The sequence below is a fragment of the Lathyrus oleraceus genome, chromosome 5 (genome assembly GCF_024323335.1).
Source record: "Lathyrus oleraceus cultivar Zhongwan6 chromosome 5, CAAS_Psat_ZW6_1.0, whole genome shotgun sequence".
NCBI classification, from domain to species: domain Eukaryota; kingdom Viridiplantae; phylum Streptophyta; class Magnoliopsida; order Fabales; family Fabaceae; genus Lathyrus; species Lathyrus oleraceus.
The window spans coordinates 532,020,849-532,165,027 of NC_066583.1; the positions used below are offsets into that span (position 1 = coordinate 532,020,849).

General features: G+C 37.3%; 5 protein-coding genes across 5 annotated transcripts; 1 reads left to right on the top strand and 4 right to left on the bottom strand.

The window, feature by feature from the left end:
- Positions 1–19,977: 19,977 nt before the first annotated feature.
- Positions 19,978–21,759, bottom strand: LOC127086126 (protein trichome birefringence-like 42). The gene is made up of 5 exons (XM_051026839.1): positions 21,450–21,759; positions 21,165–21,339; positions 20,900–21,078; positions 20,638–20,796; positions 19,978–20,441 (listed from the first exon to the last, which is right to left on the bottom strand). Exons 1-5 carry the CDS (start codon positions 21,710–21,712, stop codon positions 20,168–20,170), a joined length of 1,050 nt encoding a protein of 349 aa, XP_050882796.1. The 5' UTR covers positions 21,713–21,759; the 3' UTR covers positions 19,978–20,167.
- Positions 21,760–51,341: 29,582 nt separating this feature from the next.
- On the bottom strand, positions 51,342–54,781 carry LOC127086127 (protein trichome birefringence-like 41). The gene is made up of 5 exons (XM_051026840.1): positions 54,291–54,781; positions 53,029–53,200; positions 52,172–52,347; positions 51,929–52,087; positions 51,342–51,821 (listed from the first exon to the last, which is right to left on the bottom strand). Exons 1-5 carry the CDS (start codon positions 54,677–54,679, stop codon positions 51,530–51,532), a joined length of 1,188 nt encoding a protein of 395 aa, XP_050882797.1. The 5' UTR covers positions 54,680–54,781; the 3' UTR covers positions 51,342–51,529.
- An 11,677-nt stretch (positions 54,782–66,458) lies between these two features.
- On the top strand, positions 66,459–67,106 carry LOC127081872 (uncharacterized mitochondrial protein AtMg00810-like). Its single transcript, XM_051022100.1, has one exon. It carries the CDS (start codon positions 66,459–66,461, stop codon positions 67,104–67,106), a length of 648 nt encoding a protein of 215 aa, XP_050878057.1.
- Positions 67,107–68,477: 1,371 nt separating this feature from the next.
- Positions 68,478–94,714, bottom strand: LOC127081874 (probable LRR receptor-like serine/threonine-protein kinase At1g53420). The gene is made up of 26 exons (XM_051022102.1): positions 94,628–94,714; positions 94,112–94,557; positions 93,834–93,901; positions 93,621–93,696; positions 74,883–74,954; positions 74,709–74,777; positions 74,519–74,590; positions 74,371–74,442; positions 73,966–74,037; positions 73,791–73,862; positions 73,609–73,680; positions 73,280–73,351; positions 73,089–73,160; positions 72,789–72,860; positions 72,612–72,674; positions 72,419–72,484; positions 72,294–72,332; positions 72,149–72,189; positions 71,338–71,714; positions 71,046–71,241; positions 70,814–70,960; positions 70,111–70,229; positions 69,785–69,995; positions 69,416–69,653; positions 69,079–69,229; positions 68,478–68,901 (listed from the first exon to the last, which is right to left on the bottom strand). The coding sequence occupies exons 1-26, from the start codon at positions 94,712–94,714 to the stop codon at positions 68,518–68,520; spliced, it is 3,426 nt and encodes a 1,141-aa protein (XP_050878059.1). The 3' UTR covers positions 68,478–68,517.
- Positions 94,715–97,488: 2,774 nt separating this feature from the next.
- LOC127086128 (probable leucine-rich repeat receptor-like serine/threonine-protein kinase At3g14840) lies at positions 97,489–107,309 on the bottom strand. Its single transcript, XM_051026841.1, has 24 exons — positions 106,881–107,309; positions 106,471–106,663; positions 105,974–106,045; positions 105,762–105,833; positions 105,497–105,568; positions 105,311–105,382; positions 105,107–105,178; positions 104,942–105,013; positions 104,764–104,835; positions 104,597–104,671; positions 104,430–104,501; positions 104,179–104,250; positions 103,489–103,548; positions 102,540–102,602; positions 102,423–102,458; positions 102,273–102,310; positions 101,240–101,616; positions 100,164–100,362; positions 99,935–100,066; positions 99,542–99,660; positions 99,214–99,424; positions 98,866–99,103; positions 98,554–98,704; positions 97,489–98,097 (listed from the first exon to the last, which is right to left on the bottom strand). The coding sequence occupies exons 1-24, from the start codon at positions 106,975–106,977 to the stop codon at positions 97,702–97,704; spliced, it is 3,033 nt and encodes a 1,010-aa protein (XP_050882798.1). The 5' UTR covers positions 106,978–107,309; the 3' UTR covers positions 97,489–97,701.
- Positions 107,310–144,179: the final 36,870 nt, after the last annotated feature.

The following is a 144,179-nucleotide window of genomic DNA, read 5'->3' on the forward strand; positions in this document are numbered from 1 at the left end:
GTTGGATTATGGATGCACGTGTTTAGATGAACGTTTTGATATATTTGTTTTTGATTTTGGTTGCAAATTTATTTTTCTGCTGGAGATTACATGAGGAATGCGTGTTACTGCTGCTTTTTTTTCTTCTTTCTTTGCCGCTGCCAAGCTGTGGATCCGTGAGGGTCTGCTGTAAAAGCTGCATAGTGTTTCTTGAAGAAACACGCTGATTGGTCCAGCGAAGCATCATACAGGCGCGCCATTGGCTCATGTTTCGCGTTGACCGAGCGCTGACTGTACAAATTAAATGAAACGCTGAGTTTCATACTCAGCAAAGGGGCGTTTTGGTCTTTTGGTTTTTTAAATATTCATTCCAACAATCATTATTTAATTCACTTTATTTTGCAATTTTTATTTCACTTGGCATGGCTCACTTACAAAAATCATAACTCCACCAATTTTTATCCAAATTTCATGGGATTTTTTGCATTGTGTTCATCTGGATCTCTACTTTTTTTGTCATGATTTTTCCAGAATTTTATGATGAGTGGATTTTAATTTGTATGAGGGTTTGTGACATGTATGCACATTTTGTACACTTTGCCAAAACATTTGTGAAATGATGATACTTTATCCAATGGCTCCCAAATATTTTGTGCTTAAACTAGACACACTCATGGTGATTTTGGTGTAGAGTTTGTGAATTTATCATTGCTGGTTTGTGAGTTATGAATTTTTGAATTAGGGTGTGACAATTTGTGTCACACCATTGATGTCCAACTTCATGATTTTCATTATCATGCTTCTTGACCTCCAATTGATCTGATTTTTTGCATGAACCTACTCTTGTATGTCTAGTTTACATGTGAATTTTCTTGGAATTATTTGTGGAATTTCCTAATTGTTTGAGATTTTCTCCCCTGCTTGGTCATATGTTGACTTTTTGTGACACTTGTTCCCATTTCATTTGTGAAATTCTCATACTTCATTGGATGGACATGAAATTTTACATGAGATAACTAGACATCCTCATCTTTGCCATGGTTTTAGTCCCATTCATTTATCATACACCATCTCTGATTTATGATTTTTCTAAGTTGATGCATGTTTGGTTGACTTCTTTGAGCATGTTCAAAATTGCTTTGACTTTCTGATTTTCATTGACTGCTTTCCACTTGTCCAAATGAGATGAAATTTGACATGCATACCATGCTATGGATTGTGATTGACCATGATTTATTTGGTGATTTTTGGAAATGTTTAAGATTGCTTTTGAGTTAAGTCTTGCTGTTGACTTCTATGAGCTTCTGTTTGCTATACTTTGACCTAAATGGTTCATGAAACAATGATGATGATTGATATGAATGTGAACCCAATTGGTTGTGTTTCTTAATTGTTTGAACATGATTTTGGATGCTTGCCCTTTGCTGTTTTGACTTTTTCATTCTCTTTTGACCCTAGGCTTGCCCTAGTGGTCCTGTTACTCACCTTTAAGCTTATGTTTTCAGGTTGACCAACAAATGACCAATGAGACAAATTCTTTTTGATTGAGCTTGCTTGAACATCATTGTCTAACTTGTTTGTTTTGTAGGTGGCTTGGCTCACATGCCTTAAGCCTTATGCCTTGCACATCCATTTGCTCCTGATTAACTGATGATGACTGTTTCCTTTTGCTTTGTTGTGAAGTTGTATACTAATGTTTGCTTGACTATTTCAGGTGCTTTTAGTTGCTTAGTTCCTTGTGAACTTTTGCTTTGCTTTGCTTGTATAAGCAATTTGCATTGAGGTATATTTCTAATCTTCATGTAGTCTGGAAGACCTGGCCTGTTACTTGGCCAGGCAACTGTCTGAAGTCCTCCTTAAGAGGCAATGTTTGTGGATGTTTAATTTTGTCCTTGCATAGAGTCAAAGACCTCCTAAGTGAAGAGGCAATTGGCAGAACCCAAGGGATATGCAATCTATCCCCTGCTATTCTGTGTGTCATCTGCTTTGCTCACACCACTGTGTTGATGCATTGCAGATACAAACCCAAGATCTTGTGCAATTGTACAGTTGAGTCAGTTTCAAATGTGTAGAAGGGTTCCCACCTTCTGAACCCACACATTCTTGTCTCAAGCTCTCCCAGGCCCGGGATAAGAGCTGTGAAGTCTTATCTTCACTCACCTATCATCTGCTTCACCTTGGCTCTCAATGTCAAGGTTAAGAGCAACATCTACCCAGTTCCAGAGGTTTGTTTGTTGAGGTTGATATGACCCCTCGACTAAAACCTAACCCTTGTTTGAGCCACTTGCTTGTGTATAGTGTGTGCTATCTGTGCTTGTATGTTTGTTTGACTTGCTTCCTGTGCAAGTTAGGGTTAGTTTAGACTTGCTTCCTGTGCAAGTTAGGTTTTGCTTGGCTTGCTTCCTGTGCGAGTTAAGTGTGTGTGTGGCTTGCTTCCTGTGCAAGTCATGACTAGGATAGGCTGGCTCCCTGTGCCAGTTAGCTAGAAACCTTAACTTAGGGTTGATTTGCATGATAACATCTAGGCTCGAGTCGTAGTCTCCCTAGTGTTGTGTCTCCCTCTGTTATCTGGTTAGGCTAGTCCTTTATCCCTCCGTAGGGGAACTACGTCGCCCTGATCCTCATACCAGATGAGGTACGTAGGCAGGAGATGAGCTGATCTCTCCGGGCGCCTGTGTCGTTGTTTTGCCTTGTTGTGTGCTTGGAAGCTGATGTAAGTCCATCGAGTGGCATTTGGGTTCCAGTGTGCGTGTGTTTGGTTCGGATGCTGATGTAAGCCCAGTGATTGGCATTCAGGCTCCATGTTTGCCTTCTTGAGTGCGTTTTGGTTCAGATGCTGATATAAGTCCAGTGATTGGCATTCAGGCTCCACGTTTGCCTCTTTGTGTGTGTTGTCTGGGTTTGTTTGTGAGCGTGTCAGCCGAGCTACGAATGCTCTGATTCTTCTCTCGTCCGAGAAGATACGTATGCATAGGATGCGATGTCCTAGCGAGCATGTGTCGTTTCCCCAGTCCGAACTACTTCGACTCTGATGTCTATGCCTGATAGACTAAGTAGGCCCAGGATGCGACATCCTGCCGAGTCAGTTTCAGTCAGTTTCTTGCGTTTCTTTCAGCCAGTGTGTGTGAGTATTTGAGCAGTGTTTAGCAACCAATTTTCCTTTCTTTTGTGCGTGGATCCCGTAGAGTACTACGGATGCGTAGGGGTGCTAATACCTTCCCTTCGCATAACCGACTCCCGAACCCATTCTCTTTGGTCGCGAGACCATGTTCTTTCCCCGGTTTACTCTGAGCGTTTCCTTTCCCTCTTTTGGGATAAATAACGCACGGTGGCGGCTCTGTTGTTTCTTTGTTTTCCCGCCGGTTTTTCGCGTGATGTGACAGCTGGCGACTCTGCTGGGGATATAAAGAAGTTGACCTCTGCTGGTCCATCTTCCCTAAGCGAGTCTCTCCTAGCGCTCTCTAGTTTAGGGTTTTGGTTGCTGTTTGCTGTTGTATTTATTGCATTCATTTGTATATATGTGCATTTATTGTTTGCATTCATTGTTTGCATTAATGTTTGCATTCATTCATATTCATCTGTTGTGCTGGCTGTGTTTCTCTGATTGGGGGTGGGAGTCACTTGAGGTAAAAGGCCCAATACCCAGGCTATGAGTGAAATCTAGGATACTTAGGAATAGAGTGATTCATGGGAAGCGGGTGGTATGCGCCACTTAGCGGAACATTGATATCACGAGCAGTTCAGACCCTGGTGGGATATTATCATTACATACTTCGGGTGTGTATATGATGATATTCTGCGAAAGGTTATTTATGCTGCATTTCTCTCGACCTTACCCTGGCCTAGATGACACCCGTGAGTGGGGAGGGTTTGATTATTACAGGTACAGTTGCTGGTTTGTTGGTGACTTGTTGGTGACTCTTGGTACTGATGGTGACTATGGACTGTGGGCATTTATGTTTGGGACGCCAGAGTTCTGTTCGTGGTTTATCAGCGGGTTCCGTTTATTTCGGATCCCCGGGTTGAATTGAGAGTACTTGTTCAGAGGATCCGTTTGTCACCTGTTCAGTGGTTGTTCCTGTGAAGATAGTGATATAATCTCCGGTTCCGTTTATTTCGGAACCCCCCAAGTTGGATTTATGGTGACTTGATCCCACAGATATGACTGGTTCAGAGAAGTATTGGGCTTTCAGATGACTTGGTGGCACAAGGGCCTGCATTCATGCATTTGCATCATATCATCTCGCATTCATCTGCATTCAACTCATGTCTGTCCGTACTCAGGGCCCGTTATTTTTAAATTAAAAACCCCGATTGAGAGACATCCAGATGTCAAAATGTTGTTGATTAAATTTTATCTGTCTCAATGAAACCAGAAAAAAAAGAGGACCGAATGTTCCTAGTATGGACAGACATTGCATGTGTGAGTCATACTAACCCATTTGCTGTTTTGTAGGTTTCAGTATTCAACCGGTGCGCATAACTCGCCTGTTCGGATAACCTGCTGGGGGTCAACAAATTCAAGCTGATGGATCTTCTCAACGCCGATATCCTTGAACTGAAAGAGATGATGAGGGAGTTGTTCAGTGTTGTGCAAGGACTTGCCTTGGGGCAGAAAGCCATGTCTGAAAGATTGGAAAAGATTGAGAAATGGCTGACAGTGGAGAAAGTTCAGGAGAAGGCTCCGTCCTCCGAAGTGAACAAACCTTCCGGTACTGTAGCAAGGAAACCCTCCGACAGTGGTCCATTCAAGAAGAAGGTTGAGCCAGTTGGTGTGCCCGCAAAGAAAGAACGTGGTAAAGATCGTTATCACCCTTACGCTACCACTGTATCCACTCCTGTCAGCAAATCACCTGTTCAGCAGCAACAACTGCCACCTCAACAGAAGACACCGAGAGCTGAAAGCCAGGTGAAGAAGAAGAAAGAGGATCGTCAGTTTGAGGAACCACCCGTGACTTACGCCCATCTGTTCCAAAGGTTGATGGATCTTGCTTTAGTACGGCCAAGGATATTGATTCCCATAGAACGGCAGAAGAGGCCACCAAACTATGATGAGAAGGCCAAGTGCGAGTTTCACTCTGGGGCACCCGGACACAACATTGAGGGCTGTAGAGCTTTTAAGCATGTCGTCCAGGACATGGTGGACTCCGAGACCATTAACTTGGCCCAGATTATGAAGGGGGATGTCAACCCTGCGCCCAGAAGGGGTCCTGTAAAAGTCAAGATGGTGAAGAAGGCCAAGAAAGGATTGGAGATGACTGAGGAGGATCAGCTAAAGGTTCCAATGGCTGTGGTCCCAAAACCTCTGGAGCAGGATGGAGTTTTCCCTGTTAGTGATAATTCTTGTGCGATCGTCACCATAGAGGGAAGTGGATTGATGAAAGACACGACCCAGAAGATGAAGGAAGTAGAAATGGACGATGTAAGGTGCGGAGCACCCCGTCTGGCAGTTGAAACCATCCAGGTAGAGAAGGCCCTTGTTGCTGAGAAAGAGAAGAAGTTGTCCATTTCTTCTTATAAACAAGCTCTGGAAGTGGTGAGAAACAAAGAGGCGCAAGGCTGGGGAAGGATCATTGACATCGTGATGAAAGCAGACATGTTTGGGGTCGGATATCAGCCAGATTTAGAGTCGTCTAGACCAAACAGAGGATGTCGTCCGCCGTACGCCTTCGTCAATGCAGGGATGTTGGATCCTGGTCATGCCCGTTCAGTAGGTGAGGATGTTGACAGCAACCGCGAGCTTGAGGCGTGGATAAAGTCGTGCGTACCAGGCAACTGGAAGGCCTCCAAGAGCATCACTGTCACTCATCCAGGAGTGTAGTATTTCTGTGTTTTGATCTTGTTTGCATGAAAGCCATACGTTTTGCCCGAAGCGTACTGGTCCATTGTAAGGGCCACCTCATGTGTTTCATTTTGCAACATTTTGCATCAGTAATAAATGGATGTTTTTGTAATTAAAAGCATTGTTCCCTGTCTTTCACTTATTTTGCAGTTTTAAAAAATAAAATAAAAATAAAAATAGAAATGGCAATGTTTTTATTCTCTTTCCTTTTGATTCATTTGGTTCCGACCTTAAAAGTGACTCTCCTGATCTCACCGATAACAATTTGGTTACACCTCTATATGACTTCGATGATCCAAGCTATCATGCCAGAGAAAAAGGCGAAGAAGATTGTGATTTGCTGGAATTAGCCAGGTCATTGAAACAAGAGGAGAAGGTGATTCAACCACACGAGGAGTGATTCAAGGTTGTTACTCCAAGCTCCGCCGAGGTTAGAAAGCGAAAAGCTGAGGTCATTTCAGAGGCAAGTCAAGAGCAGAATGGTAGCCCTTTTGAAAGAGAAGGTTGATACATGTGCCTGGTTGTATCTAGATACACCAAGGTGGGATACCAATGTTTTGGGGCATAAACTACCATCAGGAGGAGACTGTGCAAAAGCTGAGGCCGACAAAGGATGAGAAAGAGAGAAGGTGTGAATAAACTATCAAGATACGAGCAGAGCTAATCTGAAAGATGGATTCCCGGTACATCACAATGAGGTATTGGTTGATTATATGGCTCAAGTCTCAGTGTTTATCTTCATGGATGACTTCTTGGCCCAGACCAGATTGAATTGTTGCCAGATGATATGAAGTAAACCAGGTCCATCACACAAGGGGCACCTTCTTGTTCTAAGTTGATGTCGTTCCGTCACATGAGGCCGGTGCCACATATCAGAAGTCTACGGTGACTTTGTTTCGTGATATGATTCATCGTGAAAGCAAATGTCATGTTGATGACATGACGGCAAAGTCCCAAGCAGAACAGGGGCATCCGGTAGACTTGGGGCAAGTTGTTTGACCGGTTGAGATAACTCATACTTTTGAGTCTGAATCAGTGCACTTATGGAGTGTTGTCCATCAAGCTACCGAGGCTTGTTGTGAGCGAATCAGAGGAATCGAGGTCGATCCTGCTAAAAAAAAAAAAAAAAAAAAAAAAAAAAAAAAAAAAAGAGGGTAAGTTGCAGGAACTTCTGATTCCGATACTTCAGTGAAAGAAATAACTGTTAATCCGGTACTTGATAACCCTCGAGGGGTCTATGAGGTGCGTATTGGGTCAGCATGACTAGTTTGGTCGAAAAGAGTATGCAATTTACCTAAGCAAAAAGTTTATCGACTGTGAAACAATACACTCACTGTTCGAAAAACTTGATGTACTTTGGCATAGGCTGCTCGCCGACTGAGACAGTGTATGCTGATTCATACCACTTTGTGGATGTCCAAAATGGATCTGATCAGATATGTGTTTAAGAAGCTAGTAGCAACCCATGGAAAGGTTATCAACCAAGGAAGTTTGAGGTCCCTGATGAGGACATCTCGAGGTACTCAAATCGAAAGATTGAGAGTGACTGATCCCGGAGGAGGGGTCTGACCCCGAATCCGAACGAATTCCGATGTCTGAGGGGAAAGGAGATGAGGTAAATAAGTTAGTGCTTCCCAAATCACAGTTGGTTGCACCAACAATGGTGGCTGAACATAAAGTCTGTATCCTGGATATTGAACCTAGGGATGTGTATCTACCTAGGGCAGTGTCTTCCTCACAGAAATATGAGAAATCAGAGAAGACTGAATGGATAAGGACTCGGAATGACACGTTGAGCCCAACTGAGGGAAAGGGCTGACAGTTACCTGGCATGGGGCAGTTGTACCCAGTAAACGAAGCATGTTGTTAACTAAGAAGTGTGACCTCGCGCGTACCACGTGGAAGAGTTGGTTGAAAAGGATCCTTACTCCTCAAGACGATTGTGGGGCAAATGGACAAACAGTTATGAATGTCCGTTCGTGGTCAAAAGGGTCCCATCCGACAGAACCTTGTTGTTAATGACCACGGATGACGACGATTTTCCATTCCCTGTGAATGCGGACGCAGTTAGAAAATACTTCGTGAAAGAAACCCGCTGGACAAAAAAGAATAAAGAGTCCAGGCAAAAAAGGGCATCCCGGCGAACCAAGAAAAAGAGAAAGGTTCGGGCAAAAGTTAGGGGTAATAAAAGAAAAGAACTGTACACCCGGCAAGTTGAAAACCCGCAAGGGCGACTTGGGCAAAAAAGGGTATCCCGGTGGACTGAAACCCGAAAGGGCGGTCCAGGCAAAAGAGGGAATGAAACGAACAATTGCGTCTAGCATGATCATTTGTGCTCATGATGACTTGGATAGTCTCCGACAGAGATCGATTGAAAGCGTCTTGTTCAGAAGACAGAAAGTGCGGAAAGTCTTGAGGACATATGGGGTGTAACCGAGTTGGAACCCGATGAGATCACGGTTCCGCATTGTCAATAGGATAGATTTTTTCCTTTGTGCGCAATCACCTCTTTCCAGGGTTTGCTTCTTGTGTTTTGCTCAGTTCTGAGCCACCTTTTTGTTTCAGTCAATAAAATGTGTGTTCAGTCAAATAATTTTGTTTTTATTTTCATTACCGCTTTGATTACGAAAACATCCGTTTACTTTGATAAAGAATATTTGCATTCTGAAACATAGAGGTCCATTCCGAGGCATGCTTATAAGATTGAAATCTGGAAATCCTGCTCGGAGGTTTTGAGTGACCTAAGTGTTAAGACATTGAAACGCCTGGGGCACGCCTGGGGCACGTTTTTATCTAACGATCTCTTGTGCAGGCACTGTTAGATATCCTCATTCACTTATCGGTGGTACTGTGAACCCCTGTTGACAAAAATCTCGGCAGCGCCTGATCAGGGGCAAGGGATAGTTGAACGGTGAACAGACAGTGAGTGATTACGACGATGGTCCTGGAAAGGTAATCAAGAAGACTCTTCAAAGTCTGATGATTGGAAAGTTTGTATGAGTACCAGGAGTTCGATCCCCGTGGAGTACGGACAAAATTGGTAATACAAGATGATGGAGCAGAAAAGTCCAGAAGCGTCTGGGAGTTCGTAAAAGAGGAAAGCCGACACTATGGGTGGACGATGGATGCCGCTGTTCGGCGACTCGACAGGTGTTCCGTGTCTAATAAGCTGTATTTCCCCAGTAGGTGTGAGAGCGTTACCTCCATAACAGATTCGAGATCAGTGTCTCCTCAGCAAGCCTAAAGGTGGCCGTATCCCCAGCGGAGTTGTGACTGTTTTCCAAGTCTGAAGCTGTCTTCCCAGCAGAGGTTGTGTTGATGTTTTTTTCAGCAAGGTTTGTCTTTCCCCAGCAGAATGGAAGTTGACGTGGTTATAGGATCCCCAGCACAGTTCCTGGAGTTCCCCGGTGTTGTCCCTGAAGGAGACGTGTGTTTATGCATTCATCATTTAGATAAGCATAGCATATTACATCATTAGTGCATAGCATTTCCATAATCATGGGGCATTGTGTAAAGCAAGAAAAAAACTCATGCATCAACATTGCAAGCATATCCATTAGCCCTAGGCCGTGGCGACCAGCCGAGGTTGGGTTGTTGGAAAGAGTTTAGCATCGCGCCATTGGATCGGCTTCAGAATTGGGTTCATCAGCATGGTTGAGAGGTTGGTGTTTTCCCAACAAGTGATTCCTCAGTCGAGTGGGTATCCCCAGCAGTGTTACTCCCCAATTGTTAGCGTCTTGCCAACTTGGGTCTTTTTCCTTAAGCAGATATGGGTGTGTCTGATCTCTCCATGTAGAGTCTACCCCTTAAGCAGAAAGTGTCAATCTTTTCCTGCCATTTCCCCACTGAGATACATCCTCGTGGATGACGGTTGCTTCCGTTCCCTCCCTAATGGGATGGTTTTCCCTATTGAGTTCTTTCCTCATTAGGATGAGTCTTGATTTCAGCCTGCCTTTTGGATCGATCCTAAATTGGTTTCGTGTTGACTATCTCTTGTGCTGCCCTGGGGCATAAATGAATAGTCGCTCACTAACCGGCACTCATTCATCCTATCCTCAGCAGTTTTTTTTGGGCCTCTACCACCAAACCGGTAGTTGTAAGTCCTATCTTTGTGGTTTTCTACCCACTAGCTGGTAGTTGTAAAATCCCACTTTTCATCCCCTTGGTGGAGTTAACCCTGTGTGCTCATCTTATCAATGACTGGTTACTTTTCCGTGGTTTTCTGCCTACTAACCGGTAGATGTAATCCCCTCTTTGCAGTTATCAGTATCCAGTTTGCGGTATTGATATTCTTTTCCCCTCTGGATACTTGCCTTGATCAAGCAGTATCGTCCCCAGTGGGTCTTCCCCTTTCTTTTGGGTATTTGCTCCGAGTTAGCAATTTTATCCTCTTTTGATTGGTCATCTTTGCATACCTAGTCTGGTACCCAGATGCCTTTCTTTTCGGTCGTTTATCCATCTAACAACCTACAAACCGATTATGGATAATCTTCCGTGCGAGTGTATTATCTACGTTTTGACGGCTATAGATAATATGTCTCATAATTTTTCCGGTATTCAGACCGAAGGAGTTTCCGACGATCAGGTCGATGTACTCATGGCACTCAGGCCAATTTTCCGGTATTCAGACCGAAGGAGTTTCCGACGATCAGGTCGATGTACTCATGGCACTCAGGCCAATTTTCCGGTATTCAGACCGAAGGAGTTTCCGAAGATCAGGTCGATGTACTCATGGCACTCAGGCCAATTTTCCGGTATTCAGACCGAAGGAGTTTCCGACGATCAGGTCGATGTACTCATGGCACTCAGGCCAATTTTCCGGTATTCAGACCGAAGGAGTTTCCGACGATCAGGTCGATGTACTCATGGCACTCAGGCCAATTTTCCGGTATTCAGACCGAAGGAGTTTCCGACGATCAGGTCGATGTACTCATGGCACTCAGGCCAATTTTCCGGTATTCAGACCGAAGGAGTTTCCGACGATCAGGTCGATGTACTCATGGCACTCAGGCCAATTTTCCGGTATTCAGACCGAAGGAGTTTCCGACGATCAGGTCGATGTACTCATGGCACTCAGGCCAATTTTCCGGTATTCAGACCGAAGTGGCGTTCAGGCCAATCCGATTTTCCAGTCAGTCCGACGATCAGGTCGATGTACTCATGGCATTCAGGCCAATTTTCCGGTATTCTGACCGAAGTGGCGTTCAGGCCAATCCGATTTTCCAGTCAGTCCGACGATCAGGTCGATGTACTTATGTTTTTCCGGTATTCAGACCGAAGAAGTTTCCGACGATCAGGTCGATGTACTTATGTCTTTCCGGTATTCAGACCGAAGGAGGTTCCGACAATCAGGTCGATGTACTCATGGCATTCAGGCCAATTTTCCGGTATTCAGACTGAATTGGCGTTCAGGCCAATTTCCGATTCTCAGATCGAAGAAGTATTCCTCCTCTCCGTTGGTGTCGATAAACGTCGAGTTTTTCCCAATCATCCGTTGATGATTTGGTTGTGTTCACTCTCCCCAGTAGAGTTTCCTCCTCTCCGTTGGTGTCGGTAAACGTCGAGTTTTTCCCATTTCGTCCGTTGACGTATGGTTGTATCCCTTCCGGTCATTCATTAATGTCTGGTTACCTCTCCGTTGGTCTTGGTAAACGTTGAGTTTTTCCTAGTTGTCCGTTGGCATCTAGTTGTGATTGTTGTTCCCATTCACCATCGTTGCGATGTCTGGATGTGGTTGTATCCTTTTGAAAACAAAAACCAAAAAAAAACATTATATCCAGTCGGTGCAAATTTCTACGGTTCTTTGGTATTCAATCCCTGTTTACCCTGAAAGTCTGACAGCCATTGCTATCATCCGTTCGGGTTCCCAGCTGATTGAATAGGGGCAGCTGTAGCACCTCAAATTTGCACCCATCATTGTACATACATTTTCATACTAGGTCATAGCATATCATGGTCCATTGCATAGCATTGCATTGCCTCTTTTGCCTCAAGTGCAAGCCAATCAAGGAATTAGGTCAAATTGATCAGGAGATCAGTCAACCAAGCAAGCAAGGATGTTTCTCAAGGAGCCAAAGCCCTAGGGTTGGTCCAACATGTTCACATGACTTGGGGATCCATTTGAAGTGATTAGGTCAAAGATTGGAGGCTCAGAGGTCATCAGTCAATGCACAATCAGACAGAAACCCTAAAAGTCAACTATTGGTCAACTGTCCATTTAATCAGTGATTTGATGATGGATTTGGTTTGAGAGGTCTCATTCATGTCCAAATAGGCCTCATATATCATGTCAAACGCCATCATGGAAGAATTTGAAGCCAGATCAGAAATTTCCAAAAATGGAAACTGGACCTGTAACTGAAACTTACCAAAAATGGAAAGTCTTGATCCTCAAACTTACATCATGATACAAGCTTCAAATGAATTTTTGCCCAACATGAAAGTTGAAGATCTTGTTCTCCCATTTCCAAAAAGTCCAAGAACTCTCAATTCCCATGTGTGGTTGGCAAGTTATGATCGAATCGTTTTCAGAAATTTTTGAACTTCAAAAGGCCATATCTCTCAAACCATTTGGCCAATTTGGGTGGGGTTTTTTCCTACAAACCACATTTGATCCCCTCTTTCCAAAAATGTAACTTTCATGTACCAAAACTTCACCATGCAAAATGCCATTTTTGAACTTGCCTTAATTAATTTCAAGTGAGTAAAATTTTGACTTTTCAAAATAAACCTTTTCCATCATTTTGGCCATTTGGAATTGGTCTGAAAATGCATTTGAGACATGTTGCAAGGTCATTTTATGCAGTACATACAGCCCATGCTAGTTTGCTTGAAATTTGGAAAGGAAGTACAATTTTCACCAACTCTACTCCATACTTTCATGAACCATGCCTTGTACCACAAAACAGAGATTTTGGAGAGGATTTTCTGTCATTTTTGAAACACTAATTGTAGCCTAAAAACAGCAGAAAAACCTTGGTTCACTCACTCTCTAAAAAATCCATTTTTTGCATTTTCCAAAATCTGTCAAAAAATTCCAAAGAACTGAGCCTGGCCATTGTTGTTTCACCATCCAAGCATCATTTTAGACTCATGGCAAGCTTCATTTTACTGCTGTAACAGCATCTTCATGTTCTGTTTTACCAAGCACACATCAATGGTGGAATCCGATTTGAGCATTTCCAAGCACTCTTGACCCAAAGTTCTCCAACTATTCTTCATTTATAAGCTTAAGGTGCAACTGTTTTGAGTCAAAGCTACCAAATAACGACTGTATCACAACTGTTCATCAACCTTGGTAAAATTTCGACCTCCTTGTTTCTTTAAACTATTATGTGCTTTAGATAGACCTTGTTATGCTGGTTACAATGAGCTTTGATTCATTAAAAATGGTTGCATATTGAGAGAAATACATGGATTTAAAGTTTCACACTCAAATATGTTTTTGTTTGGTTCTTGGTTGTTAGCTTGATTTAGTGAACATGAAGGTTGGATTATGGATGCACGTGTTTAGATGAACGTTTTGATATATTTGTTTTTGATTTTGGTTGCAAATTTATTTTTCTGCTGGAGATTACATGAGGAATGCGTGTTACTGCTGCTTTTTTTCTTCTTTCTTTGCCGCTGCCAAGCTGTGGATCCGTGAGGGTCTGCTGTAAAAGCTGCATAGTGTTTCTTGAAGAAACACGCTGATTGGTCCAGCGAAGCATCATACAGGCGCGCCATTGGCTCATGTTTCGCGTTGACCGAGCGCTGACTGTACAAATTAAATGAAACGCTGAGTTTCATACTCAGCAAAGGGGCGTTTTGGTCTTTTGGTTTTTTAAATATTCATTCCAACAATCATTATTTAATTCACTTTATTTTGCAATTTTTATTTCACTTGGCATGGCTCACTTACAAAAATCATAACTCCACCAATTTTTATCCAAATTTCATGGGATTTTTTGCATTGTGTTCATCTGGATCTCTACTTTTTTTGTCATGATTTTTCCAGAATTTTATGATGAGTGGACTTTAATTTGTATGAGGGTTTGTGACATGTATGCACATTTTGTACACTTTGCCAAAACATTTGTGAAATGATGATACTTTATCCAATGGCTCCCAAATTTTTTGTGCTTAAACTAGACACACTCATGGTGATTTTGGTGTAGAGTTTGTGAATTTATCATTGCTGGTTTGTGAGTTATGAATTTTTGAATTAGGGTGTGACAATTTGTGTCACACCATTGATGTCCAACTTCATGATTTTCATTATCATGCTTCTTGACCTCCAATTGATCTGATTTTTTGCATGAACCTACTCTTGTATGTCTAGTTTACATGTGAATTTTCTTGGAATTATTTGTGGCATTTCCTAATTGTTTGAGATTTTCTCCCCTGCTTGGTCATATGTTGACTTTTTGTGACACTTGTTCCCATTTCATTTGTGAAATTCTCATACTTCATTGGATGGACATGAAATTTTACATGAGATAACTAGACATCCTCATCTTTGCCATGGTTTTAGTCCCATTCATTTATCATACACCATCTCTGATTTATGATTTTTCTAAGTTGATGCATGTTTGGTTGACTTCTTTGAGCATGTTCAAAATTGCTTTGACTTTCTGATTTTCATTGACTGCTTTCCACTTGTCCAAATGAGATGAAATTTGACATGCATACCATGCTATGGATTGTGATTGACCATGATTTATTTGGTGATTTTTGGAAATGTTTAAGATTGCTTTTGAGTTAAGTCTTGCTGTTGACTTCTATGAGCTTCTGTTTGCTATACTTTGACCTAAATGGTTCATGAAACAATGATGATGATTGATATGAATGTGAACCCAATTGGTTGTGTTTCTTAATTGTTTGAACATGATTTTGGATGCTTGCCCTTTGCTGTTTTGACTTTTTCATTCTCTTTTGGCCCTAGGCTTGCCCTAGTGGTCCTGTTACTCACCTTTAAGCTTATGTTTTCAGGTTGACCAACAAATGACCAATGAGACCAATTCTTTTTGATTGAGCTTGCTTGAACATCATTGTCTAACTTGTTTGTTTTGTAGGTGGCTTGGCTCACATGCCTTAAGCCTTGTGCCTTGCACATCCATTTGCTCCTGATTAACTGATGATGACTGTTTCCTTTTGCTTTGTTGTGAAGTTGTATACTAATGTTTGCTTGACTATTTCAGGTGCTTTTAGTTGCTTAGTTCCTTGTGAACTTTTGCTTTGCTTTGCTTGTATAAGCAATTTGCATTGAGGTATATTTCTAATCTTCATGTAGTCTGGAAGACCTGGCCTGTTACTTGGCCAGGCAACTGTCTGAAGTCCTCCTTAAGAGGCAATGTTTGTGGATGTTTAATTTTGTCCTTGCATAGAGTCAAAGACCTCCTAAGTGAAGAGGCAATTGGCAGAACCCAAGGGATATGCAATCTATCCCCTGCTATTCTGTGTGTCATCTGCTTTGCTCACACCACTGTGTTGATGCATTGCAGATACAAACCCAAGATCTTGTGCAATTGTACAGTTGAGTCAGTTTCAAATGTGTAGAAGGGTTCCCACCTTCTGAACCCACACATTCTTGTCTCAAGCTCTCCCAGGCCCGGGATAAGAGCTGTGAAGTCTTATCTTCACTCACCTATCATCTGCTTCACCTTGGCTCTCAATGTCAAGGTTAAGAGCAACATCTACCCAGTTCCAGAGGTTTGTTTGTTGAGGTTGATATGACCCCTCGACTAAAACCTAACCCTTGTTTGAGCCACTTGCTTGTGTATAGTGTGTGCTATCTGTGCTTGTATGTTTGTTTGACTTGCTTCCTGTGCAAGTTAGGGTTAGTTTAGACTTGCTTCCTGTGCAAGTTAGGTTTTGCTTGGCTTGCTTCCTGTGCGAGTTAAGTGTGTGTGTGGCTTGCTTCCTGTGCAAGTCATGACTAGGATAGGCTGGCTCCCTGTGCCAGTTAGCTAGAAACCTTAACTTAGGGTTGATTTGCATGATAACATCTAGGCTCGAGTCGTAGTCTCCCTAGTGTTGTGTCTCCCTCTGTTATCTGGTTAGGCTAGTCCTTTATCCCTCCGTAGGGGAACTACGTCGCCCTGATCCTCATACCAGATGAGGTACGTAGGCAGGAGATGAGCTGATCTCTCCGGGCGCCTGTGTCGTTGTTTTGCCTTGTTGTGTGCTTGGAAGCTGATGTAAGTCCATCGAGTGGCATTTGGGTTCCAGTGTGCGTGTGTTTGGTTCGGATGCTGATGTAAGCCCAGTGATTGGCATTCAGGCTCCATGTTTGCCTTCTTGAGTGCGTTTTGGTTCAGATGCTGATATAAGTCCAGTGATTGGCATTCAGGCTCCACGTTTGCCTCTTTGTGTGTGTTGTCTGGGTTTGTTTGTGAGCGTGTCAGCCGAGCTACGAATGCTCTGATTCTTCTCTCGTCCGAGAAGATACGTATGCATAGGATGCGATGTCCTAGCGAGCATGTGTCGTTTCCCCAGTCCGAACTACTTCGACTCTGATGTCTATGCCTGATAGACTAAGTAGGCCCAGGATGCGACATCCTGCCGAGTCAGTTTCAGTCAGTTTCTTGCGTTTCTTTCAGCCAGTGTGTGTGAGTATTTGAGCAGTGTTTAGCAACCAATTTTCCTTTCTTTTGTGCGTGGATCCCGTAGAGTACTACGGATGCGTAGGGGTGCTAATACCTTCCCTTCGCATAACCGACTCCCGAACCCATTCTCTTTGGTCGCGAGACCATGTTCTTTCCCCGGTTTACTCTGAGCGTTTCCTTTCCCTCTTTTGGGATAAATAACGCACGGTGGCGGCTCTGTTGTTTCTTTGTTTTCCCGCCGGTTTTTCGCGTGATGCGACACAACGGAATGCAAAAATATGGTGTACGTGCTTGTACACAACACTCAAGTACTTAGGTTGTCGGTCTTACCTAGCTTGAGGACCCGACACTTGACTTCCCCCTTTAAACATCTAATGATTCAAACAAGTTCAATTTAGGTTCTAAGAGGGAGAAAATGGTAGTTAGGATACCATTGTCCTCTCGACTCCCAAGTATTCTGATTGTTGTCCGTATTTAATCAAGGGTCAGATACTTATCTCCCTCTAAGTTCCAATGATTAGACTTGCCAAACGCTTTCACAATTCAAATCTCTTTTTGGATGAAAAAGAGTGGTTAGGATACCATTGTCCTCTCAACTCCCAAGTTTTTGGATTGTTAACTGTATCTAGCCAAGGATCTGATGCTTGTCTCTGTACTAAAATCAACTCCAACAAACCAAATCATATTTTGTCTCAGTGCATTTCTTCAAACCTTCAAAAATGATGTGTTACTTCCGTTATACCGTGAACGACACTTAAGCCTCCATGCATGAGCAAGTAATGTTTAACTGCTAGAGTGTGATCCAAACGCATCCACTTTACCGCAAACAAGAAAATACTTCCCGCTCCCATGCTCGAGCATACAAGCAAGTAAATAGTAGCATGCGAACTTCAACATTGTTCAGTAAAAACAACCAAACAAATACTTCGTTTGTGAGCGGAACTACGGAGCTCTGACTTCCTCATTGCACGTATGAGGATACGTAAGCACAAGGGCTCAAATCCTTGGCGAGAACACTAATTTCAAACTTATTTTCTCTTCCCATCTCATTACTCTCATCTCATTCATCGATAGCAAGCAAAATTCAGATAAACAACATTCATACGCATTGATACAAGCAAGTGGTTTCCATCGAGTACGATGGATGTGAGGGGTGTTAATACCTTCCCCTTACATAACCGACTTTTGAATCCGCTCTTGGTTGCGAGACCATTCTATTTTGGGGTTTTATCGCTATTTTCCATTTCCGTTAGAATAAATAAAATTCGGTTGCGACTTTGTATTTTTTGCGATGCGACAGCTGGTGACTCTGTTGAGGAATGGGCAGACGACTTGTTGGGACTCCCCAGCGAGTTGGCGACTCTGCTGGAAAGTGACAGAAGTTTCCTAAAGCAGGTCAAGCCTAGCTCGCATGTATCATTTTCCTTGGGTGTTTATCTATGTTATTGCTAGCTTTATTTATCCATTCATGTTATTGCTAGCTTTATATATATATATATATATATATATATATATATATATATATATATATATATATATATATATATATATATATATATATATATATATATATATATATATATATATATATGTTGTGATCTTGTGGGGATGGATACTATGGAGTGAAAACCCCAATACACAGGCTTAGAGAGCTTACCTAAGATAGGGGGCTCTTCGTATTGACCTATCGGACGTAGTTTTCTTGAGGGTGAGATACGAAGATTCCGCTTGGAATAGATTATTTTTGGAGTTTTGATGGCACGTGAGTCACGTTCGCGCTGACAACCATTGTTCCAAAGAGGGTCCATGACTCCGAGGACCTTTAGACAACCCTTTTTTAGTTTCTCTACTTCAGCTTCATCTCATGAGCCTCTAATAAATCTTGAAGTTCTTCAAACTTCATCTCAACTTGGTTCTTAGACTCTTCAATTGACACTACAATATAATCAAAATTTGCAGTAAGAGATCTCAACACTTTCTAAATCTTCTGTAAATCGTTGTTTGATTCACCATACGCCTTCATCTAGTTTGTTAACAACACCACACGTGAAAGGTATTCAAAGACTGATGAATTTTCCTTCATCTGAGTCATCTCAAATGGCTTTCTCAATGTCTGCAACTTCATCCTTTTCAGTCTTTCATCTCTGTCATACAAGTTTTTCAACTTGTCTCACGCTCCTTTGGTCGTTTCTCCTTCAATTATCTTCTTGAACACATTAGAATCCACAGACTGGTGAATTAAGAACACACATTTTCCATCTTTCTTTCTTCGTTCCTTATGCGCAACTTGCTGAACATCATATACATTCGCTTCCAATACTGGTACTCCATCATTCACGATTTCCGCCACATCTTAAAATCTGAAGATGACATTCATCTGCGCAACCCACTGTTCATAGTTCTCACCTTGAAAACCAGTAGATTCACTGGAAATTTCGTTGATGTAGTTGTTTCGTTTTCCATTACAAATTCTTCCTGAATCGCAACTCGGACTCCTTGATACCAATTTGTTGAAACATAAGGGTTTTCAAGAAAGATGGGAGAAGAAGAAGAAAAAGAAGAAGAGAGAAAAGAGATAGAAACTAAATTGTAAAAACTTAGGATTTGTATATTGAGTGAAGTTGTTAGGATTTACAACATACCATACCTTTATATAGGCAACTAAAACGCATGCCCAAAAACTATACAAATTTACCCAAGCTCAAACATACAAAATGTAAAATACAAAACTACAAATTACATTTCGACATAACAACTATATGTTATACTCTCTCCATTCTCTTTTATAAGCAAATTTTAACTTTTAGTTTCATTAAATAAATGAAGTATTTGGACTATATATAAACAAACACATCAATTATTCAATGAATCTAAAAGTCAAATGTTTGCTTATAAAAGAGAATGGAGAGAGTATTCGACTATAGCGAATACGACTGACTCCTTCACCGCAACTAGCTACTTCAACATAGTAGAATACTACAAAATATTAAATTACAACTTCTAATAGGATTACCACACAATATTCAAATTTTGGTATGGTTAAACTATGATTAAATAAAATCTTATAAAATATATATCATGCTTAAACGGTAGCAAAATAGAGCTTCAGCTTGTTTTCTCACCTTTAAAGTGTGACTAATTAATATAAGACCTCCAAAAACTTAATAGAGCGTGCAAATACATATTTATTTATAGAAGTGTTCCTTATTTTGGAAACCAAAAATAAATTAATCAATGAGAAACAAGTTAGATTTGAGAGTTGATTTCTGTAAAACAACAAGGAAAAGTATTTTCTTTTTTGGTAATATTGAAAGATCTGTTTTATTGTGTTTTAACATTTTGTTTTTAAAACTATTTTATAAAAAAAGTTTAAGATTTCAGTATGGCTATTGTATATAAGCTAAATTCTTTCTAATTTTGTAAACTAAGTAAATATTTCAGTATGACTGTTGCATATAGTTCAATTGAATTCCCTTAAATTAGGTAGACCTGATCATGTGCCTAGTGGCAATTATGACAATTAACAATGTAAATTGAATGTCAACATTAGTCTAACTCTTGAAATTAATCTATCTTCAAAATTAAAAGAAAAAGATTTAATTAGCTCTCAAAAGAAATACTACAATTAAATTCAAACTCAAGAATTTAGTAAAATTTAAAAAGATTTTTATCCTGCAAAATCCTACTTATTCATTTTTTAAGAAGTGAAATTCCGATCGACCATTAGTTTACTAAACCAAAAAAAAAACATCTAATGAAATCAAATACTAGTTTCAAGAAGAGCAGCATACAACATTTCATTCCAAGTATCAGGAACACCGGCCAGACACCAGTGACTGCAGTCCACATAGCTTTCGCCGCGACCTGTGTAGATAGACGGGTGACCATCCCTCCTTAACTGTGTCAGCAAAGTGATGTCCAACAGCTCTACCGGCTTCTCCATTTTACTTATAATGTTCTTTACAATGTCTACACCAGGATAAGGTGGCATTGGTCCTTCATCCGGTTTTGTTTGTCTCAAGCACCCCTTTACGCTAGAATTTTCAGTTCATTCAACAAAAGAAGGGGAAAAAATGAAACAAGAGTGAGTTTTTTAATATAGCCACAGTCTATAAAGCATCCACACTTCATAATAAAGATATTTCATACGTGTCTTGTGTCTGGTCGAACACTTACACTACACTGACACATAATTACGACTAATATTGTGAATGGATCGGATAAACTTACTCAACATGAGAAGCAGCAATTCCCTGAAACAAAACTCTAGTCTTTGAGGGATCAATGTTGGAATCAACCCATTTGGCCCAAGTGCTTAATCCAATCTTAAATGCTTCCAAATGATCCATCTCCTTAATTAACTCATTCCCAACTTGAAAGTAATCCCATCTATAAAACATTGAAATAAAAAGCCATTAGCCACATACATGCCCAAATAAAAACTCTTCCCAACAAAACAAATACGAAAATTAAGTTCAGAAATTTTCAATACGTTTGAGATTTTCCAATATGAGTCCACCAATGATAGGTATTAAAAATCAAAACATCAAAACCCTTCCATTGGTTCCCAGTGCTAATTGTGTCCAACCTCAAAATTCTTCCTTTTTCTTTATCATGAACCAAATCCACTAAGAACCCATTTTTCAACCACATGATTGAAGCTTCATATTCCTACAAAACCACACAAAAAAACCTCAAATTAAACAAAATTATTTCCTTGTAAATGCATATATATAACAAACATAAAGACACAGTACCGGAAATGAGAACACAGTGAGTTCTTTAGTTTGTTGTGTTAAGGTATAATTAGAGTTTGGGATTGCAATGTGAAGCAAACAAGTTAATGATTGCCACATGTTGTTGCTAATGGAATCTCCCACAAACAATATCTTCTTTCCTTTGTATATTTCCAAAAACTTCCCACCATCAAACCTGTCAGCAAAAAAAAAAAGTTTTCATTTTTGCTACACTCAGATCTCTTAAGGAGTGAATACTGAATACCCATTTGAAAAAAAACAAAAGTTGAGTGAAAAAGTGAGAACCTTGGAAGGTTACAAGAAGAGGGTTTCCATCTATAGTTGAGGTAATCCTTGTCAGTTCTGCCATTTTTGAGGCAATCAAATCCTTGACCAATGAAAGGGCAATCTTTGGAAGGATCATAGAGAGTAGAATGATCAATGATCCAGTTGCCTTGAGAGTAATCACATGGTTGTTGTTGTTGTTGTTGAATGGGAAAAGGTGACACCGTCCATAGAAATAGAGAGGCAAGTAGTATGAGAGAACCAAGGTGGAATGTGAGTGGCATTTCAAATTCTGAGGAATGTTTGGGGATTTTCGGTTTTTGTCGTTTTTTATACTAGTACTTTATTTGTTTCTCGTGGTTTATTATTACTTTACTATGCTTAATTAAGTTTTGATCTCTTAAATTCAATTACTAGTGTTTATCCTTTCACGTTTTTCATTTTAAATAGATGATGATTTTACTTTTAAATAATATATAACATGAGACTGAATTTAGAGAAGTGACAAATCATTATATAAAATTTAGTAAAAGATTTAAAAATATAAAATATAAGTTATATGTTATTAAAAAATAAGTATATTATTAATTTTAAATATAAAATTGTCAAAAATAAATAATTTTCTTAAACAATATAAAGATAAAATATATAAATTTCCCGTCATTGAGAAAAATACATGTATAATCATGAAGAGAAAAAATATCAAAACTATATAAATTTGAAATAAGATGATTAATTTCATAAATAAATTAAAATATAAGAATTAAGACTATAATTAATTAATTAATTAATTATTATTATTATTATTATTATTATTATTATGTTTATGTTTAATTACAGTTTTTATCCCTAGATTATCTTATTTACGAAATTGATTCTCATTTTAAATTTAAACAATTTTGATCTCTCTCATACTTTTATTTTTAAAATGAACGACGTTTTTATTTTTTTAATAACAAATTTCTTGTGAATAAAATTGTGAAAAATAAATTATTTTTAAACAATATAAAGATGAAATGTATAAATTTCACGTCATTAAGAAAAATGGATGTATAATTAATTTTCATATCAAATTTTTTTAAAAAAAATAAATAAAAACTAGATAAATTTGAAATAAGATGACTAATTCCGTAAATAAATTAAAATAGAAGAATCAATATTATTATTATTATTATTATTATTATTATTATTATTATTATTATCTTGTTAAACATAATAATATTGTTTATGTAACCAAAAAGATAGAATAACTTTTGAAAATATTATTGCTTTTTTTCATAAAATTTTATTCAAATTTATACTATTGATATTGTTGGATATTTGTGGTTGTTGGTGGACGTTGCAACACTAGAAAAAGAAAGTGTTGATGAAGATCATTTGAAACTTTAAAGTGTGTAAAGTCACACTAACTCTTTAGGCTTAATTCGCTCCCACCAACTATTGTATATCACATGCAATATGAATTAAGGGAGAATTTTGTTCATGATACTTTGAATAACTTAATGTGAATTGCACATACACACCAAAATTACCTTTTGATAATCGATTACAAAAAAATATTTCCTATACATCACTCATGCATTAATGAAATGAAGAATAATTTAGAATAATTGTAATGTGAGAGAAAATGGATTATAACAAGTTATATTTCATGTATATTTTATGTGTTATGAAAATGATACCGGAATTATAAAGTATAATTGGTTTTTTGATCGGTAAGAAACCCACAAGGGTAGAAAACAAAAAAATAATAAGAAAACAATGAAATTGATTATAAACTGATATTCTTTACTTTCTCTTTGAAACAAGATTACAAGTGTTACAGAATAGCAAAATAACCTCTCTCACCCTAATTAGGATTTGTCTTATTTAATGATGAGAGACTAGTATGTTATTTATAAGAAAACTAACATACTAAACTAATGAGATTTTACGCACATGTTCATTACACCAGTTAACTTAGAGAACAAACCAACTTAAATAATTGGGTATAACAAACAGGCCCAATTCGACATGCTAACAATCCTAGCATACTTTGACTACAACATGTTAACAGACTTCGATGGCACGCTAAGGCCATGTCGAATGTCGAACCAAGAAGCTACCCTTCGACCATACTAGAGTTCGATCCAATGTCTCATAAATCTCCACCTTGGAACAAACTCGATAGCATCACAGGAATAAACTAGATTTCTTCATGCAGATTTATCAATTGCATACAGTGGAAAAACTTGCAACTTGGTAATGTATTGGTGATCATATCAGCGGTATTGTGATCTGTTAAAACCTTTAATACTTGGACATTTCCACCCTCGATTAGCCCTCTGATGAAATACAGCCTCACATCGATGTGCTTGGTTTGCTCATGATAGGTTGAATTCTTTGACATGTGTATAGCACTTTGAATATCACATTTAACAGTGATAACTCGGCCTTGAAGTTGTAGTTTCTTAGAAAAATCTTCAAGCCATAATGCTTCTTTCACATTTTCAATGAGGGTGGTATATTCCACTTCAGTGGTTGATAAGGTAACAACCTTCTGAATTGTTGCTTTCGAACTTATTGTTATGCTAAACATAGTGAACATATATCCATAAATAGATTTTCTGGAATCCATACAACCTGCATAATCAGAGTCGACATACCCTTTAATTTCTGCTTTACTATTTTCCCCACATGCTCCACCATAAATCAGGACTCTATTCAGAGACCCATTTATGTACCTTAGAATCCACTTCAATGCTTGTCAGTGAGCCTTCCCAGGATTTTCCATGAACCTGCTTATAAGACTTACTCCATATGCTATGCCAGGTCTAGTACAGATCATGACATACATCAAAGAACCTATTATTTTAGCATATGAGATTATATTCATATAAGCTCTTTCGATTTTAGTATTGGGACACTGATTTGTACTTAGCTTGAATTGAGGGTTTGTCAGAGTCACAACAGACTTTGAATTTGACATACCAAACTTGGTAAGAATCTTCTATAAATATGTCTCTTGAGATAAACATCATTTTGACTGCTTTTTGTCTCTTTGGATGTCAATCCCAAGAATCCTGGATTCTGCTCCTAGATCCTTCATATCAAACTCCTTATTGAGTTCAACCTTCACCTTCATTACATCCTTGACATTATTGCTTGCTATGAGAATATCATCCATATAAAGCAACAAAATAACAAATGAATTTTCAGGTCGAAATCAAAAGTAAACACAGTGGTCAAACTGACTTCTAATGAAATATATGGGTGTCATGAACTTGTTGAATCTCCTATTCGATTGCCGAGGAGATTGCTTCAGTACATATAAAGATCTATTCAGCTTGCACACATAATCTTCCTTACCCTTTTCTGCATACCCTTCAGGCTTCCTCGTCAGAGTTGTTTCATCTAGATCTCCATACAAGAAAGCAATCTTCACATCCATTTGTTCCAGTTCTAGGTTGAATTGTGCCACTATGGCAAGTATCGTTCGAATGGACATGTGCTTCACAACAGGAGAGAACACATCATTGAAGTCGACACCTTCTTTTTGAGTGAAACTCCTTGCGACCAACCTTGCCTTGTATCTCTTTGACATCACTCCTCCAATTCCTTCCTTAACTTTGAAAATCCACTTACAACTGACTAACCTAGCTCTAGCTTGATCAGTTCTGAAGTGTGGTTATCATGAAGAGACTTCATCTCATCATCCATGGTCTTCATCCATTTAGTCTTAATTCGAATCCTCATAACTTCCTTATAGTCTCTAGGTTCTTCATCTAGAACCTCACTTGCAGAGATTAAGGCATAAGCTTTGAGATCTACATACCCAAGTCCTTGAGGTGGATTGATGACTTTTCTCGGCCTACCTCTTGCCAACAGGTACTCATCGACAGTTTCCTCATCTTCCTCGGTATCTTCAGCATTTTGTGCTTCTTCTTCAACTTGATTTGGGATATGCAATTCAGCATCGACATGTTCCACCCCAACAAGAATCTCTTCTTGTTCCATCTCTTCTTCAGATATATGTGCACTTCGACTAGCGTCATCAGTTTTCTTGAAATTCATCTCAGCTTCATTGAAAACTACATCTCGACTGGTGATACACCTCTTGTGACCTGGCTCTAGGGACCACAGCCTATAAGCTTTGACTCCTTCATGGTATCCAATGAACATGCATCTCAAAGCTCTAGGTTCGACCTTGTCCTACCTAATGTGACTCCTTCATATCTAACGCAGTCGAAGGACATTTGTTTATCATATATGTTGCTGCCAAAACAACCTATGCCTAAAACACCTTCTTTAACCCAGCATTATTTGACAAGCATCTAACACTTTCTAAAATGGTTCGATTAAACCTTTCAGCCAAACCATTTTTTTGGTGAGTACATGCAGTATTTATGTGCCTTGCAATACCAGAGACTGCACAAAAACTGTCGAACGCCTCATTGCAAAATTCAAGACCATTATCTGTTTCCAACCTTTTGACCTTCCTGTCAGTCTGATTTTCGACCAGAGTCTTCTAACTTTTGAAGTTCTCAAAGGTTTCATCCTTAGTAATCTGGATGAATACCCATAACTTTATGGAATAATCATCAACTATGGATAGAAAATACCTTGCTCCTGAATGTGATGGAAACCTCACAAGCCCCCAAAGATCAACATGGATGTGATCAAGGAATCCATGTGTTATTTGTTTGCCTTTATTGAACTTCACTCTGCAAGATTTCCCAAGTACACAAGGTTCACAAAACTTCAAATTTTCGACTTTATCTCCACCAAGTATATTTTGTTTCCCCGATTCGACCAGACCCCTTTCACTGACATGGCCTAATATCATGTGCCAAATTTCTGTCTTCGATAAAGGTTTCGTGGATGCAACATCTGCATAACCACTGACAACTACAACCTCAAGGATATAGAATTCTTATTTCTTCACGCCTCTTAAGACTTCCTTCGACCCCTTCATGACTTTTAGAATACTTTTCTCTCGTTGGAAAACATATCCTTTCTTATCGAATTCACCAAGAGAAATCAAATTTTTCTTCAAATCGGGTACATACCTGACTTCAGTCGACAACCTTATTGACTCATCATGGGGCTTAGGTCTCACAGATCCAACACCTACAATCTTGCAAGCTTTATTGTTTCCAAGCAATACATATCCACCATCTTAATCACATAGTTCCTCGAACAAGTATTTGTTTAGAGTCATGTGCCAAGTGCAACCTGAATTCATAATCCACTCTTTATTTGAATCACCACTTGAAACCACAAGAATATGAGATGAGTCGAAATCATCTTGAACAATGGTTGTATTGTCATTATCCTTACCTCCATTATCTTTCAGCCGCTAAAGGCACACTTTTCTTATATGACCCTCCTTACTACAGTGATAACATCGAATACCAGATGCATCACCACTATAAGACTTTTGTTGACTTTTACCCTTCTTCTTATCGAACTTGCCATCTTTCTTTGTGAATTTCTCCTTAACCGACATACCTTCACCAGTCAAAGATGGCTTGTGCTCCTCTCGTTCGTTCAAATCCTTAGAGTACAAGGCCGGTTGAACTTCTTCAAAGGCCAAAGACTATCTTCCATACAAGAGAGTTTGTTTGAAGTGAGCATGTGTTCTGGGCAAAACACACAACAATAACAACGTTTGATCTTCATCCTCGATTTTTATATCGATATTTTCAAGATCAAGAATCAGCTTGTTAAACATATCCAACTGCTTGGCTAGAAGTTTGTCTTCACTCATCTTGAATGAATACATAGCTTGCTTCAAGTAGAGGCGATTGACCAATGATTTGGTCATGTACAAACTTCCGAGTTTTTCCAAAAGACCCGACCCCGTCGTCTCTTTCGAAACTTGTCGAAGAACCTTATCACCAAGGTTCAATAAGATGGCGTTGTGGGCTTTCTCTATCATAGTCAGTTTTTCTTTATCTTTTAACGCAACGTTCATGGTTGCAGCTCCCTTCAATGCTTTTAAACAACCCTGTTGAACTAGTAGGAATTTTATCTTGATGCGCCACAGACCAAAATTGTTCCCTCCGATGAACTTTTCAATCTCATACTTTTTGGTGGCATCTTCTTCGCGCTCATCGCAATAATTTGTAGTGAAAAGGATACCGAAATTACAAAGTATAATTGGTTTCTTGATCGGTAAGAAACCCATAAGGGTAGAAAAGAAGAAAATAATAAGAACACAATGAAATTGGTTATAAACTACTATTATTTACTTTCTCTTTGAAACAAGATTACAAGTGTTACAGAATAGCAAAATAACATCTCTCACCCTAATTAGGATTTGCCTTATTCAATGATGAGAGACTAGTATGCTATTTGTAAGAAAACTAACATACTAAACTAATGAGTTTTTACACACAGGCCCATTACACAAGTTAACTTAGAGAACAAGCTAACTTAAACAATTGAGTATAACAAACAGGCCCAATTCGACATGTTAACAATCCTAGCATACTTCAACTACAACATGTGATCAGGCTTTGACGACGTGCTAAGGTCATGTCGAATTAACGAACCAAGAATCTATCATTCGACCATACTAGAGTTTGATCAAATATCTCACATTATGTTTCCCAAGCATCTCTATTTATAGAGAAATTGATGTTACTTGGTGAAGAGAAACACTCTTTGAATTAAATTATGCATCTAAACTATTGCATAATTATATACCTTAACCCTCACATTATTTCACAAGCAAAGTGATGGTTCTTTAGTAAAGGTGTGCTTCTGTTACCCAAAGGTCGCTAGTTACCACTAGGATAAACATGATAATTTTGCCTACAAATGATATAAATTATTATAGAAATACAAACTTACAAATAATATTTTGGAAATCTCTTTCAATCTCCCACCATTTACAAAATGTAACTAAATCTCATATTTTTGAAAATATCATAGTTTCAGATGATAATATCTTACGATTTAAAACATTACTTAGTACATTAACTTTTCACTCATCTCCGAATAAATTGATAGACAAGCTTTAAGTCAATTATTCATTAGAACAAACGTGCATAATTCACACATGAAATATTGGTATTATCAAAAGAATTATAAAAATTCACACATTTAATACAATATCACGTACCCTTTTCACAAGAATTTAAGAGTAAATCCATTTAACTCTATGAAGTAATTCCACTTCATTATCGTATAAGTAGATTATATCAGAACTGCACTCATAATTATGCATTCCGACAAACATATGTTATATGTCTATTAAGAGAAAAACATCATCCAACAACATTTATTCTTATGATCCAAGTACTTTTTACCTTTGGAATGTATCTTTTGTAAGTACTCAAATTACTCTAATAATGTACTTTCATCGTTGAACTCAAAACTTGATGTTAATCAAGTGTGACTTGAATTTTTATTATTTGTGATTAATTAAATATGGACTTGTATCACATCCTTACATGATGCCCTCAACATCGTATCTTTGTCAATCATTTCATCAAATAATTACAATATATTTCTATTTTAATAATTTTGAATATTCAAAAAACACACACATAGCCGCACATTGTATTTATTTATTGATAGTTTAACCAACTATCGCATAATCATTACAATGTAGTAATTGAATTACTTTGTACCTCATCTATTTTATATTCTTATTTCTGATCAATTTAAAAGTAAGTTTTATATGTTTGATTTCTGATCAATTTTATATTTTTTTTTAGTGTTTTAGAAATGAAGAATACTATTTAGTTGTGGCATATTAACAATATTAACAATAGATAAATTACTGAATATTTAGAATATAAAAACTCATAAATAATAGTTGTAATTTATGAATTTTTTCTGTTTTTAATTTATTTTCTCATTATAAATATGTATTTTTTTAAAATTCATAATTTTTTATAATTAAAATGTTTAAATTAATTTTGAACTCCGTAAATAAATATTTTTGGATTCGTCACTCGTCGCAGCTTCAAGCCGCATTGGATAGGAATATTGGAATATTGAATGGTCTCTTAGATATATTTTTTTAATGGGAAATTTAATACTTTTTTTATGTAAAAAAGTGTTTTTTTTAAAATAACCATGTTTTTCAAATTAAATCTCTAAATAACCATTTGTTCAAAAAAAATACCAAAACAACCACGTTTCCAAACTGATGCGCTAGTTGAAATAGCACATCCATTTAACCTTAAGAGGAGACGCCATTGGAGTTGGTGCATGCTCCCAATGGTCATGCATGTAGGCGTCATGCCTCTTGGCGTTTGCATGTATGCATTAGTGTATGCGTCAATGCATCTGGCGCGTGCACCTTTAATTTTTTATTTTTTATTTAATTTTAAATGTTAATTTAATAATTAAATAAAAAATATTTTTAAAAAATTATATTCATGTTATAATAGAAATTACATTGAATTGACCAAAAATTTAATGACTGGTCCGATTGAAACGTCCTCATGTTCCACATCCAGGCGCGTTAGTCTGTCTTCGAGGTCTCCCACGATTTTCCTGGGGTGTTTGGAGTCTTTGAGTGCTGACATGATCCAATGGTGACTGATGTGAAGATCCGGTGGAAGGTCCAACGATATTTGATAGATGTGTCATCATTTGTTCCTAATAGCGGGAGGATTCTCGCCAACGACGCTTCCGTAATTGAGTTTGATGCTCATGTTGTCGTAGTTGGGTCGATGTGGTTGAGTGAATTATGGATGGTATAGTTATCTGAATTGATACATTGAATCATTTTGGAAATGAAGCAATGGTTCCTGAAGTGTACAATAGTTAAACAATGGTTGGGTGTTATGGTGATGGGATGTTTGAGTGGTCATTGGTAGGGGGTTACGATGGCATGAATGGTATGAATCATCTGGGTTATAGATTATTGTGTTGGCTGCGTATGGTTGTTGGCGGGTAAGGTTTGATTCTTGGTTTTGAGGTTTGGTGTGTGACATGAATGATGTCATACCCCAAAATTTGCCCATTAATATTTCAAGACATTTTTCAGGGCACTCCGACTCATTTTTATGACACTGATCTCAAAGGAACGAAGACCCAGCTCACGAATGGCCCAATCCAGAAAATGGCCCAAAACTGGCCTGTTCGCTACGCGTTCGCTACACGCTCGCCTAGCGAACGTTCGCTACACGCTCGCCTAGCGAACGTTCGCTACACGTTCGCTACCAGCTCGCCTAGCGAAGCTGACAGACAACAGAAAATTTCGGGCTTCATTCTGAGCCCATTAGGTCATGAAAAAGGCATTATAAATACCAGCACTTCAGTAACGAAAAAAGGACGAAAGGAGAACCCTAGCAAGCAAACCCTCGCGCTCACAGACGAAAAACCCTGGAGGCTAACCCTGAGAATTCCGAGAAACCCTGAAGGAAAAGCCGGCGGCAGCAAGGTCACTTCCGCTCAATTCGATCCGGTCGGCCAATTCAAGGTTACAATTCGATTACAAACAGGTTGGCATTGCTATTACTACCTTATGTTCTTAATTTGCATATGGCATTATGATTAAATTTATGAAAATATATTAAGTTTGTCATGTGAATTGTAGTGTGCACTTGAATACCTTAAATGATTAACCATATAATTGCTGTAATGAAAGCCATAAGGCATAAAATTGGTTGAAATTGTACTGATGTCAAAACCAGAATCCGCAGCCGCTCGCTAGCACGTCGCTAAGCGAGCATGCAGCGAGTATTCGCTAAGCCTTCGCTAGGCGAGGCAGGCGCGAACCTGACAGTAGCCGACTTTTCTATTCTGATTTTTCATTCATGTTTTATCATAGCCAGGCATTGTTTATCTGATCCTATTACTGTTGTGATTTCTTTTGCGGTGTAATCCTCGATTGCACCCTGATTTGGTATTCTAACTCGTTTGCTGAATGTTGCAAAGGTTCACACACCCCAGGAAAAGATTGTTGTTTAGGTCTTCCACTTTATTTGTGGATACCCTTGTGAAGAGCTGTCCTAAATTGCTTAATTAATTTTAATGTATTAATTTTAATGTATTATTTTTAATGTATTGATTTTAATGTGGAGATTCATCCTAATCACCTAATTGACTTTAAAATATGGCCTTTAAATATGTGATCTTGGACCTCTCTTTGCTGCCCTACGGTATTACGGTATAACGGTCATGTCCCGCGAATGTGGGGATACACTTAGCAATGGCCCTTCGATTAAATCATCATAAAATAAATCATAGTCCCTCGGATGTTGCCTTCGAAAATACGATTTTGTCCCTCGATGACCCTTCGGTGTAGCCTACGGTTAAATGATGATCGTCCCTTCGAATGCTAAGGTATCCTTACGACTGTTGCCTTCAATGACCTATCGATGACCCTACGACGACCCTTAAACATCCAAAGGGTAAAATTACTTACTTCTCAATAGTAAGGACAGTTTTACCCTCATAAGGATAGGAAACGTTCATAACGACCTTAGGAAGGTATAACTCTCAATTACTGGATCATAACCTAAAATATTTTCAACACCTCACACCTTTCAAAACCTCTTTTGGAAAATCACCACTGGGTATACATTCATACTAGAATCATTACTGAGTTATATTTTTTTCAAACAACTTTCAAAACTAAACGAGATAACCACTTTGTATACATTCATACGAGAATCATTACAAAGTTAAACTCTCTTTTCAAAACCTTTTCTAAGCCGTTCACAAGCACTTTTTCAGACAAGAAAAATAATATAAGTGATCCAGCAATTAAGAGCCCATGGATAACCATGGATACAAAGGGTGCTAATACCTTCCCTTTGTATAATGTACCTCCCGAACCCAAAATCTATTGAGGTCTTTCCTGTTCTTTTCCACCTTTCCTTATTGGATAAAAGAAAAGTCGGTGGCGACTCTTGCTATCCGCGACATTGCGATAAAAAGCAAAATACACCCAAGTCAGTTCACCGTATGACAGAACTGGCGACTCTGCTGGGGACACTTTAAAAAGAGAGGTTACCTTAAAAACAAGATCACTTATTCCAAATTGTCTGATTTACTTTTAAGGGATTGCTTGGGTATTTTTGAGCGAAAGATCCTACACCCGGATCTAGTGTACCTTAGGTAAGTAGCAATAGATCATCGCGACTATTCGGCGTATACTCATGCAAGCCTTTAAACCTAGGAATGATTGTTGTGTGACTTGCTTGTTATTTATTTAACATCATAACATCATAACATCATGGCATTGTACTAACCATTTCGAGGACTTAGGGATTTAACTTTGCCCTATTTTGAAAAAAAAAATAAAAAAAATAAAAAAAAATAAAAAAATAAAAAAAATAAAAAAGTTTCCTTTTTTTGGTAGTTTATGCAAAGTTAGATTCCAAAAGTCCTTGAAAACATTTCATACATTGCATAGCATAACATTGCACAACAGGTGTTCTAAAGGGATCAATGTTCTCACGGTTTTCATGCAAACAGAAAAATGGACCTCGAACAAACTGTCAAAGATCTCCATGCTCAGAATGCTCAACTCCAGGAAATGATCTTGAACTTATCCAAGGGGCAGGAAGAACTGAAGGCTCTCTTGCTCGAGAAGAAAAAAGACAAGAAACCTGTGAGGCACATTAACCCGGGAAGAAGGCAGTTTACCAAGATCGATATGACTTTAACACAGGCACTGCAGGGTATGCTAAAGGCAAATTTGATTACCCTCAGAGATCCTCCTGCAAAACCCAACACTACTTCTCCTAGTTATAATCCCGACGCCAGGTGTGCGTATCACTCCGATAGCCCCGGGCATAATACGAACGATTGTTGGTCGTTGAAGAATAAAATTCAAGATATGATCGACGCCGGAGAATTTGAATTGGATCCGCCTAAGACTCCTAAGGTCACCACTGCTCCTCCACCTAATCATGGAAAAACTCTTAATGCTATAGAGGATGCTGACAGCGATTGCGACCTGGATAGCTGGGTCTACCCAACAATTGGTGACGGACTCAATAATTGGAAGGCTGAAGACACTATCCCGATTTCCTTTAGTCAGGAGTAATTGTTATTGCCATTTTAGTATTTCAAAAGCATTGTGTCTATGCCCGGGGCACAATAGCTAATTTTTCAAGGGTTTTGTCATTTTCATAAGCATATTCATATTCAATAAATCAATGGACTTTTTGCATTCAAATGTTGCGCTCTTTATCTTTCCTGTCATTTTTCAAACAAGCTATGTTTCTTGCACACACTCACGTAACAATTTGCCAATCCATATCCACTCTGGATCCTGTTGATAATAATTCTGCTACTGTTCATTATGACTTTGAAAATCCGATCTACCAAGCCGAGTATGGAAGCGAGGAAGATTGTGAAGTCCCTGGAGAACTTGCCCGACTACTGCAAGAAAAAAAGACTATACAGCCGCATGAGGAATCAATTGAAATTGTAAATCTGGGTACTGAAATAAACAAGAAATAAGTCAGAGGTTTCTTGGGGCACTCGAATTACATTGCCCGATTCATTCCACACTTGACTGCTACCTGCAAACCCATCTTCAAATTACTAAAAAAAAAAAATCAAGAGATGGTATGGAATGATGAATGACAAAATCAAGAAGTATCTCCAAGAACCTCCAATTCTGATACCACCAGTTGAAGAAAGACCTCTCATCATGTATTTGACCGTATTAGGAAATTCAATGAGGTGTGTGTTGGGGCAACATGACGAGTCTGGTCGAAAAGAGCATGTCATACACTGCCTTAGCAAAAGGTACCGACTGTGGAACAAGATACTCACAGCTCGAGAAAGCTTGTTGCGCTTTGGCTTGGGCTGCTCGCCGACTAAGACAGTATATGTTGAATCATACCACTTTATTGATTTCTAAGATGGATCTTATCAAATATACATTCGAGAAACCCGCTGTCTCCCGAAAGAGTTATCACTGATAATGGTACTAAACTGAACGCTGCATGCAGTTCAAAATAAAACACCATAACTCTTCTCCGTACCGGCCAAAGACGAACGGCACCGTGGAGGCTGCTAACAATATCGAGAATATAACAGTAACATACAAAGACTGGCCTGAGATGTTACCCTTTGCTCCTTATGGTTACCGCACTTTAGTGCGCACTTCGACAGGGGCAACTCCGTTCTCTTTAGTCTATGGAATGGAAGCCATCTTACCAGTGGAAGTTCAGATTCCCTCTCTAGGAATCATGAAAGAGGCGGGCTTAGATGAAGATGAATGGATTCAGACTCGACTCAATCAGATATATCAGAAGCGCACGATCCAGGCATTTAACAAAAAGGTCAAGAGACAGGTATATCAAATTGGCTACTTGGTGATCAAGCGTATCATTCTACCGCAAGGTGATCTCAGAAGTAAATGGACTCCCACATACGAAGAGCCATTTATGGTTAAGAAGATATTCTCTGGTGGAGCCATGATACTTGCTACGATGGACGACGAAGATTTCCCGCATCCTGTGAACGCGGACATAGTTAAAAAATACTACGCATAAGAGAGACCCGCTAGGTCGACGTACCTAGGCAAAAGTAAGGGCATCCCGGCGAACCAAAAGGGTTCGGGCAAAATTAGGGATAAACATATAAAGACGTACACCTGGCAAGTCGAAAAACTGAAAAGGCGGCTTGAGCAAAAAAGGGTGTCCCGGTGGACTGAAAACCTGAAAAGGCGGTCCAGGCAAAATTTAGGGATTAAAGCGTATGACTATACCCCGTTCTCTGTCTGCTTCGACCAAGTTCAAGGGACTGAACAAGCCAATCACTTCTATCCGACAGCAGGAGATGAGATGCTTGAAGACATAATGACAGTGGTGGAATTAGGATCGATAGGACTTTTTCTGCATAGCTTTCTCTTTGATTGCCTGACTATTTCCTCTTACTAGGATTTCTGTCTCCTTGTACTCAAATTGCCTATTTATAGGCCCTCTTTCAAAATCAATACAATTTCATTTCCAAAAAGATGCTTTTGTTTTACTTTCTCTGTTTTGTTTGCGTAAACGTCCATTGATTTACTTTGAATTGATTTATGCATTTGAATATGATCAATGTTTACCAAAAATGCATGCCTAGAATAGTAATAGCAATTACTACACGACTTCAGGATCGAGGAGAAGGTCTAATCACGCTTCCCAATGAATCCGTTGCTAATTCGATTCCCCGGCAACGCCGGTTATTCCCCAGAAGAAATTGACATACTGGTCATCTCTTCCACCCCCAGCCAGGCTCTGTTGGATATTTCCATCGTCAGACGGCAATCAAGTATCCCCCAGCTAAGAAGGGGTCATCAATACAAATATCTCCAACCAGAAGAATGAGATTTATTTCCCCAGTAGAGTCCCCTGGAAGAACGTTTCAGACACATAGTGCATTCATTACATCATTTCACATCACATACCTACATATAATTTTCATTCCGCATCATATACATTACATCATTTCATAACATATACATGTATACAATGCTCTCATTTATTCCAGACGCATAATTCACTCATTACATCATTTCACAGCAAACGCATGCATACAACATTTGCATCTCATGCATCATGACATGGCATGAAGCTAACTTTATTTTTCAGGTCAATTATCCTCCTGACATAGTCAAAACAAAGGTCCATTCAGACGGACATCTTTATCAATTACATTCAAGATTCAACTATAACCCTCAGATACCGCCCATCATACGGTATATTCCGAGCCCATCCCAGACATTTATCGCAAATACAGCGTACACAAATACTATCAGATATAGCCTAGCGTACGGGTCATTCTGATTCAGCCCAACATATAACTCCTTCCACTCAGATACGATCTAACGGACGATCCATTCTGATCTTCAACTACTCCCAACACGGTCTAATGTACGACCCAGTTGGACCTTCACTTCTCAGGTACTGCCTAGCATACGGTCCATCCTGATTCATCTCAACACATGACTCCTTCAACTCAGATACGATCTAGCGTACGATCCATTCTGACCTTCAATAACTCAATTGCAGTCTAATGTACGACCAAGTTAGACCTTCAAATCTTCAAATACCACTCAAATACAGTCTAATGTACGACCAAGTTAGACCTTCAAATCTTCAAATACCACTCAAATACAGTCTAATGTACGACCAAGTTAGACCTGCAAATCTTCAAATACCACTCAAATACAGTCTAATGTACGACCAAGTTAGACCTTCAAGTCAGATTCTGCAAATACAGTCTAATGTACGACCAAGTTAGACCTTCAAGTCAGATTCTGCTTAGTGACAGTCTAATGTATGACCAAGTTAGACCTTCAAGTCAGATTCTGCAAATACAGTCTAATGTACGACCAAGTTAGACCTTCAAGTCAGATTCTGCAAATACAGTCTAATGTACGACCAAGTTAGACCTTCAAGTCAGATTCTGCAAATACAGTCTAATGTACGACCAAGTTAGACCTTCAAGTCAGATTCTGCTTAGTGACAGTCTAATGTACGACCAAGTTAGACCTTCAAGTCAGATTCTGCAAATACAGTCTAATGTACGACCAAGTTAGACCTTCAAGTCAGATTTTGCAAATACAGTCTAATGTACGACCAAGTTAGACCTTCAAGTCAGATTCTGCTTAGTGACAGTCTAATGTACGACCAAGTTAGACCTTCAAGTCAAATTCTGCAAATACAGTCTAATGTACGACCAAGTTAGACCTTCAAGTCCTCAGATTCTGCTTAGTGACAGTCTAATGTACGACCAAGTTAGACCTTCAAGTCCTCAGATTCTGCTCAGTGACAATCTAATGTACAACCAAGTTAGACCTTCAAGCCCTCAGATTCTGCTCAAATACAGTCTAATGTACGACCAAGTTAGACCAGATGCTTCTCAAATACAGTCTAATGTACGACCAAGTTAGACCAGATGCTGCTCAAATACAGTCTAATGTACGACCAAGTTAGACCAGATGCTGCTCAAATACAGTCTAATGTACGACCAAGTTAGACCAGATGCTACTCAGATACGGTTTAATGTACGACCAAGTTAGACCTTCATCTACTCAGATGCTACCTAGTGACAGGTACATTTCTGAATTGTAGTCTAGTGTATGACTACCCCCTTTCATCATCAGACACAGCCTAACGGACGGCTCATCCTGCAACTCCAATACGGTCTAGCATAAGACCCATTTGGATCTTCAACTCAGATACGATCTAGCATACGACCCGGTCTGATCTTCTATCCCCAGTGAAATCACCCGCTTAATGGAGGTTTCGTTCTGCAACTCAGAAACGATCTAGCATACGATCCATTCTGATTTTTCATCCTCAGCAAAGTCATCCGCCTAACGGACAGCCCACTCTGGTATTCAGATACGGTCTAGCATATGATCCATTCTGATCCCTTATCCCCAGCAGCATATAACACACTCTGACTCGGTACGACATCCATGTCTTCAGATATCGTCTAATGAACGACGCACCTTGAAGTTCTCATCATCAAATTCCCTGGATGGCATCTTTAAGCCCATCTCCATCAAGACTAGCTCCTGATTGACAAGCGCAAATTTTTGGGCATTTTAGTGTTCAATAATCTTCCACCTCCAGACCACGAATGGTGCACATACCATTCTACTCTCTCGGTTCATGAATATTGAACAGGGGCAGCTGTCATACCCCAAAATTTGCCCATTAATATTTCAAGACATTTTCCAGGGCACTCCGACTCATTTTTATGACACTGATCTCAAAGGAACGAAGGCCCAGCTCACGAATGGCCCAATCCAGAAAATGGCCCAAAACTGGCCTGTTCGCTACACGCTCGCCTAGCGAACGTTCGCTACACGCTCGCCTAGCGAACGTTCGCTACACGTTCGCTACCAGCTCGCCTAGCGAAGCTGACAGACAACAGAAAATTTCGGGCTTCATTCTGAGCCCATTAGGTCATGAAAAAGGCATTATAAATACCAGCACTTCAGTAACGAAAAAAGGACGAAAGGAGAACCCTAGCAAGCAAACCCTCGCGCTCACAGACGAAAAACCCTGGAGGCTAACCCTGAGAATTCCGAGAAACCCTGAAGGAAAAGCCGGCGGCAGCAAGGTCACTTCCGCTCAATTCGATCCGGTCGGCCAATTCAAGGTTACAATTCGATTACAAACAGGTTGGCATTGCTATTACTACCTTATGTTCTTAATTTGCATATGGCATTATGATTAAATTTATGAAAATATATTAAGTTTGTCATGTGAATTGTAGTGTGCACTTGAATACCTTAAATGATTAACCATATAATTGCTGTAATGAAAGCCATAAGGCATAAAATTGGTTGAAATTGTACTGATGTCAAAACCAGAATCCGCAGCCGCTCGCTAGCACGTCGCTAAGCGAGCATGCAGCGAGTATTCGCTAAGCCTTCGCTAGGCGAGGCAGGCGCGAACCTGACAGTAGCCGACTTTTCTATTCTGATTTTTCATTCATGTTTTATCATAGCCAGACATTGTTTATCTGATCCTATTACTGTTGTGATTTCTTTTGCGGTGTAATCCTCGATTGCACCCTGATTTGGTATTCTAACCCGTTTGCTGAATGTTGCAAAGGTTCACACACCCCAGGAAAAGATTGCTGTTTAGGTCTTCCACTTTATTTGTGGATACCCTTGTGAAGAGCTGCCCTAAATTGCTTAATTAATTTTAATGTATTAATTTTAATGTATTATTTTTAATGTATTGATTTTAATGTGGAGATTCATCCTAATCACCTAATTGACTTTAAAATATGGCCTTTAAATATGTGATCTTGGACCTCTCTTTGCTGCCCTACGGTATTACGGTATAACGGTCATGTCCCGCGAATGTGGGGATACACTTAGCAATGGCCCTTCGATTAAATCATCATAAAATAAATCATAGTCCCTCGGATGTTGCCTTCGAAAATACGATTTTGTCCCTCGATGACCCTTCGGTGTAGCCTACGGTTAAATGATGATCGTCCCTTCGAATGCTAAGGTATCCTTACGACTGTTGCCTTCAATGACCTATCGATGACCCTACGACGACCCTTAAACATCCAAAGGGTAAAATTACTTACTTCTCAATAGTAAGGACAGTTTTACCCTCATAAGGATAGGAAACGTTCATAACGACCTTAGGAAGGTATAACTCTCAATTACTGGATCATAACCTAAAATATTTTCAACACCTCACACCTTTCAAAACCTCTTTTGGAAAATCACCACTGGGTATACATTCATACTAGAATCATTACCGAGTTATATTTTTTCAAACAACTTTCAAAACTAAACGAGATAACCACTTTGTATACATTCATACGAGAATCATTACAAAGTTAAACTCTCTTTTCAAAACCTTTTCTAAGCCGTTCACAAGCACTTTTTCAGACAAGAAAAATAATATAAGTGATCCAGCAATTAAGAGCCCATGGATAACCATGGATACAAAGGGTGCTAATACCTTCCCTTTGTATAATGTACCTCCCGAACCCAAAATCTATTGAGGTCTTTCCTGTTCTTTTCCACCTTTCCTTATTGGATAAAAGAAAAGTCGGTGGCGACTCTTGCTATCCGCGACATTGCGATAAAAAGCAAAATACACCCAAGTCAGTTCACCGTATGACAAATGAGTTGCGAGGTTGGGTGTTTGATTGTTCGGTGTATGTGGTAGGGTGATGGTGTGAGGTTGGTCGTTGGGTTTGGGTGATTTGACATTGTTGTTGGACGGGGACTTATTGTTGGGCGTATAATAACGAAGATAGTTGGCGTGGATCAATCAAATACCTTGGCTCAGACACAAATTGTTGCATTGTAACCGACCTAAACCATGTCATATACTGTTGAGTTGGCCTAGCATCCTATATGACTGTTTCGTTTAAGGTGTGTTATCGCCGATTCCTCCAATGACGACACATTTATTTTGTGAATTCTCTTTGGTCGAAATAATCTCATTGGGCATCGACTCTTTTTTGATGTCAATCTCCCAAACACGTCGGAGGTTCTGGAATTTGTTGCTGCATGTCAAACTGTAGTTTTACACGGTCACTCTGGTGCATCTCCACAATAGTGAACCGGATAATTGGTGTTTTTACTGTCCAAACTGCATCATCATCATGGTTAACCTGATGATCAAGACCCAGATATGGCCTCCAGATAAACTGTACAATAATACGACATGATTAGATGATAAATAATTTAATAATTATTTTTAAATTAAAATAGAGTTGTGTAGGAGTATTATATCGTCTGGTCCATGTGATCCAATAGATTGCGATAGGCTACTATAACGTGTTTCAAACACTTATTGTAATTCATCCCTCTAACTGACCACTTAGAGAAAAAACAATTGAAAAATATTATTTGCAGTTAATTGTAATATAAAGTCTAATAAATTATATGGTAAAGTTTTAAACTTACTTTGTTGCAAACGAGAATATGAATGGTTTCTCGTTTACCGGGATGCGTGACATTATTCTTGACCAATCTCATGCTTGTAGTAAATATGCGCATGAATAAAACGTACAAGTATTTTTTTTGGCATTTTTACACATCGCACTATATAGATGGGACAAGACAGTTGAATCCCAACTATATGTACTTACCTTATTTATGTTTCATAACAATGGTAGATACATAATATATACCGTATTACCAATACTTTCGGGAAATAAAAAATTACCAAATAAAACCATAATATAACACCGAACTTTAATTATTTTTTCGTACTCGGTAGATTCTTCGGTCAATGTTATACTCGCATAGTATTGTTTGAGATATCTTAAATTAATACCTTGCCCCCTAGCTTGACTGGATGTCTCTCCCGCAGTTTGGTCGTCACACAAAGAGGCACCCAATAATTCATTGCAAATAGAGTTATCCTGGTTAACTCTACCATTGACGGTCTTACCATCGATACGTAGACCCAACAACATGTAGTCAACCGAGTATGAGACTATGTTGAGGAGATTTCCAAAACCACATCCTCGAATATATGGTTCTATTAAAGGATCGTCGCGTACATATTCATGTACACGGTATCAAAATCGTTTTAGGTCCTAATAAAACATAAGTAAGAAATAAAATAAGAAAAAGTAATATACAATAAAAACATAAATAAGAAATAAATACGAAATAAGTAAGAAGAAGTAATAAGATACAAATGTCGAGATATTGTCGATTGTTCCTCGATGTTCATTACCCATAGTCAATAGAGACATAATGATGCAGAGGTTGAGTGTTGCAGATGTTGAGTGTGGTAAAGATGAAGTGTTACAGAGGTTGATTGTTAGTGTTACAGATGTTGAGTGTTGTGACTTGACACCCTATTTATAGATGAGTAAGTGTTGCAGAGGTTGAATAGGTATGCAGCATGTGAAGCATCAGATATGGTGCATGCATGTGACATAGGTGTAGGCGCCTAAGGCTAGGGCGCATTCCTTGTTTTATGACATGTATGGTCACATGCGCCAAAGCTAGTGGCACATGCATGTCTTTTTATGCATGCAAGGAAGAGGCGCCTAAGGCTAGGGCGCATAGTTGCTTTGTGCGTCATTGGAATGGACGCATGCCTTGGATTATTATGGCAGAGATTCCTTGTGTGAAGGTGCATCCTTGTTTCCAAAATTAATTTTACTTTTTTAAATCTGAATGCCTTTCTGAATTCACCCACCATATTTTTCAAACAAAAGGCCAAATAAAGAATTGATATTGGTCAACGGTCCATAGGAAACAAATTTATTAGGTTTAAATACTCCCTCCATTTAGGGATTTAGGGATGACAATGATATCCATAGGAACGAATACTAGTTATCCATTACTCATCCTATTTAGTATTTTTTCTGTTCATTTTTTGATATTTTACACGTATAAAAAAAGTTAATCATTATTATTACTTTTTAAACAATAATTCTTTTTTTTGCCTATAATATTCTTAATTATTTATTACATTCACTTTATTTTTTTTTCTCTCTCTGTAATAATTACCTATGAGTAATTTTGACAAAAGTATAATTAATACTACTTTAACTTTGTAAGTGACAATTAAAAAAGAATATTTTTTTTTCCAAAAAAGTGATACTTAAAAAGAAACAGAGAGAGGAATAATTATGATACTCATTTCTGTTTCATACACATGTGGATATTTGCCAGACGAATATGTCTGGATTTTAAAATGTTCATGAATATTTATGGATATCCATGAATATGAAATCACATTCATTTTATTTCTTTTTTATCAAATGATTATACGAGATTCAAAAAATAATAATAATAATAATAATTTTATATTGAGTAAAATAATAATAATAATAATAATAATAATAATAATAATTTTATATTTAACATAATAATAATAATTTTAGATTAAACAAATTAGTATTTAACTTTTTTTGTTATTTATTAACGGATACAGATATCTGCTAGTACGAGTATCATCAAAATCGTATTCGTTCCCTTAAGAAAACTGATAACTAAATATCCGTTTATTTTACTCATGGTTACTCATTAATCTATCAAATTCGTGTTTGTGATTGGATTTTATCTGCGAATATCCACGAGTATAGATTTTTTTGTCATCCCTACTCTTTTTTTTTTTTTTGATTTTTTTATTTTTTTTACTTTTTACGCATATCAAAAAAACTAATCAATATTATTATTTTTTAAATAATATTTTTTTTTTACTTATAATACTCTTAATTATTAATTATATTTATTTGACTTCCTCTCTCTAATAAATAATTAAATGTAATTTTGACAAAAGTACAATTAATATTACTTTGAACTTTGTAAACGATAATTAAAAAGGAAAAAAAATATATAAAAAAAAATTGTCACTTAAAAATAGGGGTAGATGTGGGCCGGTTTCGGTTGGGCTTGATCAAACTCAATATCCAATTCATATAGGACAATCTGTTTTGGATGAGGAAAAATAATCACTAGTTACATTAATGGGACAGTTTGGACAAATTCATTAATTTTTGGATTGAGTTGAATTGGGTAGTGGCTTGCCCAAATAATTTTTTATTTTATTAATATTCAATGATTAAATGAAGAATTGTTTTTTTATAAAAATTACTCAACATTTTTATCTTTTTAGAAGAAATAGATAATCTATTTTTGGTGTCTTTTAGAATCATAAATAATATATGATATCATCAACTAATAAAAATTATCATAAAATACTAACAATAAACTAAAGTTGCATGATACTACTATTAAATTATATCAACATCAAATTAACTATATATAAATAGTGAAACATTCTGAATTAAAATTGCAACAACCAAGTGAATTAATATTCATCAAAATCATTAAAATTATATTAATAAATATTTGATTAGTGAGTCAGTGTACTTTTGGAATTTGGATTGGATTTTATCCTAAACCCAACTTTTTAAATGAGTTTTTAAATTTTTAAACTCAAATTCACTCAATCATCCAACCCATTTTTTTTTTAAATAAATTTTGTTGATTAATTTTAGTGAGTATGATTTTGTGGATTAATTTGTAGTGGGTATAATTTAAATTGTTACAAATATGTCTCTCTTTCTCTCATTTTTTACTTGAATTTAATTGATATACACTGACGGTGTAAAGATTTTTTACACTGTCAATTAATCACAACCATTGATTTATTTAAAATATTTGACTTTTATTTTAACCACTTGAAAAAAATAAAATAAACCACTACTAATAATTACTCCCTAAAAAAACAAATTATTCCCACAGTTTTAATTTATTAGAAAAAACTCAATATTTATTTTATTAAATCGTTAATTGTAATGACATGAATACCAATATAGTTTTTAGATGTTGATATTAAATCTTACTACCAATTAATTCAAAATACCAATTTACTGTTTTTCAGTAGATGTCCCATTTAAAATTAGACTAACTTTTATATGAACCAATACAATTTAAAAATTATTAGTATTTAATAAGATTTGAATTTGAGATCTTAAAAAAACACTTTTAAGATCTAAACTTTCACTACTAAATCAATCATTAAGAGTTGAAATAAAATAGTTTTGTTGTAACAGTTTATCATCTCATAAAATCGAATTAATATTTTGTAAGTTTTCATATTTGTCAAATAAAAAATTCTAATTAATTCTTATCATCCATACATACTTGATTTGTAGCTTTAATATGAAATTATTTACCTATGGCGTGGTTTCATCATTTTTCTTTATGGGTAATGTATTTGGATTGTTAGTATGAGATGAAATGAAATGGAGTGAAGTGGTAACTAATATGATTTTATTGTTTGGATTTGAAAATAATGGATGGAATGGAATAAACATGATAGAATCAATTCCATCCAATTTCCATTTTTTGTTCATCCAATTTAGGGTGTATGTGATGAAAATGAAATATTTTTAATAAAATAATCAAACAATGGAGTGAAATCTATATTTCATTCCGCTCCGCTCCATTCCGCTCCGTTATGTTTCATTAATCCAAACATAGCCTAAAAAACAGAAACATTACAATTAGGAGTCAAGTCCACAAGCACCTAGTCATTTTCGATCCAAGTCCTAGAGCCACATTGTTTTGGAATAACTACAAGACTATAAGCTTTCTTGTTACTATCTCTACCAACATAGCTAACCAAAGCAAAATTTAACTTTGATATGAGAGCAATGCAATCCTCAATAATAAGGCTAATAATTGCCACCACAAGCTTCCCATTTATGCAGTTTGCAACTACTTCCGCGTCTGTCCTAACCTCAAAGCTTTTCCAATTGAGAGTTTTCACTATTTGTAAGACCCACGGGACACCTAGAGTCTCAGCCATGTGCAACTCCACAACCATGATTTGTCGCTTGCAAGCCTTTAGAATGGATTCTCCAGTTTGTTTCTTGGCCAAACATTACCAATTGTTCATCGTCGAAACAACCAGCATCCACATTCACTATAAGATCTTCCTCGGATACAGTTACCGACAATCTCTCATGGTGGTCATCATTCCTATTCTGGTGGCGGGTGTTGGCTTTGTTGAATTCCTCCATGATATCCACAACTTCCTTTGCAATTTCCATCGGGCTGAACTGATTTTTGTTGGAAAACCATTTGGTTCCTACCTTTCCATAGCTTCAAGAGAGTGACACCCATAACTTGTACACCTCTAAGACCCTTGCAAGTAGGCATGGCAACATAATCCATACATGCGGGTACCCACCTGAACCCGTCCCGAAGTTGACGGAGAAAACCCGTTTTTACTGGGTTTGTGTTCGGGTTTGGGTTTGGGTTTTCCTTGATTAAAAAATATGGGGACGGGTCGGGTAATGGGGACATTAGTACCCACCCCATACCCGCCCCGAACCCACCCCGTTTATTTCATTATGTACATTATTACTTAGTTTTGATAATTTGAAATATTAAATATGTGGCCACGACTTTGATTTTTTGATTTTTTTTATTTGTATTAATTATTTAAAATATTTGAAATGTATTTATGGAATTTTTTCATGTTGTTTTATTTTATCATTTGTAGTGTAATTTGATTTTGGAAAAAATAAATATTTTTATTAAAAAAAATGATTTTACTAAATGGATGGTGACGGGGCGGGGATACCCGAACCCAATCAGAACCCATTTGGGATGGATTTGAGTTTTAATTCTCCATCCTCCTTTGGGTTTGGGAGGGAGAATGAGGATTGTTTGGGGATTTGAGTTTGAGTTTGGGTTTGGGGAAGGTAAAAACCGTCCCCGCCCCACCCCATTGCCATGCCTACCTGCAAGTTATCCAATTCTGCAACCATAAATTAAAACCAGCTTGAGTGAAAATATGAAGTCCCAATGGATGTGCAAACCATACCCTTTTGGTAGCATGACAATACAAGAACAGGTGTTCATTCGTTTCAACTTCTTCAAAACACAGATGGCATATATGATCAATCACCAATCCTTTTTTCCTAAGGTTTGTTCTTGTTGGAAGAATTCCTTTCACTAGTCTCCAAAGGAAGTTTCTATAATTGGTTAGTAAGGGTAACCGTCAGATTCCTTCCTACGAGTTGCTCTCCTTTCCACCGGATACACCAGCTTGAATTCTTCTTTTGGCCTCCCCGATGAGGTAGTAGGAAGACTTAACTGAGTAAATCCCGTTCTTTTCAACTGACCAGATGAATTTGTCTTCGGGGAGTCTAGGAGAAAATGGTATAATAACTATTTGTTTGGCTTCAAATTTGTTAAAGTTTGTAAAATAATGTTCCTCTTACATTGCTTGATTTCATAGTCAATGAGATCTTCCACCATCGCGTTCTGGTCAACGACCTCCCAAACACTCACCACCTTAGATCCTGAGTTCGTTGGAAGCCACTTGTCTTGCTGAGTGTTGATTTTCCTCTTGTTACCAACTTTCCACTTAAATCCCTCCTCCATTAAGAATTTGGCACCTAACATACTCCTCCACACATTTTGGATTATGGTTGGCTTTTTCCCTCGAGAAGCTACAACTTGGGAAATACCTAGCTTTAAACACCTTTCCCATTTGAGTGTGCTTCCTCATGAGCAGTCTCTAACATTGTTTCCCCAACAAGGCTTTATTGAAATCACTAAATTCCTTAAATCACATACCTCATTTTCTCTTAGGTCTTGTCATTCGTTCCCAGCTCATCTAGTGAATTTCCTTTCCCCGTCCTTCACCCCCACCAGAACTTTTCTATCATTGATTTAATCTCCGAGCAACATCCTTCAGAAACTTGTAACAACTTATAATATAGTAGAGAATACCTTGCGCCGCTTCTTTGACCAACATCTCCCTTCCTACTATAGACAACGAATTACCCTTCCACCCTTTGAGGTTTTCCAGACCCATTCAATAACAAAGGAAAATATTTCTTACTTGGACCTGCCAAAAACCACAGGAAGACCTAAGAACTTAGAGTGAGATGTCACAATCTTTATCCCCATTTTGTTACAGATTATGTTTTTCACTTCTTCATGCATATTTCGACTAAACGACGCCTTGGATTTGTCCAGATTAACCAACTTACCAGAGCCCTACTGGTAAGTTTCAAGAACTCTAAGCAGGTTTGTTGCCTCCTACGGATTTGCTCGGGAAAAAAATAGAATGTCATTCGCGAACAGCAAGTGAGAGATGATAGGTTCCTTCCTGGCCATCCAAATTCCAGGAACATTTCCCCCTTACTTCTGAATGGATCATTCCCAAGAGAACATTTTCACAAAGAATAAAGAGGTACGGTAATAGAGGGTCACCTTGACGTTAGCCAAGTTTCGGAGAAAAACTCTTAGTATGTTTCCCATTGATGAGGATTTCATAGGTCACAGTAGATATACATCCAAATATTATAATAACCATCTTTGGGGGGCAACCCCATTGAAATAAGCATTATTTCCAAAAATCCCCACTCAATCATATCGTACGACTTTGACATATCCCGTTTCAGTGCCATTGTGCCTTTCTTGCCTTTTGTTTTCTTTTTCATCCATGAAAGCACTCCATTGCAATCAAACCATTGTCCGTGATCAGTTAGTTTTTGACAAACACACTTTGCCCCTCATCCACTAGGTCTGGCAGAATTGGCTTCAGTCTATTTGCTATCATTTTGATAACTATCTTCATAATCACGTTGCACGGGCTAATGGGGAAAAACTCTTTCAGAGTCTTTCGATTCTTGCCTTTTGAAATTAAACAAATGAAAGTTTTGTTGATATCATTCGGGATCCTTCCATTATTAAGAATTTCTAGCACTAACTTCTCCACATTATTTCCAACAATATGCCAATACCTTTGGTAAAATACAACTGGATCCAAATCTCCACATCTTCACATCCTTTGCCAAAATAAACAACATGCCTCCAAGCGGAGCCAAGCTCTTAATCAATTGTCAAATGTGCCACTTATTATGTTCTTCTCGATGACCATATATACCTGCAATAAATTATTTTCCATCGGTGACCTCATCCTCAAAGTATCCCATATGTGGTTTAGGGAATACAAGGAAATAAAAATCTCACAGTGTCTCTCCACGTCAAGGCCAAACCTCCCGTCCTATCCTTCCAAGACTTGTTACAATCTACCGTCGGGCACAAATAGAAGCCATAAGCCTCTCAAATTCGCTCCACTTCACCAAATTTGAATTCTGTTTCCATCAAGAACACCAAACCAGGGTTTTCTAGACGGATGAGCCTTGATAAGGCTCGAGCTGCATATGGATTCCACAATCCCCTACAGTTTCGTAATATGAGTTTCATTGTGGAAGGCAGTGTTGGGCCTTCAACACCACCTCTGGTAAAAATTGAGAGTTTGTAACTTCAACCACTTCATCTTGTTTCCTCTTATTTACCCCAGTCTTAACATCCAGAGACGTACCCGTAGTTATTGGTACCTCCACCAGATGACACTTCCTAAGGTCCAACTCCACCTTCTTTGCAGTTGTACTTTGCTTTCTCTTGCCTTCTTTTTGCCTTTTCCACTTGGTTCGTTCTTTTTTTTCACCCTTCTTGACCTCACCTTCCTGTACACCTCTAGATATCATAACATCCCGTAAGGACTCAACAATACTCTCAACCTTCTTTGTTTCTGCAAAATCTACCTTCCCTCTCCTCTTATTCCCCTTCTCCATAATCTCGTTTACTCCAGGTTTTTGGATCACTTCTCTCTCATTTTCTACCTCCTTTTATCAATCACTGCATTTGTTATGGCTTGACATGTTAAAGAGATTTCTACTGCAACTTTCGGTGCTCTGCTCTTTTTTTATCCTCATTGTTCCTTGGTAATGGTGAAGTCCTGAGACATGGCCCAAAGGATAGATCTTCTTCTTGAACCAGATGTCTAAGTCAGCATGTTCGACATCTTAAACCAGAATTGACAGATAATATAACACAAGATTATAAATCATAAAGCAATTATATTATACAAATAATTGTTAACCTAGTTCAATGCAACGTCACCTATGTACGGGGGACTTTCAAACCAAGAAAGGAAATTCACTTTCAATAGAATTAGTACAAAGTGTCTTAGACGAACAACCCTTGTCCAATGCTCATCTTATTAATTATACTCATGTTTTTATTACTCCCCCTAAATATGAGACCCCTCTCACTTTCTCTCAATCACTAACCCCAGCGATCAATACAATAAACATAATATGATTTTTTGAATTATAACTCAACTATCACACTAAACTCTATGCCTTTGGATATGAATGCATGTTCTAGATTGGTGCACAAACAATAACAAAAGACTCAAAATAGAAACCCTAACACAAGGATCCTCAACACTTGCACACACTTCAAACGTTAGGTTTGAGTCTCCTTAAATAGCAATGCAATTTTTTGGGATTTCCCCAATGGGCATTTGATTTGAGATCACATCCATATTTTTAGAGGATTTTGTTTTGATTTATTTTTCAACAACCTCTAATAAAAAGTTTTGATTTATTTTGATTCAAATTTAAATCTCCAATTAATTAAAATTTGATCTTATTCAATATGTCAAACAAATTTAACTAACACATTGCTAAAAGATAGCAAACATCTTGTTGCACACAACCAGGAAACTTGCTCAGAACAACAATATTGGTCTGCTGACAAGGGTCGGATGTTGCACACATGCTAGAACATCGTGTCTCACATGTGTCCTTTCTTCATCGAAACATTTTGTACACTCCATGTTGTTTTGCATAATGCAGCCAGTCAAAAGGAACAACAATCTCCCCATGTGTTAAATTTTGGCAAAATAACTCTTTCAAAAACTTATAAAATATGCATGAGTAAATCTTACAAACTAAGCAACATAAGCACACCACAAACATAACAAACTGAGAAAACAACAACATAAGTAAGTAACACATAAGTAAAGTGGTTGCTACACATTCAAAACATAACCATAACGCTCCCAAAGTCAGGTACACTAACAATCATACATGCACACAATCAAAGTCAGTAGTCAATCATGTTAGTCAGGTCACTCAGAACTACCACTACTCATCAAACATAAGTAAAGAGATCGGTTCACAAACATTATAGTTCATATACATAGAGAGATCAGCTCACACATGCTTACAAACATACATGTTCACAAGTTGAAGGCTAGATGTCGGGCCAGATACTCCATCATGCACATAACTCCACAAACACATCAACGCATACATACCATTACTCTCCCTTTTTGCCACAATTTGGCAAAGGTATGGGAAAATGAAAAATTATAAAAAATAAAGAACACATACAAAAGACATGAAAACAAAGCTGGAAGACCATACAGTAGAACCAAGAACACAAATGAGTATCAAACTGGAGTACCCAGGACCATGGTTAAAATGCAGAAGACAAATTTATTAAAAACAAAGGGTAAAAAAACTTCAAAACAACTTCAACTTGATGATTTTAGTCTTTAGAGTTTGATTCTTCTTCTTCACTTAAGGATTCTGAGATGTTGGCTTCTCCGTCACTAGCAGATTGTTCTTCCTCTTCTTTTTCATTGTTAGCCTTTTCTTCATCCTCAACTTCCTTTTCCTTGGTCAACAGTTTGATCAATCCATCCATATTACTCTTCCTGATGGTACTTGCAATAATTGTCTCTTGCAGAGCCTTTGAGACTTCCATCAACTCATGCAACACATCATTTCTGATTGCTTTGGATATAGGAGAAGAATTTTCACGAGCATTTTGACCTTGGTGCTTTGTCACCGCAATGTCTAAGACACTTCTTTGTTCTCTTTGTTCATGTATTGGACGGAAAGTTACCTTGCTTATGTGTAAAAATTCTCTATTTTGTTGGAATTGGATGTATATTAACCATAGTCTTATTAAACTTTAATCTTCTTGGTTAATACTGAAACATGTTGCAGACAAACAAATTAAACTCAAGATTTTTCTATTTGTATTATCATATCAAGCCATCTCCTCTTCCATCTTTTATGGTCCACACTTGTTAGTCATTTTGAGAAATAGAGCTCCAATGCTTTTTGTTGAGGTAGAGGATTGCAAACAACAAACAAACTGTGTTATTCCAAATAATTTCTTTATTATCATTCAATTTTGAGTACAATGCATTACAAAAGGGTAGGCAGCTATCAAAATCAATCTATCCACCCAATTTTTCTATAATTTTTTTTATCTATTATAAGAATCCAATAAGTCCCCCCCAATTGATCAATTATAAAAATAAATAAAATAAACAAAAAAAATGACATTAAATAAGGTTGTAGAGTATCTCATTCCAAGTATCTGGAACACCAGAGAGACACCAATGACTACAATCCATTCCTTTTAAACCAAAAAGTCCATAAATAGAAGGATGACCATCTTTTCTCAGCAATGAAAGGGTTGTGATGTCTAGCAATGTCACCGGTTTCTTAATTGTGCTTAGTACACTCTTCAAAACACCCACAGCCGGCGGCAATCCGCCCGGATATGTCGATCCGGCCACCGGCGTCTTCTCTCGGATACAGCTCTTTGCAGTTGGCTCATTCCATAGGGTGCCACTACAATCAAAGTTCAAAATACAAACATTATTGTCATGTCACATTATCTATAATACTGATTGAACACTAAATAAAAAAAATAAAAAAAGAAAGGGTTTATAATTTACTTGTAATGAGAAGGGGAAATTCCTTGAAAGAAGACTTTTACTTTTGTAGGGTCAATGTTGGCATCTACCCATGCTGCCCATGTAATGAGTGCTTTTTCAAAAGCCTTCATTCTATCCATATCTTTCATAACTTCACCTCCAACTTCAATATAATCCCATCTGAATTTTGGTTTTATTAAACTTGATTAAAATTAGATGCCAACCCCAAAATAATTGATTCTTGAATTTAAATAATAAGCTTACGGTTGAGTGGGTCCTCTACGGTACCACCAATGCCATGTGTTGAAGATAAGCATGTCAATCCCATTCCATAGCTTGCTTCCTTCTATGGAGTCTAGCTTTAAGACTCTGCCTATATCCTCTCGGACAACATCAACTAAATACACGTTCCTATCTAGCATCACTTTCACTTCATACTCCTGCAAATTATTAAATAAAAAATAAAAATGATAATTTAGTGAAAAAATTATAAACTACAAATTCAAAAATAATTATCGAATAGAATTTTGTATTGATGTGAATTAGAAAAACTAAAGATTTATTGACTGCACCTACAATTGGCTACTTAGGTCATATACATACAATCACATTAAATTGATTGAGTAATGGGCTAAGTTAACGTGAATATTAGGTTTAACAAAAAATTGGAAGTCTAAGTAAAGGGCAAACACCTCCATTAAAGCTTTTAAAGTTATTCTAGAATCTCAACTAAAGCCAAATACCTTAATTAAACAAGGTAAGATGAAAGACTATGATAAAGTAAAGAATGTTAATTTAGGCATGACCGAAAATATAAGTAACCATGATATGTCACCTAATTAAACATTAAAGCTTTCTGATTTTGAAAGGGGTAGGAGTTGGATCTTGCATTAAAAACATGTAGCTATTTGCCTAAGTTACTTGTTAATATCAACAACAACAAGGGACCACTTATATATATGACTTAACACCAAACAATGTAACTATTCCCACTTTGTCTATTAAAGTATCAAATAGAAATAGAAATTAAGGATGATAAAATGGATTAGTTTGTCACAATTAGCAATGACAATGATTTAATAAAAAGGAATAAAAATTAGCAAGAAATTAAAATTTGTTACCGTAAATGTAAATATAGAAACATCTCCAACTCTGGCGACAGTGTAATTAGAATTAGGCACTGCAGAATGAAGCAAACAAGTCATAGATTGCCATTGATTTCTGCTTAAAGAATCTCCCACAAACATGATGCTCTTCCCCCTCATTCTCTCCAGAAAATCTTCTCCGTCGAATCTGCCATTAAACATAATAAAATTATTCATTGAAAGAATGTAAAATTGTTCTACAGTGTATCTTTGATTTTTTCTTCATAATTCGTGTAAAATGGTTAACAAAATCACTTAGGGAAGAAGTATTAGTAAATGGTTTCGTGAATTATTATCGTTATAATTTGTTGCTGACTTCACTAGCCACTTTTTCAAGTTGTTTTGAATAACTACTTTTCCCTGAAAAAGCAAAACTAGTACTGTACTCTAGAACAAAAAATACAAAATGATGATGGACACATTGGGAATAAGATAAGATTTGAGAGGACAAAAAGGGTAACACACAAACAAGAGTTTCAGAGTTTGGTCTATAGCGGACCCACGAGTGACTGAACCGACACCTTTTTTTTCATACAAAATGAAACAACATGAGAATTGAGAATCTATCTCTAATTAGTTACTCTGTCATGTTGGTGTCTTAATTATAATAATCATTTAACTCTTATTAATAACCATTAAATATTACTAATAATTTTTTAAAATATTTTCTTAGATTTTATTTATAAGAAGAAAAGACATGTTAAAAATCCAACCCAAGCCAAAACATTCGAACCTTTCATTAAGTATAATTCCAAGCCAAACATTCGAACCTTTAATTCACTGCTAATGTGTTTTATTTTTTCTTATATTAAAAACTCCAGTTGTTATACAGGCTGTAATGATTGGATCATACCTAAAGGTCACATGATTTCCTACACTTTTCTAATACTACTCATAAATAGCCTATTAATTCCAGACAGACTCTTTAATCTTAAAAAAAAAGTGTTTGAACTTCTTCAATTTTCCATAACTTTATTTTATAATTATAAAAATAAAAATATTCAATATACATAGAAATAATATAGCACTAAAACTCAAAATGAATGGTGTGTTTGGAGGTTATATATACTTATTGAATATTGATGACAACAACCAACAATAATTGGTACTATTATCTCAACTAAAAATGCATAACTGTAGAACCAAAAGTAATAAAAATTGTGTTTTTACATAATAAAGTGAAAATGACAATAAATAAAAAAGCAACCAATGAAAAGAAAGAGAGTAATAATGATAACCTGAGTAAATTGCAGGACAGTGGTTTCCATCTGTAATGGGTGTAAATCAGATCAGGCCGTCCATTTGCTACACACCTGAACTCGCGTTCTATAAACGGACACGTGGCTGGTTTATATAACGGATAGGACTCATCCACCACCCATGTTCCGGTGAACAGGTCACACTGTTCCGGTGAACCATACTCACCCTTTGCTTTCCCTGTTATCATCACCACCGTAACTGTGAGGAAAAACAGGAGAATAATAGGGTGTCGTTTAGCACCCATTTTTGAATCTCTGTTTAACAAAGAACAGAGATAGAAGAAGTTATAAGGAGGGAAAAGAGAATGAGAGATTTGTTTGCTATGGTCACAGCATTTATATAAGACCGCGGCTGCATGTGTATACATGGGTCACTCTTCACAGAGAGAGTTATTTTGTTTTCTTTTGCTTTATTTAGTTCTTTTGTTTTTGTTTTTTTAGAAAATGTTTATTGAATATAGGACTTGTACATATGTTATCACAAACTGATCATAACACTGATTTTAAAAGTAAGACAAAAGTTTGTATAAAAAAATCAAAAATATGACAAAAGTTTGGCTAGAATTACATGTTTCCTATTTCTCATAAAAAGCGGTTTATTTATATTTTTTTATCAATCTCAAAATATATATATTTTTATAATATTATTTTATTTTATTTTACTTTTTACAATATAAATATATTTTTTTTACTGTAATAAAATATTTATTATGAGATAGAGAAAATATATTAGATACGAGACATGAATATTTTATTTGAGTTTCAGTGGAGTTATTAAATAATGTTAATTTTAATAGTATAATTCATATTATTTATTAAAATATTTTTATTAGTTGAATAAAGTAAAAATTAATAAATAAAAATATTATCGTGAAGAAAATAATAAATGTTATATTGGTATTATAATGATACAATTATTTTGAAGAAAAAAAAGACACTTTTTATGAGACGGAGTAACCTCTGTCTTATAAAAATGTTATATTTAGGTTCATAAAGAAATAGTTAGATATGTTGCTTTTAATAATTGTTAAATGTAATTCAAATTCAAATTGTTTAGTTTGGATTTTATTTGATTGGCTAGTTACAACTAAAAAATAGAGAAATTGAGTTTGTTGAGATTGAAATTTTTTGTTACAATTAGTTACGTTATTTTTCTTCTCTCTCTCAAATTCTTTCAATATTCATCATAATATTTTCCTTTGCATCAATGGAGTTTTATTGTTAACTCCAACAATTGATATTCATAGTTCTAGTTTTATTCACATGGAAACACGAGTGTACATCAGGTGTGTGATTGATTTCGTTCCTCACATTCACATTAAATCGAAGATCGAAATTGAAGAGAATCACAATCTTGATTCTCAAGGATTGGGAAACATGGGTATTGGTGAAAATTGAGCGATTTGCACAAGAACGAAGATGAGCGGTCGGAATGGTAGCTTGAATACATAGCTTCCAATATTCTACGAAAATAATTGGAATAGTGGTCGATTCAGATGCGTGTGTTGCTTGTCGCTCAATATGTGTTTGAGCTTGTTAATAATGGTAGCACGCTAGTTGCAGAAAATGTAACAAAAGCGCAAAGAAATGTGCAACGTGAAACGAGGAAAAAGGATCATAAGGCATTGTTTTATATCCATCAGTGTGTGGATACGAAGATGTTTGAGAAGATTGTCGACTCGACGACGATGGAGGTGGCACGGGATACACTTGTGCGGTGCTATGATGGTAACGTATCAGTGAAGAAAGTAAAGTTGTAGTCCTTATGCAAGCAATACGAGAATCTCAACATGATGAATAGTGAGAATGTGCCTGATTACATCTCCATAGTGATTGTGGTCACGAATGCGATGAAGTCTTGTGGAGAAACGTTCTCTGAACAAGTAATCATTGAAAACGTACTAAGATCATTTACTTCCCAGTTTGATTACATGGTTGTAGCCATAACTCGAAAGACACAAACACCATGAGAATTGAAGAGATGCATAGTAGTTTAGAGGCACAAGAATTGCGTCTGACTGAAAGAAACTCTGAAAGGGAAACATAACAGACTCTAAAAGCTTATTTTGTCAATAAGAACAATAAACAAGCATGACTAGAGAACAAGAAAAAGAATGGTGATAGTGCTCAGAAGTCAGAACTCTTCGATCAAGATGAGAAGAAACACAAGAATGTTCAGAAGGGAAAGGAGAAGTTTGATAAGAGGAAGGTTTTATGCTACAACTATAACGGGTTTAGCCATTTTTCTGCTTATTGTTGGTCAAACAAGGAAAGCAAGGGTGAACAAGCCAACATAGCCAGAGGAGATTCTGAGGATGAACCTATGTTATTGATGACATCTGAGAATATAGGTAAAAAATGGTTGGCTGGTGGTATATGGACACCGGCTATTCAAATCACCTAACTGGAAACAAGCAATGACTAGTTGATTTTGACTCTGGTAGAAAGACCAACATCATATGTGTTGATGATGAGTATCTGAATGCTGAAGGAATGGGAGATTCCAAAGTAAAATTTAAGAATGACAAAATTCTATTGATCAAGGATGTATGGTATGTTCCTGACATGAATAGTAATCTGATGAGTGTAACTCAGCTGCTTGAAAAGGGGGTTTCAATAACCATGAAGGACAATATCTTGAAGTTGTATGATTGTGACCAGAAGTTGATTATGCAGTCTACACTAGGAAGAAAGGGGACATTCAAGTTGAATGTTTAAACATCAGACACTTAATGCATTGGTGCAACTAGTGTTGTAAGGGAAAGTAAATTGTAGCACAAGAGATTGGGACATTAAATTTATATGTTTATGGCATATGAGTTCAAAGAATATGGTACATGGAATTCCAAAGATTGTGGCACCAGAGAAATCATGTGATATATGCATGAGAGGCAAGCAACCAAGATTTCCATTCTCATCAAAAATATATCCAAGAGCAACTCATGATTTGGTCTGATGCATTCTGATGTATGTGGTCCATTTGAGGTGTCTTCACTTGGAGGAAATGAGTACTTTGTGTCATTTGTAGATGAGTTCACAAGAATGACATGGGTAACACTCATAAAGTTCAAACATGAGGTGCTTGCTGAGTTCAAGAAGTTCAAAGTGAAGGCTGAAAATCAAAGTGAACAAATGTTGAAGATCCTCGGAATCGATAGTGGAGGTGAGTTCAATTCAATAAAGTTTAAGAAGTTATGTGACGAGCATGGAATTGAGCATGAGGTGACTTATCCATATACTCCACAATATAATGGTCTTGCTGAAAGAAGAAATAAAACTTTTCTTGACATGACAAGAAGCGTGCTAAAAGAAAGGAACCCACCTCACACATTGTAGGGTGAAATAATTGTCACGTCAGCGTATGTGCTAAACAGATGTCCAACAAAGAAGTTAAAGGAAGTAGTTCTTCTAGAGAAGTGGACTGGAAGAAAACAAAGTGTAAGCCATTTCAAGGTGTTTGGTTATGTATGTTACAAACGTGTACCATATGATACTAGAATAAAATTGGATGACAAAAATCAAGTCATGTTTCTTATAGGTTACCACTATGCATGTACTTACAAGCTCTACTGCCCAATCACTTACATAATCGTTGTCAACAGAGATGCCATCGTGAAAGAATCATAAATATGGGATTAGAATAAGTCTCAATCCAACTCTAGTGCAATGTCAACATTATAGTCTGATCCTGACTCTGAAATAGATTATACCTCTGAAGGTGAGTTTGCCTCTGAAGTGAAGGAGAATAGCGATCCAAAACGCAACGGAAATTAAAATTGTCTCCTTTAGTGATCCTTACGAATGGGCATGATCAATGATAGAATCGTTACCTTTTGTGGCGTTTGAAACCTTTGATGCAGATCTAAGGAGTGATCACGAACGTTGAATGGTGACAACGCCTCTACTCAGTCCACACGAACAGATTCCTTCAATCTCAGTGCTAGGTATTATGAATGAAAGCTTTGAGTGAGAGAGAGATATAGAAACGAAATTTCAACTGAACAAATACTTCTGCACAAGGGTTCTATTTATATAACCACTTGTGTGGGCTGCAAGCTAAAAAGTCCACTTAAGTGTATGTGGCCCATATCTTATGATATGCCAAAATCACTTAAGCGCGTAGTACCTTACCATATTTTGTATTCTAATTAAGTACACCGTACCTTACGATGTTCTACAATTCACGTAAGTGCACTGTATCTTACGGTGTTCCTTATTTACTCTATCTCTCATCAATCCGTCCTTTTGTGTGTGACCCTGTAGGTTTTCGCGACATTAGCAATTATATTAAATCACGTATTTAACATAATAAACAATGAGAGGTATCTAGCAACACATCACTGCTACCCAAGACACGAAAATGTCACGTGATCTGACAAATCCTTTTGTGATGATACTTATGTGTATAATTACCCTTTTGCCCCTATGTCTATATTGAACACAAGGAATAGATTGTGTCATCCTTGTCCAGTTCAATATTGGGCCCGTAGACATTTATCCTGTTACGCAGGATGGACAAATTCCATCTAGGTCACTCATGTCCCTCAACATGCTTCGTGGAGTATCCATCAACTGTCTTTATGGCCATCCAGTTACGGATAATGTTTAATCAACAATAAAGCACTCAACTCTACATCTAGGGTCCATAGTGGTTTCAGGTCTAAGGGTGGTATACACCACTATCACCATGAGAATAACTTATGACACTTTGTATAATATTCTATATGGTATTCTCATAGTGGGTCAATCTAGTATAAATATTACTCCTAATATTCATACATATGTTTAAGACTTGATAACTCCTTATCCATGATCCATGAGATGTGATCAGCATTCTATATACATAATAGTCTTAATGCTTTAATGTTATCCCACTTCACAACAAAACTCGATTACAGATACTTTAAGAATATTATCCTTATGTTTAATGGAATCTCTTGATTAAGTCACATCTGATACATTAAACAGACTATATATTCTAGGGACTTTATTAAACAAGCATAATAAAGAAAAAGCCTTTTATTATTAATAAATAATTCGATACAAGTACCAAAAGTATTGGCCTCTAGGGCTTACACCAAAAATCTCCCACTAGCACTAGAGCCAATCAGGCATACCCCTAATGCCCATAAGTCTAGTGTGGCCATCATGCTTCTGCTATGCAAAAGGTTTTGTCAGTGGGTCAACAATATTGTCAAGTGTATGTACTCTACATATTTTCACGTCTCCTCTATCTATTATCTCTCGAATGAGGTGATAATGCCAAAGTATGTGTTCGGATCGTTAGGGAGATCTAGGCTCCTTAGCTTGTGCGATAGCACCATTGTTATCACAATAGAGACCAATGGGATCCACAATGCTAGGAACTATGCCAAGTTCACTAATGAACTTTTTTATCCAAACAACTCCCTTTGTTGCACTTGAGGCAGCAATATACCCGGCCTCGGTTGTAGAATCAATAACTATATCTTACTTTGAACTTTTCTAGCTCACAGCGCCACCGTTTAAGCAAAACACATAACCAGATTGCGATCTAAATTCATCCTTATCTGTCTGGAAGCTAGCATCGGTGTATCCAATTACAGCAAACTGTTCCTTACCTCTATATATCTAGAATGCGTCCTTAGTCCTTCTCAAATACTTAAGGATATTCTTGATAGCTACCCAATGAGCATCACCACGATCAGATTGGTACCTACTCGTTGCACTTAAAGCATACGAGACATCTGGTCGAGTACATTACATGGAATACATGATAGATCCTATTGCAGATGCATATGGAATCTTATTCATGCGATCCCTTTCTTCCTTAATTGAAAGGGATTGTGTTTTTGATAGACACAAGCCATGTTGCATAGGTATGAATCCTTTCTTGGAATCATGCACATTAAAGCGTCTCAGCACTTTGTCTATGAATGTACTCTGACTTAGGCTAAGCAGTTTTTATGATCTATCTCTATAGATCCTGATTCCTAATATATAAGTTGCTTCACCCAGGTCCTTCATAGAAAAACATTTCCCCAACCAAGACTTTACTTGTTGTAGGGTAGGGACATCGTTTCCAATGAGTAATATGTCATCTACATGTAATACCAGGAAGACGATCATGCTCCCACTAACCTTCTTGTAGACACAAGGCTCATCTTCATTCTTGATGAATCCATATTGTTTTACTGTTTCATCAAAACGAAGATTCCAGCTTCTGGAAGCTTGCTTCAATCCATAGATTGATCTTTGTAACTTACATATATTTTGGGCTTCTTCTGGTATGTCAAATCCTTCAGGTTGTGTCATGTACACATCCTCAAGAAGATTCCCATTAAGGAAAGCAGTTTTGGCATCCATCTGCCATATTTCATAATCATAATATGCAGCGATAGTAAGTAAAATCCGAACATATTTAAGCATTGCAACTAGTGAAAAGGTTTCATCATAGTCAACCCCATGAATTTGTTTATATCCTTTTGCAACCAGTCTTGCCTTATAGGTATGTACCTTACCATCCATGTCATTCTTCTTTTTGAAGACTCACTTGCATCCTATATGGTTAACTCCTACAAGAGGCTCTACCAAGGTCCAAACCTGGTTTGTGTACATGAAATCCATTTCAGATTTCATGGATTCTAGCCACTTCTCAGACTCGAGACTAGTTATGCCTCTTGGTAGGTCACATGCTCATATTGATCCATGAGTTATACATCACCTTGATCAGTTATGAGATATTTATATCTCTCACGTAGGTGAAGTATCCTGCTTGACCTATGTTGGTCTTGTTCTACTTGAGCAGTTAACTAAAAGTAGTTTAAATGGTGAAATTCTAAGTGAAGGGCAATGAAAGAAATGTTGAGATGAGGGTTAATGATGCAAATGACTAAAAGTAGTGGGAAACCTGATTCCTCTAGCCATCGCAAAAATCATTTCATACAAGATAAGGGCACTTTCAAACCAGGCAAAAAACTCATGGAAAATTATACACCATTAAACATTAGACAGGTGTAGATATTGTGATAAATGTGCCACATTAGGGTCATCTATAACCCTCAAACCCCAAAATGAGAAGTGATGGGGAGCTATCCATGCAAATGATGCAATTTCCATAAAGTCAAGGGTCATCCTACAAATAATCGTCATCAACTAACTAACGAAAGAGATTAATATGTTAATAGTATAAATGAAAAGTACATAGATCCACTGGTAGTCAATTATGTCCAATAACCATGGTGACATTGGTTTGAGTTCTATGTTTGACAAAATTTTAGAAATTTTTTTAAGTAGTTTTTATAATTATTAGAAGTAAAATAAATAATAAAAAATTGCATGTGAAAATAAAAATAATTCAAAAAAAATTGTAAGTCCATGTTAGCTGTAATTAAAAAAAAAATCCAATCAACACTATAAATATATATATATATATATATATATATATATATATATATATATATATATATATATATATATATATATATATATATATATATATATATATATATATATATATATATATATATATATATACATTTTTATCCCGTTAAATTCTTAAAGATTTAAAATAACGAAATCTTCAAATAAAAATATTGGTTTTACAAAAAAATATTTACAGTGAAAAAACAGAAATCACCTATATGGCAGAAAATAAAAGTGTATTAATCCTTTATTTTTCATGTTTTGAAAGCTTTCATAAGGACTCTCTACAATAAATGTGTTTACAAATTATTGTTTTTTATAAACATTTACATTATTGAATTGACTATTTTGATATCATTTTTATGTTTAAAATATTTTGGATAAATTTTTATAAAACAGATCAAGATACATATTCAAATTATTGTTCAGTTTAAAAGGACCCTTATATATATATATATATATATATATATATATATATATATATATATATATATATATATATATATATATATATATATATATATATATATATATATATATATATATATATATATATATATATATATATATATATATATATATATATATATATATATATATATATATATATATATATATATATATATATATATATATATATATATATATATATATATATATTATATATATATATATATATATATATATATATATCATTTTCCCTATTTCAAAATTCATAATATTTTGAACATAAAAATAACCTTTTAGATTAACCAATCGGATAATATAAGTATTTATAAAATTAATTTGCTAAGACCATCATAATAATGCTTTAAAAATACTCTTTTAGAAAAGTTTAAATTTTTGAAAACTTTGTTATAGTCCAATGTAGTATTTTCTATTAAAATAAAAATCAATTTCAAGTTGCTAGAAGGATATATATAACGTTACAATCAAGAAGAAACAAATGTTATTATCTCTTCAAATGACTGATCATTCTTATCTCGACCAGATTAGGATTTCAAATAAGGTTCATTGCTAGCCAGTGAACATTTCTATCAAATGTCAATTCAAGAAAAATAATTAGTAACGAAAAATAACAACAATAAAGTCTGCCATGTCCTCCATGCAATATCTTGACATTTTGCTTATGTATAATTTTTTTCAAAAAATATGTTTATACAATTTGGTTCAATTTTTTATTTAATTTTTATGGAAGAAACAAATGTTAATGAAAAAAAGCTTAATGGACCTTATGCGGTAAAGGAATTACCGAACTTTGTGATTGCGTGCCGCTTACGGCGACTTGGACGATTATCGTTTTCTGCTTCCTTTTTTTCTCAATCATGATGTTTTGATTATTCTCGTAATACTTCAATTTAAAAAGAACTAGTAACTACTAATATAAAAAATCTGCAAAACAACATTCTAAATGATATTGTGAGGATACACCGAAACTTTTAGTAAGGATTAAATGAGTTGGTTCAAATGTACTACTTGTGATGTAATTTCATTTTCAAGCTTAGTATAGTATTTAGCTTTGCTACCGGACAATTTTGTTTTGTGTATATAAACAATTGGACAATTGTTTTGACAATCCATTCATAATAGAATTTTGAAACTATTTTTTATTAGAGTTTGTTATAATTTTTCTCTCTCTTCCATTTTCATCATCTTCATTTTCTTCCTCTTATGTATAAACATTTAATATCTAGAGTTTTGGTTCGGATCCACAGGAATCACTAAGGGAAACACGAGTGAACGGGGAGGCGTGTGTGATTGATTTCGTTTCTTGAATTCACGTTGAAAAATACGACCGAAATCGTAACAGAATCACATTTTTTGATTATCTATGATTGAGAAATACGAGTGTTTGGTGAGATCTTAGTGAATTTATGCATAAGATCGAAGATGAAAAGTTGAAACAGAAGCTTGAACACGAAGCTTCCAGTCTTTGATGGAAAGAATTGGAATCGGTGGATGATTCAAATGTGTTTGTTGTTTGTCGCTCAAGATATTTTGATCTCGTCATGATTATGCAGCAGTTGCAACAGATGCAACTGAAGCACAAAGGGACACATGTAGAGTTGAGGAAGAAGGATCAGAAAGCATTGTTCTATATTCATCAGTGTGTGGATGTGAATGTGTTTGAGAAGATCGCTGATTCGACGACGACGAAGGTTGCGTGGGACATACTGGTATGTTGCTATGGAGGTGATGCATTAGTGAAGAAGGTGAAGTTTCAGTCTCTGCGTAAGCTGTACGAGAATCTCAACATGAAGAACAATGAGAAGATACCAGATTACATCTCCAGAGTAATTCTGATTAAAAATAAGATGAAATCTTGTGGAGAGACTCTTTCTGAACAAGTAATCATTGAGAAGGTATTGAGATCTCTTACTCCTCAGTTTGATTACATTGTTGTAGCAATTGAATATTCTAAGGATATGAACACCATGAGAATTGAAGAGCCGTAAATCAGTCTAGAGGCACAAGAGTTGCGTTTGACTGAGAGAACCTCTAAAAGAGAGGTAGAGCAGGCTCTAAAGGTGGTTTATAGTAAGAAGAATCAGAAGTAGTCTTGGTCTAAGGCCAAGAGGAGACATGGTGGTTATCAGAAGTCAGAAGTCTTCAATTCTGATGAGAAGAAACATCAGATAGGAAAGGAGAATTTTGACAAGAAGAAGGTTCAATGTTACTGTTGTAATAAGTTTGACCACTTTGCTGATGAACTAGTTGTCAAACAAAGAAAGGAAATCAGAAAAAGTAAACATAGCCAGACGAGAATCTGATGATGAACTTGTGCTATTGATGGCCTACGAATCTGATGAGAATCAGAAGAAAATTCAAAGTGAATGTGGATACAGTTAACACTAAATTCCTTAGTGCAGAATGTGCTAGAGGTGACAGTGAGTTGTGGCACAAGAGATTGGGGCATCTTAACTTCAGAAACTTAGGACATTTGAGTTATAAGAAGCTGGTACATGGTATTCCTAAGATTGTGAATCCTAAGAAGTCATGTGAGATATGCATGAAAGGTAAGCAACCTAGATTTTCATTTTCATCAGAATTAGCCCCAAGAGAAAAACATGCTTTGGGAGTAATGCATTATGATGTATGTAGACCATTTGAAGTATCTTTACTTGAAGGAAACAAGTATTTTGTGTCATTTGTGGATGAGTTCACAAGAATGACATGACTAGCACTTATCAACTTTAAGCATGAGGTGTTTGTTGAGTTTCAAAAGTTCAAGGTGAAGATTGAAAAACAAAGTGGTCAGAAGCTGGAAATTCTCAAAACTGATGGTGGAGGTGAATACAACTTTATAGAGTTCAAAAGGTTTTGTGAGGAGAATGTAATTGAGCATGAGTTTACTGCTCCATACAATTCTCAACACAATGATCTTGCTGAAAGAAGAAATATAACTTTGCTTGATATGACAAGGAGCATGCTGAAGGAGAATAAGCTCCCTCACACCTTATTGGGAGAAGTTGTTGTCACTATAACATATGTGTTAAACAGGTGTCCACCTAAGAAGCTGGAGGAAATTGTTCCTTTCGAGAAATGGATTGAAGATAAGCAAAGTGTGAGCCATCTGAAGGTGTTTGGTTATGTTTGTTATAATCATGTCCCAGATGCTAAGAGAAGGAAGTTGGATGACATGAGCATAATCATGTTTCTTGTAGAGTATGACAATACATGTGCTTATAAGCTCTACTGTCCTGTTACTAACAAAGTTGAATTCAACAAATATGTCATTAAGAAGGAATCAAATGTGTGAGATTGGAACAAGTCTCAATCCAACTTTGGTACAATATTAACACCTGAGTTAACTTTTGAAGAAGTTTTAAACTCATAAGAAGAATTTGTCTTTGAAGGAGATTCTGACTCAGAAGAAGAGTCGAAAGATGAGTCAGAGTCTGAAGGTGACTCTGATGTTGAGAAAAAATTTGAAGGTGAATCTGATTCTGATCTAGATTCTGATGATGATCCCAAATTTGGTGGTGATCATGTCTTTGAAGGTGGTTATGACTCTGAAGGTAGTCCAGTATCTGATACTATTCTAACATCTGAAGAAGATTATGAAAAAGTTCTAACATCTGATGTTGAGGAAAAAGATTTACAGAGTTTGACATGTTGCAAGATATTGAGATAGATTCTGAGGGAAAGTCATGTAGTGTGCCATGTTGGTAGACTCTGAATCAGTGAGTACTGAAGAAGCTCTCAAGAAGAAGGTATGTCTAAAAGCCATGAAAGAAGAACTTGAAGCTATATAAAGAAACCAGACTTGGGAGTTGACTGAGCTTCTAAAGAACAAGAAAGTCATCAGTGTCAGATGAGTTTACAAGGTGAAACTAAAGTCATATATATCAACTGGTAAATACAAAACAAGGTTAGTAGATAGAGGATTTCTACAGAAACTGGACTAGATTACTTTAAGGTGTTTGATCTTGTAGCTAGATATGAAATAATCAGACTGATGATTCTTATAGTTTTTAATAAGAAATGACCTCTGATGCATTTAGATGTGAAATCTGCATTTATGAATGGTCATTTACAAGAGGAAGTTTATGTATCACAACCTCCTGGATTTTTGAACAAGAATTAAGAAAGGATGATGTACATGTTACATAAAGCTTTGTATGGACTAAAATAAGCTCCTAGAGTCTAGAATCTGAGAATTGATTCATTTTTCAAGCTTTAAGGATTCAGAAAATGTGAGATGGAGGTGGCGTTTATGTGTAGCATATATCTGATAGCAATATGATTCTGGTGTGCATCTATGTCGATGACATATTACTAACAGGGAGTTGTTCAGATGGGATAACTAAGTTCAAGAAGGTGCTGATGAATGAGTTTGAGATGATTGATCTAGGAAATATGGTATATTTTCTAGTGATAGAGATTATGTACTCTGACAAGGGTATAATATTGCATCAGCTGAAGTATAAACTTGAGATTCTGAAGAGATTTACGCTGATGAATTGCAAGTCTGCAATCACACCTGCTGAAATAAATCACAACTTGGATTCTGATGATGAGGATGATGATGTAAATGCTACAATTTTTAAACATTTGGTAGGCTCATTGAGATATCTCTGCAATACCATACCTGATATGTGTTATGCAATTGAAATGGTGAGTAGGTTCATGAACAAACCAAAGTCGTCACATTACCAAGCTGCCGTCAGGATACTGAGGTATGTTAAAGGGACTTTGAAGTATGGAGTTTTGTTCTCTTTTGGTGCCAAAACTGAGTCAGAGCTGATATGTTATTCAGACTCTGATTGGTGTGGAGAGAGAGTTGACAGAAGAAGTACTTCTGGATATCTTTTCAAGTATCTAGGAGGTCCTATTTCTTGGTGCTTCAAGAAGCAACCAGTGGTTACATTGTCAATCTGTGAAGCATAGTACATTGCAGGTGCATTGTCTGCTTGTCAAGTTGTATGAATTTTGAACTTGCTGCAGGATCTGAAGAGTAAGGTGAACAAGCTTGTGAAGCTGATGATTGACAACAAATCATCTATAAGCCTTGTCAAGAATCTAGTACTGCATGGAAGAAGCAAGCGCATTGAAACAAAATTTTATTTTCTGAGGAACCAGGTTCATAATGGGGTGCTTGAAGTTGTGCACTGTAACACTCAGAAGTAGCTGATAAATGTTTTGACTAAGGTTATCAAGACTGAACACTCTATCCACTTGAGGGATGAAATCGATGTTGTAAAGTTTGAGTAGCTAAATATGAATTAAGGTATGGTGTTATATGTAGTTTCATTTTCAACTTAGTATAGTCTTTTAACTTAGCCTATGTGGCATTTTAGTTTTGTGTATGTAAAGAATTGTGCAACTATTCACAATCAATCCATAACAAAATTTTGAAATCATTTTTTGTTAGAGTTTGTTAGAATTTTTCTCTCTCTTTTCTCCCTCTTCCATCTTCATCTTCTTTCTCTTGTAACTACCGAGATGTAAAACTGATAGCAGGCACCTCAATGACTAAGATATGTTGTACCAAGATGTAAAACTGATAGCAAGCACCTCAATGACTAAGATATGTTGTACTGTGTGTTTAACAAAGAGTGTTTTAAACGGTCATGAGAACAATTGTGTTAGTATAACGAATGAGTGAATCAAGATTTCATACAAATAGTATAATTACAACAAATCATTTTCCAATTGCTATGTTACTCATTATTCTTAGAAAAATTAATCACTTATAATTAAGTTGTATTAGTTTTGCCATTCTATGAGTTGTTGTCCTTTCACCATGAGAATATGTGTAATTTATACATCATTTTATATATTTATAATTAAATTAAAAAAATTTGAGACTTTATTTGACTCAACATTATGAAGCCTAAGTCATTGTTTGAATCGCCTTACCATTGGACCGGCCCTAGGAGCAAAGGAGATGACGATTCAACTACGAGAACATGGAAGAAACGGGTATTATGGCGCAAACACTGAAATAATGCCAGAGATGACTGAATGCCAACGTATGATGGAGCGACACGATGCTTGTTGGACAAAGACAGTGTGGCGCGGTGCTTGCTTGATGGCGTGCTGTGTGATGCTTCTCAAGAGATTCAACTTTTGTGTTACTGTCTCTATGGTTCAACAGATGGGAAATGAAAGATAAGAGATTTTAATGTAGGGGAGGAAAAAAAGAGAGGAGAGAATGAAAGTGTTTTTAAGTGTGTTTGGTTTGATGAAGGGAATGAAGAGATTTTAATGGAAAGAAATTTCAAAATTACATTATTTTACCAATGGAAGTATTTAAGATAACGTTAAATAAAAGGACATTTAAGTCCAAACAAATAATTTACAGAGTGTTGAAACTTCTATAAGGAGAATCCACGTTGATAGAATGTAGATTTGTATCAGACATATATTCTGCAGTTGCATCTATTAAGATGCTCTCTTCTTCAGGGGTAACATTATTTTCATTTTGTTGGTAATACTGTTGAATCATCTCCAACTTTTTCCCTTCAAAAACTTGGCTTGTGTCTGACACCACTTCTTCCACAACAGAATTTCCTTCAAGCATGCTTACCACTGATGACATGGTTGGCCTGTGCATTGGAGAAACATGAGTGCATAAAAGAGCCACATTGATCATGACCATTACTTCCTCTTTTTTGAAATCTTCACCTAACCTCTCATCAACTAGGTCCATTATGTTACCTTCTTCCTTCAAGAGATGCACCTGATAAACATGAAATTCAATCTTAGTTATGATATGAATCCACAGCTTAAAAACATCTTGATAAAAATTGAATGAGATTTTTGAGGAAAACTTTATATAAAAACAATGAGCTTCTAGATATTGTGCCGATTTTTCAAATTGGCTAGAAAATATGAGGTTATGGTTGTGACAGTTTACCCAATCAACAATACAGAAGCATTCATCCTTAGGCCTACTCATGGTGTTGTGCTTCCCACTAACAATTTCCAAGGCAACAACTCCAAAACTATAAACATCTGCTTTCTCGGTCAAATATCCATGCATTGCATATTCTGGAGCCATATATCCACTGCGACATTGAAATTTCATATATTAGCTTATATCAAAATATCATTTAAAGCCATAATAAGTAGAGTAAACTAAATTTGATAAGTACTTTTTAAACTTTTTTGCCTAACACTGCAGTTAGACTTAGAAAATGATAAACAACATTCAACAAATTCCTTTAAAAAGAAATTAATATATGAAAACTCACTAAGTGCCAGCTACTCTAGTGGTCATGTGAGTGTGTCCCTCGTCTTTAAGCTTGGCCAAACCAAAATCAGATATCTTTGGATTGAGATCTTTATCCAGTAACACATTAGTAGCCTTGATGTCTCTGTGAACTATCTTTAGCCTCGACTCTTCATGAAGGTAAGCCAGACCTCTAGCAATGCCAACGCAAATTCTCTTCCTTGTCGACCAAGCCAATTTCAATTGATCTTTTGCTTTGGCTTCATTTTAGAAACGTCAGAGAAATTAGGCAACATAATCATATGGTTTATATATGCTTTGTATACAATATTGTATGTTATATAAATAATGAAAGAGCTACAAAACTTGACCGCAGAAAATATTTTATTACCAAACAAAGCACAAGCAAGGCTATTATTTTCCATGTATTCATATATCAGCAATAACTGATCTCCCTCCATACAACAACCATAGAGCTTAACTAGACAAGGGTGTTGCAAAGCAGAAATTAAGCCAATCTCATTTATAAATTCACGATTCCCTTGCTTTGATTTAGAAGAAAGTTTCTTAACTGCTACTATTGTGCCGTCCGAAAGAACACCCTACAATCCAGGAATTTATATTGTATCTCCATATATGAGTGAAGTTGTAAAGAAGTAACAACAATAATAGAGCTTTCAATTATAGTAAAATAAAACTGTAGATTGTCCTTAATACCTTGTAAACTGGACCAAACCCTCCTTCTCCAATCTTGAAGGCTATATCAAAGTTGTTAGTTGCAGCTTTGATTTGCCGTAACGTAAATAACCCAGGTTGGAAATCTAAACCCTTTACCTCTGTTGGTTGAAGTAAAAATAAATAGATAAATAGATAAAATTAGAGATACCTTTTGAGTAACTTCCACATCAATAAGTTTGGCAGTTACAAATGAATCTAGATACAATGGCATCCTTGAATAAACAATCAATATATTGTCTATAAATGTTTACAAGAATCAAGATACAAGTCATGCAAACAAATTCAAACCAAGAAAGATCTAGAAATTTTGCATCATGGACCACATTGTGAGGGTTTTAAAACTACATTTGTGTTGTAATTGTAAATCACAGAAAATTTTGTATTGCAACGCCTGCATGGGACTATATAGTGCTCACACAAATTACTATGAAAATTTTGAGATTATAAAAATTAACTTTAATGACTGCAATTCGCATTGCAAGAACCACAATGACTACAAATATAGTGGTCGCAGTCGCAACTGCAATTTAAAACTTTGTATGTGTACAAAGGGATTTCCCAAACCTTCACTGATCCTGATTCCTGCCCCTTCCTTTCTCTTCTAAATTCATTTTTTATGCTTTCAAAATCCCAATTGTGCATTCACATGTATTTTAAAGTCAAAGTATCTTCTTAGATTTACCTCTTTCTAAAGGACCTATTTGTCGTCGACGTCTTCTCCACTTAGCTATACCAAATAACATGAAGATAACTAGTGCTCCAGCAACTACAACTGCAACAATATCCCACACAGGTATGCCACTTCCTTTTTTCACTGGGGGTGTAAAGTCTGCTTGATTATGATACACGAGGTTTGCATATATTAGAGGATTAGGATGATGTCATAAGAAGAACTATGAAGAAGTATTACTGACCAGGATCAACTGATATAGCCGATATAAGAGGACCATATACCGATCCAAATGGAATAGCAGTTGTCCCTTTCCCAGCCCACTGAAGGCGAATCTCCAAGGTATTACTAGTCACAACAGCAGTGAAATTCTTAATAATTGCCTTACCAACTCCACCAGCTTCTTTTGCAATATTGAAATCCTTCAGCACCAGCCTTCTCTGCAATACTTCAATTCAAACAAAATGGTTCATGATGTTCAAAGGACATTTTTTCAATGAACATTTTGAAAAAGAAAACATGATAAAGCCATGCACCTGAACATAGATGTCAAAGATACGCCTTCCCAGGCTGTTATATGTTTGATCATCGGTGAACATTATCTCTGCAAAATGGAGTTTTACTGTGTAGTTTCCATTTCCCAGGCAAAATCCATAATAAGTTAGAGAAAGAGGAGAAACGCGTGCGTCCATATACAGTTCTCCATTGTCGATGGCAAGGTTAGTTGTATTAGACCAGGTATAGTAGTCCACAAGGCCACTATCAAAGAAGTGACCAGTGTTGCTGAGTGCCCAGTTTGATTCAGTCCGGTGAAAGCTTGCTGGTCCAACTTCATTTGAATCATCGTCATATGTCAAGCTTTCATTTGAAGTTATGAGCTTACCACCGCAATTTATATGGAGAGAGTACCAAGCTGGAATGACCATAAAACGGTTGAAATGCTAAGTACAATAAGATGATCACATTAGAAAAAGCTATCGATACAAAATATCATTTTTCAATCCTCATGCATCAGAAACTGATGTTGTAAGATCTACATTGGGCTCATGAAAAAGAGAAACGGAAAGATGATTTTTTCCTTGAGATTCACGTCTAGTAAAATAGTTAATTGTGTTGTAAGATCTACACACACTCTTTGTAAAAAATAACAAGAAACAAAGAAAAATGTTTAACATGAGTGCCATGTACATTACTTATTAGTTTTGCAAGCAGATATTTAGTTCTCCAACCAAAAATGTATGACAATCATAGGGATGAAAATTTTGCATTTCACAGCCTTCTACCTTTTGCAGAAATAAATAAATTCAAATGAACAATCTGAAAGAAGTTCACAATAAATCAACTTACTTTTAGGACAACCAATGTTCCCCAAACATGAAACCGATCCCCTGAGAAAATAATGAAGGTGTGTAACATGTCAGCATAATCACAATATAACTTTTAAGCGATATATAAAGAATAGTTCATTATCACTGAGTTATATAAAACTTACAAGTTACTTGCCCCCTCTGAAGACGATGCAAACAAGTTCCTAAGGCACGTGGTAAATAGACAAAGCTTAGATAGTTTCTTAAAAGTGTTGAAACAGCAAAAGTACGCAAATATATGGATTCTTACAAGGTTCCCTGTTGACATGTCAACTGCTCTGGATTTTCAATGGTCAAATTGTTATATGAAAGATCTCTGTGTCAAGTTATGCATGTGATTAAGAATTAAAGATGGAACAAACAACTAAATGTAACAATATGTAGTATAGAAAGTTGTATTTCAACTCAATAAGTAAAATAATAGCATTTGAAAGATTACTCACGTGTAGTCAGGTCTAGCTATCCAATTTGGAAGTGGTCCAGTAAAAAGGTTTCCAGTTAAGTATCTAGATATAAAAATAAGTGAAGTCAATTTATAAAACTTATCATTATTTGATGAACCCAGTTCAGGCCTAAGGATAGAACTAGTGTACAAAAGTAGCTCTGAGGATATTGCTTACAGTATATTTATGTTCTCCAAGCCACCCAAAGTGTTCGGAATTTCTCCACTTAATTTGTTAAAACTGAGGTCTCTGAAAAAGAAAGATATTCAGAATAAGTATAACTCAAGCGAAAAATTGGTTTCAGAAAAGCAACAAGCAAAACTAGTTCTCATTATATAATGAGATTGTTGTATATTTTCATCAAAATATGAGAACCGATTGCATCTAATATAATGGTTCTAAAAGCGTATGAATATTGCAAGAAGCATCCTAGCATAGCACCAATCAGACAAAATTCAAAATAATAGCATTACTTACAATGATCTTAAATTGGTAACATTTCCAAGATACTCGGGAACTGTTCCTATAAGATTGCAACTCCTCAATACTCTGTCAATCAATATGCTAACATGTAAATTTGCAGTACAAAGACTATAACATTTCCTCTTTCTTATTTTTCTATTACTAAAAGCATTGCCTTATACTAATAACCCAATCATTTTACTCACAATGTTTCCAAATTCGTCAAGTTAATAAGTTGCGGAAAAGGAGAATCTGATCCTTTCAAGTCACTTATTCTCCTGCATAACATATCGTAAGCATGGTAAAACTCACAAAGAAAGAAAACTGAATTTTGAGTATACTCTATGAAGCACCTAAACAAGCATAGCATAGACATGATTCAAACATTGTCAGAGACACCAACAATAATTTGAAAAAATGAAAGTGAACAAATGTCAGTGTCGGGTCAGTGTCAGACACCAAACACACCAAACACACTTTCAATCTGAAGTGTCAATGCTACGTAGATTACAGCTATAAAATACATGATACTTACAAGTCGGTGATATTTTTCAGATATGAAATTGCAGATGGAACTGGGCCACTCAAACCACTCCCTTGTATCACCCTGTCATAGTTAAAAGTATTTTTTTTATAAACCAATAAATAATAAGAAATTCAACTAAGAAAAAATATTAATGATTTATAATTTCACAAGAAGAAAGAAAAGGTCCATACAGCCTCTCAAGACTTGTCCAACTCTGAATGAAATCAGGTATATTTCCAGATAATTGATTGTCGCCAAGCCGACTACATTTTTAAAAGGTGAGCAACAAAAGAAATGCTATTTAATTTTATATGAACAATCATATAGCAAAGTATAACAAAAAATACAAAAGGAAAAGTTGCTTACAGGTGCTTCAGTCTAGTGAGCTTAGCAAATGTTGCCGGTAAATTCCCGGTAAAATAGTTGGAAGTAAGAAGCCTACAACAACATCAAAATCAGAATTAGGGTTTGTGATTCTCTAAAGAGTAGTGTGCACTTTGTTGAGTAAAATTTTGAAAGTACAAAACACACTCTATAGCACCGACACTTCTGAAAAAATGTATGTTCGCGTCAGTGTCCGAAACCGACACCGAAACTTATGATTACGTTTAATTTATTCAGTTTTTTCAAATTAGTACCGGTGTCGACCTGCCAGTCTGGTGTTTCCGGTGTCCGTGAAAAAAAAGTAGATAAAACAATTCTCAATAAAACTTGAAGAACAAGAAATCAAATATAGAAATTGTGAATTCCAAGTTCTACAAAAGCGCTTACAGTCTTTCAAGCTGATGAAGATTCCCAAGCTCCGGAGGAAGCTTTCCGGATAGTTGATTGAACTCCAAAACCCTAAGCATTACATGTTTCAAAATTAAGTACTTTCAGAAGCTATTTTCATAAAATTGAAATGAGAAAATTTACTTACAAGCTTTTCAAGGTGGTGATTTTTCCGAATTCTTTTGGAATTGGACCTGTTAATCGATTTCCAAATAGTGAACTGTAACAAAAAATTAAGAAACATGCAAAAACTAATTACAAGATTATATTCCAAAATTATATATTAATGCCATTAATTAGTCAAATAACAAGAAAAAAAAATGGTTAATGGAAAATACATGTTAACGAGATTGATGGAGCTCCATTCTGCAGGGATTGTACCGTTAAGGTAGTTGCGTGTGAGATCACTGTGTCCCATTAAGTAAAAATAAATAAACATTAAAGAAATTATGATAAATTAAAAAAAAAAGATGATTATGTAAATTTAGTAAGGTTTAGAAAAAATAACATACATTTGTTGAAGGTAAGGTAATTTCACACATTCTCTTGGAAGTGTGCCAGAAAGATTTTGTGACTTTAGAACACTGCATTATGATTTTTGAGGCAAAAATGAGATTCATGACTAAAAATTCTAGAATGTATATTTTTTTTTAAATTAAATGATCAAATACTTTTAAATTAATTAATAGAAAATACACAATTACAAATTATTTATAAATTAAATTAAATTTTGATAAACATATACACCACATGTCCCAAATTAGCATTAATATATTTAATAAGTATACGAACAATAATAAAATCATACTTAAGAAGTATAATACAAGAAAGTTAGTTGTATGTTTTCCCTTTGAGGTATCATCATAGTATATTTTCTTAAAGGTATGTTTGATAGATGGTTTTGGAGGGAGGCATTGGGAAGAAAGTTTAGATTTTAATAAATTGAATTTTTTTAAAATTAAAATAATAATATAATAGATCATTATTAAATAATTCAACATCGTTTATTCGTAAAAATATTTTATAACTTTTTATATTTAATAAAAATTTATTCATTTCATCCAAATTAAACCTTCTAAGCATTCTCTAATAAATATTTATCTTTTCTTTTTATACAATAACAAATATGAAGCATCAAAATGATATGCTTTCTCAATGGTTGATTATATATATTGAGATTTTTTTGTCCCCATCATTTTTCTAATATATTAGACTTCCTTTCAATACATTATTTAAATTATATAAATTCAATTTCACTCAAACAAGATATTTTGATAGGTGGTAACTTTTGCATATGATCTACTTCAAAGGTTCTTATTAGTCTAGTTTTCAAAAAGTTTGTGGGATCATAGATACGTAGTTTGAGTGAGATAGTGCTTCTTTTTAACTCATTTTGCAACTCCATTCCTAGTTTTTATCTTTATTAAATGAAAATGCATATTTTAATTTGAAATGGTTAGTTAGGTTTCAGAGGAGATTCCTTTAGGGTGGTATCAAAGTCGTGTTTAAATTGCTTGGGTTCAATGGTATGATGTATGTAAACCAAAGTGTAACGGTGATTTGGGTGTCAAAGACTTCTCGTGTTGTCAATCTTGCATTGCTTGACAAGTGGCATATATGCTTTTAGCTATAGATATCTTCCTCAAATAGTAATTTTATTAGGTGGGGAAAAGATTGCTAGTTTTAGATCTACTTCGGCCTGATGGAAAGGGATTTTTCTCCCCAATTCTAATTCTGAACCTAGTTCTGACTAGTTTAATGGTGCTTTGTTGATAAAGGTATGCATCAGTCTTTTCACCTCTTTTTATGACGATCCTTGGATGGACTCATTCGTTTTCGTCTCCATTTTTTTATATTCTATTAGATATCAATGTAGTTGAAGGGATGATGGTTAATATGGCCATTGGATGGAAATTCCTATATTTTGTATCTTAAATGGGGAAAAGGTGAGTTCCTATATTTGGGATCTTAAATGGAAAAAGGGTTATTTGTTTGGGAGTATAAGCTTGTTAGTAGTATAGTCTCGGGCTTCAGGTTATGTCTTATCCCACATGTAGGATTCTTGGTGTTTGGGTTCACACCAAAGATGGTGTTTTTTCGATCAAATCTACATACCTTTCTTTCTTGCGGTTGTATATGTATGTTGATCTTCTTTCAAATGGAGTTGGTAATATATTTATTTTGATTTCGGATAGGCTCCGTTTAATATTATTGTCTTCTCTTGGCATTTACTTTAAGATAGAGGTCCTACGAGGGTGAACCTCCTTAAGCCTCGAGTTTTATAGGACCCGGATGGTCTCCCCTATCTCAGCGGTAGAGGGTTTTTAGAGCAAGAAATCATCTTTTTGTCTCTTGTGTGGTTGAATACGGTTAGTACTATAGAATTTTTAGAGTGTTGGGTTGGAATCTATTCATGAGTTAGGCTTTCTGTTTCTAGTTTTTAGGTCCCTAATATTGGTGCACAAGAGTGAAGAAGAAGATGATGATGATGATGGAAGAGAGAGAGAGAGAGAGAGAGAGAGAGAGAGAGAGAGAGAGAGAGAGAGAGAGAGAGAGAGACTCTGACTAACTTTCAACTGAATTAGAAAACGGTTGCACAAAAATGAGTTATGTTACAAACTGAATATCAGTTCAGTATTTAAACTATCAGAACTACCAAATGAAATTCAAATTAATATAAATGCAACTTGAAATGAATGTGAATTTAGATTACTCTTTAACACCTAGGAACTAAGCCTAGAGTTAAAGTTGGATTGAATTTAGTTTGACATTCAATCATGTGGACCTTATGGAAATTTAGGAATGATTATATCTTCTTAAGTGTGACAGCAATTACAAAATAATTCGTAGATAAAGTTATCTTCTTTTCTTGAACCTTGTAATATATTTTAGGCATCTTAGGTTGGGACATTTGAATAAATAAATAATGAATCGTCTGTGTTAGAACTTGGAACCACAAGGTTGGTAAATAATTGAATACTTGAGTATGGAGAGAGAACGAGTGAAAAAGAATTAGGGAGAGTAAAATTGAGGGTGACAATAGTCAATGTTTCATTTATGAGATACCCCAAGAATATTTATACAATTACATGATAAGGTATAACTATCAAACAAAATAAAAACTGAAAACTCACAAGTGTAATCGGTTGATATATTATGTCAACCAGTTGCACTTGCTACTTAGTTAGTTTATAACTAAAATACTACAGGTGTAGTCGGTTGACATATTATGTCAACCCGTTGCACTTAACTAATGTGAGTTTTTGCTTGACATTTACAAGGGGCGTAACTGGTTTCACTTTTATGTCAATCGGTTACATGCATGTGAATTATCTTTTTCTCTTAAAACACCACCTTAATTTATGTGAACTAAATCTTCCATGCCCGTGTTCTTTTTCAATATCTTGAACACTTCAATTGTGACTCTTTTGGTCAGTAAATCGTCCACTTGGTATTCACTTCTACAATAACCCAATCTCGATCTTCCTTCACTATCAACTTCTCTCAAGTAGCGAAACCTCATCTCGATATGCTTGCTCCTCCCATGTGCAATTGGGTTCTTAGCAAGGTTTATAGTGGAAATGTTATCAATCATGAGCGTTACAATGTTACCCTATTTGTTGCCTCACTCCTTCAACAAATTCATCAACCACATAGTTTGGCTCGCACACAATGAAGCAATAATGTACTTTTCCTCACAAGAAGAGAGTGTCACTACCGATTCCTTCTTCGAACACCATGAGATTACTGTTTTACTGAACATAAAGATGTATCGGTTGTATACTTTTTATCATCTTTATCTCTACCAATTTGAATCGGTAAAACCAAGTAAATTGCATTTTTTGCTGTGTCCGTTGCAGGAAAAATAATTCCGTAGAAAATAGATTATTTGATGTATCTTAGAATCCTCTTAATTGTTGCCAAGTGAGACACCTTCGGTGTCTCCATGATTATACTCATAATACCGACACTAAATGTCAAATTCAGTTGTGTATTGCACAAGTAACGCAAGGATCCAATCAACCTCTTATACTAAGTTGGATTAACATCTTGCTAATCCTCATTCTCCGAAAATTGCAGCCTCGGTTCAGTCGAAGTAACAACCTCATTACAATGCTATATTTCAAACTTCTACAAAATCTCAAACGTATACGTTATTTGGTGCATGAGCATTCTCTTCTTAGACTTGTAAAACTCAATACCAAGGAAGTATATCATGAGGTTAAGGTCAATTATCTCAAACTCCTTCATAAGCTCACCCTTGAACCTAGAAATGCATTCTCCATACTTGTTAATAATCAACAAATCGTCTACATATAGACAAAGAATTATCACCCATTCATTTATATCCTTCTTCACATACATACCATGTTCAAATACACACTTCTAGAAGCCAATCTTCTTTAAGAAACCAATTATCCTCTTGTCCCAAGCTCTTGGAGCTTGTTTTAAAATGCAAAACACTTTCTTCAATTTGTAGAACTTTGACTCTTGGTTTTTCACAACAAAACCAGAGGGTGTTCTACATAAACTTCCTCTTCAAGCGGTCCGTTCAAAAATACAAATTTGACTTCCATTTGGCAGATGGACCAATTATTATTATTTATAATATCAACAACTAGCAAAATGGTTTCAATTCTAGCCATTGGTGTAAATACCTCTTCAAAGTCTATATCTTCTCTTTGAAAAAATCTCTCTGCAACTAATTGAGCCTTATGTTTGATTATTTCACCCTTGGGATTTGCCTTTACTTTTTACACCCATCTTACACCAATTGGCATTTTTCCTTCCCGTAGATCAACTAACTCCCAAGTCTTGTTTTTCTTAATCGATTCGAGCTCCTCTTTCAAATCACAAATCTATTTTGGATCACTCAAAGCCTTATCCATTTTAGTAGGTTCAAATTCAACCATAAGTGCAAAATGCACAAAATCACCATAGCCACTGACTTCGTTATCTCGGAAAAGCTCATTATTTGGAGTCTTGGAGGGAAACCTTTTTAACCTGTTGATCTTCTCACATTTTCTTCCATTCAGGCTTCAACGAGGGTTGGTTATGCACTTTCCAGCACTGCAGAAATGAACTTTTCACTAGTGTAATTGGTTGCACTTTTATGCCACTCTGATGCACTTCTTTAACTTCGTCGAAAACTAAGTCTCGGTCGATCACGGTTCTTCTATTCGCTGCATCATACAACTTGTAACCACCGTATAGTAATACCCTACAAGTATCATCTTATATCCCTTATCATCAAGCTTCTTTCTAAGTTGATCTGACACATGTCGATATGTCACCTATCCAAACACTCTCAAGTGACTCATGTTCGATTTCAATCCGAACCAAGCTTCTTCCGCTGTTATCTTCTCAAGCTTCTTTGTTGAACATTTATTCAACAAATATGAAGTTGTGGACATTGCTTCTCCCTATAACTCTTTCGAAAAGTTGCTCCCATTCAACATGCTTCTCACGATGTTCATAATTGATTAATTCTTCCTTTCGACAACACCGTTTTGTTGCGGTGTATAAGGTGGTACTACCTCATGTACTATGCCCTCTTGATCATAAAACCTCCCAAAGTCATTTGAGACATATTCGCCTCCACCATCCGTTTTGAGAAAGTTAAGATTGTGACCGCTTTGCCTTTCAACCATCAATTTGAACTTCTTAGACACCTCAAATACCTCATCTTTTGTCTTGATTAGGTATGTCCATAGCTTTCTACTATGATCATCAATGATTATGAAAATATATATTGCCACCAATTGAATCAACTTGCATCGGTCCACACACATCTGAATGCTCAACCTCAAGGTGACACTTGGTTCTACAACCTGCATCCTTACTGATTTTTATTGGTGTAAGCCCTAAAGGTCAATACTTTTGGTACTTGTATCAAATTATTTATTAATAATAAAAGGCTTTTTATTCATTATGTTTGTTTAATAAAGTCCCTAGAATAGCTAGTCCGTTTAATGTATCAAGTGTGACTTAATCATTATATCCCATTAAACATCAGGACACTATTCTTAAAGTATCCGTAGTCGAGCTTTATTGTGAAATGGGATAACATTAAAGCATTATGACTATCATGTATATAGACTGATGATAATATCTCATGGATCATGGATAAGGAGTTATCAAGTCTTAAACATAGGTATGAATATTAAGAGTAATATTTATACTAGATTGACCCGCTATGAGAATACTATATAGAATGTTATGCAAAGTGTCATAAGTTATTCTCATGGTGATAATGGTGTATACCACCCTTCGACCTGAAACCACTATGGACCCTAGATGTAGAGTCGAGTGCCTTATTGTTGATCAAATGTTGTCCGTAACTGGATGACCATAAAGACAGTTGATGGGTACTCCACGAAGCATGCTGAGGGACATGAGTGACCTAGATGGAATTTGCCCATCCTGCGTAAAAGGATAAATGTCCACGGGCCTAATATTGAACTAGACAAGGATGACACGGTTTATGCCTTGTGTTCAATATAGACATAAGGGCAAAAGGGTAATTGTACACATAAGTATTATCACAAAAGGATTTGTCAGATCACATGACATTTTTGTGTCTTGGGTAGTAGTGATGTGTTTCTAGATACCGCTCACTGTTTATTATGTTAAATACGTGATTTAATATAATTGCCAATGTCGCGAAAACCTATAGGGTCACACACAAAAGGACGGATTGATGAGAGATAGAGTAACTAAGGAACACCGTAAGGTACGGTGCACTTAAGTGAATTGTAGAACATCGTAAGGTACGATATACTTAAGTAGAATACGAAATATGGTAAGGTACCATGCGCTTAAGTGATTTTGGCATATTATAAGATATGGGCCACATACACTTAAGTGGGCTTTTTAGCTTGCAACCCATACAAGTGGTTCTATAAATAGAACCCTTGTGTAGAAGTATTTATGCAGTTGTAATTTCGTTTCTCTCTCTCTCTCTCTCTCTCACTCAAAGCCTTCAATCATGGCAGCTAGCACTGAGATTGAAGGAATCCGTTCGTGTGGACTGAGTAGAGACGTTGTCACCATTCAACGTTTGGGATCGCTCCGTAGATCTGCATCAAAGGTTTCAATTGCCACAAGAGGTAACGATTATATCACTGATCATTCCCATTCGTAAGAATCACTAAAGGAGATTTTTTTTAATTCCGCTGTGTTTTGGATCGCTCTTCTCCTTCAGCCCTTATGTTGCTTCACTTGCACACATTCTTCACAAATTTCAGCTGGTATGTTGATCAATAGCAGCCTCGTCACCATTCTTTTCTTTTGATAGGCATTGAGATCTCAAAAATTAAGATTCCAAGGCATGTGGTTCCATATCCACTCTTTTTGGCTACCTACTGTTGCAAGACAACTATGCTCAATAACCTTCAAATCAACCTTGAAAGTTATATTGGAATCCATAGGAGCTTTTAGGACCAAAATCCTGCTTGTATCCATAACGCCTAACGCATTGTTCTTCATATGAATCTTGTAACCCTTCTCAAGTAATTGGAAAATACTTAGAAGATTATATTTGATTTCGGGAATATACAACACAACATTTATCAAAGAATGTCTATCATCCCTTCTCCCGATCGATACATCACTGGTCCCTTCCTCCGTTAGAGTGGTATAATCCATGAACTTCACTTTATTCTTTATGACACGATTAATTGTAACAAACTAATCTTTCCTCCCCATCATATGCGTTGAACACCTGGAATCCAAATACTATTGATTGTTGCACTGCATTGCTTCCTTCAAAATCACCATTGCATTTTATTCAGGATGTAACTTGTTGACATAATTGTGCAACCGATTACACTTCAGTTCTACAACATTTTTCAAATTGTTGTTGTAATCCTGTAACCTATTACTGTTGCATTCTCTATCTATGATCATGACCAAGAGTGTGTTCTCCTTATCAAACTATTGTCTAGCAACCCTAGCTTCATCTTTTGAGGTTATTTCTTATTGGCATTACACTCTCTTACAAAATGACAAAGCTTTTGACAATTATAGCACTACACATTGCTCTTGTAAACCATTCTTCTTCCACCCTAACCCTTATATTTCTACCTCTAGAGTTGTTTGATCCAGCAACCCTATTGCCACTATTTTCACCCTTTTAAAGTGTTGAGTTCTTGGAACTTTGGGACTCTCTTCCACCAAAATTCTGAAAGTTCCATATACTTTTGCTCATGGGCAACTTCCCTTCTGCCTTCTTGTCTCTTACATTGAAACGGGCTTGCAAAGCGATCTCCGTATTTTTCTTATCAACATGTATTTCCTTCACTCTTTACGCATGTACCTCAAGAGAGTTTTGCACCCTTCTTTGCTCATCATCGTGAGATCCTTTGTTTCCTCAATCACAACGACTATGTTATCAAATATTACCGTCAAAGAACATAATATTTTTGTGACAACATATTGCTCCGTAGTCGTTTCTCCACATGCTTTTACTTGGTAACCAACCGAGTAATTATCGTCGTGAAATCTTTGATAGTCTCCTTCTCCTCCATTTGAATCAACCCAATCTAACATTTGTAAGTTTATAACCTCACAACCTTCGTCTTGTCAGCCCATGCGTATGCCTTCTCCAAGATTACTCACGCTTGCTCGATGATTCACAATCACCAACTTTCTTGAAATTATTCATATCAATGCATTGATGGATTAAAAGCAGCGCCTTGAAATATTTCTTCTTTTCTTCTTTATGTGATGCTAGTTGTGCATCCGGTGTACTTTCAACAAGAGGATTCACATTGTTCTTGATCACATCAAGAACGTCTTGGTAGTCAAACACATTCATTTAATTGCACTACTTGTCGTAGTTATTTGCATAAATGGTAGGTATATTTGCAAGAATTCTTTCATTGGAGGCAGAAGTCATGATTACACCTAAGAATTTGGAGGTTTTAGCACTCATCAAGACTAGTATCGAATAATGTAGGTTTCGCCAATGCCAGGTGCATATTCTATATTAGTAAGGTGCGATGGGATGATTGTAATATCCAATTGCTAAAACAATGGGTCAAACTTAAATAAACAAATTATAATAAGATTATATATGTTTAGAAGTAAGAGTTGGAAATGATCCATGTGATGGATTGGAATAAGGAGTTATTCACCCAACTAAAATATTCGAGAGTTGTATTAGATACAATTGGAAGGAGTTCCTACCTAAATAACCTAGTTTTGTGTAATCAGCCTACGTGAACTTAAAACAAAGTGAAATGTAGATCTCGACCCACTAGAAAATCTTCCAACGGGATTTTCCGAATCAAATGGTGAGGGTCATTTGTTTTGAGTAAAATAGTGGAAGCATATTTAATTAAAGGCCTAATTAAATACGTTATTGATACTTATATTTTCATTATTTTCATGTAGATTACCATGACACGAAACACCTCTAACAACATTTTGTGATTAATCCTTGACAAGGAAAAATTGTCTAGGACAAATTTTCTAGATTGGCACCGAAATCTGAGGATTTTCCTCAAACATGATAGAAAGCTGTATGTCTTGGAGAAACCTGTTCCTGAAGAGGAACCTCCTAGTTCTGCACCTAAGGCAAAAAAAGATGCTTATAAGAAGCATGTCGATGATGCCAATGAAACTGCTTGCCTCATGCTAGCTACCATGAACTCAGAGTTGCAAAAGCAACATGAGAACATGGAAGCATTCGATATGATCGAACACCTGAAGATGCTCTATCAAGAGCAAGCAAGGCATGAAAGGTTTGAAGTTTCAAAAGCCCTTTTTCAAGGCAAGTTAGCTGAGGGAGCCCCTGTAGGTCCCCATGTGCTCAAGATGATTGGGTATGTGGAGAACCTTGAGAGATTGGGTTTTCCCCTCGGAAAGGAACTTGCGACTGATTTGATCTTGCCATCGTTTCCAGATAGATTCAGTCAATTTGTCCTTAATTTCAATATGAATGATATGGACAAATCTCTTCCTGAACTGTTAGCCATGTTAAGAACTGCTAAGTAGAATCTGAAGTCAAAAGGGAAGTCCATTCTGATGATCGGAAATGGAAAGAGACAAAACAAAAGACTCACCAAGGAAGGTGATAAAGGGAAAGGCAAGGAAGTTGCCAAACCCAAACCCAATGCTCCTGCTTTGAAGCCTAGTGGAGGCATAGCAAAGGAAGGCACCTGCTTCCATTGCGGTAAGACCGGACACTGGAAGAGAAACTGCCAAAAGTACTTGGAAGATAAGAAGAATGGAGTAGAGACTTCAACTTCAGGTATTTTTGTTATTGAAATTAATTTATCTACCTCTGCATCATGGGTATTAGATACTGGATGTGGTTCTCACATTTGGACCAATGTGCAGGGGCTAAAAAGGAATAGAGATTTGGCAAAAGGTGAAGTTGACCTACGAGTTGGCAATGGAGCAAAGGTTGATGCTTTAGCCATAGGAACTTATGTATTAACTTTACCTAGTGGTTTAATAATTCAGTTAGAAAACTGTTATTATGTACCTGCAATTAGCAGGAATATTATGTCCATTTCTTGTTTAGACAAGTTTGGTTTTTCATTTAAAATAAATAATAATTGTTGCTCAATTTATTTGAATGATATATTCTATGCTACTGCAAATGAACAATGGACTATATGTCCTTGATCTTGAAATGCCTATTTATAACATTAATACTAAAAGGATGAAACCTAATGAGTTAAATCCAACTTACCTTTGGTATTGTCAATTAGGCCACATAAATGAGAAACGCATTTCCAAACTCCATAAAGATGGACTCTTGGAATCTTTTGATTATGAATCATATGAGACATGCAGATCTTGTTTAATTAGAAAGATGACAAAGTCTCCATTCACATGAAAAGGTGAAAGAGCTAATGATCTTTTGGCCCTCATACATACTGATGTATGTGGACCACTGAACATACCGATCATAGGAGGTTTTCAGTACTTCATCACATTTACTGATGATTTCAATAAATATGGTTATGTGTATTTAATGAAACACAAATCAGAGTCCTTTGAAAAGTTCAAGGAATTCAAGAATGAAGTACAAAACCAACTAGGTAAGAATATTTAAACTCTTCGATCAGATCGAGGTGGTGAGTATTTAAACCTAAAGTTTGATGACCATCTGAAAGAGTGTAGGATCCTATCCCAACTTACTCCTCCTGGAACATCCCAATGGAATGTGTATCTGAGAGAAGAAATCGAACCTTGTTAGACATGGTACGATCCATGATGAGTCACACCGATCTTCCAAACTCCTTTTGGGGACATGCACTATTGACAACAACTTACACACTTAACCGTGTTCCATCCAAAAAGGTTGAGAAGACCCCATATGAGATATGGAGTGGTAAGAAACCACATATGTCTTACATGAAGATTTAGGGTTGCGAAGTTTATGTGAAACGACAAATTTCAACTAAGCTTGAGCCCAAATCTGACAAATGCTTATTTGTGGGGTATCCTAAAGAAACAAAAGGGTATTGCTTCTACAATCCTTCTGAGGGCAAAGTGTTTGTCGCTCCAACTGGAGTTTTCCTAGAAAAGGATTTTATTTCCAAAGGAATCAGTGGGAGGAAGTAGAGCTTGAAGAAATTCAAGAATCACAAAGCATTGATACACCTATGGAGGAATTAGAGCAGGAAACACAAGTAGTTGTGGAAGAACAACCTGCTCAAGTAGAACAAGACCAGCGTAGGTCAAGCAGGATACGTCACTTACCTGAGAGATATGGATATCTCATAACTGATCAAGGTGAGGTATTACTCATGGATCAAGATGAGCCTGTGACCTACCAAGAGTCCATAACTGGTCCCGAGTCTGAGAAGTGGCTAGAAGCCATGAAATCTGAAATGGATTCCATGTACACTAACCAGGTTTGGACCTTGGTAGAGCCTCCTATAGGAGTTAACCCTATAGGGTGCAAGTGGGTCTTCAAAAAGAAGACTGGCATGGATGAAAAGGTACATACCTATAAGGCAAGACTGGTTGCAAAAGGATATAAACAAATTCATGGGGTTGACTATGATGAAACCTTTTCACCAGTTGCAATGCTTAAATCTGTTCGGATTTTACTTGCTATCGCTGCATATCATGATTATGAAATATGGCAGATGGATGTCAAAACTGCTTTTCTTTATTGGAATCTTCTTGAGGATGTGTACATGACACTGCCTGAAGGATTTGACATACCAGAAGAAGCCCAAAAGATATGTAAGTTACAAAGATCAAGCTACTGATTGAATCAAGCTTCCAGAAGCTGGAAACTTCGTTTTGGTGAAACAGTAAAACAATATGGATTCATCAAGAACGAAGATGAGCCTTGTGTCTACAAGAAGGTTAGTGGGAGCATGATCGTTTTCCTGGTATTATATGTAGATGACATATTACTCATTGGAAACAATGTCCCTACCCTGCAACAAGTAAAGTCTTGGTTGGGGAAATGCTTTTCTATGAAGGACCTAGGTGAAGCAACCTATATATTAGGAATCAGGATCTATAGAGATAGATCACAAAAACTGCTTAGCCTAAGTCAGAGTACATACATAGACAAAGTGCTGAGACGCTTTAATATGCATGATTCCAAGAAAGGATTCATACCTATGCAACATGGCTTGTGTCTATCAAAAACACAATCCCCTTCAACTAAGGAAGAAAGGGATCGCATGAATAAGATTCCATATGCATTTGCAATAGGACCTATCATGTATGCCATGTTATGTACTCGACCAGATGTCTCGTATGCTTTAAGTGCAACGAGTATGTACCAATCTGATCCCGGTGATGCTCATTGGGTAACTGTCAAGAATATCCTTAAGTATTTGATAAGGACTAAGGACTCATTCTTGATATATGAAGGTAAGGAAGAGCTTGTTGTAATTGAATACACCGATTCTAGCTTCCAGATAGATAAGGATGACTTTAGATCGCAATCTGGTTATGTGTTTTGCTTAAATGGTGGCAGTGTGAGCTGGAAAAGTTCAAAGCAAGACATAATTGTTGATTCTACAATCGAGGCCGAGTATATTGTTGCCTCAAGTGCAGCAAAGGAAGTTGTTTGGATCAAAAAGTTCATTAGTGAACTTGGCATAGTTCCAAGCATTGTGGATCCCATTGATCTCTATTGTGATAACAATGGTGCTATTGCACAAGCTAAGGAGCCTGGATCTCACCAACGATCCAAACACATACTTAGGCGTTATCACCTCATTCGAGAGATAATAGATAGAGGAGATGTGAAAATATGCAGAGTACCTACACTTGACAATATTGCTGACCCACTGACAAAGCCTCTTACGCAGCAGAAGCATGATGGCCATACTAGATCTATGGGCATTAGGGGTATGCTTGATTGGCTCTAGTGCTAGTGGAAGATTGTTGGTGTAAGCCCTAGAGGCCAATACTTTTGGTACTTGTATCTAATTATTTATTAATAATAAAAGGCTTTTTCTTTATTATGTTTGTTTAATAAAGTCCCTAGAATAGCTAGTCCGTTTAATGTATCAAGTGTGACTTAATCATGAGATCCCATTAAACATAAGGACACTATTATTAAAGTATCCGTAGTCGAGCTTTATTGTGAAATGAGATAACATTAAAGCATTAAGACTATTATGTATATAGATTGATGATCACATCTCATGGATCATGGATAAGGAGTTATCAAGTCTTAAACATAGGTATGAATATTAAGAGTAATATTTATACTGGGTTGACTCGCTATGAGAATACTATATAGAATGTTATGCAAAGTGTCATAAGTTATTCTCATGGTGATAATGGTGTATACCACCCTTCGACCTGAAACCTCTATGGATCCTAGATATAGAGTCGAGCGCCTTATTGTTGATCAAACATTGTCCGTAACTGGATGACCATAAAGACAGTTGATGGGTACTCCATGAAGCATACTAAGGGACATGAGTGACCTAGATTGAATTTGCCCATCCTGCGTAACAGGATAAATGTCTACGGGCCCAATGTTGAACTGGACAAGGATGACACGGTCTATGCCGTATGTTCAATATAAACATAAGGTAAAAAGGGTAATTGTACACATAAGTATTATCACAAAAGGATTTGTCAGATCACATGATATTTTTGTGTCTTGGGTAACAGTGATGTGTTGCTAGATACCGTTCACTGTTTATTATGTTAAATATGTGATTTAATATAATTGTCAATGCCGCGAAAACCTGCAGGGTCACACACAAAAGGACGGATTAATGAGAGATAGAGTAACTAAGGAACACCGTAAGGTACGATGCACTTAAGTGAATTATAGAACATCGTAAGGTACGGTGAACTTAAGTAGAATACGAAATATGATAAGATACCACACGCTTAAGTGATTTTAGCATATTATAAGATATGGGTCACACACACTTAAGTGGGCTTTTTAGCTTGCATCCCACACAAGTGGTTCTATAAATAGAACCCTTGTGCAGAAGCATTGGTGCAGTTGTAATTTTGTTTCTCTCTCTCTCTCTCTCTCTCTCTCTCTCTCTCTCTCTCTCTCTCTCTCTCTCTCTCTCTCTCTCTCTCCCTCTCTCTCACTCAAAACCTTCAATCGTAGCAGCTAGCACTGAGATTGAAGGAATCCGTTCGTGTGGACTGAGTAGAGGCGTTGTCACTATTTAACGTTCGTGATCGCTCCGTAGATCTGCATCAAAGGTTTCAATCGCCACAAGAGGTAACGATTCTATCACTAATCATGCCCATTCATAAGGATCACTAAAGTAGATTTTTTTTAAATTCCGTTGCATTTTGGATCGCTCTTCTCCTTCAGCCCTTATGTTGCTTCACTTGCACACATTCTTCACAAATTTCAGCTGGTATGTTGATCAATAGAAGCCTCGCCACCATTCTTTTCTTTTGAAAGGCATTGAGATCTCAAAAATCAAGATTCCAAGGCATATGGTTCCATATCCACTCTTTTCAGCTACCTACCGTTGCAAGACAACTATGCTCAATAACCTTCAAATCAACCTTGAAAGTTATATTGGAATCCATATGAGCTTTTAGGACCAAAATCCTGGTTGTATCCATAACGCCTAACACATTGTTCTTCTTATGAATCTTGTAACCCTTCTCAAGCAATTGGCAAATACTTAGAAGATTATATTTGATTTCGGGAATATACAACACAATATTTATCAAAGAATGTCTATCATACCTTCTCCCGATCGATACATCACCGGTCCCTTCCTCCGTTACAGTGGTATCATCCGCAAACTTCACTTTATTCTTTATGACACGATTAATTGTAACAAACTAATCTTTCCTCCCCATCATATGCGTTGAACACCCGGAATCCAAATACTATTGATTGTTGCACTGCATTGCTTCCTTCAAAATCACCATTGCATTTTATTCAGTATGTTACTTGTTGACATAATTGTGCAACCGATTACACTTCAGTTCTACAACATTTTTCAAATTGTTGTTGTTATTCTGTAACCTATTACTGTTGCATTCTCTGTCTATGATCATGACCAAGAGTGTGTTCTCATTATCAAACTACTGTCTAGCGATCCTAGCTTTCATCTTTTGAGGTTCTTTCTTGTTGGCATTACACTCTCTTACAAAATGACAAAGCCTTTTACAATTATAGCACTACACGTTGCTCTTGTAAACCATTCTTCTTCCACCCCTACCACTTATATTTCTACCTCTAGAGTTGTTTGATCCAGCAACCCTATTGCCACTATTTTCACCCTTTTAAAATGTTGAGTTCTTGGAACTTTGAGACTCTTTTCCACCAAAATTCTAAAATTTCCATATACTTTTGCTCATGGGCAACTTTCCTTCTGCTTTCTTGTCTCTCACATTGAAACGGGCTTGCAAACCGATCTCCGCATTTTCCTTATCAACATGTATTTCCTTCACTCTTTACTCATGTACCTCAAGAGAGTTTTGCAACCCTTCTTTGCTCATCGTCGTGAGATCCTTTGTTTCTTCAATCACAACAACTATGTTATCAAATATTACCGTAAAAAACGCAATATTTTTGTGACAACATATTGCTACGTAATCGTTTCTCCACATGCTTTTACTTGGTAATCAACCGAGTAATTATCGTCGTGAAATCGTTGATGATCTCCTTCTCCTCCACTTGAATCAATCCAAGCTAACGTTTGTAAGTTTATAACCTCACAACCTTCGTCTTGTCAGCCCATGCGTATGCCTTCTCCAAGATTACTCACGCTTGTTCGATGATTCACAATCACCAACTTTCTTGAAATTATTCGTATTAACGCATTGATGGATTAAAAGCAACGCATTGAAATCTTTCTTCTTTTCTTCCTTATGCGATGCTAGTTGTGCATCCACTGTACTTTCAACAAGAGGATTCACATTGTTCTTGATCACATCAAGAACATCTTGGTAGTCAAACACATTCGTTTACTTGCACTATTTATCGTAGTTCTTCGCATAAATGGTAGGTATATTTGCAAGAATTTTTTCATTGGAGACAGAAGTCATGATTACACCTAAGAATTTGATTCTTCTTATTCATTACCAGAAAACATTGATATATATATCTATATATATATCTATATATCTATATATCTATATCTATATATATATCTATATATATATATATATATATATATATATATATATATATATATATATATATATATATATATATATATATATATATATATATATATATATATATATATATATATATATATATATATATATATATATATATATATATATATATATATATATATATATATATATATATCACGAGAAATTTTTAATAAAAAAAAATCTATTGCAAATTGATTTAGTTTTCTGGCCTTAGACACTGAAAATATATATATTCAACAAACACACAAAACAGATAGACATAAGGAGATTAGAGACATACATGCTAACAATATGGCATATAGTGGCATTGGCAAAGGAGCAATTGCAAGTGACAGTATTTTCAAATCCTTTCACTTGCACAGAAGATGTCCAATTACTCTGTCCACTACAAGGATCTATGCTGAAGTCCCAATCCTTCTTCCCAAGTGTTTTACCTATGTCTTTCATAACTTGTACTGTGTAAAATTAATTCAAAACACATACATCATCATAATGTTTCAATCATATTAATGTTGTTTTATTGTGGTGATAAACCCTAAGAAGATGGAGACATATATAAGGTACGTACCTTCTTCTTCTAACAGACTAGCGCCACTAGCAAATGAAGAGAGACAAGAAAAGACATGAAGCAAAAGGTGGAATAATAGAAGGAAAGACATGTTCATGATGAAGAAAATGAAATCAGTTATTAAGAATGGAAGCTGCAATAGAAAAATACTGAATTTCTGTATGTTTGTGGTTGACAAAGAGTTGAAGAGAAAGGAATCACTTTATGACTTATGAGAAGTCAATTAGATCTTAAACATGTTGCCACCAGCTAATTGTATATTTGAAGTTAGAAATGTGAAATAGACAAAGTTTAAGGTTTCTTGAAGGAGTATATTTTGAGTTAAATATTTGAATTATGATGAAGTATAAAGGAGGATACGCGTTGTAAATCTTGAAAGTATGTGTGAAGTATTCTTTTCCTTGTAATTTTGCTTAACTTTCTTACACAAGTTGCAAATTCAGTACTATATATCTTATCTCTAATCAGAATATGGTTGACTTTCAGTGTTTTGATTTAAATTGCAAAGTAATAATAGTATTAACTTAAAGTTTGTAAATGAAGTCAATCAAGTAAAAAAAGTTCAAAAAGGGAAAGTCAAAGGTCATAGATGAAGTGTGAAAGAAATTAGAATATAATTTATTTAAGTATATTTTAAAAATGTTACTTTCTCTAATCCTATTTATAAAAAAAATATTCTTTTAGATTAATTGAATAATCAATGTGTATAGTGTATCATATATATCAGATACATTGATTATTCAATAATTTAAAAAATAAATTTTCTCTTATAAATAGGACCAGAGAGATAGTATAACTTGAAGTCAATGCGGTAGAAAAAATGCAAACACTCATAGTATAAAATTCTAAATCAAATTATAAACTAAGATACTAGTATATCTAAACAAATTATAACTGGATTAAATGACTCTAACTGTTTCTGTTATCACACCTTGCGTATGCGGAAGTTAATTGAGAGAAAGATAGAGAAAATATTGAAGTGGAAGGGAAGAATAGAGAGTGATGAATGAGAAGAGATGATTGTTATTATTGAAGGGATTGTTCATTATTACATTAGTTAATATTTATACACAGGTAGTAACTAACTAACTAACTAATTAAGTTTGAATTAATACACAACATGCTCCCTTAGTTAAAACTTTCACCAAGTGATACATATCAGAAGCTGATACTTCATACTCTGCGTTTTCAGACTCCAGCCACTCTTCAGAAGCTACTTCAGACTCCAGCGGTTCAGAAGTAGTTCTCACCTCTGACTCCTTCTGAAACTGGTGGTTCAGAAGCTAACAAAACTTTAGAGGTCAGACAGCTTCATCCTCTGACTCCTTTAAAGACTGTCGCTTTAGAGGCTAGGTTGTCTCATCTTTTGACACCTTCATAGGCTAATGATTTAGAAGCCACCAAGGCTTCAGAGGCTAGTGATCCATAAGTCATTACAATCTCTAAATCAAATGCCACAATTCTCATGTCTATCTTCAGCTTAAAAAATTGTTCTTCTTTTGCAAATTTAGTCAAGATATCAACAATCTGGTCCTTGGTAGAACAATATCTCATTGCCAGCCTTCCTTTGTTCACTTGCTCCCTTATTCAATAAAACCTTGTTTTAATATGCCTAGATCTCCCATGAGAGACATGGTTCATTGCTAAGTTTATTGCAAATTTATAGTCAACAAGGAGCTTGATTTATACTTGAATGTTCATACCAAGTCCAATCAATACAACTTCAATCCAAGCAGCTTGACAAACAAATGAACAACTAGCAATATATTCGGCCTCACAGCTAGATAGAGCCATTACATGTTGCTTCTTAGAGATCCAAGAGATTGGAGCTCCTTGAAACTTGAAGTCATAACCTGTGATACTCCTGCTATCTCACTACACCAGTCTGAATCACAAAATCCTATCACCTCTTATTTGCTTCTTTTTCTTCCATATGAGAAGAATACAACATGCCTCAAGATTCCCTTGATGTATCTTGGTACTCTTTTTTCCAACCAGTAGATGAGACTTCCTTGGATAATGCATGAATTTGCTTAGTACTCCTACAACAAAGTTGATATTTGATCGACTCTTGCATAGGTACCTCAATGATCCAATCATCTGCTTGTCCAGGGTGGCATCTACCCTTTCTTCATCATTATCTTCTTCTAGCTTCTGACCTGATTCAACAGGAGTCACAACAACAATGCAGTTCAACATGTTGAATCTTTTCAGCAAGTCAATAGCATACTTAGTTTGATTCAAGATTATTCCACCTTCTTTAGAAACTCCATACCAAGGAAGTGGGATAAGTTACCCATATCTGACATTTCAAATTCTGACTTCATTGTACTCTTGAGGTTTTCAATTTCCAATTGAGATTCTCTAGTTATCAAGAGGTCATCCACATATAAACATACCAACAATAGTATTTCACATTGCTTTCATTTTACATACACACCATACTCAACTAAACATCTTTTAAAGCCATGACTAATGAAGAAAACATCAATTATCATGTTCTAGGCTCTTGGTGTCTGCTTCAAACCATACAAAGCCTTGCATAGTCTATACACTATATGTTTTTCCCTTTACTTTAAATCCTGGGGTTGAGACACATATACCTCTTCATCAAAAGAACCATTTAGGAAGGAAGATTTTACATCCATGTGTGACAAAGTCCACCTTCTACTGAAAGCTAATGTCACTATAAGTCTTATAGTTTCATGCCTTGCTACTTGTGCAAATACCTCAGAGTAATCCATACCTTGTCTTTGAAGGAAACCCTTTGCCACAAGTCTAGCTTTGTGATTCACTATTGTTCCTTTTGGACTCAACTTTACTTTGAAAATCCACTTCACATCAATTGACTTCTTTCTTTCTGGTAGTTGATTCAGTTTCCATGTGCCACATTTTTCAATTGAATTAATTTCCTCCTTCATTCCATCTTTCCACACTTTGTCTTGCATTGCATCCTGATAATTCAGTGGTTTTGCACCTGCTAACATTGTCAAGTGTATTATTTCTCCTTCCCCCATCCACTGTATTGTAAAACACAATTTCATAATCATTCAGCCTTGTCGGTATCTGTCTCTTTCTGGTTGGTCTTGCCCTCTTAGAAGAATTCACTCCATCAACTAGAGTCTTAGTTAAGTTTCGATTCACTTCATCAGAATCAAACTGCATTGGAGCCTGCATTAGAACCACTCTTGTTCTTTTTCCATCTTAGTTCCAATCCTAGGATTCTGCTTCTCTGATGATTACATCTCTACTAACCACCAATTTCTCAGTAACTGGATTATATAACCTATATGCTCCAGTTGGATGGTAACCAACTAAGATCATATGTTCACTTTTATCTTAAAGTTTGGTCCTTCTTTCATCTAACACATGTATATAGCATAAGGATCCAAATACGTTGAGATGAGTGATGCAAGGCTTGCTTCCTGACCGATATTCTTCTAGCACCCGATTCTTTAAATTCTTGGTGGGACATCTATTTAGAACATAAGCAGCAGTAAACATTGTTTCACCCCGGAATTATGGGGCAATGACTTTTTTTTCAACATGCTCCTAGCCATTTCAACCAAGCTTTTATCGTTCTTTCAACCATACTATTATGTTGAGGTGTGTAGGGTGGGGTTACTTCATGCAAGATGTCATTTTCATAACATAATTGCTTGAATTCATGGTAATTGCATTCCCCTCCTCCATCTGTCCTGAGTATCTTAATGAGTCTTCCACTTTGTTTTTCAGTCATAACCTTAAACCTTTTGAACATGTTTAAAGTTTCTCCTTTGGCCTTTATCAGGTATACCCACGTCATTCTACTAAATTTATCCACAAATGAGATTAAGTACTAACTTCCTCCTCAAGAAAGAGTTTCAAAAGGACTAAAAAAGTCGGATGAAACTACATTCAGTACATGTTTGGCTCTCATTGACAATTGCTTTATAAAAGGTAACCTACTTTACTTCCCAGGCATGCACATGTCACATGCTTTATCAAGTATCATTATCTTAGACAATCATTCTACTAAGTTCATAGTATTCAGCTTTCCTGGACTTCTAAAATTCAGATGCACATACCTTTTGTGCCAAAGTCAACTTTCTTCATCAAGAATTGATGAATAAAGACATTTTGATTCAGAGGCCATCAAACTAGCCTTCCAAATTTTGTTTCTGGTCAGAATTTATTTCAGAATCATTCTCTTCTTCTTGTCATATAGCTTTAGTAAGCCTCCTTCCATGATTACTGAATCCTTTCTCTACCAACTGACCAATGCTCAGCATATTACATTGCATACCAGGGACAAATAACACATCTTCTATCAATGTTTTTTTGTCATCCTTTCTTTGTATGACAATTTTTTCTATGCCTGCTACCATTAAGCTTATGCTATCTGCCAGCTTCACACTTGTCTTCTTGTTTGAGTTAAAGCCAGTCAACCACCCCTTGTGTCCAGTCATGTGGTTAGAACAACCAGAGTCTAAGTACCACACCATCAGAGGCTGGAGCCCCTTTAGAGATAGTTATAATCAGCATGACAAAGTCTGAGTCTGAATCATCTTGCACCATGTTAGCTTCCTCTGCACCAGTCTTTTTCTTTCCCTTTTCAAACCAGCCATTTGAATCAAAGTGACCATACTTCTCACAATTGAAGCATTGAATCTTTCTCTTGTCTTGAAATTTTTTCTTGTTCTGAAATTTGCTAGATCCTCTTCCTTCTTTAGAGGATCGGGTCTTTCTTCAAACTTCTTCTCTCTTTGCTATCTAGCGTGGCTTCTCTCTGGTGCATTCATTTTCCTTGTTTTCGTCTTCTTATCATGTCAATAGAACCTCCCTTTTTTTGAATGAGCAATCAATGCATGTTCAGAATTTTTGTCTATCTCTCTCTGATTCAGTCTTAGTTCTCTAGCTTCTAGAGATTCTTGCAGATCCTCCATCTTCATTGTTTTCAGATCTTTATTTTTCTCAATTGTTATTACTATCATATCATATTGAGAAGTGATACTTCAAAGTACCTTTTCAACCTTCATTTGCTCTGCTAGGGTCTCTCCAGAACTCTTCATCTGGTTAGTTAAATCTTGAACCCTTGTGAAGAAATCTGATATCGATTCACCATTTTTCATGTGCAGTATCTCATACTAATTTTTCAAAGATTGGAGACGCGCCTTCTTAACCTTGGCATCTCCGTCATAGTTTTTTTTCCTTCAAAATATCTCATGCTTATCTCGAAGTTACAGCATGAGATATTTTATCAAACACCTTTGCTTCAACACATTGGTGAATGTAAAATAGAGTCTTCTAATCTTTCTTCTTGACTTCCTTATTTGCTGTCTTTTGAACATCTATTGCATTTTCTGCAACCGGTTGAAGCCTTTCTGCTACATACTCAGACACATCTTGAACATCGAAGATAACTCACATCTGAATACACCATTTTTTTAAATTCTTGTCATCAAGAACTGAAAGATTCGTAGGGAAATTGTTTCCGCCTATTCCAACCAACTATTGAATCTAGATCAGAACCAGACTCTGATACCATATGTTGGTGTTATCACACCTTACATATGTGGAAGTTAATTGAAAGAAAGATAGAAAATATTGGAATGAAAGGGAAGAAGCGAGACGATGAATGAGAAGAGATGATTGTTATTATTGAAAGGATTGTTCAATATTACATAAATAGTTAGTATTTATACACATGTAATAACTAACTAACTATCTAAACTTGAATTAATACACAACACAAAGCTCTCCTTAGAGTCAAATCCTTACAGTATATGATGGGAAGTAAAGTTATTAAGCTAATGATATACATAGTATCTTCATGCTTTTGTCCAACATAGATGATGCTGTTAAACTATAAAAATCCTATGTACAGTCTGCATTCTACAAAATAGATGGTGGAGGAACATGACACTTTGGAATGAGTTAACTCATTATAATAGACTGTAGATGAGATTCAATGAATCACCTGACAATATTTTTATTTTGACTTCCTAATACTTGGCATATCTTGCGCCAAATATATCTTTATTTAATAAATTTGAACTTTTAAAAAAAATATACACTAATAGAATCCAAAAACTCAGTTTTGAAGATATACACCGTGGTTTTATCACATGACACAGTAGCAGCACATGAAACTGGCAGATACAATAATCTATCAAGAAACACACTTAATTTCTTTCCTCCCAATAGGAAGAATCAAGGTGGACAGGATAAAGGTCTACAGCTGATGAAGATGTAGCAGTCCATGATCCATCATTCAATATACTCTGACTTTGTGAGGTACTACTTATATTATTTTCTTCCTTCTGGTAGTAATACTGTCTCATTACTTCTAACTTCTTTCCATCCATTACTTCACTTGAATCTGAAACAAATTCTGGAACCGCATTCCTTCCTTCAAGGAAACTTACCACCGACGACATGGACGGCCTAAGGTTTGAAGTCACATTAGTGCATAGAAGAGCCACGTTGATTACCACCATAGCTTCCTTTTTGTTGAAATCTGAACCTAATCTTCTATCAACTAGCTCCATTAGATCACCCCTCTCCTTCAACAAATGTGCCTGTTGAAAGGGGAAGGAAAACAAAGAAGAGTTTGATTTGAAACCCAGGTGATTTACACCAAATTGAGGCCACTAGATGTCACTTAGATGCTTCATGAAATTAAGATTGTAGAAATTGACAGTAACTATGAAAGGTTTTGCACAATTACTCTTCTAGAAAATATTTAAAAAGCTCCTTTTTTTATCTCTTCATTGTCCTAGTAAAATGTATTCCTTACTAAGAAATGTTCAATATATTTTCAAAATTAGCATTCTGTTTCTTAATTTTTCCTTTAGCTAGGTTGCTGCTTCTTGTTGGTCTGAGCAAGAAAAAGGGTAAATAATTTTATTCTCTTCAGAATTGAATTATTAGCTGAAAAATGAACATCAATATATGTATGACACGGAACGATTTGTAAGTAGATTGTACAATGGATAAAATCTAATTTACATGACCAATTGAGATCAAAAAATTACCCAATCAAGAAGATAGAAAGCTTCCTCCTTCGATCGATACAGGGTGTTGCTCTTTCCACTAACGATTTCCAAGGCAACAATTCCAAAGCTATAAACATCTGCTTTGTCCGTCAAATAACCATGCATTGCATATTCAGGAGCCATATATCCACTGCATATAATTGGAAAGTTTCATTGAAATAACTTTGATATAAGCATACAACTTGATATCAAACTTTTAGTTAATAAAAATATGTAATTTGAATTGAATATAATCACTTTTTGCATTACGTATTAATAAACTAGGAGAAGACAAGGATTATAGTTACTCACTAGGTACCAGCAATTCTTGTACTAATGTGAGTATTGTCCTCCTCATCAAGCTTGGCCAAACCAAAATCAGATATCTTTGGGTCAAGATTCGTATCAAGCAGTACATTAGTGGCCTTGATGTCCCTGTGAACAACCTTCAGTCTTGATTCTTCATGGAGGTATGCTAAACCTTTAGCAATACCAACACAAATCTTCTGCCTTGTTGGCCAATCTAATTTAATTTGGTGTTCCTCTGGACCTTTATTTGTAATTGTAAAAAATAATCAGAAACTGATACCACATAGTCACGTGCTAAGTTAGAAATTGTGGACTGTCACATAAATAGAAACCTGAAATAGGAAAAATTACCAAATAAAGCCCGAGCTAGACTATTGTTTTCCAGGTATTCATATATCAGCAACAACTGATCTCCCTCCACACAGCAACCATGGAGTTTAACAAGATAGGGGTGTTGCAAAGCAGAAATCATGCCTATCTCATTTAAGAACTCACGATTCCCTTGCTTTGATTTAGAAGAAAGTTGCTTTACTGCTATCAATGTCCCATTGGGTAAACATCCCTGCATTTTGAGGAATGCTATTTTGTTAAGAGTTGAAATAGAAATTTCTGAAAAATATATGTAATATTATAGTAATAGGGTGACACACGAGAGGATTTGTTAAATTATGCAAAATACCTTATACACGGGACCAAAGCCTCCTTCTCCAATCTTATTGGAAATATCAAAGTTATTTGTAGCTGCTTTGATTTGTCTTAAGGTAAATAACCCCGTTTGAACGTCCAAACTCTTCAACTCTGTTAATTGAAGTAAAAGAAAGATCAAAGATCTCTTACACTCAGAAAATTACACATGGACACTGCATCGACAATCCTTTTTTGGTAAGCATGCAACTTTCTTTTATCAAAATAAAACTAGTCTCACGTTCAATAACAAGATATACTAATAAAAGTACATGTTCAAACTTCACTCAATTACAAAACATGAGCAGTTTCTTTTATCACATGATTATTCATATGTTAGCAAAAAGTTTGATAATAATGGCAACAAAAGAAATTCATTTGTAATCACCTCTTGCTAATGATTCTTTCTTCCCGAAACATCCTTTCCACCAAAGTATACCAAATACTAGAATGATAACAATTGTTGTTGCAACCACAATTCCAACCACAGCTCCTGCAGATATGCTTCCAGGTGGAGAGTCTGCTTGATCATTATAGACAAGACATTCTAAATATTAGATCATATACCTTGGAGATCATAGTATAATAAGATTAGGAGTGTAGAAAGTATAACCCACTAGATTCCACTGATATGGCCGATATAAGAGGACCAAATACTGATCTATTTGGAAGAGACTGTGTCCCTTTTCCAGCCCAATACAAACGGATCTCCAAGGTACTATTAGTAACAGAAACATCTTTGAACTGTTTTATGACTTTCTTACCAACTCCTCCCGCTTCTTTTGCAATATTGAAGTCCTTTTGCACCGGATTTCCCTGTAACATTTCAATCACAATCATAATGTTACACGGTGATTACAAACCTACAAGTATTTTAATCATTGATTTGTATTAGAAATTGTTAAGAGTTTCACACCGGACAATATATGTCTAAACATGTGCTTATAAGTGGGGGCAATCCTAATCCTACAAGTCAGTTTTTTATGGATGAGTTAGACCCAACTTAAATTCTAAGATGGTATCAGAGCCTAGTTTAAGTCCGCTGGGTCACCTGCTATCAGGTTTCCGCTATAGGGATACCCACCATTTATTTCCACACTCATGATGTTGAGTCTTGTGCGTGAAGCGGTGTATTAAGAATCCCACATTGCACAATATATGGCCTGAACATGTGCTTATAAGTGGGGACAATTTTCTCCCTATAAATCGGTTTTGTATGGTTGAGTTAGACCTAACTACAACTTTAATCATGGTATTTAAGTCTGGTTTAAGATCCGTTGGTCACCTGCTATCAGGTTTCTGGTATCGGGCCACCCACCATTTATTTTCATGCTCCAAATGTTCAGTCCTGAGTGTGAGGGTGTGTGTTAAGAGTCCTACATCCGATAATAAATCGTTTGAACATGTGCTTATAAGTGGGTACAATCCTCACCCTACAATTTAGTTTTGTATGAATGAGTTACGTCCAACCTCAACTCTTAACAGAAATATTGTAGAATTTGATTTTATAAATAATGCCAAACAAGAGAACTGCTAATCAGAAAAAGATTTCAATCACATTCTTCATTTTTAATCGAATAAAATAGTTTGACAGTGTTCCTATTGGAACCTAATGATCACGTGACTAATGGCCTTAATTCATTTCTTATGAAACACCAAGTGATTATTGAAATAAAATTGTTAAACCAAATACCTGAAGGTAGATATCAAATACACGTCTTCCAAGACTACCATAAGTTTGATCGTCTGTGAACATTATTTCAGCAAAATGAAGATTTACTGTGTAGCTTCCATTTTCCAGACAAAACCCATAATAAGTCAAAGAAATGGGAGAACCACGTGCACTCATGTACAACTTAGCATCTTCCATAGTAAGTGGAGTAAATTTTGGCGAATAAGTTTCTCCAAGTTGATCACCATCAATAAACATACCAGTGGTGCTAAATGCCCATTTTCCTGTTGGACTGACATGGAGTTTAGCTGGTCCAGGTGAATCTGAATCGTCATCATAACTTGCTCCATTGACTTTTTCTTGCTTTCCACCACAATTTATATAAAGGGAGTATGAGGCTGGATTGAGCAGCTCATGTGAGTTGACTTTGAAAATATTAATGAATCAAAGAAAAATAAGGAAAAATATATTCTTTGAAAATTATTTTTCTATACTCATTCTCTTTCTCTCTTTCTAACTATCCTGTTTTTGTTATGGTAAATTATATAACTCTAGATAGTCAAACAAAAGTCACGGTTTATTCTGCCAATATTTTTTATACACACAGCCTGATTGTAGTGTGTCAAAAGTAAATTTAGGGAACTAGAAGACAACACATTTGTCCTTTTCAACCAACAAAATTTATGTTTGTGCTGAAAAATCTACAATATCATGCTTGGACTATTGTAAAGTAAACTTAAGGAATCTAGACACTAAAAGAAAACCCTTTTAGTTCCACTTATCCCTCTAATATCAAACATCTTGGAATCAAGATTATTTTATAATTAAAAAATTAATAAGTGATCTATTGATAAATTGAGTGGAAGAATTTTATTAACCTACATCATTTGATAAAATACCAATGGAAAGAGAAGATATAACTCCTATCAAAATATGTTGTTCTAAACATGTTTGTCTTTGGTCCTTCTGCTCTTGTACCTCTAAGATTTTTTTTAAAAAGCAAAAATGTAAAGATTTTAGCTGTCTATAGGAAAGTGACAACGAAGAAACTCACGTTTTTTAGGACATGCTCTCAAACATGAAACTGTTCCTCTGAGAGAATGATGGAAGGAATAGAATATGTTAGCATGATTAGTATAATAAGATTTAAAAATAATAAGAGAGAAATGGAAATATATATATATATATATATGACCAAACTTACATGTTATTGTTTGCCCATGAGGTAGAAAACAAGTTTCTGTGACATATTAGAAAAAGTGATGTCTTAGAAAGGTTGTTAAGTTTGCAAACAAATGCACACAAATGCAGGGATTCTTACAATTTATCACTTTGACATAGCTGACTTTCTTGGATGATGCTGAAGTTATTGTATGAAAGATCTCTATATTCAGGTCATAAAATTTGATTCAGAATATGAAAACAATAATATAATCAGAGACTTAATCCTAGGCTCTTTCCTACCAAGATTATGCAACTAGGATTCCTAAACCAGAAAGAGAAGAACAATAGAAAACTATCTAAGAAAATTAAGAAAAAAACTTCTTCATTCATTGATTCTAATCATGAAACAGTGCAATGCTTATATAAGCCAATGCATAATCATAGTAAGATAACTACTACACTACACAATGGCGTTGCTTAGTAAGAAACTACAAAATATGCCTAAAGGATTCTATTCTAGAATAATCAAGACGAGTCGTTGTTCTTAGCCTCAAGGATCCTACCACTTAAGAAACCTAAGAATATTAGTACCTTACAAATTGTTATCAATTGCACAATCATACTCAAAACACAGAGTTTCAAAACGGTTTTTTTTACTGAGAAGTAGGTCAGAAATAAGCTCCTCATCAACTGATTCAGATCAAATAACCCAGCAGCTTTAAGGTATATTATACACTTAAGAGAGGGAAGATTAAGAGGGTTGTGAACTTATAGTCTAAGGGATACTAAACTCGTGATTATGGACCTAGCACTAGAGTTCATCATTAGAGCAATAACAAAGGATTAAACTGTAATAAATAGTTAATCGTTACATTATAGTTGGTGCTCGGTGATCATACACTTAATGCAAGCAAAAAAGAAAACTACACAGCTAAGCAGGGAAGCAAGCAAAAAGAAAAAGAAAAAAAGCAAAGTCCACTTAAAGAGTCCACTTAAAGAGAAAAAAAACAGATGATATGTCTATAAATTATAATATATTTGCAACGGAAATAATATACATTGTTCAATCCAAGGAATCATAAAAGTAGGATTAAAAGATAACTTACACGTCGATGTTCTTTTTCCAAGAAGGTATCTGTCCTGTGAGAAGGTTTCCAGTTAAAAATCTGCCCAAATAGAATATCAATATTAATTTCAGACCCTAATATTTATTGAGTCATACATTGAGGCAAATAAGCTAGTTGTCTTTAATAACACCCGTTCATCTCTTCTTTTATAAGAAAGATTGAATTGATTTAGCCAATTGTCTCGAGGGACCCTTCTATACATAAAGGTGTGTCAATTCTTAGACACCGACTAAGACGAATGAAATAACAAAAAGTCCTAAACATATCACTTTGACACTCATTATCACACTTCGTATATTGTCACTTCCTTTTCAGATAGAAAGGGCATGTGATCCTTTTGACACAAAAAAGTTGCTTCAGAATGGTGCAAAAACATTTTCTTGCACTTTTGAAACAATCTCAATGACATGTTTTTGCAGCTTTAAGACATACCAATAATATTCCCAGCACTTCAGGTATTGCAACCATATAATTAAATATGTTTCAACCTGACCCATCCTTTTACTATATAAAATTGGAAACTTGGTACGAAACTAAGTAGGAGTATTCAGCTATCCTACTTCAAACTGAAAGCTGAAACTAGAGTTATAGGTGTAAAGTATCCAACAGAAATGTGATTAAAAACATACGTAAAAAAATTGCAGTAAGAAACTATGATGAATTTCATACATGAATTTCACACCATTTATGTAAGCATAGGTACTCGGAATTTTTCCACGGAATTTGTTAAAGCTGAAGTCTCTGAAAGTATATTGAGAATGAGTTAAAAAGCTACAAGTAAAATTTGTCATATAAAAACATTCAAGTAATATAATAAGCTGGAGTGCTATAAAAATGCTATATCCATCAAAAGATTAGTTATAAAAACAGAATACGCTAAACTTATAGAAGAAACTTTGTTAGCCACAGTAAGCAATTACAAGTATTTTAATGATGTCATAGTACTAAGATTTTCAGGTAGAGTTCCATTGATGTTGCAATTCCTCAGAATCCTGTGAAACAATAAGATAGACAAAGATATATTATGAGTGTCTTTCTTGCTGCTGCGTTTCTTATCTATTTCTGAAAGGCATAGAAATTAACTCACAGTTTTTCTAACAATGTCAGATTATCAAGTTGTGGCAAAGGTGCATATTCAGATCCATTCAAATCACTAATTCTCCTGAACATTTGAACCGAATATAAGTAAACATAATTAAAATGAAAGTTAAATTTCATGCCGTGCTTTGTCAGTATATAAAATATCATACTTACAAGTCAGTTAAGTTTCTCAAAAGTGAAATTTTAGAAGGAATTGGTCCACTTAATCCACTCCCTTGAATGATTCTGTCAAAAGTAAAGTAACCATTAATAATTTTCTTTTTTTAAGTCAAGCAAAACAAAACAATATTAAATTTGAGGAAATATAAAAATAAAAAAGAAGAGTGCATACAGCATATTGATATTTGTCCAGTTCTGAATAAAATCGGGTATCTTTCCTAAGAATTGGTTGTCCGAAATATGGCTGCATTGATGAAGGGAATGAAAATATGAAGCCTCATTAAAATCATTTTTTTAATTTAGTCACTAAATGTCACCAGAAGAATTTGAAGCTTACAAATCTCGCAATGTAGTGAGCTTGGCCAATGTTGCAGGTAGTTCTCCAGAAAAATTGTTTGAGGAAATTCGCCTGTATGTAATTGAAAAACAAAAAAGTAAATTATGATTCTAACTAAGCCATGAAAATCAAAGGTGACTTCAAAGACTAGGCTTTCATATTTGGAGGGAGAACGTCAATTAAGGAAAATAATGAAGTACTTACAGGGTTCGAATCTGGGGTAGATTTCCAAGCTCAGAAGTAATATTTCCAGACATTTGATTGGCCGTTAACTCCCTATCCATTCCATGTTAAAGTTAAGTTTGACTAAAACTCTTTGAATTGAATACATACATGTTTATGTACTTATGAAATAGATATTTTTGCCAAGTGGGATAATGAGAAACTCACAAATGAATCAAGGTAGATATTTTTGCAATCTCCTTTGGTATTGAACCCGTTAATCGATTTCCAGGGAGAGTACTATGATGATTAAGAAACATGTTGTCATTAGGTTAATTTTAATGTAATTACTACAAGTCTACAAGAAAATGAATGCAAAGAGTGGGACAAAATGAATAAATAGGTAATCCGACCCATGTATCATTTTTAGAAGATTCATATAGAACAATCAATGATTAAAAACCAGAAAAGAAAAATAAGAGACAGATCATACATGTTAAGAAGATTCACCATGGAGCCCCATTCTTTAGGAATTGTACCGTTCAAGTAATTGCGAGAGAGGTCACTGTAATAGAGAGAGCGAGAGTGTGAGAGAGAAAGAGTCTGTCTTGCAAAATAACATATAGATACATGTGATTAAAGATACAACACAAGTTCAATAATATTGTTAATTTGGATGTGAGGGAAATTTTGGGAATTACTTACATGATTTGAAGGTAATGCAACCTGGCCAGTTCTGGTGGGAGAGTGCCAGGGAGATTTTGCCCTTTCAAAGTTCTGTATATACATTTTAGTTACCATAAAAAAGTTAATCATAAACAATAAGCAAAATAAAGTAATTAATTCTGATATCTTAACCAATAGATTTACAAGAAAAAATGCAACAAGCTCTTATACTGTAGGTTGTTTTAAAACTGATTTTACTATCTGCCAAACATAATTTTAGTAAAAAACACATCTTTGAAAAAATTGATTTTCCTTTCAAATATTAGTTTGACTGTAAGGGAAGCAGTTTTATAGACGTAGTTAAGTCTATTACATGGTATTAACCAATCTAACTCATGTATACACACATAAAATATCAATTCCTACCTCTACGTCAATTGAAATACTTGAGTACTACCGTAAATGAAATAAAAATCAAATCAACTTAATTAGAAAGGCTGATAGCAAAAGATCACTTCTAGGAAAAATAGACTTACATTGAAACAACATGGCAGAAGTTGTCACCAGCAATACTGCAGTTGCAGGTGACATTATTCTCTACAATACTCAATCTGGGAGTGATAGGTGTAGGCTTTGGTGTAGCCCAGTTAGGTTTGTTGCTGCAGGGATCAATATCAAAGTCCCAATCCTTCTTACCCAATGATTTAGCTATATCTTCAAGAGCTTTCTCTATATATACAATTCAAAAGCTATCAACTTAGTACTGAAAATTTTCTAATCCACAAACACATGCCATCAAATATATCTACAGAATTTCTATATGAGCAGAAAAATACATATTATTTAAACTAACATGAAACCTTAGATAAAAAAAAATAGAAAACAAAGATCAGATTAAAGAAACTTCTCTATAATTAGAGAGCTAAGGTAGAAATAGATATCATACTTTCGTCAGGGTGAATAGTATCAGCTCCAAAAGCTGTTAGAGACATGAACCATATGGCAATGAATGAAAGGAAGAGAATTTGAGAGGAAGTGCTCATATCTTAATATTAACAAGGAAAACAAAAGTTGAGATATATCAATAATTCAGAGATTGAAAGCCGGAACATATATTGCATGCGTATTCGGGCTTTAAAGTTTTGAATGCATATATATGAACTCATTTACTAGGATGGTGTAAATTTATTCATTAAAATGTTAATCTAATCCATAAAACTGTTTGGGAATAACTAGTTTGATTAAGATTTTTTTTATTGAATTTAAGCATCATCTTTTCTTAAAATTGTACTATTGAGACAATGAAATGTGAGCGTCAACAATTTTATAAAGTAAAGTTAGTCAAATATTTGGGGTTAAAGATGTTCAATTCACATTGATGATTGCCACAATGATGAGTCATGAAACATATATAAAAAGATTGATGAGTAAAAAAGATCAGAAAAAGCATAAACTAGTACAACTGTACAAGTCAAGATTTAGACTAGTATTATACATGCATGGCCCCCGGTCAGGAATTATATCAAACAGATAAACTTCATGAGCAATTATTTTTCAACGACAGTTAGCGCGTCTCAATTAATGTGTTTTGGTGTTGAAAGTGTCAAAATCAAACCCTATTATTTGAAAAATGAATAAAATATTTACTTGCTTTATTTTACTGTGAGAATTCTTCTGTAGAATCAAAACCATCTTTTGACTCGTTTTCCATGTTCATCTCCGTTGACACGAACTAGGACTCCGCCGCCAAGCTCCGCCGTTCTCCGCTGTAAGCTTCTCGCGCGCGCGTTTCCCATTGTGAGCTCTGCATGTGTATCTTTACATTTTCCCTCTCTTTTGCTGGCGGTACCGTTATAAGTGTCATTTTCTTTTTAATAAAAAGAAAATAGATTAATCTTTGAAAAAGCTCAAAAAAATTTAATATTACAGACAACTGCATAGATTAATTTTTAAAAATATATCATTAATAAATAAATCTATCATTTTTAAATATATATTTTTATCAATACTTTTTTCTTGTTCAATTTTTATCAATACTTTTTTCTTGTTCAATTTTTATCAATACTTTTTTCTTGTTCAATTTTTATCAATACTTTAACAAGCTTAATACTTTTCATAATTTTTTTTAAAGCCCTACACTTTTCCTATAATGTAATAATGTTTAGGGAAATTTATCATGGGTCCTCTAAAAATTTCATTTATAGAGAAGGATTTCTTCATAAATATTTTTTTCCTTCTTCTTGGAATGTAGCTATAAATATGATAAATCAGTGACACTGTGTGTATCCGTACAAATAAATTGTTATAGGTATATAATATTTTATATTTTAATATTATACTCTCTCCAGCTAAATTTTATAAATAAAAGTTTATTAATTTTTTTTAGCCTTAAATATAAATAAATATTAAATATATGTATATTTAATATTTATTCCAAAATTATTCTTGTATTAATTATTTAATATTATTAGTGAATATCAACTTAATTTAGAATATGTTATTAATTATGTTTTTTTACATGAAATTAAAAAAATTAAAAATATTTAACTATATTTTTTAATAAACGTGAAAGTTGTCAATTTTATTTATAAATCAGACCGTAGTAAAATGTAAAAAAAAATCAAAGAATTATAAAAATAAAAATAATTTGAAATTAACCCTTATGAATAATTATAATATGAAACCTCATTCTTTTTATGCCTAGGCACAACTTTTTCTTACTCGCAAATCCTTCGAGTAATAAAATTTTCAATCTCTCAAATCAATTTTATAAAATTATTTATTTATAAAAGATTGATAATATTAATAAGAGGCGAATCCATATTTTCAATCTCTTTTAATACAAGTATATGTTTGAATATCAACCATTCCAACACTCACATTTTACCTCCCTTCGAACGTTATTAACATTATTGAACAAAGTTTAAAATAAAACAAAGACAATCAAACTCGAACGAAGCTTCCTCGACCATTGTTGTACATTTTTCATCACGTTTTCGATACGTAACCCACTTTATACATGCACATAACTTAGAAATGTTAGTTTTTGTTGTTGTGAATTGCTTGTTGCTTTTAGATTAAGTTGAGAGAAGTTATTCTGATTATGTTGATAAAAACGGAAATAGGATTTTTTTTAATGTTGATGTTGACAAGAGTCCATTTGTACCATGAGTAGTAAAATTCATATGTATGAGTTAAGTAAAATAGATTATGTTGATGTTGTGTCAAGTTAAATGTTATGAGGCTATTCTTATGAAGTGTTTTTAGGAAGTGTTTATGTTGTTTTAAATAAAATGTACAATGTGTACCATGAATCTCACATTAGGTGTCTTTGTTGATTCGTGTTAGGTAAAATATTTATTGTCGTTCTTATTTAAATAGAGATGGACAATTCGACCAACACCTCTTCTACAACCTCCACATATCATACAACTACCTTTACTAAGACTAAAAATACAAGAAAGTCTAGAGGTGCCACGATGATGATCAAGTTGTTAAAACCTTATCAAAGCAGTATTATGTATCTGGTTGATTTTTGTCCAAGAATTGTTAAGATTTATGGTTAAAATGTTGATAGTTTTAAGACTCACATGGCATTACAAAGTAGAAGGAAAGTTAGCATTTTGATAAATCACTGGAACGATGTTCCAAGTGAGTTGAAAAATAAAATATGCACAAGTATTAGTGTACAAATTTATTTTAAATTTTATGATTTGTTTTACATGTATATATATTTGCACATAGATTTGTTTTACATGTAAACGCCAAAGAGGAGTGGAGAATAGGGCAAGAAATATCTACGCGGGTAGATTGTCTCGTGGAGAATATGATAAATTTGAATAAATAATGATTAAAGAAAAAAACTAAGAGAACTAGAGTTGAGAGATTCTTCTATAAGCCTGGATCACAACTCATCTTCACTATCACACCATGAGAAATGGAAGAAAGCACGTCAAAGACCAAGAGACGTGCTCATATTAGAGGCTACACACGAAGTTGCTGAAAAGATTGTAAGTAGATACTTTTTTCAACATTAGTTATTTTAGTTAATTCAATTTATTAAAGATGAATTTTTATATATGTTGTAGGATTTGTTGGTTGAAAAATTCAAAGATAGTACCTTTGTTCCACAAGAACTCTATGACATATTAGTAGTAGCAATTGGAACAAAGGAGTATGGTGGATGTGTCTGTGATTTTGGAAGAGGTGTCGACTTGAGGATATTTTTCGGACTATTTGTTGGTGTAAGCCCTAGAGGCCAATACTTTTGGTACTTGTATCGAATTATTTATTAATAATAAAAGGTTTTTTCTTTATTATGTTTGTTTAATAAAGTCCCTAGAATAGCTAGTCCGTTTAATGTATCAAGTGTGACTTAATCGTGAGATCACTTTAAACATAAGGACACTATTCTTAAAGTATCCGTAGTCGAGCTTTATTATGAAGTGGGATAACATTAAAGCATAAAGACTGTTATGTATATAGACTGATGATCACATCTCATGGATCATGGATAAGGAGTTATCAAGTCTTAAACATAGGTATGAATATTAAGAGTAATATTTGTACTAGATTGACCCGCTATGAGAATACTATATAGAATGTTATGCAAAGCGTCATAAATTATTCTCATGGTGATAATGGTGTATACCACCCTTCGACCTGAAACCACTATGGACCCTAGATGTAGAGTCGAGTGCCTTGTTGCTGATCAAACATTGTCCGTAACTGGATGACCATAAAGACAGTTGATGGGTACTCCGCGAAGCATGCTAAGGGGCATGAGTGATCTAGATGGAATTTGCCCATATTGCGTAACAGGATAAATGTCTATGGGCCCAATATTGAACTGGACAAGGATGACACGGTCTATGCCTTGTGTTCAATATAGACACAAGGGCAAAAGGGTAATTATACACATAAGTATTATCACAAAAGGATTTGTCAGATCACATGACATTTTCGTGTCTTGGGTAGCAGTGATATGTTGCTAGATACCGCTCACTATTTATTATGTTAAATGCGTGATTTAATATAATTGTCAATGCCGCGAAAACCTACAGGGTCACACACAAAAGGACGGATTAATGAGAGATAGAGTAACTAAAGAACACTGTAAGGTACAGTGCACTTAAGTGAATTGTAGAACATCGTAAGGTACGGTGTACTTAAGTAGAATACGAAATATGGTAAGGTACCACGCACTTAAGTGATTTTGGCATATTATAAGATATGGGCCACATACACTTAAGTGGGCTTTTTAGCTTGCAACCCACACAAGTGGTTCTATAAATAGAACCTTTGTGCAGAAGTATTTGTGCAGTTGAAATTTCGTTTCTCTCTCTCTCTCTCTCTCTCACTCAAAGCCTTCATTCGTAGCAGCTAGCACTGAGATTGAAGGAATCCGTTCGTGTGGACTAAGTAGAGGCGTTGTCATCGTTCAACGTTCGTGATCGCTCCGTAGATCTGCATCAAAGGTTTCAATCGTCACAAGAGGTAACGATTCTATCACTAATCATGCCCATTCGTAAGGATCACTAAAGGAGAAAATTTTAAATTCCGCTGCGTTTTGGATCGCTATTCTCCTTCAGTGGTATCAGAGCCACTTACGAAACCATGCATCTGATAGCTGTTTATTTTCTGTATTAATATGATTAAAAAACAGAATGAATCAAAGAATAAACGAGTAATTAAATATGGCATCATGTCTGTACGATTTGGATGATTGATGTTAACTATGCTTCGTGTAGCGGTGTATTCATCGCCTTTAGATTTATTGACTAAATCAAAAGCAAAGCATACAAAGATAGAGTCGCCACCGCACTTCTATTTATCCAAAGGAATGGCTAGAAAGCGAACAAAAGCCTAAGAAGTTTTACAAAGAAAACTAATAAAAGGGGTACAGAGATCTGGGTAAGGGGGTAATTATGCAAAGGGAAGGTGTTAGGCACCCAATGCATCCTAGGTACTCCTAGGGAACCCTTTTCACAACGTGTTACAAAAAGTATTGTTTATGAAAATATTTATTGTGCAAACATGAGGGAAGAGGTGAGAAAAGAATGTACAAGTTTTATTATTTTTGTGTTTGGATGGATGAAACTCATTGCCTACGTACCTTTACAGGATCAAAACCTCGTAGTTCGGCTAAAATATTTCCAAAAAGTGAGTGGATTGATTTTAAACAAGAGCCTTAAGGTCTTTCATTATCAAAGGGAGAACACTCAACCTGAACCAACAATCCACCATGCGAGGATAGCTTCAACATACTAGTGAGGGGTTAATCCTATAATAAGTATGGAAGTCTTACAATCAACTCACTAAGGATGCGGTGAGATTCACATCAACCACTAAGATAATTCAGATCTACGGCTAATGCATGAAAACTTATCAAGAAGTGGACAAGGGTCACAAAAAGCAATTGAGTGAGTGAAATTAACCAATTGGGAGTATTCACAAAGATGGTCAAAGTTGACATTAGATTCAATTCAGAAGAAGTATTGTGAAAATGAAGTTTGAAAATCAGGGGCTTAAGGCCTAGGTTTCTAGTTTTGAAAACAGATGAAAATGTTTGCACAAAAGTTTTTGGTTTTGGTTAAGAATGCAAGTGGAGGTTGTAAGGAGACAAAAAGGGGGGGGGGATGAGGAGCAAAACTTCATTAGGAGTTCCTCTCTTGAGATCATATGTAGATGATCCAAGTGGTTCCTTTGGAATAGACAATAAGCACAAGCAAAGCAATAAGCAATAAAGAGGAAACGGAAAGCCAATCAATGGACTTATATCCAACTCCACAACAATGGAAATAGAATGCCAATCAATGGTCTTACTTCTAACTCCTGGACAAAGAAATAAGGAAACAGGATGCCAATCAATGGACTTATACCTAACTCCTGAACAACACAGAGGAAACAAAATGCCAATAGTTGGACTTACATTTGGAAGTCTTACAATCAACTCACTAAGGATGCGGTGAGATTCACATCAACCACTAAGATAATTCAGATCTACGGCTAATGCATGAAAACTTATCAAGAAGTGGACAAGGATCACAAAAAGCAATTGAGTGAGTGAAATTAACCAATTGGGAGTATTCACAAAGATGGTCAAAGTTGACATTAGATTCAATTCAGAAGAAGTATTGTGAAAATGAAGTTTGAAAATCAGGGGCTTAAGGCCTAGGTTTCTAGTTTTGAAAACAGATGAAAATGTTTGCACAAAAGTTTTTGGTTTTGGTTAAGAATGCAAGTGGAGGTTGTAAGGAGACAAAAAGGGGGGGGGATGAGGAGCAAAACTTCATTAGGAGTTCCTCTCTTGAGATCATATGTAGATGATCCAAGTGGTTCCTTTGGAATAGACAATAAGCACAAGCAAAGCAATAAGCAATAAAGAGGAAACGGAAAGCCAATCAATGGACTTATATCCAACTCCACAACAATGGAAATAGAATGCCAATCAATGGTCTTACTTCTAACTCCTGGACAAAGAAATAAGGAAACAGGATGCCAATCAATGGACTTATACCTAACTCCTGAACAACACAGAGGAAACAAAATGCCAATAGTTGGACTTACATTTAACTGGGGTCATATCTGTAACACCCCAAACTGCTTTCAGGATTATCGACTAACCCCACAAACCAACACGGGTCTTTTCGGCATGTTTTGTCCTCACTCACACACTTTCCGGGAAACTTCCCAGAAGGTCACCCATCCCAATACTACTCCAAGTCAAGCACGCTTAACTATGGAGTTCTTATCTATTGGGCTACCGAAAAGAAGATGCATCTTGTTAGTATAGGTAGTACCAATTAATCCTTATAAGCCTTCACTCAACCATGCAGTCCCATACCTGCATAGCCTCAGGATCCCTCTCATTCCGATGTGAATTCGGTTTTTCCCCTAGAAGCTGCTAGGAGTGTCTCATTGTCATGCCTCATGCATAAACAACCACTCCCTCGCCCTCGGGTGTCACATGTAACCACTCTTCGGCCTCTCCGACCTCGGGTGTTACATGCCCACCAACTTCCGCTTGGTTCGTCCCCGAACCACATCGTACTGGGAGAGGTTTGGCTCTGATACCATTTGTAACACCCCAAACTGCTTTCAGGATTATCGACTAACCCCACAAACCAACACGGGTCTTTTCGGCATGTTTTGTCCTCACTCACACACTTTCCGGGAAACTTCCCAGAAGGTCACCCATCCCAATACTACTCCAAGTCAAGCACGCTTAACTATGGAGTTCTTATCTATTGGGCTACCGAAAAGAAGATGCATCTTGTTAGTATAGGTAGTACCAATTAATCCTTATAAGCCTTCACTCAACCATGCAGTCCCATACCTGCATAGCCTCAGGATCCCTCTCATTCCGATGTGAATTCGGTTTTTCCCCTAGAAGCTGCTAGGAGTGTCTCATTGTCATGCCTCATGCATAAACAACCACTCCCTCGCCCTCGGGTGTCACATGTAACCACTCTTCGGCCTCTCCGACCTCGGGTGTTACAATATCAACCTCGACAAACAAGCTGGTACTGTATGGGTGTTTTGAGCTCTTAACCACTGACATTGACCGTCAGGGTGAGCAGATGAAATGGGAGATGAGGATTAGACCTCATAGCTCTTAACCCTGGCCTGGGTGAGCTTGAATCAAAGAAGGTGTGGGAGTCCAGAATGAGGAACTCTACTCCACATGACTGACTCTATATATAATGATCTTGGGTGTTTATTCAAATGCATCAGCATGTAGTGCGAGCAATATGAAAGACTCAACTGAGTAGCAGGGGATGGATTGCACATCCCTTCTATCTGCCAATTGCCTCTTCACTTAAGAGGACTTGAAGTACATGGCACAAAAGTAAACAATCAAAAACATTGCCTCTTAAGGAGGACTTCAGCCAAATGCCTGCCAAACATAAACGACAGGGCTTCCAGACTACATGGAGTTAGAGAAATTACCTAAGTGGTATGCCAACCACAAGCAAAGCAAAGCAACTCAAGTAATGAGTTAAAGCTACTAAAGTACCTGTAAGGAAATCAAACAAGTCAATATTCACATTCAGACAAACCAAACAGACAGTCAACAGTGAGACAACCAATGTACATAATGTAAGTCAACAACTCAAGTGAATTAGCCACCCAAGGACCTATAACACAATCAAAATTAGTTAAACAAAGCAAATTGCATCTCAATTCATGAGATCAACCTAAACCATTGGGACTAGGAGCTTGAACCTGATGCAAAACTCAAATTGTGAGTACAAACCCCTAGGGCAAAGCCTAGGGTCAAAGGCAAAGCAAAAAGTCAAAACAGCAACCAATATTCAACATGAAGCATGTTTAATCAAGCAAGAACATGTCCTAAAAAGGACCAAGTCTAAAGCATCAAGCAAATCCATGTAATGAGCAAGAGAGGCAAAGGCAATTTCAAAGCACACAATTGATCATCAAGAATCAAAATTCCATATTAAAACAGAAATGAATCAAACAATCATGAAATTTTTTATGTGCACACAATATGTCAAACACACTCATCATGCCAAAAATTAGAATCAACAGAGTTCATTTGACCTAGAAATGAAAATGCACAAGTATGACATCAAATTGTGTGACACACATTGTCACACCATACAATCATGTGTCTAAAACAGAGATGAAAAATGAGAAAAATGCACAACTAAGCCTCAAAAATCATGCAACATGTTGGCAATCAGCATACCAAATTTCAAATCAATTGGCCAATGTATGAGCATTTCACAATAGAATGAATGAAGCATGTCATATTTGCATACATGTTCAAATAACAATCCACAATTAAAAATCCAGGAATGATAAAATCAAGAAATCACAACCAAAAAATAGTAGACATTCACATGATCATATAGCAAAAAATTGGAAGTGATTTGGATTAATTTTCAATTTGTTATGATTTTTCAAAGTTGGAAGAAAATAATGAAATAAAATGGATCAAAACATGATGAATTGGAGGGAAACGATAAATGGTAGATTAATTTGAAAATATGTAGCCAGCCAGAATCGAAGCATGTATGGCGCGGCAAGCAAAACGACTGTGTTTTGGCAATGGATGGATTAAAATGAAAATAAAGAAGCGCGCTCAGTGAGGATCGAACAGGCGAAGCATAAGCTATGGGCGCTTCTACAGTGAATGCCATGCGCTGAACCAGACAAACCCTAGGCGGCGGTTCCTGCGGTGGTTTCCACCGTCTTCTTCATGAAGACGGTGGCGCTACAGTGCCACGCGACCATTTTTTTTTTCCAGAAACGAGTCATATATACATCAAATGAAAGCTCTCAACACGTACATCACAAATCCAACATTCATTTAGTCTAAATCATCATGCATTTCATGAATCGAATGAAAACATTTTTGACCATAAAACTTCCAATCATCATAACACAGTCAATACTTCACCATTTTTCACGAAATCTATACCAGAATGCTCAGCATGAGAAGCTCTACAACATTATGCACATAAAAAGGAGAATTAAGATACTCGAAAATCTAACCTCTTGAAGAGCAGTCACTGAAATCTGTAGATTCAAGGCCTGGCAAGTATCCAGATCTACTCCTGAGATGATATTATGAAGCTTTGTGAGTGAATTGAAGCTTGGAGATGCTTGGATCTAGCTGAAAAGTCAGTTTCCATCTTCATGTTCTTGAACTTGGTATGCTTGATTTCTACTCGAATTCTTCAAATCAAAGCTTGATCTGCACTCAATTACACTTCATAATCCAGAATATGCAAGAAAAATGTTATGTTATGTGGAGATTTTTCAAGTTTTGATTGAGAGAAAATTTTGGAGGGAAGAGAAATTTGAGATATAGAATGTGAAGTTATGAACAATTCTGTTAGGATTTAGCATTTATACCATGTGTTAATCCTACTGAAAATGTAATTAAGCATTGGTTAATTAGAGATTAGTGAGAATAAGGTGCATGACCAAAATTGGAAAGTGTGGAGGTGCATGGCAAATTGGACGTGAACAGTACCACATGCATGATCAATTTCACTTAAAATCATCTCATAAGCATAATGGCAATGGTATTTAGCTCATGTAATGCACCAATTTCAAATTTCCAAATTTCCCTCCAAAATGGTCATGCATGAGCAAATGATTATGTGATGAAATTTCATGCAATGTAATGAATTATTTAGAAAATATATGTCATAAGGAGAAATATGCAAAAAGAGGCACTCAATTTGGAGTTATGAGTCAAAAGTTATGGCCTTTTGAAGTTCCATGCACACTTGGCAATGATTAGATCATATCTTCTTAACCATTCATCAGATGCTCATGATCTTGGACTTTTTGGAAATGGGAGAGAGAGATATTCAACTTTCATGTTGGACAAAAATTCATTTGAAGCTTTTTTGATGTTGGAAAATCAAGTTGAAGTTGGTCCAAAAACTTTCCATTTTTGGAAACTTGAAATTACAGGTCACTTTCCATTTTGGGAAACTTTTGCTTTGACTTCAAATTATTCAATGTAGATGTTTGACATGATGAATAAGCCTTGTTTGAACATGAATGGGATGAAGAAATTCAATTCTCACACTCAAAGCCCTCAGTTGACTTGCAGTTGACTTGCATTGGTCCTTAGATGACCTGAAAATATTCTGATGAACTTGGGCCTTTGCCACTTGGGGAATTTGCTTCAAAATGGACCTATAGCTCATATAAGCTCAAAATAATGATCACATGATCCATATCTCAATGGAACCCTCATCTCTTGCACAAAGGATTCACTTGATATGCCTTGATCTGTTGACTGCTTAAGCTGCAAGACAAATGTTAGATGACATATTTTTGTACATTTTTGGTTAGTGATTAAAAGAAAAGCAATGATACACAAATGCAAGCAATGCTTGGTGATCAAGAATCACTCTCAAAGAGATCCCACCCATAGGGAAGGTAGCAAGGTGTCCAATGATCCTTGAGGCAATGTAAGGCTATGATATGATGCCATGAGGGATCTTAGGGACAAAATTGGGGTCTTACAGATGCCCATATTTAAGGTCATTCTAGCCGGAGAAGTGAAAGTTAAAATCTTCGTCTCGACGCGGTAGAATGGGCTTAAATAACAACAATGAGACAAATTTTGGTCCCTAAGAGACCTCATGATGCAAATGTATGAATGCAAAAGAAACGAACTCTGTGGGGAATATAGGCCCACAAAGAAGGAAAGAAAATCAGAAGGAATGACAAATCCACAGGAATGATGCACTTCCTAACGGAACAGAGACTCTGACGGGACTCTTATGGGGATAAGAAAAGAATGCGTGAGCAGGACACGACTTGAAACTGGAGACTTTACTGGGGAGTAAAGGACTGACACTGGGAAAAAGAGTTCCAAAGGGAAACACATCCGATGGAAAGACTCAAGCTGACTCAAAGATGCGTGTATTGGGGAAAACGCCAATACAACAAAACTATCCACAAAGGATACTTCGGATAAACATCCGGACTCAGACTGGGGAAAGAGCTGCCAAGACAACTCTACCGGGGAAAATGCATGTATTGGGGAAAATGCCAACACAGCAACAACAAAACACAAGGGATATTTCACCGGGGATGTCTGGAAAAGACACTCCTGGGGAGGCAAAAGGGGTAAGGTGTTACCGGTTACTGGGTAACAAGCTCAAAGAGACATGCGATCTGAACACCGGTTACTGGGTGAAAGAACAACAAGCTCAGGAAGAATGAATATCTAAGACCGGTATAAGGGTGAGAGATATCGATCAACCAAAACATCTGAGGAAGACCTGAAAAAGGTATATCAACTCAGGAAAATCTGACTCCGCAGGGGACCAAGGTCATAATAGGGAGCAGAAAGGAAGGAACACCAGGGATACCGGTTACTGGGTATATAATAGGTGACCAACCAAGGCGTGAATTGGGGTTTACTTCCAAAATACTCATCATCCGAAAGGAGGGCTTGAAAAAGTAAATCGACTTACAGGATAGACATTCGACTCCGCAACGGGAAAACGAATCTTACTCAAATGGGGAAGGACAAAAGGCTTCAACCAAAGAGTGCATGAGATATATTATCCATTACCGTCAGAACGTGGATAATATACTCGCATGGAAGGAACACCAGGGATACCGGTTATTGGGTATATAATAGGTGACCGATCGAAAAGAGAAACGATCGTTACCAACAACAACCGGGTAGACGAAAGATGACTCGCTGGGGATAAATTGCAAGCATACGACAATTATCCAGTAAACATATCACCGACTACTGGGAGATACGCTCAAAAAAGGGATAGTAATGAATATTCGATTCCGCAAAGAGAACACGAATCTTACTCGACTAGGGAAACACAACAGGCTTCGACTGAAGAGTGCATGAGATATATTATCCATTACCGTCAGAACATGGATAGTATACTCGCATGGAAGATTATCCACAACCAGTTACTGGGTTAATAAAGGATAACTCAACCGAAAAGAAAGGACATCGGGATACCAAAACTAGGTATATAATGATGACCGATCAAAGGGAGCAACAAACATTACCAACAAAAGGGTAGATGAAAGATGACTCACTGGGGATGCATTGATAAAAAATCAATGATCCGGGGAATAAATCACTGGCAAACGGTGAAAGGACCCGCTGAGGATAAAATTGCTAGCATACGGCAATTATCCGCAAGAAAGAGGGAATATCGATATTGAATACTGGATGAAGATAATCACAAAGAGTAGATTACATCTACCTAATACTGGGTAGAAAACCATGGACGAGTAACCGTCATCGGTTAGGATGAACAACAAGGTTAACTCTGCACAGGGGAGAACATAGGATTTACAACTATCGTATACTAGGTAGAAGACCGCAAAATCCGCCATCAACCAGGATGAACCACAAAGGTTACCTATGCTAGGGGATGAAAGTAGGATTTATAACTACCTATTACTGGGTAGAAGAGCACAAAGATAGGACTTACAACTACCGGATACTGGGTAGAAGCCACAAACTCTGCGTGGGGAGCGAAAGGATCACTACCCCGCACGGGGAAAACAAATAGGGTTTATAACTACCCGTTACTGGGTAGAAAACCATAAAGTCTGCTGGAGAGCAAGAAAATAGGATTTACAACTACCAGTTACTGAGTAGAAAACCACAAAGGTTAAGACTTACAACTACCGGTTACTGGGTAGAAGGCCAAAGACTCCGCTGAGGATAAAGTGAATGATTGCCGGTTACTGAGCAATTATCCATTTATTCCATAGGGAAGCACAAGAGACAGTTGTGAAAAGGCCAATTCAGGATCAAACCAAAAAGGCAAACTGAATCAAGATTCATCCTAATGAGGAAAGAACTCAAAAGGGAAAACCCATCCCAATATATGTGTTGGGAGGAAACGGGAACAACCGTCATCCACGAGGATATATCTCAGTGGGGAACTGCAGAAGAAAAGACAGACACTTTCTACTTATGGGGCTTGTCGCATCCGCGAAAAACAACCGGCGGGCTAAAACAAAACAAACAGAGCCGCCACCGTGCGTTATTTATCCCAAAAGAGGGAAAGGAAACGCTCGAAGTAAACCTGGAAAAGACATGGTCTCGCGACCAAAGAGAATGGGATCGGGAGTCGGTTATGCGAAGGGAAGGTATTAGCACCCCTACGCATCCGTCGTACTCGACGGGATCCACGCTCAAAAGGATAGGAAAAGGTTGCTAAAACAAACATCACACACACACACACACACTGGAAACAACACAGGTGGGAGAAGAGGGGAGAGGGCTCGCTAGGATATCGCATCCTATGCCTACGTATCTCATCTGGAATGAGAATCAGAGCTACCGTAGTTCGGCTCACACACGCCGAAACAAAACACACACCCAGACGCTGAGACGTCAAAACAAACACACAAATGGAAACAGACTGCCAATGGCTGGTCTTACGTCCGACTCCACACAACAAACACAAATAGGATACGGAATGCCAATCGTTGGTCTTACATCCATATCCTAACACACAAGAAGGAAAACAAACAACAAGTTACTAAGGAGTCTGGCACTCGAGCCTAGCAACTGTCAAGCAAACACACACAAAAAGAAAAAGGGTGCCCGGAGAGATCTCGTGCGACCTCCTGCCTACGTACCTCATCTGGTATGAGGATCAGGGCAACGTAGTTCCCCTTAACAAGGGAGAAACTTTCTCCCAACCAGAGACCGGGAAATGACCAACTAGAAGGGAGACTGACTCGAGCCTAATAGTTATCATGTATTCCACAATGGTCCTAGGTTGAGTTTTCTATCTATCTTGCACAAGCAGCAAGCTAATCCTAACCAGGCAAGGCAAAGCATGCAAGCACAATCAAAACAAAGCAAACATACACAATTAGCATATACTATATACAGACAAAGGTGGGCTCACACAAGGGTTAGGCTGCAAAAGCAAGCCAACTGTATCAGGGTGATGTTAGCTCTTAACCCTAACATTGAGAGTTAGGGTGAAGCAGATGAAATAGGAAGTGAGGGGTGTGCCTCACAGCTCTTATCCCTGGCCTGGGAGAGCTTTAGACAAAGAAAGTGTGGGTTCAGAAAGTTGGAACCCTTCTACACTTATGACTGACTCAACATGGATCTTGGGTTAATATCCACAATGCATCAACACCAGATGTGTGAGCAAAGGGATGACTCAACTGAATAGCAGGAGATGGATTGCACATCTCTTGTATCTGCCAATTGCCTTATCAAAGGTCTTTTCCTGTTTGGGGACAAAAATAAACAAGCACAAACATTGCCTCTTAAGGAAGACTTCAGACAGGTGCCTAACCAAATAACAGGCCAGGTCTTCCAGACTACATGGAGTTAGTGAGCTATACCTCAATTGGTTAAGCAACCAAGCAACAGCAAAAGCAAGATCACAATGAACTATAGCAACTAATGTACCTGAAAACAATCTAACATAATCAGTACACAGCTCAAACAGTCAAACAGACAAACTAAAAGTCAACAGTTAACTGTACACAAGCAATGCATCAAGCAAAGCACAAGCCAATGCTCAACTCAAATGACTTAGAAGCCACCTACAAAATAACTTAATGTTAATCAACATCAATCAAACATCAATCCAAATGAGCAAATGAATCAAACTCCTCAAGGCCATATGCTTCTTGTCCTGCAAACCAAGCTCAAACATGAGAAGCAAACCCCTAGGACAAGGCCTAGGGTCAAAGAGGGAGAAATAATTCAAAACAGAACATGAAAATTGGCACAAATCAAGTTCAATCAATTTAGAACAATGTTCGAGTGGTCTCACATTCATATCATACACCAATTTCATTTCACAAGGCATCTAAGGCAAAACTAGCAATTTGAAAGCTCATTGGACCAAACAGAATGAATCAATCCACATCCACACAAAAACAATTCAATAAATCCCAAGAAAACTCATGGCTAAACAGAATTCATAACATGATCATCATACCAAAATTCAAGTCAATTGGACAAGTGGAAGCATGTCAAATAAATTCCCTAAGTCAAGGCAAGGCAAAACAAGCTCATACAAGGCACAAAATCATGCATCAACTTCACACAAGCATAAAACCGAATCTACACATGATAAATGTCTCAAACCAAAGCCAAGATTAACTTCAAAGGGTCTAGAATCAATGTGCAAAATTTCAAGTTCATATGATAAACATCAAGAATTTCACAAATCATCTAAGTTCAACACTCATCAAAGGTCCCAACATGACAAGCCAGAAGAGAAAATCTCAAACAAATCCAAATTGCATCCAAAAATTCCAAAACAATTCACAAGCAATCTTAACATCTAGAAGTATCATCATGCAAAAATTCACAACAATTGGCATTTGAATGGCATGGAAAATAAAATCCACAAGTCAAGCAAGCAAAGGTGTGACACAAATTGTCACACCTACATTCAACATATCATATCTCATCAACCAGGAATGGGAAAAATGCAAACTATATACCAAAATGTCCCTAAGGATGTATATTTTAAGCACACAAAATTTCAAGAATGTTGGATACAATCTCATCATTTCACAATTAAAATGGCAAGGCATGTCAAGAAAACACATGTATACACAAACTCTAAGCCAAAAGATTTTTCAACCGTGCACAAATTCTGGAAAAATAGCCAAAAAAAAAACTAGACATGATGAGGAACAAGATGCAAAAATTCCCAGGTCATTTGGATCATTAATCATGGAGTTATGAATTTTTGAAGTTTGGAAAACAACATTAAAATAAAATGGACAATGCATATGGAAATTGGAGGGAAAGATTAAATGGATTTAAGTTTGAAAATATGCTGCAGGTGATACGCGTATGGCGCACAGTGATACGCGTATGGCGCGCCTGGTGCCCAGTGATACGCGTATGGCGCACAGTGATACGCGTATGGCTAGTGGTGGTTTCCACCATCTTCTTCACGAAGACGGCGGAGCTACAGTGCATGCGTTCAGAAAATTTCCAGAATTTCGCCAAAAAATTATATCAACAGAAAGCTCTTCCAATGGAGATTACAGATCAATTAACATCTAATCCTAATTCATCAAGATCAAAGAGAAACGAGCAAAAACATTTTGACATGTCAAACTTTAATCAAGCATAACTCATTCATTTCTCATCCATTTCACACGAATTTTATATCAGATTAATCAGCGTGAAAAGCTCTACCTAAACATGGCAATGGATTGAAGAATTAAGAGATTCGAGTTTTTACCTCTTGAAGAGCAGAACAATAAAACCAGCGATTCAAGCTCCTAAAGTGTCCAGATCCGCTCCTATATTGATGACTTGAAGCTTTATGACGAAATTGGAGCTCGTAATGGCTTAGATCTTGATTAATTTTCCACTTCCATCTTCATGAATTTGCTTAGAGTGTGCTTGATTTTTGCTCGAATTCAATGATCCAATGCTTGATTCTTCATCCACTACACTCAATAAACCAGAATATGGAAGAAAAATGCTATGCTATGTGGAGAATTTTCAAGTTTTGATCGAGAGAAAATTTTGGAGGGAAAAAGTTTCAAGATCCAAAAATGGTGAAAAAGTGATTAACCTCCCAAATTCTGTTATGATTAGAGTATATATATGCTATACTAATCACTCTCTAATCATGTTTAATCAAATGGTAATTGGAATTAGCAATTTTAGGTGCAAATGCAAAATTTGGATTTTCACCCTATGCATGGAATGCATGGTGAATAGTGCACGAATTTCCACTTAATTTCCCTCAAAAATCTGTTTTGGAGCCAATGGAAATGGTGTAATGTTCAAATAATGCACAAATTTTAAATTTCATTTTTCCCTCCAAAAATCAATTGAATTTCCAAATATTTATGTGAATGCAATGCATGCCATGTAATGCCAAATTTGGAAACTAGAGGTCATAACAAGAATTTAGCAAAAAGAGCCACTTGATTTGGACATTTGATGAAGAAGTTATGCTCATTTGAAGTTCCATGTTCATTTGACCAAGATTTGACCATATCCCTTCAACCATACATGAGAAATTCATGATCTTGGACTTTTTGGAAATGGGAGAACAAGATCTACAACTTTCATGTTCAATAAAATTTCATCTGAAGCATTCTTGATGATGTAATCTTGAGGAGAAAACCTTTCCATTTTTGGCAATTTTGAATTACAAGTCACTTTCCATTTTTGGAAAGTTTTGTCCTGACCTTATTTTCTTCAATGTTGATGTTTGAAATGTCAAATGAGACCTGTTTGAACATGAATGAAGTATTTCTAACCACTTCCCACCTTCAAATCCAACAATTGACTTTTGGTTGACTTTTTCAGTTGATAGATGACTTGGTCATGCACAGATGAACTTGAGCCTCAATCTCCTGATGAAATGGCTCCAAAATGAAACCCTAGCTTATACAAGCTCAATAAAACCATATGATGATCCCCATCTCAATGAAAGACCCCATCTCCTTGACAAACCCTGATTGGCATAATAACTGATTAGGGTTGACCAGAGGTCAAAACCCTAATCCCAAGGAACTGATCAGGCACAAGGAACCTCGTGGTGATGATAAGACCATGATGATGGTGATGTACCATTTCAAACAAGATAAAGATCAACCTCCTTTAGGAACCAAGAAACCCTAATTGAAGCCTAATCTTCAGATGGCTAGTGATCAATTCAACAAGATCATCAGGCTTGAATCTTTTAACCTCTTTATCTTCTGAACAAGACTTAAGAGGATGACTTGCTTATTGTTTCCACATGATATGCAAAGATGCAATGACTAATGTCTTAAAAATGAAATGCAATATGCTAAGCTAGTCCCAAAAGAGGAGGGTAAATTTTGAGGTGTTACAGCTGCCCCTATTCAATCCACTGTGAACCTGTCGATATGAACAGCCTCGGCTTTCAGATGATCAGGGTGAAGAGTGATTGAATACCAAGAACAGACGAACAATTTGCACTCCGATGGGAAAATAATTAACAATGCCTGTCAGAATCGGCAAAGAAGCAACCTCGAAAGAAACATTCGTCTGGCACGGATAACGTCGGCCTGAACACCTGAACAGAATGTCGACCTGTATACCAAAATAAATGGTAACACAGGAACCACCGTGGCCTGAACGCCGCTTATCCGCTGGGGATTTATTATTACCCTCTCTTTTTTTCCTTGAACCCCGAAACTTTCTGATGATTTCCTCTTTTTCATTTTCTTGAACCCCGAACAAACATTTTCTTGCGTATGATCCCGGATCACCGCGGTTGAACCCCGACAACTTCATAGTAGCCTTGTTTGCCAAACAATGAACCCCATTCTCCGTTTGAACCCCAGTCGCCTGACGATAGCTCGTGATCGCCATTGTGAACCCCGTTCTCCAGAAAACACCACGTGTCTCCCTTTCTCCATTTGGACCCCGTTCTCCAGAAAATGCCTCAACACTTCCTTTTCTCCATTTGAACCCCGCTCTCCACTTTCTTGTGATAATTCCGCTGGCAACATCGGAAATAACACCAAAACACCACTCTGATGGTGACATATCAGAGGGTAAACCTTCACAAAAGGAAGGTAACATGTGCATCTCTTCCTCAGAAGACACCCATAACGACCTCTATCAGCCTCGGCCCAAAGTCTTGGGTGACACATGAACATAAGATAATCCTGAGGACCTCATCCCAGATATAATCTTCAACTCCAATCTCCATTTGAACCCCGCTCTCCAGAAAATGTCTCAACACTTCCTCTTCTCCAATTGAACCCCGTTCTCCAGAAAATGCCACAACACTTCCCTTTCTTCGATTGAATTGTATATTCGTGCTGATCGCGTAACGTCCTTTGATTTTATTTCCATCTCCGCCCGACGGAAAAGTTTCCTCCAGTATCGTACTACTGGGGAACATTGCTAACCTGACGTCATGATGCTAAACTCCTCAGAGTAACATCTCCAAATTCTATCTCGCACGACAGAAATTTCCTCCAGTATCGCACTACTGGGGAATATTGTTGACCCAACGTCACGATGCTAAACTCCTCAGAGTAACATCTCCACCATCCGGCGAAACCAAATCTCAAGCGGTAACCACAACTCGAGTAATTGATACTGGCAATATTGCTGATTTCCCAACTAGCGAAACCACTTCTCAAACGGTAACCACGGCTTGAGTAACATCTTCACCCACTAGCAAGACCAAATCTCAAATAGTAACCACGGCTTGAGACTAGCCTATGCTTGCAATAATGATGCATGATTTTTTTTCCAGCGTAATGCTCCATAATCATGGAAATGCTACGCGATTTATTATGCAATATGCTATGTTTATCTTCATGATGAATGCATAAAAAAGTATCCCCCTTAAGGGACTCTTCTGAGAAGCTCGAGGAACTCTGCTGAGGAACTCGTCAACACTCCGATCTCCACCCTGCTGGGGAATAGCACTGCTGCTGGGAAATAGGCCACCCTCATAAGGGACAACCTCCTCTGCACCCGATCCGCTTGGGGGACTTTGCTGGGGAAGTAACCACCCACACACTCTGTGGGGAAACAACGGTCTCTGACTTGCTGGGGATACAACACTCCCGACTCTGCTTGGAGAAACCACCACCAATAGATACCTCCGCTGAGAAATAGCAACCTTCGGGCCTGGCTGCTGAGGAATTAGTCCTCCCGACTCTGCTTGGGGAAACCAGGAAAGTCTGGTACTAAACACCCGTCGACTCGTCGAACCTTGGTATTCACCGTCTAAACCCACTGTCAGCTTTCCAATTTTGAGAACTCCCAGACTCGTCTGGACTTTTCTTATTTATCACCTTGTATTCCCGACTTCTCCGCACTCCACGACGATCGAACTCCTGGGATTCAATACAAACTTTTCAATCTCAGACTTTGAAGAGTCTTCTTGGTTAATATCCAGGATCGTCGTACGTCTCTCGTCGTCTTTTCACCATTCTTCCATTCATTCGTCCCTGATTGGACTCCTTGGGGATCTTTTGTCAAAAGCTTCCACATCACAACCTGCAAGTGAGTGAAAATACCTAACAGCACCTGCAAAAGAGATCGTTAAATAAAAACGCGCCCCAGGCGTGTCAAGATTTCAACACTTGAGTCACTCAACCTTCCGAATAAGATTTCAAGTTTTCACTCTTATAAACATGCATTGGAAGGGACCTGTATGTCTTAAAATGCAAAGATTATTTATCAAAATAACTGGATGTTATTGCAATCAAAGCGGTAATGAAAACAAAAAACAAAATTATTTGACTGAATATGTATTTTATTGATTGAAAAAGTGTGGCTCAAACTGAGCAATACAAAGGAAGCAATTCCTGAAAAGAGGTAATTACGCACAAAAGGAAAAATCTATCCTAATGGCAATGTGAAACCGTGATCTCATCGAGTTCCAACTCGGTTACACCCCATATGTCCTCAGACTCTCCGTGCTTTTCCTCCTTCTGAACAAGACGCTTCAGACCGATCCCTACCTGGTATTATCCATGTCATATCCCAAGTACAAACGATCATGCCAGACGCAGTTGTTCGTTTCAATCCCTCTTTTGCCTGGACCGCCCTTTCGGGTTTTCAGTCCATCGGGATACCCTTTTTTGCCCAAGCCGCCTTTTCAGGTTTTCGACTTGCCGGGTGTACATTTTTTTTTCAATTTTATCCCTAATTTTTGCCCGAACCTTTTCTTTCTGTTTTTTTGGTTCGCCGGGATGCCCATTTTTGCCTGGACTATTTTATTCTTTTCGTCCAGCGGGTCTCTTTATACGAAGTATTTTTTAACTGCGTCAGCATTCACAGGGGATGGAAAATCTTCACCATCCATGGTCGTCAGCAACAAGGCTCCGCCAAAGAAAACCTTCTTGACCATGAATGGACCTTCATAATTGGGTGTCCATTTGCCCCTTCGATCGTTTTGAGGAGGAAGGATCCTTTTCAGCACCATATCACCTACGTGATACACACGAGGTCGTACCTTTCGGTCAAAAGCACGCTTCATCCGCTGCTGGTATAATTGCCCATGACAGATGGCTGCTAGCCTCTTTTCCTCAATCAGGCTCAACTCTTCGTACCGAGTCCTTACCCATTCAGCCTCTTGCAACTTCACGTCCATCAGGACTCTCAAAGAGGGAATTTGAACCTCAATCGGTAGCACGGCTTCCATTCCATATACCAACGAGAAAGGCGTTGCCCCAGTAGATGTACGCACCGAAGTTCGATACCCATGCAATGCAAATGGCAACATCTCATGCCAGTCTTTATAGGTCACAACCATCTTCTGCACAATCTTCTTTATATTCTTGTTGGCTGCCTCAACCGCCCCATTCATCTTCGGACGATAAGGAGAAGAATTGTGATGCTCAATCTTGAATTCCCGGCACAGCTCTGCCATCATCTTGTTGTTCAGATTAGAACCATTATCAGTAATGATTCTCTCGGGAACCCCATATTTGCAAATGATGTCTCTCTTGAGAAACCTGGCGACGACCTGCTTTGTCACGTTCGTATAAGAGGCTGCTTCCACCCACTTGGTGAAGTAATCAATAGCCACTAATATGAACCGGTGCCCATTCGAAGCTGTAGGCTTAATCTTTCCAATCATATCAATGCCCCACATAGCAAACGACCACGGAGACGACATCAAACTCAACGGATTCGGAGGCACGTGCACCTTATCAGCATAAATCTGGCATTTATGACACTTCCGCACAAAATTGAAACATTGGGCCTCCATTGTCATCCAATAATAACCTGCCCTCAGCAGCTTCTTCACCATTGCATTCCCACTGGCATGGGTACCGAACGACCCCTCATGAACCTCTTTCATCAATTGGCTTGCTTCTTTATCATCAACATATCTGAGCAAGACCCAATCGAAATTCTGCTTGTACAAAACCCCATCCTTATTCAAGTAGAACACCATGGCCAACCTCCGCAGAGTCTTTCGGTCCTTCTTAGATGCCCCCTCAGGATACTCTTGGGTTTCCAGATAGCGCTTGATATCGTAATACCACGGCTTCTCATCATCAGGCGCGGTGTCAACAGCAAACACATAAGCCGGTCTATCCAGACGTCCCACCTCAACACTGGGGAACTGATTCCACCACTGCACCTTAATCAAGGCGGCCAGAGTAGCCAAAGCATCTGCCAATGGATTCTCTTCCCTAGGCACATGATGCATCTTCACCTTGGTGAAAAACGTCAACAATCTCCTCGTATAATCCCGGTATGGAACTAAATGAGATTGATGCGTATACCATTTTCTGTTAACCTGATTTACAACCAAAGCTGAATCTCCATATATAACAAGGTTCTTGATCCGCAAATCAATCACCTCTTCAATCCCCATGATACAAGCTTCGTATTCAGCCACGTTGTTGGTGCACTCAAATGTTAGCTGGGCAGCAAAAGGAATATGGGATCCTTTCGGCGTAACCAAAACAGCACCAACACCGCTACCATTCACGTTAACGGCCCCATCAAACATCAGAATCCATTCGGATTCAGGGTCAGGCCCCTCCTCCGGGATTGGTTCCTCGCAATCTTTCGATTTGAGAAACATGTTGTCCTCATCAGGGAATTCAAACTTCATCGGTTGATAATCCTCAATGGGTTGCTGGGCGAGGTAATCAGACAATACACTCCTCTTGATTGCTTTCTGAGTGGTATACTGGATATCATATTCTGTCAAAATCATTTGCCACCTCGCAACCCGTCCGGTCAATGCTGGCTTCTCAAAAATGTACTTGATTGGATCCATCTTGGAAATCAACAAAGTGGTATGAACCAGCATATACTGTCTCAATCGGCGAGCAACCCAGACCAAAGCACAGCAAGTTTTCTCGAGCAGTGAATATCTTGTTTCACAGTCGGTAAACTTTTTGCTAAGGTAGTATATGGCATGCTCTTTTCGACCAGACTCGTCATGCTGCCCCAATACACACCCCATAGACCCCTCGAGGACTGTCAAGTACAGGATTAACGGTCGTCCCTCCACAGGAGGCATCAGAATCGGAGGCTCCTGCAAATATTCTTTTATCTTTTCAAATGCCGCTTGGCAATCATTATTCCACCTGACCGTTTGATCTTTTCTTAACAACTTGAAAATCGGTTCACACGTGGCTGTTAGATGAGATATGAACCACGAAATGTAGTTCAATCTACCTAAGAAACCATGAACCTCCTTCTCTGTTCTCGGTTCAGGCATTTCTCTTATCGCTTTTACTTTAGCAGGGTCAACCTCGAATCCCTTTTCACTTACAATGAACCCCAGCAATTTACCGGACCGCACTCCAAAAGTGCACTTATTCGGATTCAACCTCAGTCTGAACTGTCTCAACCGGTCGAACAACTTGGCCAGATCTACCAAATGCCCCTATTCTGTTTGGGACTTTGCTATCATGTCATCAACATAGCATTCGATTTCATGATGAATCATATCATGAAACAAAGTCACCATGGCCCTCTGATAAGTAGCACCGGCGTTCTTGAGACCGAATGGCATCACTTTGTAACAAAAAGTGCCCCAAGGTGTAATGAACGTTGTTTTCTCCATATCATCTGGCGACATTTTGATTTGACTATAGCCAGAAAAGCCATCCATGAAGGAAAACACCGAGAACTGAGTTGTATTATCTACCAACACATTAATATGAGGTAATGGAAAATCATCCTTCGGACTAGCTCTGTTCAGATCCCGGTAGTCCACGCACATTCTCACCTTCCCATCTTTCTTCGGGACTGGCACAATATTTGCGACCCAAGGCGGATAATTAGTGACAGCAAGGAAACCAGCATCCCACTGCTTCTGCACTTCCTCTTTAATTTTCATGGCCATCTCAGGTCGAGTTCTGCGCAACTTCTGCTTTACTGGAGGACAATCTGCTCTTAACGGTAGCTTGTGCACAACGATATCGGTATCCAACCCTGGCATATCCTGATAAGACCAGGCAAAGATGTCAACATACTCTTTCAACAATGCTACCATTCTGCTCTTGACACTCGCCTCCAAAGCAGCCCCAACTTTCACCTCTTTTTTGACCTCGTCGGTACCCAGATTCACAATTTCAATCTGCTCTTCGTGCGGCTGAATCACCTTCTCCTCTTGTCTCAACAACCTGGCTAACTCCCCTGGCAGTTCGCAGTCTTCTTCGCCTTCTTCTTCGGCTTGATAGATCAGATTGTCGAAGTCATACGAGGGTGTAACAGGATTGTTATCAATGAGATCCGGCGAGAAATCGCATCTGCATGAATGTGGATTCATGCATTGCTTTAGAACCGGAGCGAGACAAATTGAAAAGAAAAATGAAAATATTGCCATTTTTATATTGTTTTATTTTTAAACTGCAAAAATAACCGAAAAACAGGGAACACCGCTTTTAACTGAAAAACATCCTTTTATTAATGATGCAAGAAATTGCAAAATGAAACATGAGGTGGCCCTTACAATGAACCATTACGTGTCGGGCAACACGCATGGCTTTCATGCAAATAAAATTGAAAACAGGGAAATATTACTCTTCGAGCAGAGTGACCGTGATGATCTCTTCAGCCTTCCAGTTCTGGATTTCCATCCCTGGTGCGCACGGCTTTATCCACCAATCAATCTCGCAGTCACTTTCAACTTCATCACTCACCATACCGATGTGATCTGGATCCAGCATTCCAGCACTGGTGAATGTGACCGACGTACGGCGTCCTCTGCCTGGTCCCAACGAGCCTCTGTCCGGCTGATAACCTACTCCAAAGCGGTCTTTCTTGGCGGAGATGTCCATCATTTTCCCCCAACCAGGAGCCTCTCCATTCTTCACCACCTCGGCGGCCTGCTTATACGAAGATATGGACGACTTCTCCTCCTCCTTAGCAAACAGAGCATTCTCCACCTTAACGGTTTCAAATGCTTGACTCGGCGTCTCCCATATCTCACCGTCCATTTCAACGTATTTGAAAGACGAAAGGTGGCTGACGAAGATGTCCTCTTCTCCACACACGGTGACGACCTGCCCGTCCCAGATATACTTTAGCTTCTGGTGCAAAGTCGAAGTCACTGCCCCTGCAGCATGAATCCACGGCATACCCAACAGGCAACTGTATGCCGGCTGAATATCCATGACATAGAAAACAGACTTAAACACCTCAGGTCCTATCTTCACCGGGAGCTCAACCTCTCCGAACACAGCCCGCTTCGACCCATCAAAAGCCCGCACTATCAGGTCAGTAGGCGTCAGGATCAACCCTTCACAGTTCAGCTTAGCCAAGGCCTTCTTTGGCAACACATTCAAAGAGGAGCCAGTATCAACCAGCACGTGTGAAAGCACGGCCCCTTTACATTCCATTGCAATGTGTAAAGCCCGATTATGATTTCTCCCATCTACAGTCAGATCCATGTCAGTGAACCCCAGCCCATGGCTGGCATGAACATTAGACACCACCGTCTCCAATTGATTGATCGTTATCTCTTGAGGAACATAGGCCCTCTTCAGAATTTTCATCAAAGCCTCTCTATGCCCCTCGGAGCTTAACAGCAAAGATAGAATTGATATTTTGGAAGGAGTCTGCTGCAGATGGTCTACAAGCTTGTACTCAGACTTCTTGATGATTCTTAGGAATTCCTCTACTTCATCATCAAGCTCTCTCTCCGACCCAACAGGCGTCGGTGTCACTACGGGAGTACCATCATTCACCACTGCTTGTTTTCCTTTTGCCCTGGCTAAAGCCTCGGCCTTTTCTTTTTTCTCTTTTTCTCCTTCTCCTCCCCTCAGAGCATCAGGAGCAAACAGTCTTCCACTGCGAGTGAAACCAATAGGTCTGGCATTATCCACCTTTGAAACGGTGGTTTCACCTGCAGCTTGATCCTCTACCTTCTCTCCATTACAATAAACTTCCCCACCATAATGTCACGGCACGGCATCATCTTTGTCATAGGGAATTGGTCCAGGTACCGTGATAGTAACTGGAGCCGCCTCCGCCAGAGTTGACAAATCAACCGGGTCGAAGTAAATCGTTATGGTGGAGACCTCATCTTTTCCCAAACCAGCTTTCTCAACCCGGATACTTCCTTCGTCCATCAGCCCTTGGACAACCCCTCTCAAGGGTACACACCCATCAACAGCCATAGTGCACGCAGCACAATCATCATCACAGCCCGGATGGACCCCATTCAACAACAACTGCCTCTTGACCTCAGCCAAAGGAGTCTTCAATTGATCCACAAACAATAGCCCGATTCTGCTATCCTCAGAGACTGCATTCACCCCCATTTGACCATGCGCAGGCATGGGATTAACATTGACGTTGGGAGACGGTGCAAAGTTGATCGCCTTTGAATCTACTAGGTCTTGAACTATATGCTTAAAAGCTTTGCAGTTCTCTACATTATGCCCAGGAGCACCTGAGTGGAATTCACACTTAGCATTTTCATCAAAATTGGCCGGCCTCTGATCAGGTCTCAAAGGTGCCAAAGTTCTCAGTTGTACCAACCCCAAGTCTCTCAGCTTTTTCAACAAAAAGGAATAGGTTACAGGCGGCCTATCAAACTGCCGATCATTCATCCTCCCCCTGACTTGGTATCCAGCCCTCTGAGGCCTCTGCTGAAAAGGTTGACGCTGCTGTTGCGGTTGTTGCTGTTGCTGTTGCTGTTGTGCAGGCTGATTATCAGCAGGAATAGTTACCGCAGTAGTGTGCTGGAAGTAACGATCCCTACTTGGTCCTCTTTGAGTGTATACAGCACTGGTATCACCCTCTTTCTTCCTTTGGCCGTTCCCGAAAGGCTTCTTCGACCCAGACGACGAAGCATTACCACCCTGTATCTTTCCGAGCTTCAGCCAACTCTCAATCCTCTCACCGGCCACGACAATATCTGCGAAATTAGTCACCGGACAACCAACCATTCTCTCAGCGAATGCCCCCTGCAGGGTACCCATGAACAAATCCGACATCTCCCTGTCCACTAATGGAGGTTGCACTCTGGCAGCCAACTCCCTCCATCTTTGCGCGTACTCTTTAAACCCCTCGTTTGACTTCTGAGACATACCCTGCAGCTGGGTACGACTAGGAGCCATGTCAGTGTTGAATTGGTATTGTTTAAAGAATGTGTCACCAAGATCCTGCCAGCTTTTGATGTCATAAGATTTCAGCTTGGTGTACCACTCCAAGGATCCTCCAGACAGACTGTCCTGGAAGAAGTACATCCACAGCTTTTGATCCATCGTATATGCAGAGATCTTGCGGACAAAGGCCTGAAGGTGAGTTTCCGGGCAGGAACTCCCATTATATTTATCAAATGCGGGCGCTTTGAACTTCTGTGGGATCACAATCCCCTCAACCAGCCCCATGTTTGACATATTTACAACCCCAGGAGTGGCATAGCTTTCGAGAGCCCTGATTTTTTCTGCCAGCAACTGAATTTCCTTGTTGGGTGGCTGGACGCCATACTGCCCAAACGGTTCATTATGCATAGAGAATTGATTAGCTTCTCTGTCTTCCTCCCTATCATCATCAGCCCCAAAGAACGGAGGAAACAGACTGTCCTTCATATTATGACCCATCTGACCGGGTTGACCACCTGTGGCAGCACCAAAACCACCAGCATTGTTCACCACGCCCACAGTCGTTCTTTTTCCACCTTCTCGCGAACCACCAAGCCCCTGGTTGGAGACACCATCCAGGTTAACACCGCTGTTAGCAGCTGAAGCCCGCTCGAGCTTCTCAACTTTGTCAGCCAGTGCTTTCTGACCAACTGCAAACCCTTGCATAATGTTGATCAATTCGTTCATTTTCTCTTTCAGCTCGAGAACGTCTGAATTAGGGAGATCCATCAGCCTTGGAGTGTTGCGTCTGGTAAAATATCTGTGAGGGCGTGTTGAGTGCAAAGGTACAACTCTACGAGCACGAGCAATGATTCCTGAAACAATCAAGCATGTTAGAACTGATACCTGCAAAATAAAAACAAGTTATTATGATCATGCATGAATGCAGTGTTTATCCACATGAGGAACACTTTGTCTCTTGATCCTGGCTTCATCGAGACAAATAATAATCCGGCAACAATATTCTGATATTCATCTTTTAAGTTCATCATACAGATCAGAGATGTATGATTTAGCAAAATACCACCCAACCATGTGTGTGTTGTGTGAGTGCATACAGTAAAGCAAATAAAGCTTGAAGATCAGTCACTGAATGAAAACAATTATCTCATAGCAAAATGCACAATAAGCGCCATAGTCATACATCACAGCTGATACAAATCAAATACAATTCTCCAAAATCAAGAAGGAAATACAAGTAAGTGAATTCCGTCAACAGGCCTGACGGTAATCCACACAAATGATAAAGGTCTAGCCTGACGAAGGTCCCACAGAAGGCCCTATATCATCAACCATCTTCGCAAACTCTGCGACGAACCTGAGCTCGGTGTTCTCTTGCTGTAATCTCCCCACCTCCTTCTGGTGAATCTTCATCTGCCTGAAGTAATGATCTCTCTCAGCAAGATAATGATCTCTCTCAGCGGTGATCTTCACATTCTCTGTTTCCTTAATTTTCAGCTTCGCCTCCCACTCAGCGATAAGGACTCTGACCCTGTCTTCCCTCTGATCCCTCACGAGGATTTGCCTTCTCTTCTCATCTTCAATGACCTTTGAAGCTCTAGCCAATCTCTCTTTGGTGATGTCGTACTCCCTTGTGGATGACGCTAAAGCTTGACTGACCTTGCCATAGTAAGCGGTATCCATCTCAAAGCGTTTCACTTTCAGGGCATGTCGCTTGTCTTGATCTTCCATCTTCCCTCTGATCTCCTGATTAGCCATCTGAACCCGAGCGACACTCATCTCCAATTCTGTTTTCTCTGCAAGCAACTGATCTCTCTCCCGCTTCATCTCTAGGAACTCTTCCATACTAACAGAAGAAGGAGATTCCTCAATCAACGGATACCAAGGATCAACCATAGGAAACGGTAGACAAGTAAGCTCCACTCTCTTGCTGAGCCAGTCATCAAATGGAGGAAAAGACCTGTTATTGGCTCTACCCCAAGAAAACTTGCCTTTCCTTTGAATGTTGCGCCATGCATCAGATACCTGTCTTAACTTGGCCTGATTGCCCTCAACCGGGAAGTACAAAGTTTCCTGAATCTCACTCTTGAGAGGAGGAACCTCCATAGCAAATCCCATTTGTCTCTTAAGAAGCGTCGGGTTATAATTAATGCAACCCTGAACTCCTATAAGTGGCACATTGGGAAAACCCCCACAACTGCAAATGAAGTCCTGTCCAACCCCGCTACTGTGAGTCCAAGCTATGTCTTTGGCCCGCAAACCCATCAGCTTGGTCGCCCAATTGACAGTATGGTCAAGAAGAACAAAAGCACCCCTGGTAGGCAAATATCCCATAAACCACTTGTATAGTAGTTGAGTGCAACAACGAATCAATCCCCCACGCCTCTTCTCGTTCCGATTGTGGACTGAGTAATAGACATCTCCGATCAAGGTAGGGATAGGATTCCTCTGAACAAACAAGCGGATGGCATTAATATCCACGAAGCTCTTCTGATTAGGAAACAGAATGATCCCATAAATGCTCGCAGCAATCAAAGCACAGACAGCTTTCCAATTACCCAACTCAGCATGTTCCTTGGCCTTAGTCTCTAGGAAACTCAGATGAAAACCAGGCAACTTCCCCTTCTCTTTCAGACTCCCCTTAACCATCTCCGGACTCAAATAAAGAGCACGGGAAATTCCACCAATATCAGGTTCTTCCTTAGTAGCATAGAAAGGAACCTGATTTCTGATCTGAATGCCCAAGATACCAGCATAGTCCTCCATCAGAGGCCCCAATAAGTAATCCGGGAACATAAAACACCTCAAGCCTGGATCATAAAACTGAAGAAGAGTATGGATGACACTCTTATCTCTGTCAGTGAGTCTGAAAACCATCTTCAGAATACCACCGTATGCCTCTCGAAGCATCCCCACATGGTCGGGCATAATCAATGCCATCATACCCTTTAGCACACTGATCTCTGGGTCGAAGAAGCTATAGACAACATCAACCTTCAAACCGGTCCTCATGTCTGAGCAACGAAGTCTCTCAACCAGGATCTCAGTCAAAAATGTCCCTGCATATGGATAAACATGTGTTAGATGCAGGTAAATGCAAAATGTGAATGATGCTGATGAATGAATGCAATGCATTGTGCCATCCTCCTAGTCATCTGAACATTTGTTGCACTGAAACCTGATCTCTGAACTGATCACAACCATCTGAGGTACTGAGCAAACACAAGTCCAACTTGGGAGTTCCGAAATAAACGGAACTGAAAGATACATCACCATCATCACCAGAGATTCTCTGAACAGATAACCACAACAATCTCTGAATCGGCCCGGGGAATCCTGAAATAAACGGATCCCCACTGATAAATAACACGGACAGCACTCGGACGTCTCAGAAATAAATGCCCATAAATCCGACTTATAAATAGGACTCTGATCAGCGGAACCATTAGTCACCATCAAAGTCACCATCTGAACATGCATCTGTAAGAATCACCCCGCCCCTCACAGGTAAATTCTAATCAGGTCACCCTAAGGCGGATAATAGTCTCGACAATCGGGAAAAGATACTCAACGGGTTTGCCCTTTCGGGTGTGCCGTTGTAGCTCCCTTAAGATCGTCTAAACCAAAGATCCGGGAAAGAACGGTCACCGAAGTCAATAGCTCAAAAGAGGTAACCCAACCAAAGTGGAAAACCCCACAAAGGAAGAGCTCTCTCAGATGAACCTCGTCCGGCTTGTGGTATGTCACGTCGCAACAACATGCCCAACCAGCATGTGAGGAACGTGAGACCACACTAATCCTAGGTGTATACTCGGGCCTGGGTTTTAGCCCCACTCAGAACACCCACCCCCAAATCAGAGGAACCAACCTGTACAGAGGACAGCACAATGATAGTATGATGCATGCAAATATTTATGCAAATATATACACAACAGAATAATGATAAATGCAATAAATAGCAACACAAGCAACCTAAACTATCCTAGAGAGCGCTAGGAGAGACCCGCTTAGGGAAGATGGACCAGCCAGAGGTCAACTTCTTTACGTCCCCAGCAGAGTCGCCAGCTGTCGCATCCGCGAAAAACAACCGGCGGGCTAAAACAAAATAAACAGAGCCGCCACCATGCGTTATTTATCCCAAAAGAGGGAAAGGAAACGCTCGAAGTAAACCTGGAAAAGACATGGTCTCGCGACCAAAGAGAATGGGATCGGGAGTCGGTTATGCGAAGGGAAGGTATTAGCACCCCTACGCATTCGTCGTACTCGACGGGATCCACGCTCAAAAGGATAGGAAAAGGTTGCTAAAACAAACATCACACACACACACACACACTGGAAACAACACAGGTGGGAGAAGAGGGGAGAGGGCTCGCTAGGATATCGCATCATATACCTACGTATCTTATCTGGAATGAGAATCAGAGCTACCGTAGTTCGGCTCACGCACGCCGAAACAAAACACACACCCAGACGCTGAGACGTCAAAACAAACACACAAATGGAAACAGACTGCCAATGGCTGGTCTTACGTCCGACTCCACACAACAAACACAAATAGGATACGGAATGCCAATCGCTGGTCTTACATCCATATCCTAACACACAAGAAGGAAAACAAACAACAAGTTACTAAGGAGTCTGGCACTCGAGCCTAGCAACTGTCAAGCAAACACACACAAAAAGAAAAAGGGTGCACGGAGAGATCTCGTGCGACCTCCTGCCTACGTACCTCATCTGGTATGAGGATCAGGGCAACGTAGTTCCCCTTAACAGGGGAGAAACTTTCTCCCAACCAGAGACCGGGAAATGACCAACTAGAAGGGAGACTGACTCGAGCCTAATAGTTATCATGTATTCCACAATGGTCCTAGGTTGAGTTTTCTTTCTATCTTGCACAAGAAGCAAGCTAATCCTAACCAGGCAAGCCAAAGCATGCAAGCACAATCAAAACAAAGCAAACATACACAATTAGCACACACTATATACAGACAAAGGTGGGCTCACACAAGGGTTAGGCTGCAAAAGCAAGCCAACTGTATCAGGGTGATGTTAGCTCTTAACCCTAACATTGAGAGTTAGGGTGAAGCAGATGAAATAGGAAGTGAGGGGTGTGACTCACAGCTCTTATCCCTGGCCTGGGAGAGCTTTAGACAAAGGAAGTGTGGGTTCAGAAAGTTGGAACCCTTCTACACTTATGACTGACTCGACATGGATCTTGGGTTAATATCCACAATGCATCAACACCAGATGTGTGAGCAAAGGGATGACTCAACTGAATAGCAGGAGATGGATTGCACATCTCTTGTATCTGCCAATTGCCTTATCAAAGGTCTTTTCCTGCTTGGGGACAAAAATAAACAAGCACAAACATTGCCTCTTAAGGAGGACTTCAGACAGGTGCCTGACCAAATAACAGGCCAGGTCTTCCAGACTACATGGAGTTAGTGAGCTATACCTCAATTGGTTAAGCAACCAAGAAACAGCAAAAGCAAGTTCATAATGAACTATAGCAACTAATGTACCTGAAAATAATCTAACATAATCAGTACACAGCTCAAACAGTCAAACAGACAAACTAAAAGTCAACAGTTAACTGTACACAAGCAATGCATCAAGCAAAGCACAAGCCAATGCTCAACTCAAGTGACTTATAAGCCACCTACAAAACAACTTAATGTTAATCAACATCAATCAAACATCAATCCAAATGAGCAAATGAATCAAACTCCTCAAGGCCATATGCTTCTTGTCCTGCAAACCAAGCTCAAACATGAGAAGCAAACCCCTATGACAAGGCCTAGGGTCAAAGAGGGAGAAATAATTCAAAACAGAACATGAAAATTGGCACAAATCAATTTCAATCAATTTAGAACAATGTTCGAGTGGTCTCACATTCATATCATACACCAATTTCATTTCACAAGGCATCTAAGGCAAAACATGCAATTTGAAAGCTCATTGGACCAAACAGAATGAATCAATCCACATCCACCCAAAAACAATTCAATAAATCCCAAGAAAACTCATGGTTAAACAGCATTCATAACATGATCATCATACAAAAATTCAAGTCAATTGGACAAGTGGAAGCATGTCGAATAAATTCCCTAAGTCAAGGCAAGGCAAAACAAGCTCATACAAGGCACAAAATCATGCATCAACTTCACACAAGCATAAAACAGAATCTACATATGATAAATGTCTCAAACCAAAGCCAAGATTAACTTCAAAGGGTCTAGAATCAATGTGAAAAATTTCAAGTTCATATGATAAACATCAAGAATTTCACAAATCATCTAAGTTCAACACTCATCAAAGGTCCCAACATGACAAGCCAGAAGAGAAAATCTCAAACAAATCCAAATTGCATCCAAAAATTCCAAACAAATTCACAAGCAATCTTAACATCCAGAAGTATCATCATGCAAAAATTCACATCAATTGGCATTTGAATGGCATGGCAAATAAAATCCACAAGTCAAGCAAGCAAATGTGTGACACAAATTGTCACACCTACATTCAACATATCATATCTCATCAACTAGGAATGGGAAAAATGCAAACTATATACCAAAATGTCCCTAAGGATGTCTATTTTAAGCACACAAGATTTCAAGAATGTTGGATAAAATCTCATCATTTCACAATTAAAATGGCAAGGCATGTCAAGAAAACACATGTATACACAAACCCTAAGTCAAAAGATTTTTCAACCGTGCACAAATTCTGGAAAAATAGCCAAAAAAAAACTAGACATGATGAGGAACAAGATGCAAAAATTCCCAGGTCATTTGGATCATTAATCATGGAGTTATGAATTTTTGAAGTTTGGAAAACAACATTAAAATAAAATGGACAATGCATATGGAAATTGGAGGGAAAGATTAAATGGATTTAAGTTTGAAAATATGCTGCAGGTGATACGCGTATGGCGCACAGTGATATGTGAATGGCGCGCCTGGTGCCCAGTGATATGCGTATGGTGCACAGTGATACGCGTATGGCGCACAGTGATACGCGTATGGCCAGTGGTGGTTTCCACCATCTTCTTCACGAAGACGGCGGAGCTACAGTGCATGCGTTCAGAAAATTTCCAGAATTTCGCCAAAAAATTATATCAACAGAAAGCTCTTCCAATGGAGATTACAGATCAATTAACATCTAATCCTAATTCATCAAGATCAAAGAGAAACGAGCAAAAACATTTTGACATGTCAAACTTTAATCAAGCATAACTCATTCATTTCTCATCCATTTCACACGAATTTTATATCAGATTAATCAGCGTGAAAAGCTCTACCTAAACATGGCAATGGATTGAAGAATTAAGAGATTCGAGTTTTTACCTCTTGAAGAGCAGAACAATAAAACCAGCGATTCAAGCTCCTAAAGTGTCCAGATCCGCTCCTATATTGATGACTTGAAGCTTTATGACGAAATTGGAGCTCGTAATGGCTTAGATCTTGATTAATTTTCCACTTCCATCTTCATGAATTTGCTTAGAGTGTGCTTGATTTTTGCTCGAATTCAATGATCCAATGCTTGATTCTTCATCCACTACACTCAATAAACCAGAATATGGAAGAAAAATGCTATGCTATGTGGAGAATTTTCAAGTTTTGATCGAGAGAAAATTTTGGAGGGAAAAAGTTTCAAGATCCAAAAATGGTGAAAAAGTGATTAACCTCCCAAATTCTGTTATGATTAGAGTATATATATGCTCTACTAATCACTCTCTAATCATGTTTAATCAAATGGTAATTGGAATTAGCAATTTTAGGTGCAAATGCAAAATTTGGATTTTCACCCTATGCATGGAATGCATGGTGAATAGTGCACGAATTTCCACTTAATTTCCCTCAAAAATCTGTTTTGGAGCCAATGGAAATGGTGTAATGTTCAAATAATGCACAAATTTTAAATTTCATTTTTCCCTCCAAAAATCAATTGAATTTCCAAATATTTATGTGAATGCAATGCATGCCATGTAATGCCAAATTTGGAAACTAGAGGTCATAACAAGAATTTAGCAAAAAGAGCCACTTGATTTGGACATTTGATGAAGAAGTTATGCTCATTTGAAGTTCCATGTTCATTTGACCAAGATTTGACCATATCCCTTCAACCATACATGAGAAATTCATGATCTTGGACTTTTTGGAAATGGGAGAACAAGATCTACAACTTTCATGTTCAAAAAAATTTCATCTGAAGCATTCTTGATGATGTAATCTTGAGGAGAAAACCTTTCCATTTTTGGCAATTTTGAATTACAAGTCACTTTCCATTTTTGGAAAGTTTTGTCCTGACCTTATTTTCTTCAATGTTGATGTTTGAAATGTCAAATGAGACCTGTTTGAACATGAATGAAGTATTTCTAACCACTTCCCACCTCCAAATCCAACAATTGACTTTTGGTTGACTTTTTCAGTTGATAGATGACTTGGTCATGCACAGATGAACTTGAGCCTCAATCTCCTGATGAAATGGCTCCAAAATGAAACCCTAGCTTATACAAGCTCAATAAAACCATATGATGATCCCCATCTCAATGAAAGACCCCATCTCCTTGACAAACCCTGATTGGCATAATAACTGATTAGGGTTGACCAGAGGTCAAAACCCTAATCCCAAGGAACTGATCAGGCACAAGGAATCTCCTGGTGATGATAAGACCATGATGATGGTGATGTACCATTTCAAACAAGATAAAGATCAACCTCCTTTAGGAACCAAGAAACCCTAATTGAAGCCTAATCTTCAGATGGTTAGTGATCAATTCAACAAGATCATCAGGCTTGAATCTTTTAACCTCTTTATCTTCTGAACAAGACTTAGGAGGATGACTTGCTTATTGTTTCCACATGATATGCAAAGATGCAATGACTAATGTCTTAAAAATGAAATGCAATATGCTAAGCTAGTCCCAAGAGAGGAGGGCAAATTTTGAGGTGTTACAGGGCTGACTCTATATGGAGAGATTAGACACCCGACATCTGCTTGGGGAGATCTATATCACCAATTAGCAGGAGACAATAATCAAAAGATATATGGCAAAAAATGCAACATGAATATCTAAATGTTGAAAGTATGCATGAATATGCGTGATTTATGTTTGATGAATGCTGACAAAACAGACATTTCTAACACAAACAGGTCCAGGAATCAAAGGCCCGGTACTACACCACAGGAGAGAAAGCCAGGATCACCGGAGAATAAACAATTTGCCGGGATCAAAGACAACAAGGATCATCTGCAAGGGATGAATCATCAGTCTCAGCTGGAAAAAAGGAGCTTGCTGCACAGGCGAAAACTGCCACGAAAGCAACTACAAACAACTCCACTGGGGGGAAAACCCACTGAGGGAGAAAAGATCACACAAGCAGATCCTGCCACACAAGCAGATCCTGCCACACAAGCAACTCTACTGGGGATTTATCTGAGGCATAGAAGGAGAACTGGGGATCAACCACCAAATACTGAACCTTCCAAAAGGAACCACAACTGCTGAGGAGGAAAGAATCACTGCTCTGCTGAAGGGAGGAGAGGTGAAAACCTCAACAAGCACTCTGATGGGGAGAGTCCTAACAAAGGCTCTGCTCAACAAAAATCTGCTCGGGAGAAATCCCAACAAACACCTTGCTTGGGGGGAAAAACTCAACAGAAGCTCTGTTTGGGGAGAAACCCCAACAACAATTTGGAGAAAGAGGATACA

Excerpts from the sequence above, each read along its gene's own strand:
- LOC127081872 (XM_051022100.1), top strand. The coding sequence starts at position 66,459 with ATGATTCTGGTGTGCATCTATGTCGATGACATATTACTAACAGGGAGT.
- LOC127086126 (XM_051026839.1), bottom strand. The coding sequence starts at position 21,712 with ATGCCACTCACATTCCACCTTGGTTCTCTCATACTACTTGCCTCTCTA. Across the intron at positions 21,340-21,449 it reads TCTTCTTGTAACCTTCCAAG|GTTTGATGGTGGGAAGTTTT; the intron begins GTTCTCACTTTT and ends TTTTGCTGACAG. Across the intron at positions 20,797-20,899 it reads CATATTGGAAAATCTCAAAC|ATGGGATTACTTTCAAGTTG; the intron begins GTATTGAAAATT and ends AATGTTTTATAG.
- LOC127081874 (XM_051022102.1), bottom strand. The coding sequence starts at position 94,714 with ATGCAGGCTCCAATGCAGTTTGATTCTGATGAAGTGAATCGAAACTTA. Across the intron at positions 74,955-93,620 it reads CAGATGATTGGATCATTGAG|TGTTCTAAAGTCACAAAATC; the intron begins GTACCTATGCAA and ends ATCATAATGCAG. Across the intron at positions 74,443-74,518 it reads ATCACCACCTTGAAAAGCTT|GGTTTTGGAGTTCAATCAAC; the intron begins GTAAGTAAATTT and ends TGTAATGCTTAG.
- LOC127086128 (XM_051026841.1), bottom strand. The coding sequence starts at position 106,977 with ATGAGCACTTCCTCTCAAATTCTCTTCCTTTCATTCATTGCCATATGG. Across the intron at positions 106,664-106,880 it reads TACTATTCACCCTGACGAAA|AGAAAGCTCTTGAAGATATA; the intron begins GTATGATATCTA and ends TTGTATATATAG. Across the intron at positions 104,502-104,596 it reads CTGACATTGTTAGAAAAACT|GATTCTGAGGAATTGCAACA; the intron begins GTGAGTTAATTT and ends ATTGTTTCACAG.
- LOC127086127 (XM_051026840.1), bottom strand. The coding sequence starts at position 54,679 with ATGTATACACATGCAGCCGCGGTCTTATATAAATGCTGTGACCATAGC. Across the intron at positions 53,201-54,290 it reads CTGTCCTGCAATTTACTCAG|ATTCGACGGAGAAGATTTTC; the intron begins GTTATCATTATT and ends GTTTAATGGCAG. Across the intron at positions 52,088-52,171 it reads CGTAGAGGACCCACTCAACC|ATGGGATTATATTGAAGTTG; the intron begins GTAAGCTTATTA and ends ACCAAAATTCAG.